We start from the raw sequence: 144,179 nt of genomic DNA on the forward strand, positions 1-144,179 counted from the left end.
CATATTCTTTTCCTAATCATTATTAACTATATGACCTAGGGTTAATTTCTCGTGCCTTCCCTTTCTTTTCTATAAGAGGATCTACCTCACAGGCTTACAGTGAGAGTTTATGAAATTAAAATTATTACATTTTCAGGACTGTGGCAGTCACACAGTGAGCACCTAACCAGTTTGTATTATTACTGTTACTGATATTGTTATTGTTTAGTCACCTGTACTTTGTAACGTCTCAGACATAGTGCTCAAGAAAAGAGCGTAGAATGTGACCGCTTTGAGCTGAGGTTCTGAATTTTATCTTTTCACTCTCTAGCTCTGGGTCTTTGGGCAAATCATTTCACCTCACTATGTCTTGGTTTTCTCACTTCTAAAATTGGAATAGTAATAGCACACTGTTTATAGGGAAGATATGAAGACTACAAAAGAGGTATTTCATGTGAATCACTTAGTAGAACACCTAATATGCAATACATCATACTCAGTTATTCTTACTATTCTTGCCATTATTAATGGCTTTTTCAAAGTCATATAGGAAATCAGAGGCATAAATGGGGAGTTTGTTCATATCACTACTTGTGATACTTTGTCTTGACTCCAAACCCCACATTGTTGCCATTACACCATATTGTTTCTCTTTCAAGAAGATGAACAGCAGAGCAAAGCCAAAGGCAAGTTTAGATTTATTCTACTGGCATTTCAAACATAGTGCAGGGTGCCATAGCTCTTTGAAATGTATGTATGTTTTAAAAGAAACAAAAAATAGCTATAATAAACACCAACTGCTTACAAAGTAAATTGTGCTAACCCCTCTGCTCCCCATTTGCAAACATATTTGGATTACATCTGGAACAAAATCATTAGTGGCAGGAAGAGAGATGTTCTTCAAAGTTCGGGTGTGCATGTAGACATCAAATATTGATATTGATGTTATTTACTCATTTGATTCTTTACTATTTTCCAAAAAGATGGATTCTGAGCTTTTTCAAGATTCATTTCTTCTTTCTTTGGTTCCCAAGGTGACAAATCAAAGTTTACCCCAGGAACTTGCAAAGTATATCACGGTGGAAGAAATCTGTCAGACGTGGAATAATATTAATAACTAGTATTGTGTAGTTGTCAATCAGCATAGTCTTTTCTCAGAAATAATTTAAGGATCTTCCTCAAACCAAAGCAGTATGTATACAGTGATGGAAGAATAATGCACACTGCTATTAACAGATTGAGGAATATAGTGCATTTTACTCTAGATTTTAATTTTAAATATAATTCATTAAAGTAAAATGAGAATCTCATTGGGTTCATTTTGAAGACATATACTTAAGGGAGAGAATACATGCAATACGATAGTCTATTAAAAAAGCGCATAATGTTCCATGGATGATACAAACAAACAGGACATTTTATGAGGGTGGGAATAGAAGATACGAGGCAATGTCCTTGAGCTATATTTGTTGAAACTGCTGTAAAATCCCATATTTATTTAATGGACTACACAGGAATTTGTTTTACCCAGAGATAGTTAATTACTGAAAGTGAAAAAGGCTTTCTTCTCAGCAGGAACATAATAGTTATATTTCTTGGTAGAGCCCATTCTCAGAATGCAATATAAATTTATCTGTGGACACTAATCAATATGTTCTCCATGTCTTCTCTGCTTTTCTAGAGAAGTGGATTCAAACTCATATAATAAAATGCTTTGAAAGCCAGGGAGGAAAGAATAGGAGTAATGTCCAGTAGAGTAGCTGTTATACACTGAATGTTTACATCACCATAAAATTTATATGTTGAAATCCTAACCTCCAATGTGATAATGATACCGAGCAAGGCCCTGTGGGGATCCTGGGCACAAAAGCCTTTCTGTGTCCCCCATTTCTTGATTACAGGAAATAGGCTTCACTAGGTCACCATGACCTTCCCTGAGTTCCAATGGGCAGATTCAAGCAATTGTTAATTAGGGAAGGGAGGGGATGTGAGGCAAGTCATTTTTAAAATTATGCATTATGTTTTCTTTTGTACATTTACCCGTGCTGTCACTGCATTTGGAGTACATTTTCCACTCCTTTCTTTATGTCTAATGTGTGCCAATCTCAAAGTTCCAGCCTAAACTGCACTCTATTTATAAAGCTTTCTCTAAATTTCCCACTAGAGTTAGAATTTCCTTTATCTTTGCTCTCAAAGCACTTTATCTATTCCTATATTTTTTAAGATTTAGCAAGTTAGATATGAATTTTTTGCTTACATGCTTACTTTCAAATTCATCTTGTGGACTAAGAATGTCACCTGCCATATCAGGAGACAAAGGATGTTGTGGCCATCAAGCTTTCAGCCACTGCAGCCACCCCCACCTGTGTACCCTGAGGGGATTCAGGATGGAGAAAAACATACTGGCCCTAGATAGTTAAGGTGCATATCAAAGGGATGATTTCACTGAGCCCAGACTCTTGTATCTTCTCATACATAGAAAAGCACTAAATTCATTAACTTGAGATGTCTGGTTTTCTTTAATTAACAGTAATCTTTTGATGTTCCGACTACCTGGTCTTTGTTGCAAAAACTCCTATATGTCCTGGCTCCTCCCTTACCTCTTCAAAGCAGTCCCTCAGAGCTGAGAGGCTGTGTCTTCCAGGCTTAAGTTCTCAGTTTGTCCACTGAATAAAGCATAATTCTTAACTTTTAGGTTGTGCAATTTTTTTTCAGTTGACAATCTGTAACTTCCCCCAAGAAGAGAGCCCATGATTTATTCATCTTGCTCAACATGGCACACAAATAGATATTCAACAAAACCTTACTGGGAGAAAGAATACATGTTATTTGTTTCTATATGTTAAGCCTCTTACATCACCTAGCCTAGTGCCTAACATGTAACAGGAGCTAAGCGAATGTTAGGTAAATATTCATATTTGAATGTTGACCAAAAAAAGTCAATTTTATTGTTTCACAAACTTTATGATTAGGGAAAGCCATTTTTTTTTTTTTTTTTTTTTTGCAGTACGCGGGCCTCTCAATGTTGTGGCCTCTCCCGTTGCAGAGCACAGGCTCCAGACACACAGGCTCAGCGGCCATGACTCACGGGCCCAGCCGCTCCGCGGCATGTGGGATCTTCCCAGACCGGGGCCGAACCCGCGTCCCCTGCATCGGCAGGCAGACTCTCAACCACTGCGCCACCAGGGAAGCCCAAGGGAAAGCCATTTTTTGTTTTTCATGATTCAGTTCACAAAACTAGCCCTTTCGGATTTTCTGTCTTTGACCTTCTCATATCTACTTCCAATAGACTTTTTATTCCCCAGAAATATTTGTAACTCAAAGAAAATAATGCCCCAGGGTGACTAATTGTGTATAAATGAGAAGAATCCAATATGGTCTTTCTCACTCCCAATCTAGTGCCAAGTGCTTTCTCCTGTAGCCCATTTTACTCAAAACACAAAATAATTGTATTAACTGGGGGCTTGGGGGAAGGGGTGATTTTTTTAAATTATTTAAAAGAAATGTTAATTTGCTATTAAATCTCTTGTTGAAAGACTAATAGCTTAATGAACACATTAAACATGTGCAAATTAGGTTTTGTTGGAATGCATTACTTAGTTTCAGATTGAGAGGGGTGATGTATCATCGTCATCTCTGCAGAAATTAATGAGGCATTAGGCCATCTCCTGTCATGGAGGCCAGACTTATGAACAATCTGCCTATTTGCACATGTGAACCTTGTCCCGTTCTCTCTCTCCACCCACCGCATACATCTTATCTGGGCCTCCTGCTTCTGCAGCCTGAACTTTGGTACTTGAAATACAAACGTTGGTTCACTATCAGTTCGGAAGTGAAAAGTAGTCTGTTGCCAGTGACAAATGTTGTTTACTGTTACTAGAAAAGAGGGTGGAACAATGAGTGCATATATTAACATCACAGGGGATGGGTTTGGTAGTCATTCAATTGCCGTCTTGCCCTGTGAAGGCACATAACCTCTCTCCATTTCCCTCAATCACCCACGCACTCTCAGACATCTACATTAAAATAAAGAGCCCAAGGCAAGGCAAGCTATCTTAACTATCATAAGTGGCAAGGTGTTCTCAACTCAACAGCTTTTGTCACCAGCTCTCAATCTTTCCTCATCACAAGCACAGCTTTCTCTGCCTGCATCTTTTGATATATTTGCTCTATCCTGCAGTTCCCAAATCAGCAGTTCCAAACCTCCGTGAACGTGCAGCATCTAAAAGCCATCAGTTTAATTCCATGACATAAACTATCTCTTATCTGCATTTATTTTTATAATTAGCAGGTATGACATTTAATTCTGTTTCAAGAATCTTTGATAATTTTTTTTAAAAAAAATAATTTATTTGTTTTTATTTTTGGCTGTGTTGGGTCTTCGCTGCTGCTCACGGGCTTTCTCTAGTTGCATCAAGTGGGGGTTACTCTTCCTTGTGGTGCGCGGGCTTCTCATTGTCATGGCTTCTCTTGTTGCAGAGCATGGGCTCTAGAGTGCAGGCTCAGTAGCTGTGGTGCACAGGCTTAGTTGCTCCGCGCAATGTGGGATCTCCCCGGGCCAGGGATCGAACCCGTGTCCCCTGCATTGGCAGGCGGATTCTTAACCACTGTGCCACCAGGGAAGCCCAAGAATCTCTGGTAAATTTTCAGTGTACTTTGAGATAATTGAAGATGGCATGGCCTAATCGAAAATCAGGGATGGAGAGACTACATACAGACATTAGATTAGGTCTAGAAATAACATGCATGCAGGACATGGAAACATTAGAACAATGTTAAGTAATTTTTTTTACACTTTAAAAAGTGTAACAGAGCGTAACACTCAGCTCAAATACAAAACTTCAGGCCCTAATCTATCTACGTCTCTCACAGCCACCAATTTTCCCCTTTGTCTGCCAAGCCCATTTCAATTCATGATTCCCAATTAATGCATGTTGACTCTTCTTTTTCTACATAACCCCCATTCCAGCAATTCCCTCTCAGGCAACTTTGGGTCATTTAACTACAGATTTAGTATAAGTCCATTCTATGTACTGTTTCCTAAAAGTAGATTCAGGACAAGTGCATTCATATCCATTATCAATGATACAGTTAATATTAAGATGAGGAATCTCACGCTCTTCATCCAAGTGATGGCTTTTTGGGTGGGGTGCAGGGGATAGATACGTACATCATTAGTTAACATTCTTTCGGCTACAGAATAAGCAACAGAAACTGACTCTGCCCAGTTCCTTAGAATAAAAGGGGGGTAATTTATTAGAAGGAAAGTAGGATAGTTCATAAAAGGGAAGACAGAGTTAAACAATCAGGCCTTAGAAGTTAGGAGTCAGGCGACCTCCCAGGAGCCAGCCATGATAGCTCCTGAATCTTAGGACACTGCCAATACTATGACTACATTTCAGAGTTTGCCTAGAACCTGTGTCTTGAGAATTTTACTTGCATATGAGTCATCCCAGGACATATATCTCCATCATGATCCATAAGCTGTGGCCAGGGAAGTAGGATTACTTAGCACAACCTAAGCTTCTGGGGCCTAGTCCCCCTATGCTGAGAAGGATGCCAGAGTAAAGTATGAGTAGGACATTCTATTAAATGCATTCCCATCTGGGAATCATGTAAGGAATGCTTCCTTTCAGTGGCATTCATATAAGGCCCATACTTCAGCTGCCTACTCCCACCCCCAAACACACACACACTTCTTCCCACCATCATGGCCATGTTTTCTTCACTACCACATTTAATGAATAAGAATAGCAGTGCCCAAAGGAAGAAAGTTTCTTTTTCTGTAACTGGGAGGAAAAAAGAGTTGATCTAACTTGAAAAGTCCAGTTTCTTACTGAGTTATTCCCCCTTTCTCCAGTTAATATAAAGAAAAGAGAACTCCCCATTTAATATAAAAAAGAGAAACCCTTAAGTATATCAGATAATTTTCAAGGTGTGGGCTAAGGTCTTACAACTATATGAGACTGAAGATCAACAGAGATTCTTTTAGAGCAGCGGTCCCCAACCTTTTAGGCACCAGGGACTGGTTTCATGGAAGACAATTTTTCCACGGGGGGCGGGGGGGGGGGCGGCGGGGTTGGGGGGATGATTTGGGCAGTAATGCGAGCAATGTGGGGGATGGTTCAGGTGGTAATGCAAGCGATGGGGAGCGGCAGATGAAGCTTCGCTCGCTTGGGCGCCGCTCACCTCCTGCTGCGCGCTCCCGGGGCTTGGGGACCCCTGCTTTCGACTATCCTTTTAGAATATCAGCTCTTCTGGAAGCGATCAGAAAAGTATCTCTGTCTAAACGGTGACTATTGCTGATAGAATGATAAAATGACAATATCTAAATATCAGTCCCCCATATTTCTTTAATGTATCGTAGTGCTTCTCCTTCAATTATAAAAGTATATATACTCGATGCATGGATGTTTAAGAGACCCAAATGCACAAAATATAAAACCATTTACTCATGGCCCTCTCTGTTCACACACTGGCACTGCTACTATGTTCTTCGTACTTTGGGTACCGTTTTGTAATTTTTATTATTATTATCATCATTATTATTACTTAATATGTTGTGGACTCCATACAATGATAATAATATTCTTCTAAGACATTTACTATTATTATTATTGTTAATATTACATAAGTGGTATATATTAATCACAGAGTGATTAGAACATACAAAGAAGTAAAAAGTAAAGTCACCGAGAATCCTACCACCCAGTGACAATTTCTTTAAAAGCAGCGTGGTATCCATTCTTTCAGGTTTATTAGAAAATGACTGTAATTGCAGACCATTCCACTACATGAATGTATTTTAATCTGTTTTTAAAATTCACTCTCATTGAGTATTTAGCTTATTTTTAATTTTCTTATCAGTAACACCACTGCAATTATCTGCTTTATGAATATTCTGTATGTATTCTTTTTCTAAGAATTTCTTCTAGTTAAATGCCTGAAAAATGGAATTGTTTGTTCATGACACATGTATTTTTTAGGCTGCCTCTGGTAGGAGCCCTCATATTTGTTTTCCAAGTTCTTTCAGATTTATTATATCATTTGATTCTCTCAATTGTGCTGTGAGGGCAGCAAGTGAGATATCGTTATCCTCCTTCACAAGTGGGAAGACTGAGATTCAGAGAGCTCTGCTCAGATCGTACTACCCTTCGGTGGCAAAGCCTGGCATCTGTTCTAGGTCCTTTGTCTCCAATTCATATTTAAACACAGACGTGCTGTTGATGGAGTAAGGATACATTTCTAATCCTAAAAGGAAAACATGGCATAATAAGATGGCTGTGTTTATCGTCTACTTATTCTGCACTCTGTTCGATGATTTCAGATGCATGATCTCATATAATCCTCACGGTAAATTTGTACAATTGTTATATTGTCTCCTTCACAGGTTACAGGACAGAGAATAAGTGAGGTTAAGTAACTCCTTCCAAGACACAGAGAGAAGAGTTGGAGGGAGGATTTCGAATCCAATTGTGAAATCCATGCTTTTCCCTATGCCCCATGCTATGGTCCTTAATGGCAAGATTCCAACCAAAATAGATTTCCTTCAGTCAAAGCCAATGTCTGAATGAGCCTTGCTACCACTAAATTTGAGAGGAGAGAGAGAGAGGTGTAAAGAGTCAGGAATACTTTTTTGGGGGGGCGGGGTCAGACACAGAATCAGTCAAGGTTAAAGAGGCAAACTCTAAACACAAGATCCTCCAACTGTTTGCCTCAGAGAGCAAGAGAAAAGGAAAGAGAACTGGGGAGCAAATACCGGAGGCACAGGAAGTGTTGTGCTTGTGCTGTGTTTAGCAGCCAGCTTCCAACAGGGTTGGTGGGGTGCGGGGGTCATTTGCATTGCTTACGCAACTCCCTGGCGTAAATACTCCCACACAAAGGCTGATTTCAATCTACCCACTGATCTTGTAACACCAGGAAGGGTGATTTTGTTAAACTTTCATGATTGAAACTCAACTGGGTCTTAGAGGTACAATTCTAGGAATATGATATTCATTGCAATAAAATTAACAAACAATTCTTGAACCTTTACTTTATATCAGGAGGTGGGCTAAGCATTAGGATTATAAAGTAAAACCAGACAGGGCCCTGACCTAAAAAACCTCTCAGGCTAGTACTGAGAAAGACATGTAAACAAGTTAATGCCAATATATGAGTAATAACAGAAGCATATCCTAGGAACAGTGATGCTATATTAGCATATTAAAGTGATCAGCTCCACTCCAGTAGGCCATCTGATTCTCCTGCACTTTTCATTTATAAATTCTGCCCCTTTTTGACAATCCACAATCCACAGCAATCAAGAAAAATACTGTAAATAATTTTCAGTGAATAAGTGCTCTACACATTCAAAGATGACGTATCTCAAGCGTTAGGTTTTCCTCTGTCTCCCCACGTCTACGGACAAACATGCAACATAATGACATTCTCAGTGGCTCTTCTAACTGCATTAAGTTTGTAGATGAAGATTGGAACTATTTTCAGAAACTTAAAAAAATTACCAAGGGAGGCACTTTCATCATTTACTCATATGCAGGCTCTTTATTTTTTATTTATTAATGAAGTTCAGAAAATGGTTCTTGTAGAGCATCAAATGGCTTTCTTATAAAAATAAAATATGACTAATCCAGGCTCTAATGGTTCTGCCTCAACCTAATGTTCAACTTCGGAATAAACAGTTCTTCTCCTAAGAGTCACAAAATGTAATGACCATTTCTGTGCTTCTGCTACCAATAGACTAAGCAAAGGCAACGACATAAGTTTATAGGACAAAGATAATTAGTCAGAGTCCTAAGTATTTCATTTATTTGAAAAAAAATCACTGGGTATGTTTCTCATTCATTAAGGCTATTCAACAAAGGTAACAATTTCATAGGAATGTTTTAGAAAGACGTCAAGCACTGGGGGTTGAGGGGTTGGGTTGAAATAGGTCATTGTTTCCCAAACTATATTCTGGAAACTGGAAAAAAATTAAGAGCTGAAGCATAGAAAAGTAGAATATTAGTCAAATAAATTTAGGAAACACCATATTCTGTAACTCCCTCTTAGAGATTCACAAAATATTTAAATGTAACAAAGGATCTGAAAAGTTCTACAGTTAAGAAAATAGTTTAACTTTAACTCAGAATTTCCCAAGCGTAGTTTCAGGAACTTTTTAAAAAGAGGGCACTATTAATTTATGATATATCCCTGCATCACACAAAGCACCAAGTTTGGACAACTGTCAGCTAGAATATTAAGGTTTATTCTAACACTAATGCTCTGTCTTTGTCAATTTCGCATCCTAGTAGGACAATGGCTTGACCAAGTTAATTTCACCTATAACCAGAGCTAATTAAAGAGACTGTCCAGCCTTTCTCCTCTTTTTACCTAGTTAGCTCAGCTGTTTAGATTACAATGCAACCATCACTTCTTCAGAGAAACAATTTTTATTGACCCTTTATAAGTTTTTCAGGATAGTTATTAATTTATATTATCTGATTAACGTATTTGTCTCACTTGTATGCTGAAAACATCATGAGGAAATAGTTTATTTTTGCAGAAAGTTGCACTTACCATGGCTACTATGATGCCTGTCACATAGTGGTTGCTTAATAAGTGTCTGTCAAATGTTTAAAGTATAAAGACCCTCCTAGAAGTCTAAAGATCCTTTTCCTAAGAATGTATAAATTCAACCTTGTGCAAAAGATTTTGTTACTGACTTAGATGAAGGCTTTAAAGATGTGTTTATCATTTTAGTAATTGGCACAAAGTTTGGAAAATGGGTATGGAATGATCAATGAGGGAATGAAACGGGTCTCATCAGGCTGAGGCCAATAGGCTGAATCCCTAAATCTGGCCTTTAATAGGGATAAATGGTTGGCATGCAGAAAACTCCCACTGGATAATTACAGTATGGGGAAGACATGGCTTAACAGCATGAGACATTTTCTTATAAATCAAAGCGTTCACACACACACATTTCACTTGCTAGTTCAACAGGCATCACGAGTGAGATGCTGATACTGCTGATGCAAATGTATGTTGCTTTAGATTTATAACATCAAGATTTGGGAATATGGGGTTACAGCATAAGGCTTTGTAGTAAAGGTTCTTGAGGCAGATTTTCAGGCTTTGAATCTTAGTTCTGTTACTCAGCAGCTGCATAACTCTGGGAAAGTGACTCCATCTTTCTGTGCCTTGGTTTTCTCATCTGTAAAATGAGCACTTACTTCAAAGTTGCTGTGAAGAAGGTAAGAGTTAATAGTCAACGTGCTAGATCAGTTAGCTCTCAATAAATGATAGCAATTTTGCAAGCCATAATAGTAAGATTAGTATTATTACTATTACAGTGATTCTGTTTTGAATTTTGCACAAGAAGTTTCAATCATAGGGGGGATGAGAAGGCATTACAATATATTTGCCAGCACTGTGCACTATGGGGTCAAGTAGACATGGATTGGAATTCCATATACTCTTCTACTAGTTGTATGAGCTTACACAGGTTACTTAAACTGCCTCTGCCTTTACTTCCTTATCTACTCTGGGTAACTGAAAGAAGTGAATGAATGGCACCTGAAAATCACTCAGTTTGGTGCCCACAGTAAGTGCCCAAATATACAGTGAGTGAAAATTTTAGAGAAAAACAAGATGGTTGAGTAAGAGAAGCCAAGCAAGAATTCTAAGACAAGACAGACTCAAGACAATGTGCTCAGGGTTTTAAAATATTTGAGGGGCTCAAATTAAAAGAAGGCTAGAAGGTTGAGTTTCACCAAGTAGATATAGGCTACAGGGAGATACAGTTTAAGATGAGTATAAAAATAAAAGAATAGGGCTTCCCTGGTGGCGCAGTGGTTGAGAGTCCGCCTGCCGATGCAGGGGACACGGGTTCGTGCCCCGGTCTGGGAAGATCCCACATGCCGCGGAGCGGCCGGGCCCGTGAGCCATGGCCGCTGAGCCTGCGCGTCCGGAGCCTGTGCTCCGCAACGGGAGAGGCCGCAACAGTGAGAGGCCTGCGTACTGCAAAAAAATAAATAAATAAATAAAATAAAAGAATATATGAGCAGTCATAGCTGTTCAAAAATGGGATGGGAAGCCTAGAAAAGTAGTAAGCTCTTCACTCCAGGGGTCATTTAAGCTTATTCTGCACAACTATGTGTAGGAGTCGAACTAAGTATTTTAAAGCTCCCTCCAACCCTGTGAGTATAGTTTATAACATCCCATTAATAGTCACATGTAAATGTGCCTTTGGGCAGAGATGTGCTGACTTGTCTTAATGTGAGAAGACAGAAGGATGGGAAAGGAAGACCAGGGAAGCTGATTTTGTTGCCTTAAAAACAAGTTTCCACTTCACCATTTGTCACTCTTAAATACCTGTGCAGTAGAATTTCTTTTCATAATTTAAAAAAAAAAATTATTTATTTTATTTTTGGCTGTGTTGGGTCTTCACTGCTGCATGCAGGCTTTCTCTAGTTGTGGCGAGCGGGCGCTACTCTTTGTTCTGGTGCACAGGCTTCTCGCTGCAGTGGCTTCTCTTGTTGCGGAGCACAGGCTCTAGGCACGCGGGCTTCAGTAGTTGTGGCACGCAGGCTCAGTAGTTGTGGCTCGCAGGCTCTAGAGTGCAGGCTCAGTAGTTGTGGTGCATGGGCCTAATTGCTCCGCAGCATGCAGGATCTTCCCGGACCAGGGCTCAAACCCGTGTCCCCTGCATTGGCAGGTGGATTCTTAACCACTGTGCCACCAGGGAAGCCCCAGCAGTAGAATTTCTTAACATCCCCACATATAATGCAGATGTTCTGACTCATTAGTGGGTTGGAATACTGACACTGATTCATTGCCACATGAGCTAATACAATAGAGCATCTTCCAATCTGAAAGCCTGCAAATCGCTTCAAAATGCCACACTCTTAAGGCAAGAGGGGACAGCTATGCTTTAAATCACCTTTTAATTTGTTAGGAAGATTTCCTTGATACTGAGGCAAAGGCAGGGAAAACCAAGGAAACAAAATGCAAATGTCAGACCAGGATTTGCCCTTCACACAGAGTGAAAGACTTAGCCTTCAAAAGAAGACAGAAATCAGTGGGCGGACACTTGTAATGCTCTGCACTGAGTTGGCTGAATCATAATAAGAAGCAAAATATAATAGCAAAATAATAGCAATATTGGTTGTTTTCTTAAGGTGTACCAGGCCCCATGCTAAGCATTTCATCTGCACTTAGTTCATCTGCACCCAGTTCCTTCTCAAATCCTCTTCCTCTCCACCAAAATGCATTCCACCTGACCTATTCTAAATTACTCTCTCCTCTCCAGACCCTCCCAAAGCACTATGTATGTATATATACTGTATGTGTGTGTGTGTATATATACACATATATATATACACACACACACATACAGTATATACACATATATATGTATATATATGCATACATATATGTATATCGATATATATATATATATCGATATACATATATATATATCACTGTTATGGCATTTAGGTTTGCTGTGAGTTAGTTAGTTGGGACCCCAGCTCCTGTAGTACTTTCTGCCACAACCAAATGACAAATGTTTATGTATTCCTCTGTGTAGCTCCTGCAGGCCAAGTATATAGAAATGGTACTAGTGCATAGAAAAGTACATAGAAATACTAGTTACTATTATGTTATATACATAGTAGCTAATATTTATTGAGGGATTAACACGTGTCAGATCCTATTCTAAGCAATTTTCACACACTAATTCATTTAACACTACAAGAAACCAATGCAGTAGGGATAATTATCATTCCCGTTACGTAGAACATTTAAGTACCTTAGATACTTAATTACATAAACATGTCTTTTCTTATTCTTGTGAACTGCTACGATTTTACTCTGTTTGCTCACCTCTTGCCTTCCGCCTCTTCTATACCATTGTTTGCAAGGCTCCTATAATTATAAAAGCTGATGTTACATCAGCCCATTCCCCTGGTGGTCTCATTTCCTGCAGGAAAGAGTCCAGACCCCTTCGTTTATCAATGCAGCTCTTCCTAATTCGGCCTCAGTTTTTCTTGCATCTGTATTTTCCTCTCTCCCTCATTTACTCTATGCCCTAAATCACTTGGAAAGACCACATCTCTGAGTCAGTTCTAATTATGTTCCTCATCCTAAAATGTCCTTTCCTGAGCTTGCCTGCTGAAAAAAAAGTGAATATTCCATTGCAGCCCTGATCACGCCAAAGGAAACTACCATCATCTCCTGCCTGGATTAAAACAGTCTCTTGCCTGATGTTTCTACTTTTCCTCTAGACCCTGCTCTCCCCAAAGGGCTCCCAACACAACCCAAGAGAATTTTTTTTAAAGTCAAATCTTGTCACTGCCCAGCTCAGACTCTATAACTGTCTTTTCATCATACTCAGAATAACATATAAACCCCTCACGTTTCGTCTGAGATCCTACATGTTCTGGGTAATGCCGTCTGTTTGAACTCTTCTTCCACAGCCTCTTTTTGTTCCTTCACTCCAGCCATGCTGGCCTTCTTTCTGTCTTAAGATCATGGGCTCATTCACTGCTCACCCACCATTGCCTTAGTAGACTTGTACTTATTCCCTGTGATATTGCAATTAGTAGTAAGAAATATTGGTCTCTGTCCCCAAAGAAGCTCAGAGCATAGAAGAACAGAGCATAGAGCTCAGAAAACCCTTTGAATTTCCTAAGTGATAAGAGCATTAAAGGTGTTTTTTTGTTAAGTTAATAAGGTAACTTTTAGAAAGCCCATAAGGATGCGGGCTGGTTGCCAGTGGAGCCAACCTGTGATTAGTGTTGGAACTTTCAGTCCCACTCCCCAACTTGCGGGGAGGTTGGAGGGGTTGAAGGTTGAAATAATCTCCAATGGCCAATGAGTTAATCAATCATGCCAAGGTAATGAATCCTCCATAAAAAAACAAAAGCAAACAAACAAAAAAACAAAACCAAAAGAGCTGACTTTGGAGAGCTTCCCGGTGGTTGGTGAACACATGGAAATTTGGGGAGAGTGGTGTGCCTGGCGAGGGCATGGAAGTTTCGATCCCTTTCCCCAGCCCTTGCGCTATGCAACTCATCTATCTGGACATTCCTGAGTTATATTCTTTTATAATAAACTGCTAATCTAGTGAGTAAAGTATTTCTCTGAGTTCTGTGAGCCACTCCAGCAAATTAACCAAACCTGAGAAGGGGGTCGTGGGAAACTCTGATTTATAGCCAGTTGGTCAGAAGTACAGTTAACAACCAGAATTTGCTACTGGAATATGAAATCCAAGCTGGAGGCTGTTGGGACCTCCGATCTATAGCTGGTTGGTTAGTCAAAGCACAAGTGAGAAACGAGGCTTGCTACTGGGGGCTGAAGTGGGGGTGAGGGGGACAGTTTTGTATGACTGAGCCCTTTACCTGTGGGATCTGATGCTATCTTTGGGAAGCATCAGACTTGAGTTGAATTGTAGGACACCCAGCTGGTGTCTGAACATTATATGTAGGGGTAGGGAACCCCTCTCCCATGTTGGAATTGGTACCAGAAAGCCTTTTTTCCCCTACCTGGATTCTCAGATGGGTCTTTCTCAGACTTCATTTACATCTCTGCTCATAATGTCACCTTTACAGACAGACCTTCCTTGGCCTCCTTATTTTGAGTGTGCCTTTTGCTCTTCCATACAATCACTAATTCTTTACCTTATCTTTTTTTCATAGCATTTCTGACCCATGAAATCACAGTGTGTATTAATCTGTGTACTTCTTTATAGACTCCCCACTAAAAAAAAAACTCTATAAAGACTATATAGACTATAAAGACTCTTTATAGTCTCCCCACTAAAAAAAAAAAACAAAAAACTAAGCTCCATCAGGTTCAGGGATGTGGAATATTTTGCAATTTGTTTCTTCTTAGCGAACAGTGCTAGGCACACACACACAAAAATATTTGTTAAAAGAATGAAAGCTGTCTGTGGCATTTTCCCCTTCATCCTAAGAAATATTATGTGTTCTTTATCACTTTTTTCCCCCTCAGTGTATAGGGTTGGCTAACATACTCCTCACTTCAAAACAAATGTTTATGATTTGTCCTTACAAGGACCCACTCTTGTTTTATTTATTTTATTCCCTTGTATCCCCATTTCCTTCTCCATATTATAGGCAATTAGTTTAATGTGTTTAACCTACTACCCTTTTGTTTCTGCAAGTTTTTGTTTATTGTTATTTTGTGGTTAATATATTTTTAATGTATGTAAATGAAAACTTATGTTTCTCCTTCTGGTTCTTCTATATTCCAAACCCACCCATGTTGCTGCTGTACAACTAGGATGCTGTGTCACATGACCTTTTGGTACCCTGAGATGTGCAGCTGCCACATTTTACCTGCCTAGTGCTCCAGAGAGAGGGTCCTACACTCCTTCCACCCAACCCTGCAATGAACACCCTCTTAGTCATCCCTTTATAAACACGAATGAAAATTCCTTTTGAACATATACCCAGAGAAGGCCTGCAGAACAAGACTATCCCCAAACTTAACTGGACTATTAGGTATAACTTGGAATATTCTTGGGCAAGAATGCCTTACCCATTTATTTTACAGCCAACAGTGCATGACTGCATCATATCCTAATAACCCTCTCAACATTGGCCATTATTGAGATTTTCCATTTTTTTTCAATGCACTTTCTGCATTACGGCACATACAGCACACTGTACTTCATGTTATCAAGTCACCATTTCTGTCATTCTTTTTAGCCTGTACTTCCTAAGGATGGAATTACACAATTGTTTTTGTATTCCAGTCTAGTCAAGTGCCTATCACACAATACGAACTTGATAAAAACATGTTGAATAAAAAATAAGCTATGTTCCATCACTTCACTCCAGCTTCATTTAGAATATTCATTAAATTTAAAAATTCTATGTGTCAACTGCTATATTAGGTGATACAGACATATTTGCTCTAGTTCTCTGAAGAAGTATTTTCATTCCAGTTACAAATGAGGAAACTGAGGCTGGGAAAGTTTAAGCAACTTACCTGAGGCTTTTCAAGGGAAGTGTATCAAACACAGGGTCTGCACCTCAGTCTCAGTGACTCCAAAGTCAAAGCCCGCCCTCCCATTTTCTACTTATTCCAGTTGACTCTTGTGGTAATGAGATAAATGAATTAAATGAAACTTGCTTCTATATTGTTATATGATGGTACCCCATCCCTCCCCCACAAGTAACATGATATTGTAACGATGCCATAAACCACAGCTCATTAACTCTATAAGACAATGTGATTCCACATTCAGGACATATTTAAAGTCACTTGCAATGATCTTTGGCATTTGGGAGTATATATATGTATATATATATATTCTTTTTTCTGGAGGGTTCTTTTCTTCGGGGATATCAACTCAACTAGCTATTCATCTAGACACAAAATCCTTGCTTATCTACAAGACATTAGAGGATGTGTGAAATACCCAGTAGAAATGTATTAAATCCACATGTAAGGGTCAATTTCTTGCTTTGTGCTAGACACTGGGCTAAATTCTGACCCACAATGAACAGGCCAAACATAGTCTGTTACTTCGTCACTGGCTGAAGAATATGTGCCTGCAGGAAAGATGGAGACACAGCGAGTAGAGAAGAAGCATCAGGGCAAAATGTGAAAATGTTATAGAGGTGCCTTAAACAGAGCCCTGTGGCAAGGGATAATTTTGGAAGGAAATGATTGAGTTAAATAGGACCTAGGCAAGGGTGGAGGGAGATGGAGGGGTGTGTTCCACGAGGAGGGAACAGGAGGTAAAAGACTAGAGGGGAAACGACACCTTGCATATTCAAGGAAACGAGAGAAGTTGAACATGGCTAGGGTATTGATTGCAAGGGGGAGGGTAAGCTATTGGAGTTAAAAGCTATTGGAGTTAAAAAAAAAATCAATTAGCCAGTTGGCCAGGGGGGCCAGTTTATGTAGGTCCACTATAAGGTGCCTGGAGTTTGTACATGAGGGCAATGGAGAGCCACTGGATGGTTAGCAAAGCAGAGGGAGGACCTGATCAGATTTGTATTTTGGAAGATTCTCCAGGCTGCAGAAAGATCAGATTATAGAGATGAGATTAAGGATGGGAGTTGACAGTAAAGATAAAAAGACCACTTGGGAGGTATCTGCAGTGATCAGGTGAGTAATAATGACAGTGTAACAAAAACATAGATACTAAAGGTGGAGATAACTGTACAAGTTCAAATATTTTGAAAGTAGGATAAGCCTAGGGACTGACTGAATGTGGGAGCAGGGAATCAAGGATGACACCTAGGTCTCAATGTCAATCCCCTGATAAACCCGTCTCAGTGACCAGCATACTGCAGCAAGCACTTCATCTGACTAATTTCTAGAAGAACAAAGAAGAACATGGACTGGAAAGGTGACAGCATTAAATTTTCTTGTATCCCAGCTTTTATTTTAACTTCTTATTGCACTCGAGTCCATAATACCTGAATTTCTTAGTGTTTGTTCCTGGTTCCCATTCCCTTCCACCTCAAACCAACAGAGCAAATGGTGAGTGACTGTGATCAGCCCACAGTGAGAATGCCTTAGCAAGACAGAGTCATGAGCAAGAGTCTCCGCGTTCTTGGTCTTGGATCTCTCCATGGGGGGGCTTCCACTAGTACCGCCTTCTGATCTCTCTCTCAGCCCATCTCACTCTCCTGACAGAAGGAGGAATGGATAATCTCAATAGTGAATCTGAAAGGAGAAACAGCATGTATGGCTGGGACACGCTCTCCATTTCATAGCTTCTGTGCTACTTTCCAACATCTCCAAAATGCCACATGTGGCTTCTCTAGACCAGATAGCTCAGATCAGCTCACAACTTCTTGAAACGAGGGCCTTTTTCAAAGCTTATTTCTAAATATTTATTTATTTATTTATTTGGCTGCACCGGGTCTTAGTTGCGGCACACAGGAACTTTAGTTGCGGCATGTAGAGTCTTAGTTGGGGCACACGTGCGGGGAATCTAGTTCCCCAACCAGGGATCTAATCCAGGCCCCTGGTATTGGGAGCGTGGAGTCTTACCCACTGGACCACGAGGAAAAGTCCCCAAAGCTTATTTCTAAACATGTCATTACCCCTGTACCATTTTACCCTTTTCTGTGTTTTCCGTCTTTCCACTTATACCATCTTTCAAACTTCTCCTTTCTTTCTCCCTTTTCCATTTGTCTCCCTCACCACTGTCTCACTTGTTTCTCCTTTATCTTGGAGGTCTAATTCTTCTTTCAAAAGACATCAATTTTTTGTGATTAGTTAACAAAACTGTCTTGTTCTTCAACTCTCTCTCTCCTCTGTTCTCAGAAGAGATCAGAACAATTTCATATCTATTAATTAAACATGTCTCACTCTGTCATTCTAAATTACTTTGGCACCAGTGTTAATTTCTGAATAACTATTTAGTTTTGTAAATATGCTTAACAAATATCATCCAAACATTTAATGCCTTCCTTCATCTGCCAATTACACATCTTTTGTAGGTAATTGTTATTGCCTCCATATTTAAATCTTCTAACCCTGCCCTGTAGCCAAATCAGCCTGTAGGGAATCCAAGATTTTCTGGAATGTTTCCTGGAATGTTCTCCCATCTTTGGGTTATTGTACACCTTCACTACTTACACAAAGGAACTCAAAACACACTTTTTCCAAGAAACTGCCCTTGATCAACACTGCCCTAATCATTTTTATCCTGCATTGCTCCATACATACACATTCTACACAAACATTTCACTAAACATCTCAGACTTTTACTAAAAATTCCCTTAATCCTGAAATCATAAAATTGTGGATTTTCCTCCTAGAAGACTTGCATCAGGAGTCTTTAAACTTAAAATCTGAGCCACAGGTGATGCAGGAATGATTATCTCTCTCCACAGTTCAGAGAAGTAAACGTGTTTGCTTTGATCAAGCCTACATTTGTTTTACTTCATATTATGCTCTTTGCTTTAGTGGGTCTGTGTTGAGTGTTTACTATCCCAAGAGCAGCATTTAGGAGCCATTAGTTATCACAATTCCCTTTGGTCCCATCATAAGTAATGGTGCAGAATAGTAATGAAATATAAGAAGCCATTTTGCATTTGTATCTTGTTAAATTATAACCATTTTACTTTTCTTCCAGGAATGATTTCTGTTCCCATTAGTATCTATTCTTCCACAGGTACCATGTTTGTTTTTTATTTTGCGCCTTCTGATACAACTTATTTGGCATTCTGTACTCAGTAAGTGATCAATAAGTGCTTGTTAACTAAATTGGCAGGAAATTGAGTCTTTGGCATCTGCCCTTGCAAAGGAGAAACATTCCTAGCCCAGAAAGTGTGAAAATAAGTCCACAGAGAGGGGCTATTTGGAACCTTGACAAGTCACATGTTGACATACTGCCTCAAAGTCCTGGGCCCTGTGCTTAGGGAATAAGAGAGAAGATGATCCAACCTCTGATCAAGGACAAATGGTTGCAGGGAATCCCAGAGCAGCAGGCAGAAGAGAGGTGATGTGAGACAGGAGTTTGATCTCCCAGGAAATATTAGACATTGGAAGGTACCTTCACTGTCTGGGCACATTAACTCTGTCCAGAGCCACCACCCTGCGGAATTCAAATGTGAGAAGATAAAAACATCAGAGCAACAGCTACCATAGATGACTATTTCTATCGTGAGTCGCTAGGGCTCTCAAACTCATCATTTGTAATTAAAGTAAGAACTGATGGAAGCTTTCATCGTTAGAATTTCTACTACCCTATGATATAATCCGTTAAGCCTTAGATGACAGGATATGAAAAAAAATCCTGAGTTTTCAGACCACTTGTCCTGCATAGCCTACAAATAGCCACTTAGCATTACCTTCCACCACTCTATTATATGTGCCAAACACTCTGCTCACGGCTTTTCTTCTGCTAGATGAGCCCCTCACCACTCCATTTCTCATTTTTTAAGATCTACCTTAAAACAAAACAAACAAAAACAAACAGAATAACTCTCTTCTTTGAGGCCAGGCAGCAGAATATAAAGATTTCAAGTGTAAACCTAAGAGACAGACTTTTGGGATTCATAGCCCAGCTGCCTGACTCACTAACAGTATAACTTCAGGCAAGTTACTTAGCCTCTCTTGGCCTCAGTTTTCCAGAGTCAGGATATCATGTGGATACTAATTTATCCACCTCAGGATGTTGTGAGAAATAAATGATTATGTATGTATGTCTATATGCGTATATATGTTTGCTTATGTACATACAATAAGTATAATAATATATATTTACAATGTTATAATTGTATATTATATATATATTAATAACTATATATATATATACATGACAGTGCCTGACAATAAATGCAATGCTATTGTCATGGCCCTTTAATTTCTTATTCCTTTGAATTTTTATTTTAAGATTTTTTTGATGTGGATCATTTTTTAAAGTCTTTATCGCATTCGTTACAATATTGCTTCTGTTATACGTTTTGATTTTTTGGCTGCGAGGCACGTGGGATCTTAGCTCCCCTACCAGGGATCAAATCTCTTTTTTTTTTTTATTTTGGCTGCATTGGGTCTTCGTTGCTGCGCACGGGCTTTCTCTAGTTGCAGCGAGCAGGGGCTACTCTTTGTTGCTGTGTGCGGGCTTCTCATTGCAGTGGCTTCTCTTGTTGTGGAGCACGGGCTCTAGGCGCACAGGCTTCAGTAGTTGTGGCTTCCGGGCTCTTGAGCGCAGGCTCAGTAGTTGTGGCTCACGGGCTTAGTTGCTCCGTAGTACGTGGGTTCTTCCCGGACCAGGGATCAAACTCGTGTCCCCTGCATTAGCAGGCAGATTCTTAACCACTGTGCCACCAGAGAAGTCCCTCCTTTGAATTTCCATAGTTTCTTCTCTTTCTCTTTCTCTCTTCTCCTCCCCCCTCTATCTCTTTCTCTCTCTCATGTTCATCTCTTCTCACATGCATTATACTGAAGTGTAGCCCGGAATTCTGTGGAACTAATAAGTATCACCCAAGTAGCATTAGTATTAAAACCTCACTCTCAAAATGGGTCCTCAAAGCGGTGCCTCACATGTGCACACAGAGAAGTGCAGGAGATGCACTCACCCCCGTGTGTTACCTTCCATGGTTTTTCTTTCCTGCTCAGACTCTCAAGTTGCCTCTACCTTTACCTGCACTAGAAGAAGCCCTCCTTTCTGCTGCTATTTTCCACCAATGGAGTGCAGATGTTCTTGCCAAGGGTAGTGTCTCCACGTGCTCCCAAACCTACCAATCCTTGTGCTGCTGAGAGAAGGTTGGTTCTATATGACAATGACTGGAGAACGGATACTGAAAGACAGGGATGGGAGGAGAGAGCCTTTCTTCTCAAGTTCTGCAACAAATTTTGGCTTCTTTTGCTGTCTTAGTCTGTTCAGGCAGTTATAATAAAATACCACAGACCGGGTGGCTTATAAATAACAGATTTTTTTTTGTAGATCTGGAGGCTGGAAGTTCAACTTGAGGGTGCCCTCTTTAGGGTCACAGAATTCTCGCTGTATCCTCACACAGCGGAAGGGGCTAGAGAGCTCCGTGGAGTCTCTTTTATAAGAGCACTAATTTCATTCGCAAGGGCTCCGCTTTCATGACTTAAACACTTCCCAAAAGCCCCATCTCCTAATACCATCTCACTGGACATTAGGATTTCAACAAATGCATTTGGGGGTGGGGCACAAATATTTCTAGCACCTGGTATCCAAAACATTAATGCTTTGTGATCAGGGTAGCAAAAATTCTGGGGGACACCCATATTTCCATCAAGTTCCAAGTTTTTAATTTTTTTTCCATGGATCTCATCAGCTCCTTTTCACTTGAATTTTTCTTTCTCCCCTCCTAACTACAAAATAAGAGATCTCAGACGTGTAGCTAGAGACATGTGTGGTGTGTGTTTATATAAATGCTGACCATTTATTATCAACATCATATATAGTTTTGAATATAGAATATAAGGAAATAAAAATAGCACTGAAAAATGCAAAACATCATTTAACTCTAAGGAACGTGTCAAGAGTAATAATATTTCAAGGGTTTTATGTATGCATCTATACATAAAGTTCACATCAGCACAATGAGTTATAGTTTCAAAGCAACACATATTAAGTTATGATCTCCATCACAAACTTGGGAAATAAGCTATTTTTATATTATTTGCTCTTTTGTGAGAAAACTGGTGATTACAATTCCTCATGGAAACCCCTCATAGTGGCCAAGTCTCCAAAACTATTAAGTAGAAGGACTAGGAGTTGAACTTGTTATTTGATCTGAAGTCTAAAATTTACTATCAAACATACTAGCTCCCAAGATAGCAATGGCTCTCATTCTTGTAACACTCAAATAATTTCCCATCTGTTTTATAATTTTATTTGTAACTCATAAAACTTGAATTTACATGATACGATCTTGACATAGAACTACATTCAAAGAAATATATATAGTGCAGCAATAATAGATAATTATACAATTTAAAAGATTTACTGGAGGACCTCAAAGAAGATCAAAGAATGTTCTTTCTTCCAGGATGTATAGGTCTTATCTTTCTTACCCCGTTTTCTTCCATTATTTTACCCCTATCTTGTGTAAATTTTAGCTCACTCCTACCCAAATTCGTCATAATACCAGGAAATAATACCAGGAGTAATACAAGGATTAATATCATAAAGTGGGCTGATGAAGACAAAATTCACCTTAGGGGTTGAAATATGTTAAGTAAAATGAATAGAGAAAGATATTTTTCTTTTGGAGTTAGGGAAAAGAAAATGATAAGCATTTGCAATTTAATCTCTTATTTAGGCTCCATCAGATGCCCCAACAACTTTGTTATGAGACAAGTGTGTCTGGCATTATTACTGCTTTGTTTTACAGAAGAGGAAACCAAGTCTTGAATATAATAAGTGGAGGATGTCCTCCTACTGCAAAAATATAAAGACATGAGTATATGCAAATATAGATTTGCAGACACACACCCCATTACACTTCATTTCCCTGCCTGATCCTTCAGCATTTGCCTTTGATGCTCAATCAGTTAAAGTCTAGAACACGGAGAGGAGGAAGCAGATCCTCTGCTTATTTGTCTACCTTGTGATGTACATGGAGTCAGTCCTGAAATTACAGCTTCATCTTATGACTGTGCCAGGCCCCAATCTCTGGTATTAATCAAAGGCTGATTAAATGAGACTGCGGTAGATGGAGAGGGACAACTACGCTCAGGTCATAGCCCCAGAACTGCAAACCCAGAGGTGGGACTCTGCTCTACAATTTATGTACAGAGAGATGAGGATAATCAGAGGAGAAACAATAAATGCAAAATACCCTAGGACTCCCTCCAGCTGCCATCAGGAGCGCCAAGAGGTTGCTTTCAGATAGCAGAAGATGCTGCAACCTTCTGCTCATATATACTTCCTAGAACTACTTTGAGCTGGTAACACCTTCCCCAACTCCCACTATGCTACAGTCACACTGGCCTCCTTTCTGTAACTTGAGTATGTTTTCTCAAGGCATTTGCACTAACTCTCCCCTCTGCTTGGAATCTTTTCCTCCTAGAACTTTATACAACATCCTTATCATCATTTAGGTTTTTTTCTTTTTAATACTAATTCCTCTTAGAGATCTTGCTCTGCACTTTAACTAAAGGACTGTTAGACTGAGCCCTCGAATAAGCAGATGCCAAGACAGAATTAAACATGCAAGAAAGTTATCAAGGGATATGCTTGTGAGAAAAAATGGGGAAGCACCCTCCCAGGAAAAGCTGGAAGAGCTATCACAGGAACGCAGTTCTGACTCTGAATGAAGGAGAGAGGGAAGGAAAGAAGGTTGGGTAAAAGCCTCTTAAGGTGCTGAATCCCAAAGGAAGTTTGGAATGGCCATAGGGGAGTCCTTGGGCCAAAGTTGTGTGTTAGAGGATTCAAACATCTCCCAATTCTTAGCATCCTTGCCAAGTTCAGTCAGTGACTGGGAGTAGGCTCAGGGAAGCATGGCCTCAGTGCAAATGCAGTGATGGATGTTAGAGGTAGCAATGACACACATCTGGAGATATGAGTGGTGCTTTCTCATGGATGCCATATATCTCTTCCTTGCATTTTCCATCTTCATCCTATTCTCCTATTTTAATTTCTTCCTTGCACTGCATGTAATTTTATTTTTATTATTATTTTTTAACATCTTTTTTGGAGTATAATTGCTTTACAATGGTGTGTTAGTTTCTGCTTTATAACAAAGAGAATTAGCTATACATATACATATATCCCCATATCTCCTCCCTCTTGCGTTTCTCTCCCACCCTCCCTAACCCACCCCTCTAGGTGGTCACAAAGCACCCAGCTGATCTCCCTGTGAATTTTTATTATTTTTAAAATAATTTTTATGGTAGTATGGCTGACTTACAATGTTGTGTTACTTTCTGGTGTATAGCAAAGTGAATCAGTTATACATATACATATGTCCACTCTTTTTTTAGATTCTTTTCCCATATAGGTCATTACAGAGTATTGAGTAGAGTTTCCTGTGCTATACCGTAGGTCCTTATTAGTTATCTATTTTATACACAGTAGTATGTATATGTCAATCCCAGTCTCCCAATTTATCCCCCCCATTCTCTCCTGGTAACCATAAGTTTGTTTTCTGCATCTGTGTGTAATTTTATTATTTATTCTTTTATCATTTGTCTCCCTCAATAGGCTGAAAATTCCATGAAAGCAGGAACACTGTTTATCTTCATGCCCAAAATTATGTATCCGGTACATAGTAGGCAGTCAGTAAATTTAATTGACTTTTAATGGCTGAGTTGATAATTGATAAATAGATCAGTGAACCCATAACCATAAAATATGCTTCTAACTGACTTTCTATGAGTTCTGTCTAGAAATCCTCTCTCACCTATTATGACATTGCAGTCTCATCCCTTAACAGCTACATTTGTGCCTTTTTACCCACCTCTGATCCAATGCAAATTCTACAACTCTTTAATTAGCCTTGTTCATATGTTATAGCTAAGCTCAAACCTGAACTGATACCATCCAATGAAGCTAGCCAGCCTAGTGATAAACTTTGGAAGAATTGTAACATTTATAAAATGCTTACTTCTAAATGAATTGCATCATAGATCACTCCTTCTTGGTACTTAAGTGTGTAGTGGATACTTTCTAGCTCAGTTAATGATCCAATTCTTTCATTTTGTCCTGAGATTTCACATCCATCCAAACCTTTCTGGCTATTTAAAAGATTGACATTACTCACAATTTAGATATTAACGGGGTACTCTTTGTCTCTGTAGATTTCTAAGCCATTTTGGCTGTGCAGAAATTCTATATCACTTATACTTCTTTTTCTCCAGTTGCTACTAATGATTTCTTTCCTACAGGATAAAAGCTTTATGAAGTAAGAGATTGGGGCTACCTCTAAGTTCTACACTTACAGGATGCTGAGTTGGTGTAAAGTGAATATTAATAATCCCAAATATACACTGTGCAACTACTACTTGCAAAGCTTTGAATTTCCATCGAAATCTATCTTCTTCTGTTACACTAGACGTCGGCAACTCTCCTTATGTTGTCACTGAGATGATTCATTTTGGGTTTTGAGACTTACTCTTAAAAAGTATACTTGAAGCAATTTCATTTCCCACTGTTTGACTTATTTATAGACATTTATTTATTTATTTTAAAAACATAATGAGATCAATAAAATAGTGATTATCAGTGGCCCTTGTATTTGCTGCAGCCATATAATTTCTTCCCCAAAGACAAAATCAGCCATGTCACTCCCTTCAATGACTTTCAATTGCCTTTGCCCTTAGAATAAATTTCGAACCCATTATATGGTTTCATCTTATAGCTCCCTTCTACCCTCTGAGCTGGTTTATCTTAATTTATTTCACAGCACACAACTGATGTACCCCACACTGAATTTCTATTTCATCTCTAGCCCTTCCTTCTTGGAATTTCCCCCAGCGCCACTCTCACCTCCAGTCTGGTTTGCTCTTGTCAATGCTTCCAGTTTCAGCTTAGAAGTCACCCCCTCAGGAACTCTCTCTGATCTCCCCTCCACCTGGCTATGCTATGTGCCTTTCTGCTGGGCTCCCATAACAAACTTTACTTTTCCATCACTGGATATGACACACTGAGTTACAATTAATTGAGTGTATTGCACAAAAGGTTAGGAATCACATCTGCTTTGTTACGCTCTTGAGTGCCTGATGCTAAGCAAAAGTTGATGAAGAAAGGAGAGGGGGAAGGAAGCAAGAAGGAAGGGTTAAAATCAAGACAACAGGCCCCAAATGGAGTCGTTTATGCCAGGCCGCACGTCACCAAACCGAGACTTAATTTAGTTACAGCTTCAGCTGCCCCAGAAGCGGAATCTTAAACCAGTCAGGAATCACCTTATCAGCACCAGTGAGGTCATCTCCCTGAGAGACCCCTGCCATCCACCAAAGGAAACTAACTTTGCAACGACCAACCCGCTTTTTTGCCTAGTATAACTTCATCCCCCCTCATTTCTGTCTATAAAATACTTTCGTTCTGTACAGCTCCTAGGAGCTCCTTTCCATCTGTTAGATTGGACGCTGCCTGATTCGAATTGATTTTTGAGCAAATAAACTCTTAAGAATTTAAATACGCGTTAGTTTTCCTTTAAACACTTCTGGTGACAGAAGAGGGAACCAAAGGAGGTTCCAACAGCTCCCGGAAGCAACAAGCAACAAAGCACAGATACCTCTGGGCTCCTGGAACTCCCGGCTTCCCGGCTGCTTCCCCGCTGCCTCTGGACGTCGTGGGTTAGCTCCTCTCGGGTCCGGACCCCAGGGCCACAGCTTTTCCCTCACGAGCCTTCCGCCTTTCTTGGAGTGTTGCGTTTCCGGGACTGAGGCCGGAAACCAGCCAGACTGGGTCCGACCTAAAAAACGGACCGGGTGCGAAGTTGGAGTGGTTCCGACTTAAAAACTGGACCGTGTTTGGGGTGGGACTGGGTCAGGGGTCGGATCTGGGACTGAAAACTGCACTGGGTCTGGGTTCAGATGGAGTCTGATTTAAGCTGGATGGGTCCAGTGTGAGGTCTTGGTGATTAAAATTTTGTTTTAAGGCTGAACAAGTAGGTTAACTTTACCAAAGATAATCTTGAATTTCAGTGACCACAGTGAAAAAAGTTTTAAGCATCCTAGACAAGCTTATCCGCTTACAAGGTGCCCTAGAGGAAAAGGGGTCTCAGCCAGGCACTCCCCATAGAGGGTAGAAGAAAAAATATGTTACCTCCTCTACGGTTTCTGGTGACCAGGATGAGACCCACTGGGACACCCCACTCACTCCAGAGCCTGCAGACGACATCCTGGGAAAACTGGCAGAAGCCGGCAAAGGGTGAGAATTCCTACCTGTCAGCTCTCCCAGATCTCTATCTGTGGTGCCTGGTTGAGAGAAGAAGTAGTTTCATGCTGTCCCTTCCTTTCCAAATTTAAAATGGCAGGGGAAATATGGTAGGAATTAGATCTCTGAATTGTGACTTGTGAACCTGCTTTCACGCACCCACTGGCTGTCTCTCCTTTCTCTCCCAATGATGGCTATTGCCTCCTTATTTGTCTCGTTTTGTGTCCTGAGAACTTGACTTGGCAATTGTCAGATTGGAGGGGACCCTAAAATTTGGCCGGACAGAAATGTGGGTTGCTCTCCATTAGTGGCTAGGGTCCTACCAACTACTGCCACCTCTCAGGGAATTATCTATGCCTGTTTTTCTTTTGGTTATCTTTCAGAGCAGCTCTGGATCTTGGGAGGGTGGTATCTTTTGTATACCATCTCTGTGGATGCCTTTTGTGTCCATGGGGTTGTTGCATCCTGCCAGGAATATTTACTGTTTGTCCCAGCTGAAACGTGACAAGATATTTAAAAGGATTTTTCTTCTTTTTTTAAAAGTAGCTCTAGGGTCATAAGTTGGACAAATTGAAAGCTGATACTCAGAGCCTAATAGTAATTTTTTTTGCAGGCCTTCTCTCCTAAGCCAGAATGAAACTCTGTACCCAGAGGGAAAGAACATTCTGAAGCCTTTGTGAAAGGATTTACTAAATCATTCCAAAGGTGCATAGCTCTAAATCTAGAACATAAGGATCTTTTGATTTCCATCTTAGTTGAAGATCTCCTTCCTGATAAAAGAAGCAAATTGGAGATAATATAGTTGGTCGGATGTGTCAGCATGCTGATATTCTGGTTGCAAACCCAATTCCTTGTGGAATTGAAAACAACTGTCTTTGTCTTGAAAATCAAGTTTTTACAAGAACAGAGATGTGGCTCTGGAAACAATTCAAAGTCCACCTATCCTTTCTACCAATCCCCAAACCTCCCCTATTCATCTCAAAAGTCTTGCAGATATTGTGAAAGATCTGGACTTAGGGAACAAAAGTCCTTCTTGTTAACACTTGCATTCTTTCTAGGTGCCGTTAAAGGTGTAAGTATCCTACCTGGTCTTCTCCAGGAACCAACGTAATTCTTATCAGTAACAGCAAAAATAAAAATGAAAAGGAAAGGCTATTTTGAAAACTAGGCCTGTGAAAGATCTTAAAAGTTTCCAGCTAAGCTTATATTCCACCTGCCAGAAACACAATTTGGATCCAACTGTTCTTTTATAAACTACTGAGTTTTGCTTTATTGTACCTGTCTCGTGGCTAAAATTTTATAACAAAAGTTATAGGATCTCTGTCGACATCTGTTTGTATGTTAATATATATCTATGTATGTACATTATAAATGTGATTTTTTTCTACCTCTACATGGTATTGCCAAAATTAATTTGTAAAGAGCTCTATTTAATTGGCTTAAAGACAAACAAGCATTATATAAATCAAGTATAGTGCCGGAAATATAAAAACTAACCCAAATGTTTTTCAAGTTCACATGATCTAGGACAATCTTTGGTAAACAAAAGCTAGTTTAAGTTTGTTGGTTTAATTAAAACGGGTATGTCTCTAGAGTTATCAGCATCAAATATACTACTTTTATTTTACCTAGGTTTACTAAAAGTCAAATAAGCTCATGTTATCTCTGTTACAGAATTTGTAACTTAAGATGATGGTTAGTTGTTTAATGTCTTGTAAAATGTTCATGACTAATTGAAACATAATTGTTAAGAACAAGTGAATTAAATAGATGTAAGATAAAAGTTTATAAATAAACTTTTCAGCAATAATTATGCTATATGTTATGTCTACTTAAAAATAGATTACAGGGCTTCGCTGGTGGCACAGTGGTTGGGAATCCACCTGCCAGTGCAGGGGACACGGGTTTGAGCTCTTGTCCAGGAAGATCCCACATGCCGCGGAACAAGTAAGCCCATGCGTCACCACTACTGACCCTGCGCTCTAGAGCCCGCGAGCCACAACTACTGAAGCCCGCGCACCTAGAGCCCGTGCTCCACAGCAAGAGAAGCCACTGCAATAAGAAGCCCGCGCACTTCAACAAAGAGTAGTCCCTGCTCGCCGCAACTAGAGAAAGCCCACACGCAGCAGCGAAGACCCAATGCAGCCAAAAATAAATAAATAAAATAAATAAATTTTTTTAAAAAAATAGATTACAGAATGTTTTTGGTAACCTGAAACCTTAAAATTATACTGAAATAAGTGACCAGTGGGTCAGAAGCACACATAACAACCTGGATTTGCAATTGACATATGATATGCAGGGCAGTCTTGCGGAGCTTAGCCCTTACTCTATGGAATCTGATGCTATCTCCAAGTAGATAGTGTCAGAATAGAATTAAATTGTAGGACACCCAGCTGGTGTTGGAGAATTGCTTGGTGACATAGAGGGAAAAATCCACACTTTGGAATTGGAGTCAGAATATTACGAGTTATTAGAAATTAATGACAGGGAAACTATAGGGAAACTATACTTGCCCTTATGGGGTTGCAGTAGAGAAAAACTACCTCATACTCACCTAAATCACCCCTTATTGTCCCTTAATGCACCCAAAAGAAAGGTCAAGCACTGCAGAGTAAGAGAAAGCCAAGTCAAGCAGTGTGTCTAACTCCTGATGAGTGCAGGGATGCAGGGCCAACTAAAGTCACAGGGACATTTCTTACATTCTTTCCATCCAACCACTCTTTTTTTTTTTTTTTTTTTTTAGTATGCGGGCCTCTCACTGCTGTGGCCTCTCCCGTTGCGGAGCACAGGCTCCGGACGCGCAGGCTCAGCGGCCATGGCTCACGGGCCCAGCCGCTCCGCGGCATGTGGGATCTTCCCGGACCGGGGCACGAACCCGTGTCCCCTGCATCGGCAGGCGGACTCTCAACCACTGCGCCACCAGGGAAGCCCTAACCACTCTTTTAAGACAGCTTCAGGTACCAATCAAATCCACCAACCACAAGAGCACTGGACTGTGATTCAGGAATCTCATACTAGCTGTGCATCTTTGGGCTTCTCTTTGCATCACATCTTTGGGTCTTGATTTTAATCAAAATCAGATGACGAGGGCCTCCCTGGTGGTGCAGTGGTTGAGAGTCCGCCTGCCGATGCAGGGGACGCGGGTTTGTGCCCCGGTCCGGGAGGATCCCACATGCCGCGGAGGGGCTGGGCCCGTGAGCCATGGCCGCTGAGCCTATGCATCCGGAGCCTGTGCTCCGCAACGGGAGAGGCCACAGCAGTGAGAGGCCCGCGTACCGCAAAAAAAAAAAAAAAAATCAGATGATGAGTTTAACGAGACACTGTCTATAGTCTTTTCTGTCTCTGACATGCTGTTGCCTTAGGTTTCCAATGGCCCATCTACCCTGGGTAAGGGCATCTGTGTCCCTCTATAGCTGACTGCCCCCTCCTCCTCTGCCGACATCCCCCAGGACAGTACATCATCTTGTACCCCCAAAGTGGTATCAGGCAGCCAGCCAATCTCATTTACCCACAACTATTTCCGTCATCAGGACCCAGTATATGCAATGGCAATTTACCACACGTCGTTAATATGTTTGTTATATTTTGTTGATGGAACATGAAAGTTCATCAGCAAGCCCGCACACAGGGAAAGCATATTGAAATGAGCATTATGGATCTGTCAGGCTGGAGTTTAAGGCCTTTTCTCAGTACTACAGCGTAAGTAAAACAAGCCCTGATTGAGTCAGCAGCCTCCTGGGTACTCATTTGCCAAAGTGTGGGGATTTTAATGCTAAGTTTATCTGCTTGCATTAGGCAGGTGGGGGGAGGGTAAGGCTGCTGGGCATATTGTTTTGGCTTAGGGGTATTGTAGACCAGCCTGCGAGTTCCACAGACACCAGGAGGGAAACTTTCAGTGGGTTTGGCCTCTTACCTTCCTACGGTCTAATAGATTTTGGAGATGTAGTGCCCTGGAGTTTTAAAACTTAGTTTGTAAACCCTCCTTTTAAAACCAATGCATTGAAATGCAATGGAAAAGAAAGAGGAAAAAAGAAATATTCACTGAGCAATGGCACTGAAAAAAGCAATAAAGAAAAAAGGGAGAGAGTGATTCATCAAAATCCCAGATACTGAGCATCATGGATGCAAATATCCTTATAACTTTTCTCCTTTGCAGGCGACTTCCAGGAAGGGTTCAGGCTACCTCACCAGGGAATTGCATTCTCCGAATAGAACTTTGTAGACGCCGATGCTGTCTAAAGGGATTTCAAAAGATTTCTAAGTCCAAATTAATGCACTGGGAAATGAATTTTGGAAACAAGATTTCCATTTCTTCTCTTCGGCAAAGCATAGGAGGCATGAGATGAGGGGAGCACATTTCGAGCTATGGGAAGAGATCTGCTTCTCTGACTTGTGGAGGGTCAGAAATTTTCCAGCAGGCAGTTCAAAGAGGTTGCCCCGACTCAGGCTCAGGTGTTTTTAGTATTAACAGATAGTTATCTCCTGGCAGCAAAGTCAATAACTACCTTTTTTTCTTCCTCAGCAGGAAGGCTCAGCCATTGCTTTCTCCTTGAGCAGGTACTTGGTATTCTAGGAGTCACAATCTATTTCTCATTCCAGCAGCCTGCAGCTGTGGATCACCTGACTAATGCTGGGGCCATTCCACATTCCAGAGGCGTGCAGCTCTTGTTATTTGGCATTCCAGAGGCATTCCGAAGCTGCAGGTCATTCATTATGCCAAGGTTAGTGCGTTGGCCTGCAGAGCCAACAGCCTTATTCTGTTCTGGTTGGGACTGGAAACTGTAAGGAAGTTGTAACTCCTCTGGTGTCAGAAGGATGGAGATGGAGGGAAAGAGAGAGGAAATAAAAGCTGCAAAGAATTCTCAAGTAGTTCTTAGATAGTATGACGGGAACAATATGTTGTACACGTAAGGTCAAAGATGGGAATGTTTTGAGACGAGAAGGAAAATACAAATCAGATAATAAACATGTTGCTCTGACTTTCTTAATTAGATGAGAAGCAAGAAATAACATAGCTATAAGGCATACCAGCTCTAGAGTCAGTCAAAATTGGGTTCAAATACTGGCTCTGCTCCTTATTGCTTGTATGATTTTGAGTGATTTACTTACCCTCTTTAAATATCAGTTCATCAACTGTAAAATGGGGACAATAAGATAACCTACCATTTTAAGATTAGATAACACCCTTAATATTGTTCAGCACAGTCCATGCCTCAAAAAAATATAGATTTATTATTGTGATGATGATGTTGGTGATGATGATGCTAATACTGACTGGGAGATTCTTGAATGGCAAAGATGAAGATAATGATGACTTTTCTTAATATATTATTGATACCCATTCCCTCTTTTCCCGTATCTTCTACTGTATGCCAGGCACTGTATTAGGTACAAAAATTTTTTGGCTAAGTCTGGACAGATTAAGATTGGACTGTACCTATGTGAACACAGATTCAATTTAATAGGCTCTCAGTGAATAGCCACTGTGTATAGTGCCCTTTCCTAATCCCTGCAGTTAACACAAAGGTCAAGGCGACTTTGTTTTTGCCACTAAGGAAATTATGACACATATTTAGATAACCATGGATGCTGAGGAAAGGAAAGAAATACATATAAATCTCCATTCCATGGAACTTAGAGAATGATCAGACAAGACTGTTGTTCTTAACATGAATGTAGACTGGACATTTCTTGGGCCCAGCAGTCCCTGACATGATGATAATGCTGGCAAGACATTGGCAAGATATCTGTACCATCCTCAGCATTACATCTTCCTAAAATCCAGCAGGACAGGTAGTTGAAGCCTGATAAGGAAGAACACTAATTTTTATGCTAGGTGTATGAACTTTATTCTGCAAGCAAGGAATGAAGAGAAAAAGAAAATAAAAGATTTTGGTTTGCTTTACTTTTTGTTATTTTTGTTCCTACAGAGGGATGCCATAATATGCCCTTATGGATCTCCCCAATGAACTGACAAATATTGGAGCAGAATATACAGTATAGCATATCAAGAGCATCAACCCAGGACAAGAAGTTTGTGATTTATGTTTTATGGGGCAAAGGAGGCAAGCCAGACTCAGGGCAGGGTGTAGTGTTAGGAGACAGTGGCATGATGACAGGGAATCTGCATGTAACCTGCTTTTCTGTTGAGAGCCAAGACCTTTGGGACATGCTACCCACAGGGAAGCCCTAAATATGCCTCAGCCAGGAAGCTCAAACAGGCGGGAGAAGCATGCATGACGTGGCTGTGGAGTCTGCAGAGCCTACTTCAGAGGATCAGAGAGCAGGGCCTATGAATGCACTGGGGTGCTTGTTTAAAGTGTTCCATAATCCTCACCAGGAGCAGATCTTCCTGGAGCAATTCTCAGTGGCCTCTAAGAAATAAAGGTCAGAGTTTCTATCATATGGTTCTCAAGAGAAACAGCAAGTCAAGTTGAAAAGGGATTCTTAGAGAACATCTTGTGATTCTTCTAAACATTTGTTGACGCTCTCCTGATTTTAAAAGCTGGGAACAGAGGCTTTAGGGAAAAACACAAGTTTCCAGCCAGGGCATACCCATGCTTGGTGGGTCTGTAGCTTATAAAATTTGGAGACCCTTCTTAGGAAAAGAATACAGAAATAACTAGTAAAAACTTAGACACAAAAGTAAATCTTTGGTTAAAATTAGAAAAGAAGTCATAACAAATTACAATGCTCATCTGCTGACAATGCTGTTGCTACCATATACTTCACAAAAGCCAGAAAAACAACATGATTTTTTGTTAACCTGCATACCAGATCTCTATAATATTGTCTACATTTTATCTGTATACTTTTGATATTTTCGTATGATGTTGTTTTTATATTATTTTCTATAAAGAGATTAGAAAGTTAATTCAGTTTTCTTTTTCTCCAGTGCTATTTTTTTCTTTTTTTTTTTTTTTCTTTTTGCGGTACGCGGGCCTCTCACTGCTGTGGCCTCTCCCCCTGCGGAACACAGGATCCGGACGCGCAGGCTCAGCAGCCATGGCTCACGGGCCCAGCCACTCCGCGGCATGTGGGATCTTCCCGGACCGGGGCACGAACCCGCGTCCCCTGCATCGGCAGGCAGACTCTCAACCACTGCGCCACCAGGGAAGCCCTATTTTTTTCTTAATTGGCACTTTGAAAAAGTCCATTCATTTTCACAACTCATTACTGGAAATTTGTATGTTAATATTTAGCACTGATGTCATTTTGGGAAAACTAGTATCACATTTCTTTAACATATGAGCACTATAATTTCAGAGAATTTCAAGTTTTCTTGCGCAGTGATGTATCTTAAATACTGTTTGCATTGATAATACTCATTAACCAGTTTATGAGCGAGGTCCATATTGGATTGGTATATTACGACTTTTACGCTAACTTTGTTGATGACTGTAGTTCATGTCAAATCAGCGAGAACTGAGTGAGAACACACAATAATTTGATTGGGCCACAGGCAATTCTAACCCATGAAAGAAATGGATGAAGGCACGGTCCAACAGAATTAAGAAGTTAATTCCGACAGAGTGCAGTAAGCAAGCTGGACAGCAATGGGTAATGAGACTAGAAACATATCTTGCAGCCAGGAAGGTAGGTGTGGAAAAAGTATTAAGTATTGGCAAGCGGCTGGAGACATATCATCATACTTCTAAAGTTTGGAAACAGGCACCTGTTGATTTACTACTAAACTTACAAAAAAACAATGAAGTGCCACACAAGACCACCAATACTAGAAGCAGACAAATGACCATTTGAATCTTAGCTCCGCCCCTTACTAATCTGTGAAATCCTGCTAACAGTAACTCAAGTAGCCACAGAAGAGATGACAAACTACACAAAAACATACCCCACTGAACTTCACACATTATACACCCAAATAAAATTCCCTTCATGTGGGTGCCAGAAGGCCCACACCGCTGGACACAAAGTTATGTTTAATGAGGGGAGAGTCAAAGTAAAAAGAGATGGTGGTCTTGACCAGTTATATAATGGAATGTTTTCCTTTTGAAAAATCTGAAGAAAAAAAACCCAAACACATGATCACCTTGCTAAGGCAACTCCCGGGGGGCCTGAAACTTAAACTTCATTTGTTTCCTAGTATATCTGCCTCTGCTCCCTGCTGTTTCCAAGGAGCTCACATTCTAGTTAGAGAAGACAGACAATAAGCTCATGCACAAAATAATAGACTATTTTAGACAGTCATTGTTCAATGAGGAAAGTAAAATAATACATACAAGTAAGAGTTACTGTAGGCAGGGGAAGAAGCCTCCATTAGAGGGAGAGGAAAGAGAAGATCTAGCTGAGGAAGCCAGCTTCGAGCTGAGATCTACATCGGGAGAAGTCCAAACTTCAGTCCGCAGATTGGAGCATGAGGAACAGGATGGGGGAGTGACTAGTCCAAGCTCCCGCAGCAAATAACTGGCAGAGCTAGGACTATAGCTGAGACAAACAGCCACAACTCAGGGAATTTATGTAAGGTTTCACTTTAAATATTCTTGACATGTGGAAACTAAGATAGCCCTTATGCTTCCAGCCTTCACTAAATTCCAGATAAAAGGAGTTGATTTTTTTTTAATCTCCAGAAAATCCAAAAGCTGAGCAGTCAATTTAATAGGCAAATAGCCATTTCACTACTTTAAGATAATCACAATGATTAGAAAAACTCGTTACAGGACCATAAAATCATTAAAAATATACAGCTATAAAAGCTCTGAAAGATCAGTCAGGCAAGTATTCTCTAGATTATTTTGATTACATGTCTCTATCAGAATATACAAATCAATCAATTAGCCAATCAACTAATAAAAAGACATATGTAGAGAGGGAGGATACACATAGGATAGACTTATGTATGTATTTACTTGCTATTTATATTATGTGCATTCCAAAAAGATACACAAAGCATACAAGTTTTAAAAGATGCACTGGAAATAAATGAAAGTAGAAGTTCCAGAATTTTCTTTCCTCACCCCAGTGGATCAGTGTGCATACACTTTGAGGAAGCTTTGTCTCTCTTTGACGACAACTGATCTAGTCTATTGCTTTCAGCTTAAGTCCACAGAAACTGAGGCCAGAGATGAGAAATCAGAAAGCACTACTCATGACCCAATATAATAAGAGAGCCAAAGTGCCTTAAAATAAACTCAGTTTCACGTATATATGCAGAGTATTATAAACTACCCCACTTGTTAAAATTATAATTTTTTGTATGCTTTCACTTAGTCTTTGCAAGCCCTTTTCTTATTTACTAGAGATTGATGCTTTGCTTCTGATCTCCTCTCAACAGTGAGCAATCCAGGATTATCAAACCTCTGTCACCAGACCCCAGCAAAGAGTAAACTCCCTAAAGTCCAGAGGCTCAACCTGAATGCAATCCGTTTCCCTCAAGGATTCCCAGCACAGACACGGGCTCCCAGCCTGCTTAGGAATGCGGCACTGCACTTCTCAATAGCATTTTATGACACATTTCTCAAATCAAATTTAAAAGCATAACTGAGTGGAATTAAATTAATGCCGTCTGGTAATGTCAGCAGCACCAGAGCTGCAACAGGCTGGCTTAACTTTTAAACCTTCTGGAGCTTCATGATACGTATTCAGTCTGAATCTGTGTACACTGTGTGTGTGTGTGTGTGTGTGTGTGTGTGTGTGTGTGTGTGTGTGTGTGTGTGTGTGGTTTAGTGGTCTTTGAGAACATAAAAGTACATAGTTACATATACTTAATGAAAACACATGCCCCATGACCTTGATGTTTTTGAATTGACATTGGTATTTCCCTTCATGTTCTACAGAGTACGTTTAGCTTCATTGTATCATTCGATCGTCATAATCACCCTATGAGGAAAGCATTCATGTTTTTGTCTCTTTCCTTTATTATTATTCTTTTTTACTTGAAACTAAGTGCCATGTATCCAAATTCAGCATTCTTTCCACTTGCTAAGTTTAATAACAATGAAAACACCACCAGTCTTTTCAAGATTCCCTTAACCTCTGTTGCTAACTCTAATATTCCATTTGTAATTTTCATCTTAATTGACTCAATAGCAACATTTTTCTCAGTTATCACATCCTCATTGTTGAAGCATGTTTTCTTCACTTAATTTTAAGATGCATACCCTTTATTTTTGTTCCTACGTCACTTAACACTTAATTTTTTCCCTGGGATCTTTTTATTTCTCTTTTCTAAACGTTAGATGTCCCAGGGCTCCTTTTTTTCCTCTGTTTAAACTCACCCTTTTTGTGATCTTATCCAGTCCATGGCTTTAAATGCCGTTTTACGATAATGACTTCTAAATATACATCTTCAGCCGAGATGTCTCTCCTAGCTGCAAATCGCTATACTTAATACAAGTTATCTCGACTTGGATATGTAACGGATGTTGATGCAAATAATCAATAAACAATCTATAAAGGGAATAGAAAAGAGTTTTATCTGAGCCAGACTGAGGACTATATCCCAGGAGACACAGATTCAAGAAGCACTTGAATTGTGTTTTTCCAGACTACAAAATGCGAGAGGTTTATAAAGGCAAAAACTGAAAAATTCCATAAATTATTTATTAAGAATTATAATTTGAGCTGGCAAGAAGTAAGGGTACTTGTTAAGCAAGGACTGGCTGGAAACAGAAATGGTTGCATAGTTACAAGGGGAGACCTTGATACCGTAAGGTTGCAGCTGGCAGCTGCTAGCAAAAATACCATTTTGAGAATGGTTGGTGGTGTCCTTGAGTTTGATATAGTTCAGGAAATTCAAATTCTCAGTGATGCAGGAAATTGTCTGAAACCATATCCAGAAGGGCCACTGGGCTCCATTTTGGATGCCTGAACCACAGTTACTCCATTTTGATTTTTAAATGCATTCTTTTCTTTAATGGTTAAATAGGATGTGCAATGCATGTTTGATAGACCACAAAACAAGCTGTCCTATTTGTCATAAAATTCAAGCCAAATCAAGTATAATCCAGGATGACTTCCCCATACCTTAGATTGTGAAAATTTCTTCCATCACAGGCATAGCAAATAAACCAATATCCCAATCTTAACTCCACCAGACCTGTTCCCCAAAATCTTACTCATATTTGAGTAGTACAGACTCCATCCTGTTAGCTGCTCAGTCCCAGTGACATGACAATATGGAGGACAGCTTAGCATACAAACTGTGCTACCCTTGAGCCCTCTCTTGTGTACTCCACACCTCATTTGTCAGCAAATCCTGGTCACTCTACCTTCAAAGTATGCCGAGAACCTGACCACTCCTCACCTATGCACTGCTCCCACCCTACCTCAAGATACCATCATCTTTTGACACAGAATCCAGAAAATTCCTTCCAAAAGGTGAGTCAGACCATATCACTTCAATGGATGCCCATGAAGCAAAGTCCTTACAGTGACTTACAGGGTCTTATTCCATCTTTTCTTTGAACTCTAGTATTACTTCCAATAACTCAGCCACATTGTTATTGTTAGTGTTATTCTAGAAACACACTAACACATTCTCACCTCAGGACATTTGAATGTGTTGCCTTATTTTTTTTTAACCTAGAAAATGAATCCCCATAAATCTTTTGTTGTCATTGATATTGATACATCACTGTTGATATAGTACAAACAACTTTCGAACACCATGACATCTATTTTTTATTCATGTATTCATATCTACCCGCTCCCTACCAGATGATAAGCTCCATTAGGGCAGGTAATTTCTAAGCCTTGTGTCCCCAGTTCTTGCAACAGTGTCTAGCATGTAGAAAGACTTATCCTTGATTTTGATGGTGTGAATGAAGAGTTCACTCTCATGTCATGAATTGTAGTTTCCAAAGTCTTTTCACATGCACTATCCTGTGTTGATTCTCAAAGCAATCCCAGGAAATACACAAGGTTAGACATTTTCCTATTTAAAAAATGAGGTAACTGAGACTCAGTCAATTAAGTGATTGGCCAAACTCACTCAAGTACTAGAGGAAGAAGCCAGAATTAAACTTCCAATTTCCACGTTCCTAGGCTGCTCCTCTTTCACTGTCTAATGATCTCTGTCACAGGGAGTGTGAGGGCACGTGACAATATGGAGGAAAGGTTGGCATACAAACTGCTATCTGACTATTTGGGTTCAGTTTCTGGTTCTACCTATTCCTTCACTGGTTATTTAAGTTTCTGTTTTGCCTTCTTTCCAAGGGTTATAATCATACGATCTTCCACAGTGGGTCATAATGTGTTAAATGAGTTAACACAGGTGAGACTGTAAGTACAAAGTAAACATTGAAAAACATGTAATTACTGGTATATGAAATTGTTGCAAGAGAAATATGAGTTAGGAGATAGCCACACAGAGTCATGTGGAGATACAACCCACGTGAATTTGGAAACTCCACACTATTTGAAGGAATACATGGATATTAGAAGCTTGGACTTCTATTCCTGATTGTTGAAACAGCATGCGATAAGAAAAACTTTAAACTTAATGCCGAGCTGCAGAATTCATACTGGGAGTGCCGAGGGAATCCAAGAGTCCAGTGCACCTCACAAAAGTCCAGAGAAGCATCCTGAACCATGTGGTGTTTGACATGACTTAAATCTTACGTATCCTGACAGTTCTGCCAATATCTAACACCATGCCTGCATGTAGCTGGCATGTATAAATGTTTGTTGAATGAAAATAAAAATTTGGGTAAAGGAAAACTAAGGATGATGAGAGAGAGCACAGTGCATAGAGAAAAGGTGGGAAAGTAGGGGGTACAGAAAGTATATTAGTTACCTAGTTCTACATAACTAATTGCCCCTAAACTTAGCAGCTTAAAACAACTAACATTTATTATCTCTGGAGGATAGCTGAGGTGACAGATGACTTTCAATAAATATTTATTTCAGAACTAGTTACAGATATCATGCCAATACTTAAGAGAAGTGGTTGTCTTTATTCATTAGAATAATAATATGCCAGGCAGTTTAGAAATATTTATGTATGTTATCTAAATTTATCATCACAACAATTCTATGACATAACTGTCACTCGTCTTATTAATTCATGCATTAATTAGTTTATTTATTAAGGAAACTATTTATTAATCCTCTACAACATGCCAGACTCTGTGAATTCAGAAGCAAACAAATAGATAAAAATCCCTGCCTTCGGGCTTCCCTGGTGGCGCAGTGGTTGAGAGTCCGCTTGCCGATGCAGGGGACACAGGTTCGTGCCCCGGTCCGGGAAGATCCCACATGCCGCGGAGTGGCTGGGCCCGTGAGCCATGGCCGCTGAGCCTGCGCGTCCAGAGCCTGTGCTCCGTAACGGGAGAGGCCACAACAGTGAGAGGCCTGTGTACCGCAAAAAAAAAAAAAAAAAAAAAAAAAAAAAATCCCTGCCTTCATGGAGCTTATATCAAAGAAGGGAAAGACAGACAATAAATATAGATGAATATACAGTAAAATGCATAGTATGTCGGAGGGTGATGTGTGCTGTCAGGAAAACAAAGCAGGGAAGGAGAAAGGAGACACCCCAAACACAGAGAAATTAAGTAATTGCCCAGCATTGCACAGCCAGCAAGGGGGCGGAAACAATGTACCATTTTGAGTTTGAACCCACAGGGTGTGCTAGTAACCACAGACTATACCACGATAACAAGAACTTCAGAGATTCCTTAGGGCACTTTTTCATGTAAGATCCCTCATGCAAGTAGTTAGAGAAAATCCTAACTCAAATGGGAAATTGTTTTACATAGCAGGAAGCCTGGAGTTTCCAGCCCTGGAATGCCAGACACTATCTTCTCTCTGGGAAAAAGGCAGCTGCAATTTTAGCTTCCCATCCAGATACTCCAACACCCAATAGAAGAAACTGAACTTCTTCTTGGCCAAGAAACCTTTCTCAGAAAGCTTGAGAAGACATCCCCTTATTATCCAAAGGAGGATCACATGATCCCCACCAAGCACATTCCTGACAAGGCAATGAGTGCTCTCGGTATTCTGGATTTATCCCTGGAGTCAGACAGAGTTATCCTCCCCTGTGTTAATGCAAGGGAGCAGTGGTGATTTGAAGAAAATCCGTCAACAGGAAATGTAGGGAGTAGGAAATTGCCAGCATTTGCCATTGATATGGTCCAAGCCTTATTCATGGTCCACTGATCAAGAGTGGACACACACAAGAAATTTTAGAAGTAGTTATTGATTTGAATTCGAGTGAGAAATAGAAAAAAAAAAAAAATAAGGAAAAGAGAAGGGGGGGGGAAAGGAGGTGGGAGAAGTAGAAGACTTCTGGTCCTAATATAAAGGAGAGATAATGCACAACACTGAACTGAGAATGAAAAGACTCCATTCCCCATCATTGCCCGGCCATTCAATAGCTGTTCGACTTGGGCTAATCACTTAACCGCTCTGGGACTCAGTTTCATGAACAGCAACTCTAGTCTAATAATGCTCGTTAGTCACATTTCGTGATCAGCAGAAGATTTAATAAGATGTCTGTGTTCACTGAGAAGAAAGCGATACGTGACATTCCAGTTCAAAGTGGGTTTGGTCTTCATTTACAGATATAGAGTGAATTGGAGTGTGTCTACAAGACAAAGATAATTGAGTTAGTCAAGCAGATGATTCAAAGAGGGCAACGCACATACACAGACACGTGCATTGGTGCATGCATGCACTCACAGTCACACACACACCCCTATAATCCTTTCTCACTAAAAAAATATTGTTGTTTATTGTTCTTTGAGCAGTTGTTGTTTGCTAGGCACTAGCTAAATAATGTATGAGCATTGTCTCATTTAATTTCCCAACAACTCATGAGTTAGATGCTACTGTATAATAGTTTTCTGTTTGAATTATATGGAATAGATTTTTCAGATTTCCACCTCATTTTGCATATATGCACTTTCTCTTCGCCGTGAAACAGATCTCATTTCAATGAATGACTATGGTCTTCAGGTTGTTTCTCCTAAATTTAAGCACAGTCCTGCAGTCATTTTCCTTGCACCAATGAACCATTCCGTGGTGCTTTGAGCTGATCAGATCAAAACTGTTCAGGAAAATTTAGCGCCAGCTGGTTCCTAAATGCTGAGTTGGCTCTGGTTCTTTCTTGACCATCCTACTTTTGCTCATCCAGTCTCAACACTGAATTCGGTGCCCATCCATCATTTGTAACATGTCCCTCTCAGCAATTCCTCAACAGAAACCTTGACTGAGAAGTATCATTGACAATAGCAAACTAGCATTACATGTTGGATTCCTCTTCAATACACTTACTCAGATGATATGAATATCTGACACGAGACAGGAAAACAAGGTCAGAAAGAGATTCAGAGAGAATGAGTGATTTGGCAGGTTTCCTGTGAGAACTCCAGGGGAAGGACCAGGGCTAGGCCAAGGGCACTGGGTACAGAGTCAGGAGAGGTGAAAACTACTGTGGCTCTGCCAGTACCATGCTGCGTGACTCTGGGCAATTATTTTTAAATCTCCCAGCATCAATTTTCCCATCTGTAAAAATGGAGGGAGAGAACTAAGCTGAGATTGGAAAGCACCTGGCCTGCGGGCCTCTAGTAGACATCGAGAATCAATCATGGTACTTTTCCCACTGAGCCTATGATGGGTTCCCGTGTTCTTCTCAGCACACACTCCACGTACACTAAAGCAACTAGAGCTTGCATATCATTTAGAATATATCTGTCATTCCTGGTTGAAATAATCTCTAACATCCATTTTGGATCTCATATTTTAGGAATATATTGCTGCTGTGGAAAGAATCATGAACTTGGGATCAGATAACCAGGTTTAAATCCTGGTTCTGACATTTATTACTTCTGTGACCTTAAGCAAATCAATTCATATCTTTGATCTGTGTTTTTTTTTTTTTTAATCTGCAAAATGGGAATAAAATATCAACATCCTATTGTTGAAGTGAAGATCAAATAAGATATATGAGAAGGCACCCAAAGCATATAGCATATCCTAGGATATTGTAGACATCCAATCAGCCATTAAAATTAATATTTTAAAGGTGGCATCTGGTGAGGCAAATGCATATGTGATGATATTGCTAAGAATGCTGGAAGCCAAGAGGAAAGTGAAGGAGGAAAAGAGGGTCATTCCTCCTTGGATATTACAGCTGTTCCCTTTTTCTACCACTGCTGCTGATGGATCCTACAGTCCTGACCTAATTATCAGCAGCCTACCGTATTGCATGTCCTTGACTCCATCAAGAGGCTAGGTCTTCCTCTTTGGCCCTGATATCGGGCTCACAAATCAATTTCTCAATGACACGTCTAGAAACCGCCAGTATCTGTCTGATCCCTTTCTGCTTTGTTCCCACCCCCCATACACCCCCTCCCCACACTCAAAGGGATGGTATCTCCTCAGTATCTTAATGCAGTCCTTGGGCTTGGCTCATCTATGTTCAGTCTTAATTGTGTGTGTTGGAGGGAAGGGTAGTTTGAGGTCAGAGGATGGTGCTAGGAGCTTCTTTCCTTCCACATCACCAGTACAACCCTAGGTGTTCAGCGTCTCGGTCTCTGTTTCCAAAGTTTGTAAGTATCCTGCTGTTGGAAGACAGTTGTCCATGCAGGATAATTATGCTGGGGGTGTTAAAATATCAGGGCATAAGCTGCAGTCCACTGGTCATTTGACAATGATGCCAGATTTATCGAAGGCAATTACAGGTCCTCCTGTAGAGCTCCTCACTGCAGGGGAAGTGTAGGCTCACTACTAGAACACAGCTGGGACGGTCTTTAGCCTGCCCACCTCCCTGCCCTGGTGGCAGGAGCTCTGTGCTCAGGCAAAACAGGGAACTCTTTTTTTAGATGACATTACCTGAGTGTTCCTCATCTCTCCTCTTGCCCCTAAGAGTCTATAGAATCTTATCTAGTCTTGGGTGATTGTGTATGTGTGTGGGAGGACCCATTATGCATGCATGTATCTTATTTTTAGGTCTGAATCAGTTTATGCCTTTGTATTCTATAACTGTAGTGTCACCCAAAGCATGAGTGGGGGGCTTCCCTGGTGGCGCAGTGGTTGAGAGTCCGCCTGCTGATGCAGGGGACGCGGGTTCGTGCCCCGGTCCAGGAGGATCCCACATGCCGCAGAGCGGCTGGGCCCGTGAGCCATGGCCGCTGAGCCTGCGCGTCCGGAGCCCGTGCTCCGCAGCGGGAGGGGCCACAGCGGTGAGAGGCCCGCGCACCCCCCCCCCAAAAAAAAGCATGAGTGGGATTATGTCGAGGAGTGTATGCTGGGTAAAAGACTGGTTCAAGGTCCAAGGGAAGAAATTTGATAAGTTCCTGGGTAGGTAAAAAGCATATTAATTAATGCTTTAAAATATTTTCCAGTCATCATTTTACCTAGAACAGGTTTTACTCTAGGATAATCAATGACATAGTAATTACTCTATAAATCATAAACGTATTCCAAGCAGGACAGATATTGTTTAATGAACTTGGGCAGCCAAAGGTGGGCATGGAGATAAGTCTAGGAGTAGGGGGCTAAGAAGAGCTAAGTTACCTTGCAAAATAGAATAAATGTGATTTGGAGGTTCCTGAAGGCATCTGGGAGGAATGGAGTCTGGAGAAGATGTGGATGAGGGAAGAAGTGACATGGGAAGAAGTGGTGAGAGGCTTGCACACATTGTCGGATGAAGCAGCCACGAAAAATCCCCAGTTGAGCAGCAAAGAGGCTTTGACAACCAAGAGCATCGAATACTCATCTTGTTATTATTGGTTTGCATTATTGTGACACAAAACTCCCTTTAGGGCCCAAAGTTTTCAATAAATATTCTGTACTTAAAAGTGGATATATGTGAATGGTGTGGGGTGTGTGTGTGTGTGTGTGTGTGTGTGTGTATGTGTGTAAATGAAAGAAGGCTAAAGATGAATGTCCACACAGCTCCAAGCAGTCTCCAGGTATGGAGCACCATGCATGTGATGCTGAGATGACTCATAAAGGGGGAAGTCATGAGTTCAAACTATAAATGAAGTCCTGCTCAGAAACCTGCAAAAATGCCATGAGAGATTCTGACTTCCAAAAGGCACAAAATTTGGGACCCAAACCAGTCTTACATATATCTCAAGGATCAGGAAGGCTCAGTGAATATTTGGGTTTGACACTTCGCAGATCAAATGCCTTCTTCCCTATGGACCCTTCTTCCAATACCATCCAAGAAAAATTAACTACTTCTTGAGGCTCTTACATAACTTTGCCTCTACAGAACCTGTGATTACGGATTTTGCTGTTTGTCCCTGTCTCTCACATTAATCTGTTCCTCAATGCTATTCCTATTTGTTAATATTTCTTTAGAACTTTATTATTCCTATGTTCCGTGCAATGAGTTAAAACTGCTTAAAATGCTTTTCTTTTACTTCCTAATAAAAGGTTACATACCTCTGCATTGGTTCAGGACTGGGAAAATAAGTCAATCTAACCGGAATGATAGGGACTTCCCTGGTGGTCCAGTGGTAAAGAATCCGCCTTCCAATGCAGGGGACACGGGTTAGATCCCTGGTCAGGGAACTAAGATCCCACATGTCACGGGGCAACTAAGCCTGTGTGCCACAGCTAGAGAGAGAAAACCTGCACACCACAACTACAGAGAAGCCCGAGCACTGCAACAAAAGATCCCGCATGCCTCAACTAAGACCCGACACAGCCAGAAAAAGAAATAATGATAATAATAACCAGAATGATAGAAACTGTGACAGTGTGTGAAGAAATCTCCAAAGTCTGGAGAAAAAAGTGAAAGACTAACGAAAAAGAGGGAAGCCTCAAAGAGGAACTTGGCGATTTTACTAGCAGGAAGCCAGGCTCTTCATAACAGCTCTTTGCACCCAAATGGTAGCATCTTCCCTTCCCTCTTTTCTACCTCTTTCTTCCTCCTATCCCATCTTATTGGAACTTGGACAAAAGCTAAAGACTCCATCCCCAGCAGCTTGGTGTTAGGTGAGACCCACTTTTATGATGATGTAGTCAGGGTGGGGTCCAGTGTGGCAGAGACAACGCTTAAGTGAAAGCATCTCTCCTCAATGACTTTGTCTAATAAACTATGGTCAAGGTCAAGTACACTTCAGGCCATTTATAGGCTCAATAGTTCCATGTTGAAAATAACTGCTAAGATTTAAATAACCAACTTTCAAACTTTTGGAATAAACTCTATTGATACTTAGGCTGCAGCTTTTCAGAAATACAGCTGGACTTGTTAAATTGCCCCTCACTCCTGTTACCAAACCCTAGGGAGTTTCCACACCACCATCAGTATTCATTGGACGTAATTTTACCATCTTCATTCTCAGGAATGTTTATGGAACACTCTGTGGCCTGCCCTATTCTAATTTGGCCACAGGAAGATGTTCAAATTGATTGTTCAAAATCAATTTAAGGGACCACTAGTCATCCAGAGGCTAATTGTTGTTATTATCTTATTATGCATCATAATCCCAATAACATAAGAATAATGCAAAATTGAAAAGGTAAATCCAATTTGCTATGCAGTCATCAGAAAAGATTGTAGCGATTTCTAAACACAGCCCTTGGGAAGCAGTTTCCGTGCTCTTTGCTCCACTCAGGTTGGCAAATGTCTACTAGGCTCTTCCTGTGTATAAGGCCCTAAATTTGCTACTGAGATGGGGACCTTGTGGCAGGGGTGGGGATGGGGATGGTGGGTTGTGGGAGGATACAGCAGGAAAAAGCATATGGTCCCCGATTTAACGGAGCTCTCTGTCCAAAAAGGTAATGTGCTTATTCACTGTTATGTAAAAGAAATGGATACGTACAAACAACTCACTAATCATTATGGTGCACAGTGTAGGGAATAATTACTGTAGTTTCCTTTTTCAGAGATCTAGGACTTCACATAAGAGGTGATTTTAAAGCAAGGTCTTGAATGATACCTTGTATTTATTGTTCCAATAAAGAAAAGAGAAAGAACTCTTGGCCAAGGAAATTGTATGAGGAAAGGCACAGAAAAACACAGGTGATTTTGGGGAGTGGTGGTTCTCCTGTTTGGTCTAGCAAAGAAAGAGTAGACCAGAAGGAGATGGGATGGGGAGAATTTACAGTTGGAAATGAGACTAAAAGGGAGGGAGTATTGCTGTGGGGCTGGATGGGCCAGGATGGCAGGATCAGCAACTTGGGTTTTATCTTCAGAACAGAAAGGAAAACGTGGAGCCATTAAATCAGGGGAAGTATTAATTAAAGTAGGGGTCTCAGATCTGAATTCAGGCTGAGAACTCACATGCCAATTACAAGAGCTGGTTTAGAGGTGGAGGAGCCTGAAAGCAAAAAAAGTGACTAGATTTGAGTCATTGCAAAAATGTGGATGATTTGATGGAATTGAATCTGTGCTGTTATCCATGTTGCCATGAATATTCTTTTACATGGTTCCACACAGTGGAATATCATATAGTAGCAAAAAATGAATGAATTATAGGTATACTCAGTGATTTAGGTGAATTTTAAACATAACGTATTGAACCAAAATAAAAGCAAGTTTCAGAAGACAACCTATAATACAATACCATTTATTGAAAGCTCAAAAATAAGCTAAATAATAAGTTTAGTGTATGTACACATATAGTTAATCTGTATTTTAAAAATAAAAGAAAATCGGGCTTCCCTGGTGGCACAGTGGTTGAGAGTCCGCCTGCCGATGCAGGGGACACGGGTTCGTGCCCCGGTCCGGGAAGATCCCACATGCCGCGGAGTGGCTGGGCCCGTGAGCCATGGCCGCTAAGCCTGCGTGTCCAGAGCCTGTGCTCCGCAACGGGAGAGGCCACAGTGGTGAGAGGCCCGCGTACCGCAAAAAAAAAAAAAAAAAAGAGCAAACACAGAAGTCACTGATTCAGCCAAGCCAGCTGGAGTTCACGCATAAGGTCCAATCCTGGTGCCCAAGAGCATGGACTCCAGCCAGACAGCCTAGTTCACAGGTGGGACTCACAATTTCCTGCTCAATCTCTACCTAACTGGCACAGGTGTTAAATGAAATAATGTAAATCCAAGTCCCACAGTGTCATTGGCACACGGTAAGTGTTTACTATATTATAGGTAACAGAGAGAAACTATGGATGTTTGGACTCACAGAAGATCCCAGACTTTGGAAAATATCATTATTTTTAAGCCCACTTGCTTGGGGGAAAACGGGGGAGGGCTTGAAGCCCAAACTGTAGATTTGCTTGTTTAGGACTTATCCTGCCCTTCCTGGCTCCTATGTGGTAAAACCACTGGTTGAACGCTCATCAAATCCTTACTCCTGGGTGAAGCTGTTGAAGGCAGGGGCAAATAGAGGCCAGAATTGAAAGGTTTCACCAAGGAGAACACAGTTAGAGCTGGAATAACCAACTGGAAAGGCTTCTCTCAATCCTGAAGTATGACTGCTGCTTTTTGTTGTTGCAGTTGTTTAGTTAATCTTTTCCAGTTGAAATACCTCCTAGGGCTTGGTGGATGAACACTTCAAAGTGTCTGAGGGGAGATTATGTTTCCACTTAACTCTACTGATTAGCTTTGATTCCACGTTAAGCGAGTTAGGGTAAATTATTGCTAGTGGGAATCTTATTACCTGGGTTCATATTCAGTGTATCCTGAAAGGATCAGGAAACTTGGAGAATCTGGGTAATAGAAATAATACCGGTCAGAGAGGGAAAGTCTTAGATTCTGGTCCCTCCTGTTGAATGCTCTTGTCATGTAGCCTTGACTCCTTCTACAAGGAGTCAGGAAGTCAGAGAAGCATTGTCATAAATACAATCCTCTAGACTGTGATAATTACTGCAATGAGTTATTGCAGTGCAGTAAGATCTAATAAAAGGGAGGAATTAACTAAGATTGGAGAGAGTGAAAGATTTCATGGACAAAGTGGCTTCTAAGCTGGGATGCAGAGGAAGGATGGCTCTGAAGATGTTCAGACCATTGACAGCCTTGGGAATGAAGCCAACAATTTTGAATTCTATCCTCCAAGGCAGGGAGGCAACATACTGCCTGGGAAAGAACAACTGAGCACGTCAGGAAACCTAGAATCTTGATTATCTCTGTGCCCTTGGGTAAGCCATTTATATTCTCTGATTTGTGTAGGAAGAATGAGAAAGTCTAAGGCAACTCTGGTTGACTCCAAGTCTTTTGAAAGGTTATGTTTTATATGTACAAATGTGTTTGTGCTCTTGGGATAGGTAGCTAGTCTTTCCTTCAAGCCATAAATCATCCCTTTAATTGTCAATCAGCTGTCCATCAAGGCCAGAAGGATGCTCTTGCCTGTCAGATCTCTATTTCATCCCTGGGTAATTGGCTCCTAAGTGTTCTGATATATTGGTGGCTATGAGCCTGCTAGTAACTTCCAGGAAGGGAAGAGGTGTGCAAGTCAAGCAAAGCAGCACGTTCAGAAAATAAAAGGAGGAACAAAAATATTTCTCCTTCCCTAGCTCTGTGGTGCCATCAAACGTGACGCGTCTTGGGAGGCAGCGCTGGGTGAGGGCACGCGCATTTTAAGGTGTCACAACCGGGCAGTACGCACATAAGCGAGTATCTGATTGCGCTTCGAAAGCAGAAAGGCACCTACAAAACCCTGAAAAGACAGTGTGGTGTAGGAAAAATAAATGGTCTTGGGGTCAGAAGATCTGCATTTGAGGCCCAGGTCTGCTCCAACACCATGTGTGACTCTGATAAATGACTTGTCTTCATGGAAATTCTGCTACTTATAAAATGGTCATAATCATGTTTATGAGGCAGAATTTCTAGGAAGAGTCAATGAGGTAATATACGTGAAGATGCTAGATAAGCAACTGGCATATAGAAAGGAATCAGTAGAGTTGAAAAACAGTAGTTGGTTTGAGTTTTGTGAATATAAGGAACAAAGACTGAATTTAAGGCACGCTGCTGAGGTAAATGATAGATTTCAAGAGTAACCGTAAGTGAGCTGAAGTCTTAATGTTGTACCACAATAGGAGACTCTCATGGAAATTTGAGTATAAGGTGGTTCTTTGGATTTTAGAGCAAGAATCTGTGGTCCCTCCCTCCAAAACACATGATTGCTGCAGGTTTTTCACCTACTTCCTTATTCTCTTCTTCAGACTTCTCTGCACCCATAGCTTCTACCTGCTAGATTCTATTTACTGAACTCTATGCCTCGATAATGGCTGGTCTCTTTGCTTCCAACTGTACCTTCGATTCATGTATTCATTCACTTACTCAACCAATATTCAACACATATTTATCATGTCACAGTGTCTGCCACACTGGTGATACAGTGTTGTCATAGGCAGACAATAATCCCATCCCATGGAGACTCTGCACTCTAGTTAGGAGAGGCAGAGAGTAAAAACCCTATTAGAACAGAAGATGATCCAAACGATGGAGAAAAATCAAGCAGGAATGGGGGATGAAAAGTTACCTGGGTGGTAGTGGGTCCTTGACATTTTTAACAGTGTTCAGAGCAAGTCTCACGGAGAAGATGACATGTGATCAAAGACCTTTAGGAGGCAAGGTAATGAGTGAATCATGCAGACACCTGCAAGAACATTATAAAGAAAAGGGTGAGCGTAGAGACTGTTACATGGGAGTAGGTATTGGGCATATCAAGGAAAAAAGGAGGCTGAGTGATTGGCACGAGATGAACAGGGAAGGCAGTGGTAGAAGGGAATAAAGTTAAAAAGGTAAGGCAGAGACCCTAGCCGTATAGGGCTGTGCAGACTAAAAAAAGTTGGTTTACTTTGAGTGGGATGGAAAGCTATTGAACAGAGAAGTGATGTTCTGGCTGCTACGCTGCAAACAGATCTATATGAGACAAGGGCAAAAGACCGTGGAATAATTCCAATGAGAGAAGTTGATGGCTACAATGAAGGTAGTAGCAGAAAAGGAGATAAGTGGGTGATTTGGAGTCTGTTTTGAAGTAAGAACTGCCAGCTTTTGGTGATGAATTGGCTGTGGGATGATAGAGGGAGAAAAATCAAGGTTTCAACTGCCTAGTTTAATCTGAATTCCCAGTACACATTTCCAAGAGTGGGGGTTAGATTCCCTGAGTAGAGCTTTTCCTACCACGTTCTCTCACACGCCACTGGCTAGTATATGAATTGGCCACTCCATCCAGAGCCACAGTAGCAGCCGAGCATGGGGGTGGGCTGTGTGAGCCGCTTCCATGCTGGAAGTCAAGGGGATGCCCTTTCAGCAGGCGGTGTGGACAGAGATAGATTTCCATAGAAAGATCAGGAAGCACGCCTTTAGAATGGAATGAACTGTCATCATTATTGGTATGCCTCGTTACTAACTTATACCTTCTTATCTGCCTTATTTTGCAGATTGGGGTATGATAATTACAGAGGTTATATAATGAACTCAAGTTTAAGTAGCTATGTCAAGATTTAAATAAGACTGGAGCCCAAGCCCTCGGCCTCTTTATGCTTTCTTTCTTCACTACACTCCAATATTCATTCTTAATGGATTTTTTCCCTGTTATGTTTACTACTCAAATCACAAAATCGTCAAGTGAGAGCTTCTGTTCTTGACACTGTCACAGGGCAAATGCATGGTACAGTGTAGTAGTTTTGAGTGTGGCTCTCGTGCCACCCTGCTAGGGCTCAGACCAAAGATCTTATTAATTATGTGTTCTTGGGCAAGTTGCTTCATTGCTCTGAGCTCTTAGTTTGGGATTAATATCTGTACACATTTCACAGGGCTGTTGTTTAAAATAAACAAGATAATGCATGTGAAATGCTCAACACAGTATCCATGCACGTATTAAGTTCTAAAACTTTATTGGTACTATTTAGAAACAGCAGTAGTAGTCGTATCCATATCTTGGATGGGTGGATGAATAGACATGCAAATGTATGTGGGAATATCCTATGATATCTTTTTATAAAAAGCTACTTCCTTTGATGAGGATTTCTTGTTCTTTTATTTGCTTTGGCAGCTTGGTTAAAAGGGTGGGGATTCCAGTTTTAAACTATATCCCCCTGAGTTATCTGAACAGAACGGTTGAAGCGGAGAAAATGGCTAATAATGTTAAGAACAGCGTCCATCTACAGAAATGACTCCAGCTGCAAGATCATCCGCCTCGTAAATTATTTACGCTATTGTTGATCTACAATCCACCGCTACAATTTCAAACTTAATTTACTCTAATTACCCCCACTTAATAAGATAACTTGTCAGTTATCACCACTCTCATAATCTCCCACATTTCCAACTCTTTTTAGCCTAAATTATACTCTTCTAAGCTTGTTTTTAATGTACTGCAAAAAAAAAAAAAATCCTTGGAAGTATAATTAACTTTTTCATTCAAAATCCTAATTTCCTCTCCAGCTCTGTTGCTGCAGTATTTAAACTATTTATTATGCAGACTTGCAGAACTTAAACTATGAATTACGTACAAATCTCTGGATGCAAGCTCTGTCCTAATCATGGCATCTCAGTGCCTTTCTAGTTCAAGGTAAGCAGAATGTGGGCAAAATGGATGTTGAACATTACAAATGGGCTTATATTTGAGACTAGGCTTTTTAAGCGTGATGTCAGTTATTATTTTTTAACTCATCTTTAAATCTATAAATTCTTTTTTAAAATTAATTAATTTATTTTATTTATTTTTGGCCACGTTGGGTCTTCGTTGCTGTGTGCAGGCTTTCTCTAGTTGTGGTGAGCGGGGGCTACTCTTCATTGCAGTGCACGGGCTTTTCATTGCGGTGGCTTCTCTTGCTGCAGAGCATGGGCTCTAGGCACGCAGGCTTCAGTAATTGTGGCACACGGGCTTAGTTTCTCCGCTGCATGTGGGATCTTCCCGGACCAGGGATCGAACCCGTGTCCCCTGCATTGGCAGGCGGATTCTTAACTACTGTGCCACCAGGGAGGTCCCCAAATCTATAAATTCTTAACTCTTTTAAAATCTGTTTTACTTGTTTCAAATAATGGGGATTTTGATGTAGCTGTTTTTATGTAAGTGTAATAAGTATCAATAGTTTTTCATTCATTCATTCATTTACCCACTCATTCATTTCTTCATTCATCAAATATTCACTGAGGAACAACTTAGTGTCAATGGGACTAGACATAAAATTGGAAAAGTGAATGCAATGTGCTCAGTCTTACCTCTCAAGGAGCTTATACTTCAGGATAAGATACAGATATTTAGACAACTACAATACACCTTGATAAATGCTATGCTGAAGGGAAACAAAGAAATGCGGGAAGAAAAAGGAAGGGCATTTAAATAGACTGAGGATGATGGGGACAGGGAAAGTGTCCTAGAGAATTTGATGTTAAAATTAAGAATGAGCTGTAGGGGGCTTCTCTGGTCGTGCAGTGGTTGAGAGTCTGCCTGCCGATGCAGGGGATGCGGGTTCGTGCCCCGGTCCGGGAAGATCCCACATACCGCGGAGCGGCTGGGCCCGTGAGCCATGGCCACTGAGCCTGCGCGTCCGGAGCCTGTGCTCCGCAACGGGAGAGGCCACAACAGTGAGAGGCCCGTGTACCGCAAAAAAAAAAAAAAAAAAAAAAAAAAATGAGCTATAGGAACCAGTTGGGCAAATGAGGGGGAAAACCATTTATTTCTGTGTATGTGGAAGAGTGGGCAGGACTGAAGAGGGCAGAAGGTAAGGATGTGTACAGCTAGAAGGTCAGATAGATCATGGCATATTCAAGGTTTGGAATAAAGAAAGTATGGCTAAAATGTAGAGACTGAGGAGAGGCAAGAAATGGGGCCATGAAGAAAGCAACTGATAGCCATATGTTTATATCTCTTACATACTAAAATATTCACTTAATCCAACCCATCTTTCTAGAGGCAATATGGTAAAAGATCACTAGATTGAATGCTAGAATCTGGAATTAGAAATTTCTCAATTATACGTGACACACATATAATCAAGAAGACATATGTGTGTATATCCAGCAGCAGAAAGCTTGAAAAAAAATACCACTGAGTTGTCAGTGTATCTTACACAAGTTAAGTAATGTCTCTGAGTTTCAGTTTCCTCATCTGTTTAAAAGTGAAGGTGGGACTTCCCTGGCAGTCCAGTGGTGAAGACTCTGCTTTCACTGCAGGGGGCACAGTTTCCATCCCTGGTCCGGGAACTAAAATCCCGCAGATCCCGCATGCCGTGCGGCCAAAAAAAAAAGAAAAAACAAGGGAAGGTAATGGCACTAATGGTAGAAGATAACAATGAACAAAGCTATTAACTTTTGGTCTTAAAGTTCAAATGAGACGTCCAACTCCCCCAAATGCATATTCATTGTCATCTTGTACCATCTTCTACCAATTTGCCTCTGAAGTGGAGGAAGGCAAAGCATAGAATGAATAATAGATTATCCTTACTATGTTTAAACATGCTCAAAGCACTGTTCTGAAAGGTTTACATCTATCAGATCACTTAAACTTTAAACAAACTATGAGGCAGGCACTATTATTCTCAGCATTTTACAGAGAAGTGGACACATGGAGAGTTTTAGGTCATTTGCCTAAAATTAGAGGTGTGTAATTTGAACCCAGTCTGTCTGGGACTGCAGTACCCCTATGTAACCACCACAGAATACAGCTCATGGAGCAGAAATAAATATACAAAAGACAGGACCTCATGGTCTATAATGAACGGACAGTAATTGCATTTTTTTCCAGCTCTACTGAGACATAGTTGGCACATACAATTGTGTAAGTTTAAGGTGTACAGTGTGATGACTTGATACATTAACATATTGCAAAATGATTACCACAATAGAATTAGTTAACATCTCCATCACCTCACAGAATCACTATTTTTTAATGGTAAGGACATTAAAGATCTACCCTCTTAGCAACTTCCAAGTATATAATAGAGTATTATTAATCCTAATCACCATGCTATACTTTAGATTCCCCAGAACTTACTCACCTTATAACCGGACCATTGTATAACTTTGACCAACATCTCCCCATTTCCCCCACCTCCCCGCCCCTGACAGCCACTATTCTACTCTGTTTCTATGAGCTTGGCTTATTTTTTAGATTTCACATATAAGTGAGAACATATAGTATTTGTCTTTCTTTGTGTGACTTATTTCTCTTAGCATAATGCCCTCAAGGTCCATCCATATTGTCACAAATGGCAGAATTTCCCGATTTGCCACTGGGAATCACATACAGAGAGCCAGCTACAAGGGGTGGGGGAGTGTGGGTGAGGTGTGCAGAGAGCTGAGGGTGACCTTGGACCATTAGGGGGGAATTCCACGAGTGAGGTATCCCCAGTGGCCTGTGGACAGTCTTGAGGAGTCCACAGAATGCAATTGGTAGGATCCATGTCCCGGAGTCTTATTTTCCACTCTCCCAGCCTCTTCCTGCCTCACGCTCATGCAGTTCACAACTCAGTGCAGGCATCCCCTACTTTTCTAAAGTTTGCTTACACCACCTTACTTTAGTGGCCACCTACATTAGTACCTGTGTTTGCTAACTGAAAGAAATCGTCAAAGAATTTTCACCTTTACAAAAAAAAAAGTTGAACAACGTGGAGGTTAGGGACACCGACCCCCTGAACAGCTGAAAATCTGCATATAACATATAGTCAGCCCTAGAAACGCAGTTTGTCGTATCTGAGGATACAACCAATGGTAGTATTTACTGATAAAAAACATTTACCTATAAGTGGTCCTATGCAGTTCAAACCCATATTGTTCAAGGGTCCACTGTATTTACAACGTAGTTGATGAGTATAGGGCAGGATGTATGCAGGCTATATGCAAATATTACCCTGTATATGAGGGACTTGGGCATCTGTGGATTTGGGTATCCATCCGAGGGAGTCCTAGAATCAATCCCTGTGAGGATACCGAGGGCCCACTGTAATTGATTTTTAATTTTACACCATTTTGGCTTACAAAGATTTCCATAGGAACACTCTCCTTTCACACAGCAGGGCAATCCTGTACTCTGGCTGGATTGAGGGGGAAAAATGGGCCTTTTTGGCAATGTTCCACCACAGCTGGGGAAGCCCCTGTTCACTCACACACTCCCACTTTCCCCTGTGGGAGAAATCACAGGCCAAAATGGTCTTCCCTGACACTGAGCTGTGTGCCTTGGGGAAAGGGGGAAGTGAATAAAGCCAAATTGTTTCTCTTACCTTCTCCAATGCATCCCAAATCAGGTTTTTGGCTTCAGTGGTGTGTTGGAACTTCTCCGCTGGAAAACTGGATTCCATAAAGGCTCTCTCATTTGTGGGTGATTATCTAAGTCAGTGACCTCCAGGGGCTCCAGGACTACAGTCGAGAGGGACTGGAGCCTGTCCGTGGGCCATTGCAGGATCCATAGTCTGGCCTCGGTCTGTATGTCTGGTCACCTGACTCACAGGTGGGCCAGAGTTTTTCCGGGTTCCTTGGCGTGTGGTGCTGGATCCCACAGCTCCCACAAAGGCACTTTTGTCTGGGATGGATGCCAAACTGTTGTTGTTGAGGGGTGGCCAGGGCTAGAACATCTTATTCAGCCATGGTGCTGACATCACTCCCAGTGATTGCATTTTCACGTGGTTCTTCATGATCTCAGAAAATAGAGCCCCACTTGATCTTAACGGTGCAGGAACCTACTGTATGACACAGAGAAAAGGTTTATGAATATTTTTTGAAAGGAAGGATACACGAAGATACAAAAGCTAGGAGTACCACAGTGAAGTAGGAAACCAGCTCGACTGGAAGTCCTGTGATTTGTGCCCCGATTTAAACTACTTAGTGATTTATCCTATGGGGCCTTTGGAAAGTTACTTCCTTTGTCTAGAAACTTAGTTTGCATCCCTGAAAAACAAACAGGTTCTTGGAACTAACCACTCAGGCACTTTTCAGGGTGGGTATTTTACTCTCAAATCTTAGAATGACTAGTTTAACTGTGCAGGTATGTTCTTTCCTTTTAAAAGTGATAATCTTGAGATATAACTTGATATTGAAGAAAGCATTTCTTGGCAACTTGCCTAATAACATTGACGGCAATTAAAACAAAAGTATTTTTTTTCTTGAAATCACATTTAATTGCACCAGCTGTGGAGTTTATTTGTTTACTCAAGTTCGCCCAGTTGGAGTTAGTATCTCTTTCCTTTATACTCCTATTGCACTTTCTCAGTCCCTTTGTTATAACATTTATAACATTCTGGCTAATATTAAGACTGTTTGTGTACATGCCCGTCTCTCCCATTGAATTAGAGCCTCCTAAAGGCAGGGACTGCTTTTATCATCTCTCTCTCCCACTGTGCCTAGCTTCATGCCCAGCACGTCATAAGGGACTCAGTGAATATTTATTGACTCAAATGAACTTACATTTCTGAAACGACTCAATTTAAATAACTGTCTTTCTGTTAACATATTCTTTACAATAGCAGAAATCAGCTTGCATTTTATAAAAGCTTTGTCACTGAATTTACTTTTATTAGTTGTTAAAATTTTTATTAAAAATTAGAACAAAATTTCAAAATGAAGTTAAAAGGCAATGGCCATAATTAGATTAATCTACAGCAGCAGTGGTAACAATAAAAATGGTTATACAGTAAAATGCATAAGAAACATGTATATGAATCTCTTAGGTTTACTCATGGCTAAAAGTAAATGGTATTATAGTATCTTCACATGGGTCCACATGATTGCAAACTGATCAGTTTCTACAATGGGACAGGTTATATTAGTTACATGTCATATTCTGGAAAGAAACACATATGTAAAATGAGAAGACATGATTTCTGGTCTCTGTTTCACCTTTTACTTGCTGAGTGATTATGAGCAAGCAAGTCAACCTATTCAACCAGCTTCTTGACCAGTAAATATTAATCGTAACATCTATCCTGTATGATTACATGGTAGTTAAGAGTACACAATTTAAAATTTGATTCTAAGGGTGCAAATTCCTAGTTCCACCACTAATCAGACATGCCTTTGTAATTAGACTATTCATTTTGAGACTTCAGAGTAAAATATAATCCTATATAAAATGTCAATAATAATAGTGCCTTTCCAAAGAGTTAGTGTAAAGTCTAAACATGATAATTTTTATATAATGTCTACCAAGTAATAAGCATTCCACAAATGTTAATTATTAAAAAAAATGTATGCCTTTATATTACTGGATCATGATGGAGATCAAATAAGATAATTGACATCATGAATCTTAAAAGTTATAAACATTTTAAAGAATGTAAAGAAAAGAGATGATTGTTAATGACATATATACATGCAGTAAGTAATTCATCACTTTTTTTTTCCTCTTAAAAGATGGGTCTCTTTCTCTTTCAAGAATGGGTTGGAAATGTTCATAATGATATACATAACTTTGGGAAAGAGAAAGATACTTCAAGATTTAAATAACAATATAATGATGATACAAATATGAATATTTAACAGTAATAAATTTGATCAATGTCTCATGAGTAGGCAAAGATGAGATCACAGGTACTCTGTTTCCAGAAATGGTCTAGTTTCTATCATGCCTCACTGATGTCAAACTAAGCCTTGAGAGGATTCTCAAAAATGGTTTCTTGAACATGCTACTGTGCTGAGCAGAGCTGGGACAAGCAGATACGCAGGATCTAAAGAGTTTTGTCAAACCTCGGCTTCTGTTGAAATCCTAATGAAACGGAATATGAAGAACAGCTTTTGCCTTCAATCAAAAGAAAGCCTAGAGATTAGTGGGGAATCCTGGTAAACGGTTGACCTGTCAAAACCTGGGACCCTTCAGAGAAGAAGGTTCACATGGCTTACAGTAGGTATGTCATATCTCCTGACATTCATGGGCAGGAGGAGTTGAAGTGGAAAGACAGGAGACCACGGAGTAGAGGGGCTGTACCCTACTGCCTCATTAGGGCATGGACTACCAGCTGCACCTCCCATCTCTCATGAGACTTATGTACTCAAGGTTTTTCTGGAAGCTTGACTGAAAAGTTTTGACTTTGCCCCAGGTAGCAGTCAAAGGACCATAACAAGACACCCAATGGGGCTTGCAGATAGATAGAGAGGAATAACAGAGAACAAAATAGAGAGTTGAAGGAGAAAGAGATCACTCTAAACAACCAAAACATCACTAAAGTGTATATATATTCTTTTAAGATTGTAATCGACAATCTTTTAAGATTGTAAACCATTTACAATCTTATTGAAATATATAAAATAAAACCTGCCAGATTTTATTGGATGGGACAATTTAATACTATAAAGGGTCACTTTTCCAGTAATCAATAAAAAAAAAAGAGGAGAGGAAGAGATATGAGAGAGGGAGGAAGGCAGGGAAGGAGAGAGAGAGAAAGAGAGAGAGAAAGAGATCATGTAGAAAATAAATATCTCAAAGCACAAAGATAATATATGAGGTAATGAAGATAAAGGATGCAGTTATAAGTGACAAATAAAAAAAATACAGGAGTACACAAATAATAGAAGTCTCAAAAGGACAAAAACAAATGGTTAGAGTAGGAAACAACTTAAAAATAATAGAAAAAAGTTGGAAAGCCATTACCACGTAGGATTTATTCTTTGACTATAAGGTTCATTTGAACATATCAACCTAATTCTCTACATCACCATATTAAGGGGGAAAATTAGTTGACTCTATCAAAAAATTGTAAAAAGGCATTTAATAAATTTAAAGCCAATTCTTAAGAAAATATAGTTAAATAAGAATTGAAGAAACATTTTTAATACAATAAATATCAGGAAACTGGAAGAAATGACTGATGTCTACATTAGTATTCAAAAATGTCTTAGATATTCTAGCAAATGTTTAAAAGCAGGAGGATTAAATAATTTTTGTTAAGTATTTGAAGAGATTTAAAACCATCTTTTTTGAAAATAAGGTTATATATAGAGAGAACCTGGTATCTCTGGTAGAAGACTCAAAAATAATAAAAGAATTTGGTTGGTGGCTGGATATAAAATAAATGTACAAAATAAACACAGTCTCTCTATTCTACCAAAAGATAGTTTAAGAAAAGAAATAGAGAAGTAATCAAAGTAGACACAAAATTTTAAATTTTAAAAATAAATTTAACATTAAAGAACCAGAGTATAATCTTATACAATCCTATACAATATTATTGAAAAATACAAAATAAAACCTGCTGAAGAGATTTAATACCATAAAGAGTCAACTTTCCAGTAATTAATATAAAAATTGCATCAATTCCAATTCGACTAACCACATATAAGTTTAATCTATCTAAATTTATATCTATCCACTCTTTGCTGGGGAAAGAAGATAACTCATTAAAATCATCTTTAAGTTCATATAAAGTCCTAAATAATATCCAAGAAAAAGTGTTAAAAGTAGGACAGTGAAGATTGACTTGCCTTACTGATATTTGAATATGCTATAACAGCCCTGTATTCAACTCAGTAGTATTGGAATAAGAATATAAAATATATCAGTATATGAGGAGGCTCATACTAGCTTAACTATTCTAGCACGTTATCCAGCCACATTAGTTTTGCTATTTTTCAGACAGAACATGCCAAGTGCACTGCTATTTAAGGGTCTTTACATTTGCTGTTTCCTCTGCTTCAAATGCTCTGTTATTAGATATACACATAATTGCTCTGTAGCATCATTCAGGTTTCTGTTCAAGTGTCATTTTATAAAGAAAGAAATCTTTGGGCCTTCTATCAAAAAGAGCACCATTGTTCACTATCTTCTGCCTTGCCTTATTACCTTCAAACATTGATTGGTTGATTGCCTGGTTGATTGATTGATTGATTGATTTAGTTAGTTAGTTAGTTAGTTTCTATTCTCCTCTGCTAGAATATAAACTGCAGGAAAATGAGGACTTTGTTTTGTTCCATGCTATAACTCCAGTACTTGGAAAATTGCATGGCAGAAAGTATACATTCAGAATCCAGAAAGAGGTCACAATATTTACATGAGAATTTAAAATGTAATAAAAGCAGCATTTCAATGTGGGGGAAAGGATGATTAAACTAAATAGAGCTGGCACAACTGGCTACCCATCTGGAAGAAAATTATGTTGGAGCTTGTCTCACATTCTAGTAAAAATAAATTCCAGATGGTTTAGAAGCTTAAATACAAAAATAAAAGATTAAATAAACATAACAAAAGTATCACAAAACATTCTAAGCATATGAGTAACTTTCAAAACCAAAAAGGAAAGAGATGAGATTAAAAGAAAAATTTATCTGTTTAAAAATTGGACTATACATATTCTAAATATATATAATTATATATATAATAAGTAAATTATATATAAAGTATATATATATGAAGTAGCCAATGAACTAGGAAAATATAAAATATTTACCAACCTAATGACAGAAAAAAAAGTTTGACATAATTTAACTATTGCAAATTTAAAGAAAAAACCTAAAAAAAATGTAAACACTCATAAGTACTAAATCTAGATAGCTAATGAAAATATAAAAAGATATTCATATTTCCTGTGGTCAAGAAAATAAAATTTCCACATATAATGAGTACACCTTTATATCTATATTGGCAAAACTTAATGAGTGATAATATCTTTTTCTAGTAGAGATGCAGGATAAAAATGCTTTTATTTGTTGTTTATATAAATTTGCATTGCTACAGGACTATGGTAGAGCAATTTAACAATATCTATTATAGTTTAATATATTCATACTCTATGTATTAGTCAGCTTTTTTTGCAGTAACAAAGAACTCTTAACTCACAGTTACTTAGACAACAAACACATATTTGCTAGGTCTATGGATCACCTGTAGCTCTGCTGGATTTGGTTGGAGTTTTCTCTTTTGCGGAACCAGGCTCAAGAAGCAACTGCGATTGAGGGTCTGTTCTCATAATATAGAGAAAAACTCAAGAAAGTATCCAGAATTTACCCCTTAAATTCACATCATTGCAAGTCCAAAGTTGGTGAGGTGGAAAAGTGCACTTAAACCTAAGGTGCGGTAAGGAAGAGAGTGAATATTTGCTGAGCAATGAGAAAATCTACCACACTGTTCAACTCAGCATTTTGACTCCAGTGAATCTGTCCTTTGAAAATTAAATATGGACATCCTTCTATGTGAAAGGCAGAATAACTCCCCTGCCCCAAGATGTCCACATCCTAATGCCTGGAACCTGTGACTATGTTACCTAACACGGTATAAGGAACTTTGCAGATGTGCTTAAATTGAGGTTTTTGAGATGGGGAGATTATCCTGGATTATCTGTGTGGGCCCAGTGAACCCACAAGTGTCCTTATAGAAGGCAGGCAGGAGGATCAGAATTAGTAACAGGAGATGTGATGGTGGAAGCAAGAGGCTGGAGTGATGTGAGGAAGGGCTATGAACCAAGGAATGGATACAGATTTTAACAAATGAAAAAGACAAGGGAATGGTTTCTCTCCTACAGCCCCAGCAGAAACTGTCATTCCATTTAGGGCCTCTAATCTGTCGAATCATAAGAGAAAAAAAAACAAATTTAAGCCTCTAAGTTTTTGGTAAATTGTTACTTGCAATAGGAAACCAATTTTTTCTCTCTCTGTCTCTGTCTCTGTCTCTCTCTCTCTATATATATATATACACAGACACACACACACACACACACACATATACACATAATACACACATATATGTATATAGCACACACACTGTGCTTATTTCAACATTGTTGATAATGTTAAAAATAGAAACAAACAAATTTCATTCATTATTGGAGAGGGTGAATATCACCCCACACTATAGAATATGCCCAAATCTTAGAATATTATCTAGCAATTTAAGTATAAATTATAACATTTGACTTGGAAAATATTCTGAGTGGTATTGTTGAAAAGAACCAGGATGTTAAAAACGTATATATTATGATTCTATTTTATAATCAATGAGTGGTAGTTTTTTTTTAACAATTATAATTATTTACATTACTTTGTATTTCTGCATTTTTTTCTTTTGGTCTGCATGTGTGTGTAAGCATGCATATTTTTTCTGACATATATGTGTATATATATATTTATATGATGAATATAACAAATAATACATAATAATACACATCAAATTGTTGCCATGGTTATGTAGTTGAGGGGTACACTGATGAAGAGTTGATTTGTGGGAAAAGAAGAGAGGAGGAGTACATAGAAAACTATACTTTAAAAACACTATATGAGCTGGACCTTCAAGATGGTTGAGGAGTAAGACGTAGAGATCACCTTCCCCCCCACAAATATATCAAAAATATATCTACATGTGGAATAACTCCCACAGAACACCTACTGAATGCTGGCAGAAGACCTCAGACTTCCCAAAAGGCAAGAAACTCCCCACGTACCTGGGTAGGGAAAAAGGAAGAAGGAAAAACAGAGACAAAGAATAGGGACGGGACCTGCACCTCTGGGAGGGAGCTGTGAAGGAGGAAAGGTTTCCACACATTACAAAGCCCCTTCACTGGTGGAGATGGGGGTGGTAGGTGGGGGGAATGCTTCGGAGGCACGGAGGAAAGCGCAGCAACATGGGTGCAGAGGGCAAAGCGGAGAGATTCCCGCACAGAGGATAGGTGCCCACCAGCACTCACCAGCCTGAGAGGCTTCTCTGCTCACCCACCAGGATGGGTGGGGGCTGGGAGCTGAGGCTCTGGCTTCAGAAGTCAGACCTCAGGGAGAGGAAGGGGGCTAGTGCACCACAGCTAGCTGGGAGGGAGTCCGGGAAAAAATCTGGAACTGCCTAAGAGGCAAGAGACCATTATTTGGGGGTGTGCGAGGAGAGGGGATTCAGAACACCGCCTAACTGAGCTCCAGAGACGGGCGTGAGCCATGGCTATCAGCATGGACCCCAGAGGCGGGCATGAAATGCTAAGGCTGCTGCTGCAGCCACCAAGAAGCCTGTGTACAACCACAGGTCACTATCCACACCTCCTCTCCAGGGAGGCTGTGCAGCCCGCAACTGCCAGGGTCCCGTGATCCAGGGACAACTTCCCCGGGAGAACATAAGGCACACATAAGGCTGTTGCAACGTCATGCAGGCCTCTGTCACCACAGGTTTTCCCCACATTCTATACCCCTCCCTCCCGCCGGCCTGAGTGAGCCAGAGCCCCCTAATCAGCCATTCCTTTAACACTCTCATGTCTGGGTGGGGAACAGACGCCCTCAGGTGACCTACACACAGAGGTGGGGCTAAATCCAAAGCTGAACCCCAGGAGCTGTGCAAACAAAGAAGAGAAAGGGAAATCTCTCCCAGCAGCCTCAGGAGCAGCAGATTAAATCTCCACAATCAATTTGATGTACCCTGCATCTGTGGAATACCTGAATAGACAATGAATCATCCCAAAACTTAGGCAGTGGTCTTTGGCAGCAACTGTAGACTTGGGGGTTGCTTTCTGCGTCTAATTTGCTTCTAGTTTATGTTCATCATAGTTTAGTATTCAGAGCTTATTATCATTGGTAGATTTGTTTATTGATTTGGTTGCTCCCTTCCTTTTTAAATATATATATATATATATATATATTATATTTTAAAAAAGAGAAAAAGATATATATATATATATATATATATATATATATATATATATCTTTTTCTCTTTTTGTGGGTGTGTATGTGTATGCCTCTTTGTGTGATTCTGTCTGTATAGCTTTGCTTTTATCATTTGTCCTAGGGTTCTCTCTGTCCATTTCCTGTTTTTGTTTCTTCTTTTTTTTAGTATAGTTTTTAGCACTTGTTATGATTGGTGGATTTGTTCTTTGGTTTGGTTGTTCTCTTCTTTCTTTCCTTTTTTAAAAATTACTTTAAAATATTTTTCATTTTTAATAATATTTTTTAATTTTCATTTTAATAACTTTTAAATTTTATTTTATTTTTCTTTCTTTCTTTTTTTTCTCCCTTTCTCCTGAGCCGTGTGGCTGACAGGTTTTGGTGCTCTGGGCAGGTGTCAGGCCTGAGCCTCAGAGGTGGGAGAGCTGAGTGAAGGACATTGGTGCACCAGAGACCTACCGGCCGCACATAATATCAAACAGCGAAAGGTCTCCCAGAGATCTCCATCTCAACGCTAAGACCCAGCTCTACTCAACGACCAGCAAGCTACAGTGCTGGACACGCTATGCCAAACAACTAGCAAGACAGGAACACAACCCAACCATTAGCAGAGAGGTGGCCTAAAATCATAATAAGGTCACAGACACCCCAAAACACACCACCAGATGCAGTCATGCCCACCAGAGAGACAAGATCCAGCTTCATCATCAGAAAACAGACACCAGTCCCCTCCACCAGGAAGCCTACACAACCCACTGAACCAACCTTACCCACTGGGGGCAGACGCCAAAAACAACAGGAACTATGAACCTGCAGCCTGCGAAAAGGAGACCCCAAACACAGTAAGTTAAGCAAAATGAGAAGACGGAGAAATATGCAACAAATGAAGGAGCAAAGTAAAAACCCACCAGACCAAACAAATGAAGAGGAAATAGGCAGTCTACCTGAAAAAGAATTCAGAGGAATGATAGTAAAGATGATCCAAAATCTTGGAAATAGAATGGAGAAAATACAAGAAACGTTTAACAAGGAACTAGAAGAACTAAAGAGCAAACAAACAATGATGAACAACAAAATGAATGAAATTAAAAGTTCTCTAGAAGGGATCAATAGCAGAATAACTGAGAGAATGGGAAAGTGACCTGTAAGATAAAATAGTGGAAATAACTACCGCAGAGCAGAATAAAGAAAAAATAATGAAAAGACTTGAGGACAGTCTCAGAGACCTCTGGGACAACATTAAATGTACCAACTTTCAAATTATAGGGGTCTCAGAAGAAGAAGGAAAAAAAAGGGACTGAAGAAATATTTGAAGAGATTATAGTTGAAAACTTCCCTAATATGGGAAAGGAAATAGTCAATAAATCCAGGAAGCGCAGAGAGTCCCATACACAATAAATCCAAGGAGAAACATGACAGGACACATATTAATCAAACTATCAAAACTTAAATACAAAGAAAAAATATTGAAAGCAGCAAGGGAAAAGCAACAAATAACATACAAGGCAATCCCCATAAGGTTAATAGCTAATCTTTAGGAGAAACTCTGCAAGCCAGAAGGGAGTGGCAGGATGTATTTAAAGTGATGAAAGGGAAAAACCTACAACCAAGATTATTCTACCCAGCAAGGATCTCATTCAGATTTGAAGGAGAAATTAAAACCTTTACAGACAAGCAAAAGCTAAGAGAATTCAGTACCACCAAACCAGCTTTACAAAAAATGCTAAAGGAACTTCCGGAGGCAGGAAACACAAGAGAAGGAAAAGACTTACAATAACAAACCCAAAACAATTAAGAAAATGGTAATAGGAACATACATAGCAATAATTACCTTAAATGTAAATGGATTAAATGCTCCAACCAAAAGACACAGACTGGCTGAATGGATACAAAAAAAGACCCATATATATGCTGTCTACAAGAGACCCACTTCAGACCAGGGATACATACAGACTGAAAGTGAGGGGATGGAAAAAGATATTCCATGCAAATGGAAATCAAAAGACAGCTGGAGTAGCAATTCTCATATAAGACAAAATAGACTTTAAAATAAAGACTACTAAAAGGGAAAAAGAAGGATACTACCTAATGATCAAGGGATCAATCCAAGAAGAAGATATAACAATTGTAAATATTTATACACCCAACAGAGGAGCAACTCAATACATAAGGCAAATGCTAACAGCCATAAAAGGGGAAATCGAGGGTAACACAATCATAGTAGGGGACTTTGATACCCCACTTTCACCAATGGACAATATAAGTAGGGAAACACAAGCTTTAAATGACACATTAAACAAGTTGGACTTAATTGATATTTATAGGACATTCCATCCAAAACCAACAGAATACACTTTCTTCTCAAGTGCTCATGGAACATCCTCCAGGATAGATCATATCTTGGGTCACAAATCAAAACTTGGTAAATTTAAGAAAATTGAAATTTTATCAAGTGTCTTTTCTGACCACAATGCTATGAGTCTAGATATCAATTACAGGAAAAAATCTGTAAAAACTACAAAAACATGGAGGCTAAACAATACACTACTAAATAACTGAGAGATCACTGAAGAAATCAAAGAGGAAATCAAAAAATACCTAGAAACAAATGACAATGAAAACACCATGACCCAAATCCTATGGGATGCAGCAAAAGCAGTTTTAAGAGGGAAGTTTATAGCAATACAATCCTACCTCAAGAAACAAGGAACATTTCAAATAAACAACCTAACCTTACACCAAAAGCAATTAGAGAAAGAAGAAGAACAACAAAAAATCCAAAGTTAGCAGAAGGAGAGAAATCATAAAGATCAGGTCAGAAATAAATGAAAAAGAAATGAAGGAAACGATAGCAAAGATCAATAAAACTAAAAGCTGGTTCTTTGAGCAGATAACAAAATTGATAAACCATTAGCCAGACTCATCAAGAAAAAAAGGGAGAAGACTCAAATCAATAGAATTAGAAATGAAAAAGAAGTAACAAATGACACTGCAGAAATACAAAGGATCATGAGAGATTACTACAAGCAACTCTATGCCAATAAAATGGACAACCTGGAAGAAATGGACAAAGTCTTAGAAAAGCACAACCTTCCAAGACTGAATCAGGAAGAAATAGAAAATATAAATAGACCAATCACAAGCACTGAAATTGAGACTGTGATTAAATATCTTCCAGCAAACCAAAGCCCAGGACCAGATGGCTTCACAGACCAATTCTATCAATCATTTAGAGAAGAGCTAACACCTAGCCTCTGAAACTCTTCCAAATATATAGCAGAGGGAGGAACACTCCCAAACTAATTCTATGAGGCCACCATCACCTGGATACCAAAACCAGACAAAGATGTCACAAAAAAAGAAACTACAGGCCAATATCACTGATCAACATAGATGCAAAAATCCTCAACATAACACTAGCAAACAGAATCCAACAGCACATTAAAAGGATCATACACGATGATCAAGTGGGGTTTATCCCTGAAATGCAAGGATTCTTCAATATATGCAAATAAATCAATGTGATAAACCATACTAACAAACTGAAGCAGAAAAACCATGTGATCATCTCAACAGATGCAGAACAAGGTTCAGCAAAAGTCAACACCCATTTATGATAAAAACCCTCCAGAAAGTAGGCATAGAGGGAACTTTCCTCAACATAATAAAGGCCATATATGACAAACCCACAGCCAACATCGTTCTCAAGGTGTAAAACTGAAACCATTTCCACCAAGATCAGGAACAAGACAAAGTTGCCCACTCTCACCAGTATTATTCAACATAGTTTTGGAAGTTTTAGCCACAGCAATCAGAGAATAAAAAGAAATAAAAGGGATACAAATCGGAAAAGAAGTAAAATTGTCACTGTTTGCAGATGACATGATAGTATACATAGAGAATCCTAAAGTTGCCTCCAGAAAACTTCTAGAGCTAATAAATGAATTTGGTAATGTAGCAGGATACAAAATGAATGCACAGCCATCTCCTGCTTTCCTATACACTAATGATGAAAAATCTGAAAGAGAAATTAAGGAAACACTCTCACTTACCTTTGAAACATAAAGAATAAAATACCTAGGAATAAACCTACCTTAGGAGACAAAAGACCTGTATGGAGGAAACTATAAGACACTGATGAAAGAAATTAAAGATGATACAAACAGATGGAGAAATATACCATGTTCTTGGATTGGAAGAATCAACATTGTGAAAATGACTATAGTACCCAAAGCAATCTATAGATTCAATGCAATCCCTGTCAAACTACCACTGGCATTTTTCACCAAACTAGAACAAAAAATTTCACAATATGTATGAAAACAGAAAAGACCTTGAATAGAAAAGCAATCTTGAGAAAGAAAAATGGAGCTGGAGTAATCAGTCTCCCTGACTTCAGACTATACTACAAAGCTACATTAATCAAGACAGTATTGTAGTGGCACAAAAACAGAAATATTGATCAATGGAACAGGATAGAAAGCCCAGAGAAAAACCCACGCACATATGGTCACCTTATCTTTGATAAAGGAGGCAAGAATATACAATGGAGAAAAGACAGCCTCTTCAGTAAGTGGTGCTCGGAAAACTAGACAGATACATGTAAAAGAATGAAATAAGAAGAGTCCCTAACACTGTTCACAAAAATAAACTCAAAATGGATTAAAGACCTAAATGTAAGGTGAGACACTATAAAATTCTTAGAGGAAAACATAGGCAGAACACTCTATGACATAAATCACAGCAAGATCCTTTTTGGCCCACCTCTTAGAGACATGGAAATAAAAACAAAAATAAACAAATGGGACCTAATGAAACTTAAACAGTTTTGCACAGCAAAGGAAACCATAAACAAGACAAAAAGACAACCCACAGAATGGGAGAAAATATTTGCCAATGAAGTAACTGACAAAGGATTAATCTCCAAACTATACAAGCAGTTCATGCAGCTCAATATAAAAAAAAACAAACAACCCAATCCAAAAATGGGCAGAAGACCTAAATAGAAATTTCTCCAAAGAATATATACAGATTGCCAACAAACACATGAAAGGATGCTCAACATCACTAATCTTTAGAGAAATGTAAATCAAAACTACAATGAGGTATCACCTCATACCGGTCAGAATGGCCATGATTAATGGCCATTAAATGCTGGAGAGGGTGTGGAGAAAAAGGAACCCTCTTGCACTGTTGGTGGGAATGTAAATTGATACAGCCACTATAGAGAACAGTATGGAGGTTCCTTAAAAAACTAAAAATAGAACTACCGTATGACCCAGCAATCCAACTACTGGGCATACACCCTGAGAAAACCATAATTCAGAAAGAGTCATATACCTCAATGTTCACTGCAGCTCTATTTACAATAGCCAGGACATGGAAACAATCTAGGTGTCCATTGACACATGAATGGATAAAGATGTGGCACATATATACAATGCAATGATACTCAGCCATAAAACAAAAAACAAAATTGAATTATCTGTAGTGAGGTGGATGGACCTAGAGACTGTCATACAGAGTGAAGTAAGTCAGAAAGAGAAAAACAAATACCGTATGCTAACACATATATACGGAATCTAAAAAAAAAAAAGGTTCTAAAGAACCGAGAGGACAGAAATAAAGACACAGATGTAGAGAATGGACTTGAAGACAGAGGGAGGGGGAAGGGTAAGTTGGGACGAAGTGAGAGAGTGGCATGGACATATACATACTACCAAACGTAAAATAGATAGCTAGTGGGAAGCAGCCGCATAGCACAGGGATATCAGCTCAGTGCTTTGTGACCATCTAGAGGGGTGGGATAGGGAGGGTGGGAGGGCAACGCAAGAGGGAGGAGATATGGGGATATATGTATATGAATAGCTGATTCACTTTGTTATACAGCAGAAACTAACACACCATTGTAAAACACTTATAGTTCAATAAAGATGTTAAAAAAACTATATGATATTCTGATAATGTTAAATTTATATGTTGTATTTACTTATAATTCTATATGTATTAAAAATTAGAGGGCAAAGAATTATAAACATGTGTGATGCCCTGTAGGACTGCCTAGAATTTATTTTTAAGTTGTGAAATAAAATAGAGATACAGGTTGATGTAAATAATATGAGTTTACTTGTTAGAAATTAACAAACATATATGTTATATTATTCCATTTATATAACATTCTCAAAATGACAAAATTTTAAAGATAGGTAACAGATTTGTGGTTGGCAGGCATTAGAGACAGGGATAGGGAAGGAAAAGAGGGTGGGTGTAAGTATAGAAGGGTAGTTGAGGGAACTTTGTAGTGATGTAACAGTCTGTGTCTTGATAATGGTGGTGATTACATGAATCTATGCATGTGGTAAAACTGCATAGAACTGTACACACATGCACACAAATATACACAAACACACACACACACACACACACACACGAGTGTATGTAAAGGTGGTAAAAACTGCATCAAGTCAGTGGACTATACCACTCTAAGTTTCCTGGTTTTGATATTGTACTATAGTTATGTAACGTCATTATATTGAGAAACCAGATGAAGGGTACACTGCACCACTCTGTACTATTGTTGTGACATCTGTGAATCTATAATTATTTCACAATAATACATTTTTTTTTTTTTTTTTTTTTTTTTTTTTTTTGCTGTACACGGGCCTCTCACTATTGTAGCCTCCCCCGTTGCGGAGCACAGGCTCCGGACGCGCAGGCAAAGCGGCCATGGCTCACGGGCCCAGCCGCTCCGCGGCATGTGGGATCTTTCCGGACCGGGGCACGAACCCGTGTCCCCTGCATCGGCAGGCGGACTCTCAACCACTGCGCCACCAGGGAAGCCCAATAATACATTTTTTAAAAGTAGCGAACGAAACTCTTAAATGTGTGCAAATTCTTGCACAGATCACTGTGAGCCAAGAGAAATACGATATATAGCACATGGTTACCTCTGGTTACCTCAGTAAGGTAGAATTCGAAGGAGAAATGTTAGTTAACTGGTTATACATGTTTACACTTGTAACAATGACACATTACTTTTTTAATATGAAAGAGAGTGAATAAAGACATTTTGAATACAAAATTAAACTTTTGATTAAAAATTTGAAATAATCAAGTGAGCACAAATTTTTCTTATGTTGTTTCTTTTTGTGTGTTTTATTGCTTTGTTTGTTTAACTAAAATGTAGTTGACTTACAATATATTTGTTTCAGGTGTACAACATAGTGATTTGATATTTTTACAGATTATACTTCGTTTAAATTATTAAAAATATTTGCTATATTTTCTATGCTGTATATTACATCGTTGTATCTTATTTATTTTATAACTAGCAGTTTGTACTTCTTAATCCCCTTACCCTATCTTGCTCCTCTTCCCACCCTTCTCCCCTCTGGTAACCACTAATTTTTTCTCTGTGTCTGTGAGTCTCTTTCTGTTTTGTTATATTAATTAATTTGTTTTACTTTTTAGATTCTACATATAAGTGCAAACATATGGTATTTGTCTTTCTCTGTCTGATTTATTTCACTAAGCATAATAGTACCCTCCAAGCCCACTTATGTGGTTGCAAAGGAAATTAGGTTCATATCTTGGCTATTGTAAATAATGCTGCTATAAACATTGGGGTACATATATCTTTCTGAACTAGTGTTTCCGTTTTCTTCCAGTATATACCCAGAAGGGGAATTGCTGGATTGAATGGTAGTTCTCTTTTTAGTTTTTGAGGAACCTCCATGCTGTGTTTCTGTATTGGCTGCACCAATTTACAATTCCACCAACAGTATACTGCGGCTCCCTTTTTTCCACATACTTGTCAGCGTTTGTTATTTGTAGACACTTTGATGATAGCCATTTTGACAGGTGTGAAGTGATATCTCATTTCGGTTTTAATGTGCATTTCTCTGGTGATTAACAACGTTCAGCATTTTTTAATGTACCTGTTGGCTAGCTGTATACTTCATTTGAAAAAATGTCTGTTCAGGTCTTCTGCCCATTTTTTAAATTGGGTTCTCTGTGTGTTTATTTTTTTATTGGGTGTTATGAGCTGTTTATATATTCTGGATATTAACCCTTTATTGGTCTTATCACTTGTAAATGTTTTCTCCCATTCAGTAGGTTGCCTTTTTGTTTTGTCAATGGTTTTCTTTGCCGTGCAAAAGTTTTCAAGTTTAATTAGGTCCCATTTGTTTACTTTTGCTTTAATTTCTTTTGCCTTAGAAGATAGATCCAAAAAAAAAATATTGGTACAATTTATGTAAAAGAGTATTCTGCCTATGATCTCTTCTAGGAGTTTTATGGTTTCAGGTCTTATATTTAGGGCCTTAATCCATTTTGAGTTTACTTTTATATATTGTGAGGCTATGTTCTAATCTAATTGTTTTACAGGTAGGTGTCCAGTTTTCCTAGCACCACTTATTGAAAAGACTGTCTTTTCTTCATTGTCTCTTCTTTTTGCCTCCTTTGTCTTAGATTAATTGAATATATGTGTATGGATTTACTTCTGGGCTCTCTATTCTGTTTCATTGATCTATGTGTCTGTGTTTGTGCAAGTATCATGCTATTTTGATCACTATAGTCTGAAGTCAAGTAGCATGATACCTCCAGCTTTGTTCTTTTTCCTCAAGATTGCTTTGGCAGTTCAGGATCTTTTGTGGTTACATATAAATTTTAGGATTATTTGTTCTAGTTCAATAAAAGATGCCAGTAGGGATTGCACAGGTCTTGACCTGATCACTTCTCTTCCCTTCCTACCTGATTCCAAGTGGATCTTTCTTACAGCTTTGTTTGTACAGGAGTCTTTCTGCAAGTCTCCAGTTAGTTTTTAGCAATTGTTCCACACATGTATTTTTGGTATGTTTGTGTGTGGGGGGGTGAGTTCTGTGTCCTCATACTTCGCCATCTTGGTTCCTCTCAGAAACTTCTTTACTTTTGTTTTTTAAATAGCTCTATTGAGGTATAATTGACATGCAAAAACTGCATAAATTTAATGTATACAATTTGACGGGTTTGAACATATGAATACATCCATGAAACCATCACCATGATGGAGATAATCAAGATATCCATTACTTCCAAAGCTTCCAACTGCCCCCCTTTTTTTATTGTAAGAATACCTAACTTGACATCTACCCTTTTAACAAAATTTTAAGTGCACAACACAGTACTGTTAATTATAGGCTAGGCAAACTGGACAGTTACATGTAAAACAATTAGATTAGAACATTGCCTCATGCTTTATAAAAATAAACTCACAATGGATTACAGGCCTAAATGTAAAACCTGAAACCATAAAACTCCTAGAAGAGATCATAGGCAGAATACTCTTTTATATAGGTTGTGGCAGTAGTTTTTGTTAATTATGCTGTAGAGCAGATCTCTGGAACTTACTCACCTTGCATGACTGAAAGTTTATACCCATTGGACAACATCTCCCGCTCCTTTCTCCCCCCAGCCTCTGGAAACCACCATTCTACTCTATACTTTTATGAGTCTGACTATTTTAAATACTTCACATAAGTGGAGTCATGCAGTATTTGTCCTTCTGTGACTGGCTTATTTCACTCAGCATAATTTCACAACTGAATACATTGTAAAATTATTTAATTTCACAAGTATGTTTTGGATGTGCACTAGCATCGTGGCAAGGGGTGGTGACGCATGGGGTGCATGAGTCAGCAGTCACGTCTGTTCTGCTCCTTGAGTTAATCATTCCTCTATTGTTATGTATGAAATTTGTTCATGAGTTTTCTTTGTGAATAAGGTTGCGGTAAGCATCTTAGTACAAAAAAAAATTTCTCTAAATTTAAGATTATCTCAGGATATAGTCCCAGAAGTAAAATGATTGGGTCAAAGGGAAAATAAGAATTTTTAAGACCTTCGATGCTTATTGCCAAACAAAATGAGATGAACAAGTTTACAAGTCCATTCTGAAAGGCTGCCAAACTTCCAGGACACAATCAATCATTGTGACCTTGGTGCAAAATATATTCAATAAAAAAGGCTGGCAACAACAAACAGACATTTTTTTCCCCTCTAATATAAGCTTGCCCTATAGATGAGACCCAAGCAAAGCTATCTTGTCAACAAAAGGGGAGGAAATTTAATATTTATTTACTTGGGGTTTACTGTGTGTCAAATACTACTTTACATTTGCCTTTTCATTTATCACACATATGAGCCTCAACAAATCAATACTTGACTGATAAACTTTTGCATAAATAAAAGGCTCTAGTTTATATAGTGCTTTCATTTGCATGATTTCATTTATGACTAACAAATCTTGTCAATCTAAGAGTGTGTTTTCATTTGTCCGTTTTTCCCTCGAGTTGTCGTTGAATAAACTTGTGAATGCTTTTTCAGAATAATATTTAAAAAAACTTTAAAATGTGATTTATATTTTAAAAAGGAGAGAAGTAAAGAAAGTCAGTGAACATGTTTTAAGGGAACTTTATGAAAGCATTTGAAGCTTTTGAAAGGCAATTTCCCCTCCTCCTCAACAATTTCCAACAAAAGCGCAATGTACTTCTCCTTCATGTTTGTGTCCCTTTAATTTTATGGGACCTTAGCTTGCCTTCTTTTCTGATACACCAATGAAAGGGAAATACAGACAATAGAACTGTACTGATCTGAAATGTTCCCAGCTCTTCCTCTTTTCCCACCTCCTCCTCACAAGTAGATATCCATCCCAGAAATACCATTCTTTCTGACGATAGAATTCCATTATTGCAGTTAATACTGGCAGCTATTCTATACGGACAAATGTGTAAAATAAAACAATTCTTTGATTTAAAAGATCCATTCAAAGAACACAGATTTAAAAGAAGAAGAAGAAAGAAACAAAACTGCATCTTAAGGATAAATAGCAGTCAACTTCTGTCCAGGGCAGTAGCAGTCAAATGTAAATGAAGATCATTCAATTAAATCATTGAAATGCTTCACTAGGAGGTACAAATCATGTCAGTGGGTTGCTCAGGCTGTGAGGTTGTTGAACACAAGAGAATGAAAATCTGGTTAGTAGCCAGGTAAATGGTGCTATGGAGATAGAAGGTATATAATGATAACAGCAATAATTACACCTCCCTACTTTGTATAAAATACACCACTTTGCTGGCTTTAAAGTGCATCGACAAACACAATCTCATTTCAGGCTCACAAAAACCCTCTGTGGTAGGCAAGTCAATTATTACCAAGCCATCTCCCAGATGACCAAACTCTGAGAGGAGTTTGCTTTCAAAAAATGACCCAGTTAATTAGTATTGGATCAGAATTTGGTCTAGATTTTGCCAATACAAACTCACATTTTTTATCTTTCCCACAGCACCACTTAAAAAAAATTATTTTTTGAAGGAGGATACTATTTATGTAGATCTCCATTATCCAGGAACTATTCACCATGATCTTTGCTGAATCAGGGAAAATGCAACCGAAGATACAGAGAAGAGATGGAGGATTAGAGATGAACATATGTCCTTCTTATTTTCAAAACATGGAAATAAAATGCGTTTGACAAAATATAGACTGCTTGTTTGGACACCCATCCAAAGCACAATTCTAGAGTAAGCAGTTAATGGAAAGGTTGAGAGGTTCCTGAGAGACCTGGAATGCCTTGTCCATTTTGCTATCTTTAGTTATCTGGGGCTGGGCTTGGTGATGTTTAAAGGAAAGCAGAGTCTTCATTAATGTCCTCTAGTAATTATTTCCATGAAGAAATAAAATACACTTGCTCTGTAAACAGCTTTAGAAGAAGTCTCTAGCACACAGACCCTCCAAATTAATTGCCACCTTCCATATAGAAATTTTGGAGCTGCCACTGTGCTAAACAAACCTGCTTTTCTCCTGTATTAAGTTTACTAGGCCAGAGAAAGTCAGTAGATAAGATGTGTGTGGACTTGAGCAAGACATTTGTCAAATGTCTCTCCCTACATCCATGTGGAAAAGGCTAGTATAATTAGAGGAACTAGTGACCGGCTGAATGATTTTACCCAAATGAATTCATATGACTCGAGTGAAATTTCTAGTTGTGTGCCTTAGCAGGGAAGAGGGAGTGAATTCATTTCTCTCTTTTCAATCTCAACCTCAAAATGGTGATAATGATTTTAATAGATCATTTTTGGGTTTTGTTTATTTGTTTGTTTTAGTCTGACACCGAAAGACCTAGTTTTTTTGGTAGGCATATCATCTAGGCTGGCCAATTAAAAGAACTTGGACTCTCAGGATGCTGGAATTAGTGAGAACCTAGACCATGTACTAAAGTCTGCTCTATATTACTGGCTAGCCCCTTGATCCAGCCAAGTCAGGAATTATTCTCTAGTTTACAGAAAGAAACTGGGGGACAGAGTTCTTTACACTGATTCAAGGTCAAATATTTAAAGTTCCTGATAATGGATTCATATCCCTTGACATTTTGTTTTCCAAGCTCTTCCTTCATGGTCAAGTTTCTATAGGCACAGTAGGTGCAGTGTCTAAGGCCTATGATACTTTCAGGGGATTGTAAAAAAGTTTTGATTTTGGTTTATTTTAAAATCAGAAGAAAAAATAAATATAAGAATAATAATGAATGTGTAATAATGAATTCAGCCCAGATTTCGTCCACCTTTATACCAATGTAGTCATAAAACACATTTAAAAATATTTTTTAATGGAGCATTTTTTCCCATAATGGCAAGAGTGCCTAGACTCCACACAAGGCATGACACAGCCCTATCTCCCTGGCAGTTCTGTTTCACCTGCTTCCCCTACACCGTGCAAGGTAGAAGAGGAAGCAGATATCTGATGGGTGAGGGTGAGACTGGAGCAGTGAGGGTGCCGCAGTGGCTAACTCACGCTGTGTGTTTAGTTTGCTAAAACTTCTGTTGTCTCCGTGTCCTGATGAATGCAATGGAGGAATTTCTATTCCCTGATTTCCGCATAGGCACACGTGGGGCTTTCATGAATTTACTGTGAAAAGGATCAGTAACGTCTCATTTCTGTTGAGGCTTCCGCAGCCACAGTAAATGAACTTTTCTCTTTTCAATACCCAGGAGGTCTAAATGTATCACCAACAGCAATGGCAACTGACATTTTGTAATACCTTGTAATTGAAAATTACAGGCTTTCGATTCCAATAAACATTTGTTCAAACCCTAGTCCCACCCTCTTCCAGCTGATTCACAGACTAGATTATCTCTCTCTTTATGTCAGTGAACTTAAAATCTACCAAATTTCTTTTTTTCTAATATGGAAGGAAAGGCCCCAAAAGACAAAAGAAGTTACTTAAGCTCCCTGGGCTTTGGTGTCCTCAGCTATGAATGAGACCCAGAATAACCAACCACCTCAGAGTAAGGACACATGAACAGTTACTCTGGTGTTTACTGTCTTTATTTGTACCCCCATATTACAGATGAGGAAACAGGTCCACACAGCAGAAATAAATTAATCAAGGTTATATTCAAAGAGAAGCAGGGTTTAAATTTCATTGCAGAACCAATTCTCTGGCTTTTCTTTGTGACCAAAGCCAAGTTCTCAGAGTAGGATTCAAAGTCACTGAAATGACAAAGGCTTCTTTGAAGACAGGACCACGAGCAGGGACATCAAAAGATTTCAAGTTGCTGTGAGGAGGTAAGGATTAATAGCAGCTTAAGAGAAATGTTCTGCTACTTCCAGTACCATTCTTATCTCTGCCATTACTCCTCAGCAGCCAACAGTCACCTGAAATTTGCAGTGCACGTTGTTTCTGTCTCTGGTAACATCCTAGGGATTTCAGACTTGAGATTTAGTTCCACTGGGACTTTCCAGGGAGACCAGGAGACCATGATCATTTCTTTTTTGTTTGTTTCTCTCTCCTTTTTTTCTTTGTTAGTTGAAGTATAGTTGATGTACAATACAATATAAATTACAGGTATAAAATATAGTGATTCACAATTTTTAAAGGTTATACTCCATTTATAGTTATTATGAAATATTGGCTATATTCCCTGTGTTGTACAATATATCCTTGTAGCTTATTTTATGCATAGTAGTTTATACCTGTTAATTCCCTACCCCTGTATTGCCCCTCACCCCTTCTCTCCTCACTGATAAGCACTAGTCTGTTCTCTACATCTGTGAGTCTGTTTCTTCTTTGTTATATTTGCTAGTTTGTTGTATTTTTTAGATTCCACATATAAGTGATAATGATCATTTTCTTTTAATGCAAGTATCTCTCATTTACCATTGTTACTAAAAAATCCATGGTGTTCAGAATTATAGTTTTTTAGAGCACAGGAGAATTTAGATAGTTTTGATGTACTACTAATAATTATAATATTAATAAAAATAATACTCAACCTTGACCTGTCTATAGTACTATACTGTTCATAAAATGCTTTTATTTTTTATTTATTTTCAAAAATTAATTAATTTTTTGGCTGCATTGGGTCTTCATTGCGGTGCACGGACTTCTCATTGCAGTGGCTTCCCTTGTTGCGGAGCACAGGCTCTAGGCACGTGGGCTTCAATAGTTGTGACACGCGGGCTCAGTAGTTGTGGCGCACGGGCTTAGTTGCTTCACGGCATGTGGGATCTTCCCGGACCAGGGCTTGAACTCGTGTCCCCTGCATTGGCAGATGGATTCTTAACCACTGTGCCACTAGGAAAGTCCCTATAAAATGCTTTTAAATGAATTCTCATTCAGTCTTCACAGTAATGTTATAAAATAGGCGGGAGAGGTATTATGATCCCCAGTTTACAGATGAGAAAGTTGAGGCTCAGAAAAGTGAATTGATTGCCTAATGTCATATATCCCTATGCTGAGTCTTATATCGAGGACTTCTGGTTCCATGTCCTTTGTAATAGTATGGTACATTTCCAAACAATTCTCCAGCCATTTCCCCAAATAATTCACAAACAGATGCCCACATTTTTCAGACTTGACATCTGGGAGAACACAGGTGGACCATGATCTCCACGTCTACACTCACAATTAACTTATCCAATGTTGAATAGTAACTTTCTCTACGTAGAATGAATTATGAGATTCTGCTGGAAAAAAAAAAAAAAAAAAAAGGGATGGTCAAAACCTCGATATTGCCCCAGAGGACTTGACAATCTAGTGGAGGAGGTAGATGTACTGCCAGCTAATCACAAGTAAAGAGATACTCAAATAAGAGCGATAGCAAATGCATATAGAAAGCACTGCAATGAAGAGAGGAAGAAAAATGACCTCCTCTTGGGAGACCGGTGAAAGATTTATAAAGGAACAACACTTTCTGGTTCAAGGATAAGAAAAATGTTGGTGGTGAAAGAAAGAAGAAAGAGAACAGACTGAAAGAACTGCAATTCAGCAAATGTATGCAAGTAGCTAATATGTTTGCAGATTAGCAAATATAGCTCCCATTTCATACGTGGGACAACATAGGCACAGAAGGGTTTGATCAGCTTCCTAAAGGTGTTGCCCCTGGAAACACGAGAAGTAATTCGATTTTCAATCTAACGTTCTTCCCGCAACTGTGCTTAGGTCCTCAAAAGCCTGACCTGTCCTCATTCAGGGCTCACCTACTGAATTTCCAGATGTCTCCTCAACTCTTTCTCCAAGGATATTGTCTTCCCTCAGCAGGGAGACAGCAGCTCACATTTCTTTGCAGCCAGTATCCACTTCCCATTTTAAAGCATCTGTTCACATTAGGGAGGGAAAGGAATCTGTACCTACCTCTGTTTGCTCCTACTTTCCCCTATTACCAAGATCCCACAGAGCAAATGGCCTTGTTATGTGGTAGCAATAGGCAATACAAGTACCTTGTGTGTGGCACTTAGAGTAGTTACAACTAAAAAACTTCAAGTAGTTGTTAAAATATTCATCAAGCTTAACAATGCCTCCTTTCATCACTGGGTCTGCCTGTGGGTAAGAACACCAGACTGGAGGTAAGGAGACTTGGGTTCTGGCCACAACTGTGCAATGTCACCTTCGCCAAACACTTCTCTACTGATCGCTGGTGCCCCTCTTTTAAAAAAGAAAAAAAAATGATGGACCGAAGTCCCTGGGCTTTTACATTTGGGTTAATTTTCTAGAGAAAGGGATTATAAAGGGCATCAGTATAAAACTTTGGTTATACTTCAGATATCCTTGGTAGGCTCAGAATAAATGATCATTCTCCTCAAAAGAAAAGTCATTTTACGTTTTTGTCCCAATGCCCTTTGAGGAAAAACGCCAGGGTTTGGGGAACAGAGACAAAGAAAGCTGTGTTTGAGGTATTTTGTCCTCATCAAAGTTAAGTCCAAAAATTCATTCATGTATCTTCTCTCTCTCTCTCTTTCTCTCTCCCCTCCTCCCTCTCTTCCTTCCTCATTGATTATGAGGCTATTGTAACATAGTGAACAATAATTTTGGGTGCTGAAGACACAGGATTTCACCCAGCACTTGCCGTACTTCCATAAGGCTTTGCTTGAACTGCACCTCTTTCTGAGACTTGATTTTCTTATCAATAAAATGGGATTAATAATACTTACTTATAGAATTGTTGGGTAGGTTAAATAGGATGAAGTATTTAAAGAACTAACATAGTGCCTGGCAAAAAAGAGTCCAATAAAATCTACCATGAGAAAATCTGGTTAAACGGCTTCCCATTTCTAATTTTGGAAGCAATCAGGAGAGTAACTAAAAGTGCAGCCAGGCAGACCAGGCTTCACATCCTGGCTGTGGCATCTACTTAACAGCTCTACACCTGAATGCCCTCATCTGTAAAATGTAGATCACTCTTGCCAGTGGGGCAGTTGTGAGCGTAAAATGACGTAATACCCATATAAACACTTTGTATACAGCCATATTCACGGTAAATTCTTGATCAATGTTAGACATTATCTTTATCATTGATTATTCATTCATGAGCTTATTTACACTCTCCATCATCAATAATTCTGTCCTACAAATACCTCCTGAACACCCACGAGGTGATAGGCTCTGTGCTGTGTGCTGGACACACAACGATAAACATGTTTCATTTGCTTCCCCAGATAAGCTGATAGATTAGAGACAAACAAACAACCAGACCAAAAACCATATAGATCTTTCCAATGCAGTATACTATAGTATGCACAAGATGCTATGGAATCTCAGACGAAAATCTCGAATTTGGGTGGGGAGTATGTTCAGAGATGATTTCATCATGGGGATGATGAATAGTTTGAGTCAAGAAGGATTAACAGCTATGAGGAGGTCAAAGGAGGCTAAGAAAAGGTGTGTGTTCTAGGAAGGTGAATATCACGAAACAGTGATTCTCAAATTTTGTGTCCCTTTAGGATCACCTGGGGAGCTTTGAAAGCCACCAGTGCCTGGGCTCCTTCCCACACCTATTAAAATAAAATTCCTGGGGGTAGGATGTGGGCATCAGTTTTTCTAAACTCCCCAGGTGATTTCATTGTGCAGCCAGGTAGGGAACCATTGGCATAAAGTATGGCAGCCTTATTAGTGTGTGGATGGAAAATGTACTGATCTGGAAAAAGCAGGGGCCAGTGAGGATGGACCTAAATAACAGGACAATGAGACCTGACTTATACATGGTGACTGGACACTGGGGAGCTTAAGAGGGGAGAGCAGAATGAACAGGGTCTCTTCAAACACAGCTCAGAATTTCATTCCAGGAGAAGCAAAAATTTTAGAAAAAAGTGATGCAAATCTTAAGAATGTGTATAATGTATAGATTAGTCCTAGAAGAGTGTTTTCTGGATATGCTTTAATAACGTGTAGAAATTATTAATATACTGATGCCTAGGGCTGTCCTCAGACATCCAGAAAGAATTTTGGGGATATGGGACTTTGGCATTTGCACTTTTATTAAGTTCTCCTAAAAGACTGAGGACACCTGCCAAAGGACTTGAGTAACTATCTTACTAAGGATATTCAGTCATTGAGGCAACAACAATTCATGACCTGTGTGTGGATCAGGCCAGGGCAGTAACAGGGTCAGTTCTTGGACAGAAGGCTACTTGGTCTCCCAGCCTCCTCATTTAGGGCATTTCTCTCTTTTGGTCAGTTTCTCTCCTCAACCTTCAACCTACAGTGCCTACAACTCCACCCGTCTTAATTTCTATTAGAATCAGCATCCCCATAAAAAACTGTAATGTGCCACTGACTCTTTACTGAGATGGAAATCACTGTCTCTGAATCTGGAACAAACTCTAACTGTGGAATGGAAGGGTTTGTCTGCTGTGAAAAGAGATGTAAGACTCTGCAAGTTCTGAATGTGAGGGGGAGACCTCCGCTGGCTGCCGGTGAGGGTGATCACGGGCTGCACTGATGCATAAAAGCAGACCCCTATCATAGCACCACCAGGCAGATCAAGGACAGAGCAGCTCATTAAGCAGTAGCTGAGGCAGCTAAGGCCCATGGTGACATGGGCACATCTGACCTGATACTTCTTAGGGGGAAGCAGGGAGAGAGATGATCTATCTTGACCCTAATGAAGACATGCCGACAAGAAGGGGACAGGCAGCTACCCCAAACCTCCAGCTCCCAGCATCTTTGAGGAATCAGACTTCTATATGCAGGCAGATAGCTGCATTCATATGACTCAACAGTGACACCCAGTGACTCTCTCTGTCAATCCCAGGCGCCTGTTCCCAGAGGATCTTGGAGGGAATTCATTTCAGCCTCCATTACCTAACACTGCAACACCAGCAGCAATCACATCAAATTCAGTCCCCGAATAAGACAAACATAATAATAAATCCCAGTTTGCATTAACATAATCATCTAACTGTTGAAGCATATTTCTCTCCCCTGTTGGGCCATGTCTGATGTCAAACATAATAGCACCATGCAGTATTGTACTTGTTTGACTTTGGAATCACATGGAAGTGATTCTCTCATTTACATCCTCTGTCCAAATTTCAAGGGCCCTTATTTTCTGTCATTTTGAAGCACACACATCTACACACACACAATTATGTGCACACACACACACACGCATTTGGGTTCATGGAAACTTTAATAAAGGAAATAAGACCCTAGGAGATAACATATCCACATCATTGTATATTGAGCCACATGAATCTGGAGATGAGAGATGAACAATTTGTGGTGTAATCAGCAGGAAGTGACCAGCACAGCGCTGGGATTCCAAACTATGGCATACGAATAGTAAGTGGAACTGGGGACATTTAGCTTAGGAAACAAAACTGCATGGAGTAGAGAGAAGAGTAGGGATGATGTCCTTCCCTACTGAATGAAAAGCATTTTAAAAAAGATATTATACTGGTTTCATTTGGTCCCAAAGGATAAAAATAGAACTAATGAGTGGAAGTTTTGGGGAAACTGCTTTCAGTTCAACATAAGGAAACACTTTATAACATTTGGATCCACAGGGAAATGAAAGAATTTCAGGAGGCAGAGAATTTCACGTCATCAAAAACATAGCTCAGATATATCTGTTAGGATAAGTCCAGTTGAAAAAACACAATCAAGAGGGGAATGGATACAGAAAATGACTGGAGCAACTTTAATAAGTAACAGGACAGAGATATAGGCAGTCAAGAGTGCAGGGATATAATTGGGAATAGGATATGGGGGCTGATTGAACTCTTTTCTCCAACTATCACTATTTTTTCTAATTCAAGTGTTTCCTTCTTCACTCTCATCAGATCAGCATTTTTTGTTTCTCATGCTACAAAGTGAGTAGAAGATGCTTGCTCCTTCTACCTATGTTCTTATATCTGCTACATGCAAAAAGGTATTTCACCACCCCGACCTTATTTCCCTTTCCCTCCATTGTTTCTTTCTCAAGGAAGGCCCAGCTAGGATCAGGCTTGGACTCTTGGTGCAGGGAGGAGAGAATTGCATTGTACAAGTTACCCTCTCAGGTGGTGACTGGGGCAGGTAAATTATAATTTTCCAGGGCACTGAAAGATCCGTTGTCAAGAGGATTAGAAGGGACAGACAATCTGAGAGAGGGAACGGATATAGAGAAAGGCCATGAGACTTCTATTTTCCCTCCAAATATTAGATCTGCTGATTTTCTGATTAATTCTAAATCATGTTGACGATACCGCTCAGTTTAACGATTCTCGTTATTCTCTGGGGTGCCTTATCTTATTCTGCCAAATAATTATAGATGATGGAAAGAGAAAGTGTAAAGAGGAAAATGAAATGACAGGAAAAAAAAATGGCAACAGAAAGACCAGGGAATATGGAAGGGTTAGTCTGGGGTTCTGATTCCATTGTTGGCTACCATCCAATGAACCAAAGTAAAAATCAAAAATTGGGAGGCTTCAGGTACTGAGCCAAGCCGGTAGAGCCATCAAATCTATCTTAACTAGTGGATGAGGTCAAGCAGCTGGATTCTCTAGTAAGTAACTAAGCAGGGTGCCAGGGCTCAACGAATCCATGGAGGAAGGGCTCGCCATACCTGGGTGGAGAACTGGATCTGTGTGGCAGGCAAACTGAAATTCAAGACAAAGCAGTGATGTAAACCTAAAACTGAGACATACAGCCAATCCTAAATCTGAGTGACCACAGAGATAGTTCCAACTCCTGGGGGCAGCCCAGTAGTTTTAGAAATACAGAGATATGGAGATGTGCTTCAGAGGTATATCTGAAATAAAATCCCAGTTTAATCCCTTATCACAGGGGTCCCCAACCCCCAGGCTGCGGACCGCTACCGGTCCATGGCCTGTTAGGAACTGGGCCGCACAGCAGGAGGTGAGTGGTGGGCGAGCGAGCGATGCTTCATCTGCCGCTGCCCGTCGCTCCCCATCGCTCCCATTACCACCTGAAGCATCTCACCCATCGCTTGCATTACCGCCTGACCCACCCCTCCCACTCCCCTGGTCCCTGGAAAAACTGTTTTCTATGAAACGGGTCCCTGGTACTAAAAAGGTTGAGGACCACTGCCTTATCAGTTCTACGAATTGAGGCAAGTTATTTACCCTTCCTGAGCTTCCGTTTTCTTATTTGTAAAAGGGGGATATCTGTTTTAACCTGACAGGACCAGATTGATCTGAGGATTAGAAGAGATATTAAATGTAAAGCACGTAACACCCTGCCCGGCACATTGTAGATGTTCTTTGATCTTTGATAATAACCATCAATTTAAGTGAGAATTGGGGAGGGAATGGTCAATGGAACCCTCTTCAATAATATGCCTGTGCATTTGTGAAAACGGTGGATATCCAAATTTTGTGACTTAGTTGGTAAAGCTGGCTTGACAAATTAAAATGTCTTGATATTGATACTTCGACAATATTAAGGAACACAGTGGCTTGTGTATCAGACATATATGCATTTCTCCTTCTCATATGCTCTTACTCCATCATTTTTCTCTAGTCTTTGCTATAGCAACCAGCTGTACTCAAGCGTAGGCTAACAGTACTTGATCTCAGCTGTACTGTGTAGCTCTTATTTTTTCTCCCAAGGCTTTTCTGCCTCAGTTACATGAATCCCATGGAGAAGCCTGATCAGCCATTCTGACGCCTGCACAAAGCGGCAGGGTTAACACTTCCTGCGGTAACACTGGACCAACGGGGCAGGAGCTCGTGGGTACATAGTCCCCCTTTCAAGTCTCAGATATTTCAGAGGCACATTCCATACAGTTCCTCAGAACATTACCAGCAGGTTTGAGCTCCAGTTTCCCCTAATAGTAACCAGCTCAATAAAAATCAATCCAAGCCAGCTTTGTATTGGCTATTTTCCCTCCTTCTCTGTTTCTCAGTTCCCTAACTCTCCAGTCCTATTGTCCCCCCACCTCGACTTTCCCCTGTTTAATTTTTCTAGACCCTGCACTCATATACCATAGTATCAAATAATCCAAAGTAAACTACCTCCACAAAAGCCCTTTGTCTCAGGCTCTGCTTTTTGGGGGGAATGCAAGTTACATCAGACCAAGGGCAGTAGCAAGAATTTCACAATTTTAGCACAAAAGAGTTGGGTAAGACTTCAGGGATAATCTAGTCGATTCTGACGTTTTATGGATGGGTGTGCAGAAAACTGAGTCAGTAACTTCTTCAAAGTCACACATCTAGGCAGCTGAGTGCAAATGAGAAGTCAAAATGTGAAAGGAGAACCTCGGGGGATGGGAGACAAAGTCGCCTGGGTGAGAGAGAAGAAAGAGCAAGCCATTAAAACATCTTAGCACAGTGGGAATGACATGTATTGAATCTACCCTGTTAGCAGAGCAAGCGCAGTACCCACCCTGGTGAATGCCAGGCTCCCTTGCTGATGCTTGATGAAGGTTCCGTCCAGCAGCAGAGCAGCAGAGGCAAGGATGGGGTGATGGTGCCGCTTGCTACTTTCCCCCCACTGCTCTCCAGTGTGTGACACAGAGTTGGTGCTAAATGAATGTTTGTGGAATAATTAGCAAATTAGTGAGGTCAGACCTCTTAAGGGTTCCCATCATGAATGTACACACACCTAGCATTGCTGTGTGCATTGGATATCTAGCTAAATATGAGTGTACATCTTTGTTTCCCTTCTTTCTAAATTATTTTGTGTCTGTACTACATTAAAAAATAGTTTTAGGTGTGTATGTCATACTGTGTGTAGCCATCCTTGTGTTCCTGTATATACCTCCATTTCTGGTTACTCAAATCTTTGACAATCTGGTTACTCAAAATCACGGTCTCCACACATTACTAACTCCTTACCTTTCTTATACAGAGGATTTGGAGCTCTTTTCATGCTCATTTGTGTAAACATGCTTATCTTTTTCTAGTCTCACATATTTTTGATTGTATCAGTGCTGCTTTTCACAAGTTGCAAATTCTGAAAATAACTTCTTTTATTCATTCAGAGAAAAACAAAAATAGAAACAAACAAACAGAAGCAACCTACTAAGTACCATGTACCAGGCCTGGTGCTGTTTATTATAGCTAAACCGGTGAAGACAGGGCTGCTCGGGTTTGGAGAGATCAAAGACTATTGTGGCAGCCATTTGTCTTCATACTTGTCCACTGTCTCTGGGGAGCGAACACCTAGACTTATGAGGGCAGGCATTACCCTGGATTGATGTTCATCCTGAGTACTTCCAGGAATAGTGCTGGTCAAGTGTTTCTTAGTGACAAAGTGCTATGCTTTATCTCATTGAGAAAAAGTCTAGCATTGAATTTAAAATTCTTCTGGTTAAAAGTACACATAACTTCCTTCTTTGGTAGCCTTTATTCGCTATAGTATGGGACCTGGCACACAACATCCATGATCTTTTCTTATAGCTCTTACCACCTTTTAAATTACCTGGCCAATGTTTTATCTTTACTGTGAGCTACAGGAACATGGGGAACATGTCTGTTTCTTTCAGGACTATCCCCTTACCACTTGGCAGGAGACCTAAGATGTTTGTTTTGGGCTCTATGAGTCTGTTCTATTGAGTTCCTGATCAAATGAATGAACATATTACCTATAGTGAGTCTACTTCTCAATGGTAGACTCACTATAGGTAATGTAAATATATATTGCTTATCACAAACAGTGAAAGAATGATTTATGGTACTGACCAACGCTTTTCTAACTGAGGGGCTCTGAATATGACTTTGAGGTTACCACCATTTGCAAAAAAGAGATAAGAACCTTATGTCCTCTTCAAACTGTCAGCTTCATTTTTATCTACAGAGAAACTGGGGTCTTGGTAATACGTTGTTGAAGAAATAAAAGTAATAGGTTATAAAGAAAATCTTGAAAAAAGGCTAGCTCCAGCAGCCTCATCCCATATGGAAAACCAAGCCTGGGGGGCACACAGTAACTTGCCCAAGAACTCACTGCTCACCAGTGGAAAGCTAGGTCTCAAACCAAGATCCTCTGATTTCTGGGGTTCTTTGGATAATAGCTTGCTATTCTTTCTAGCCAATTTCTAGTTTCCTTGGTCACTTAATATTCAATGCAAAAAGCCTATTATATTAATTATATTAGTCTAGGACTCTTGGTATAGTTATGTACTCATTTATTTTTCACTCACTTTTTCCTGTTTCTATTTTAACAATTTCATTCCAGACGAACCTTTTATTGTAAGCAACATTAAATCCTTACTGGATGCAGCCTGAGACACAGATAATAACTCAGATATAAATGTATTCTACTCACTTAACTGTTCTGTACACAAAGGTTCCTGATTTTCCTTCATTTATATACTTTTAATTGTTCTCTCTCCTTTTTTTCCAATCTCTCAATCTTTACCTGTTGACAGCCATGAGGCATCTCAAAGTTGCTCTTGCCAAGTGCCATTCTAAGGACTAACAGAAGTATTCCCACAAAACAGAATCAAACTGAGCAGAAACTAGTGACAAGACCACATTGTTTCCTAAGTTAATAGGGAAATTGAAGAACAAAGTCACTGGGAGGATTGCCCATGCTGAAGGTCTGTGGAACAGTTGTGCACCCAAAGAGGTAAATGACACAAAACAGCAAGTATTTCTTGAGTGTACAATGTACTAAGCATTAAGAGGAACACTATATATGGCATCTCATTGGATCTTCACATGAGGTAGGTAATATGACTCTTGTTTTACAGGTGAGGAAAACGAGGTTCAAAAAGTCACAAGGCGGGTCTTCCCTGGTGGTGCAGTGGTTGAGAGTTCGCCTACTGATGCAGGGGACACGGGTTCGTGCCCCGGTCCGGGAAGATCCCACATGCCGTGGAGCGGCTGGGCCCGTGAGCCATGGCCGCTGAGCCTGCACGTCCGGAGCCTGTGCTCCGCAACGGGAGAGGCCACAACAGTGAGAGGCCCGAGTACCGCAAAAAAAAAAAAAAAAAAAAAAAAAAAAGTCACAAGGCTAATAAGGGGCAGGACTACAATTGGAATCCAAGATTTTCTGATTCCAAAACCCATGCTCAGAAGAGGCTGATTCTGAGGACGCTCGTTCATTAGCAGCACAGAATCCAAAATGTGGCTAAAGCTTTGGTTAAAACTCTTAAACGAGAGAAAAAAGGAGGGAAGCTTGGATGAAGCTGCTGTGCACACTCCCAGCAGCCTTGTACTAAAATCTTCACAGCCCACCTGTGAAGAGAAGACTATGCTTCTTGTGGGGCAGATAAGGAAGCTTTGGCTTTGGATCTGCCCACAGTCACCTGGCTAGGAGGTGTTATGGTCAGGACCGGAAGCAAGATTGGAGTTCAGCTCCACCACCATAGCTTTTTGTGCTCAACTGTATTTGACACACTTGTCAATTACAGCATTAATTATCATTGTCCTAGAAACTGGTTGCCCTTGCCTCCTTCCATCTCCTTCAAGACACTCCTTCAAATGATGCTTACTAAGCAGTTGCTCTGTACCAAAAACTGGGCTGAGCATTTTCATGGACACTGAGAAGAAGCAAATGTGATTTCTCTTCTAGAGCCTGTGTAGCCTAAGTAAAGGAGATACAGTATAAAAATATAGATAATAGGGCTTCCCTGGTGGCGCAGTGGTTGAGAGTCCACCTGCCGATGCAGGGGACACGGGTTCGTGCCCCGGTCTGGGAAGATCTCACATGCCGCGGAGCGGCTGGGCCCGTGAGCCATGGCCGCTGAGCCTGCGCGTCTGGAGCCTGTGCTCCGCAATGGGAGAGGCCACAACAGCAAGAGGCCCGCGTACCGCAAAAAAAAAAAAAAAAAGTAATAAAATATACATATATATTTATATATTTATATATATAGATAATAGTAAAACTCATGTTGACGATGGTGATAATACTGTTTATTATGTGTCAGACACTCTTATGAGATTTAACATGCATTATCTCATTTAATCTTTACTGCAGACAGTTGTTGATGTCCACCTGATATTTCTTTGCCCCATCTAAGTTCATCTGCAATTGACGTGGATAATTTTGATGATGCTTAGAGCATCCTCCCTCAAGTGCCTGCATCTCTCTGCTTTTCGCCTGCCTTTATCTAAAGGCAGGACTTTTCACAGGCAGCAGCTAGAGCATCCAGGAAACCAGGGGAGTTAATGCACCCAGGGGCAACCCTTAAGCAGTGAGTGTTGAGGGTGAGTAGCTGAATAGCCCAGCTTCTCCACCCCCTCATAGGACAACTCAGGCACATTCTACAAAGTTACTCAAGAGGTTCCAGTAGTCCACATGGTAACTTAATCATTTATGAAAACCTTGTTTCTCTCCTCCCTATCTCACTTCCCCAATCCTCCTGCCAGTTCTTCCAGTATTGCTTCCCAAATGAATGATCTTCTCCCAAGCCACTCTTTCAGTATCTGTGTTGAGGGACAGAAGTGGTTCTAGAAAATACCCCTCAGGATGGTATTTTGGAATTGGAACCATCACTGGTCAGATAAAAACAAGGGGCTGATTGCTGCTTTATAGGGTAGTGAAAACCGATGCCCTGGTGTAGCATCACAATTACAAGACTCGCCTGTGGTGAACTGAAATGAGATACAGATAGAAGACTGGTATGCAAGTTCTAACACTTAAAAGATATGAGCACAATGGTAATTATAGGGATGACGGAACTGGATATATTTTGGTAAATGACCTAGAGGTCTTGAGGAATAAAAAAAATGTAGGTTTAGTTTAATCAGCTCAGGGTCTCCTGTGGAAGCCAGAAAATCACCATGGCAGTATTTCTAATCTAGAAGAGGCTGATTCATTATCAACACAGAACTTGGGCTGGTGATTTTCTCAAAAATCAAAACTCTCTTTAAAAAAAAGAGTAATAAGGAAGGAAGCTAATGTGACTTGCGCATCTCCAGCAGCCAGAGGGCAGAGGCCATCATGAAAATCAGGCACAATATTACATATATAGCTACTCTAAGGAACTACAAAGGAGACAGAATATTTAGTCCCATTAGGTCTTGTATATTAATTAAATGCTTTGATAAAGAGAGGAATTCAAAGACTCGGAAATGGGATATCTGGGCAAATGCTCCTGAGTAAGCGAAGTCTCTAGATTACCATGCACTCTCCAGATTGGAAATAATAGCTTTATTGTCCTTGCAAAAGAAAAGTAGACTCTCACTGCCTAGAGATCATTCAAAGATATCACCTAAAATAATTACCTCTAAGAATAATGATCTTCCTCAAAATTTTTTGTCCTGTGTCCTCTCATTGTCTCTTCAAGAGTGGCTGGAGTCATATTTAGCATAGCCTACGTGGCATATGGGAGTAGATAGCCTTTTAAAGACCCAAAAGAATAGTAGAACCTGGCTGATGCGTACTCAGAGAATGTAGAGGGAAAACATGGGCGTGAATCTTGAACGTGGTATATAAGCCTGGGTCAGGGAACGTTGGTGTTTGCTGTTATGGGCACTTTCCCAGGACTTGGGATTTAACATCATAGAAAAGACACTTAGAGCCAGTCTTATCACACTATAAGGATGGATCATTGAAGCTTAGATACAATCATAGGTTATGGTAAATAAGGTGGATATGCCAGAGCTGCCTTAGCAAAATACTGAGAAAAAAGTTAGAAAGTCCATGTAAGTGAACATATTAGCAAGGATATAGTAAGGTGAGAACAGAAAACCTGCCAAATAAACTACCAAATGTTACCAAGGAGAGCCCAGGGAATACTCCCTGTAAGAAAAAAATGAGAAATGTGCTAAGGGGAATGGTGTGTTAGCATCATTGATGTGCTCTATTTACTTACTTATTAATTTATTTATGGTTGGCTGTACTCTGCTGGTCAGTGTTGACTGGGATACTATCATGGAACTAGGATCCATGGTCTCAGTAATTGACAGAAGTTTAATACAGAAGACACGAACTTTCAGCACCACCAGGCACAAAGCAGTCTTACCATAATTAGAAGGGAGGCCAAATTGACATTCAGAGGATTTTAACCACCTTGGATTTGTGGAAATGGCTAGTAAATCATGATGTCTCTAGGACTGATATAAATGGAAAACTCACAAACATATTTCTTGATTATATAACCAAAACCTTTTAAGTCATCGGAAAGCTCCATCAGGTGCTGCAATGGGAAGTCATGATCACTTACTCAGTTTCTGGTCTAAGGCTAAAAAGAGAAGAGAAGATAGAATCATCTTGATAAGGAAACCTGTAACACTCTGCAAATAGATGCAATAAACAGTTCCCCATTTTTCCATCAAAGGAACTTATAACCAGCACTGTGCTGGAGCTGGCTTGCACTAACCGTCAAGAGCAAATTATTCATATCTCCTCCTAATTCTGCATTCAGTGACATGATGATGATTACTTTGATTAGCCACGAGTGGGCTTTTACACCATGGAAATTGGCAAATGCTCTAATCAAGGTTTTATTTTTTTAATTTTTGTTTTTTCCCTTAAAAATCAGAATATTAAACATTTAACAGGCTACCACTGCCTATGACAATATACTAGAGTAACTGTACTATTTGGGGATAGTCTTTGGGAATAAAGACTATCCAGATTTTTCTAGAGATGTTGGTTACAGGTTATGAGTTGACATTGATACCAAGGGATCTAAGATGCCCACTTTTAAAATCAGGGCATATGACGGACAGGTAATAAATAGAATCCTGGCTCAAGTCTACCTCATAATCGCTCCATTTGGTACGCAGACCCACCCTGCAGTAATGAAATAAAAACACATATCTGTAAAGTCTTGTACTATATCTAAAAAGCTTTTGCACAGTGAAGGAAAGCACCAGCAAAACAAACAAACAAAAAACAAAAAAACAGTCTACTGAATGGGAAAAGATACTTGCAAATGATATATCTGATAAGGTGTCGATATTCAAAATATATAAAGAATTCATACAACTGAATTAAAAAAAAAACACCAAACAACCTAATTAGAAAACGGGAAGAGGATCTGAATCGACATTTTTCCAAGGAAGACAAATAGATGGCCAACAGGCACATGAAGAGGTGCTCAACACCACTAATCATCAGAGAAATGCAAATCAAAACCACAATGAGATACCACTTCACACCTGTCAGAATGGCTATTATCAAAAAGATAAGAAACAACAAGTATTGCTGAGGATGTAGAGAAAAGGGAACACTTATGCACTGTTGGTGAGAATGTAAACTGGTGCAGGTATTGTGGATAACAGTATAGAGGTTCCTCAAAATACTAAAAATAGAACTACTGTATGATCCAGCAATCCCATTTCTGGGTCTTTACCCAAAGAAAACAAACATACTGATTTGAACAGACATATGTATCCCTATGTTCACTGCAGCACTGTTTATAATAGCCAAGATATGGAAGCAACCTAAGTAGCCATTAATAGATGAATGGAGAAAGAAGATATCTCACACACACACATGCACACACACACACACCCCCCACACACTGGAATATTACTCAGCCATAAAAAGGAATGGAATCTTACTACGTGTGGCAACACGGATGGACTTGGAGGGTATTATCCTAAGTGAAATAAGTCAGAGAAAAACAAGTACCATATGATTTTACTTAAATGTGGAATCTAAAAAATAAAACAAACAAACAAAACAAAATAGAAACAGACTCACAGATACAGAGAACATACTGGTGATTGCCAGAGGGGAGGGAAAGTGGGGGGACAGACGAAATAGGTGAAGGGGATTAAGAAGTACAAACTTCCAGCTATAAAATAAATGTCATGGGGATGCAATGGGGATGTAAATGGATGTAAGACATCCATTGTGATGGATGCTATCTGGTCTTAATGCAGTGATCATTTCATAATGTCTAAAAATATCAAATCATTATGTTGTGCACTTGCAACTAATATAATATATATTAATTATAATTCAGTAAAATTGTTTTCAAATGTCCATGTAGCATTGCTTATAATAGCGGAAAACTGAAACGTATAAATTTTTCAATGGGTGATTGGATAAAGCAATTTTGTACTATTCATGCAATGGGATATCATTCAAAAATAAACTTTTGATGCAGGCAAAGATATGGATGAATCTCAAAAACATTATGTTGAGTAAAAGAAGACAGATTCACAAAAATGCATAGCTTATGATTCCATTCAAATGAATTTGTAGAACTGGCGAAACTAAGCTATGGTAAAGGAAGTCAAATAAGCGGTTCTCTGGGGAGAGGGGTAGATCTACTAAAAAGGAGCATGAGATAACTTTCTGAGGATATGAAAATATCTTGATTTGAGTACTGGGGTTACACAGGAGTATACATTTCCAAAAACTCATCAAATTGTATACTCAAAATATGTGCATTCTATCTAAATTTACCTCAGTTAACTTTTGTTTATTGAGTGCTTCCAATGTGTCTTTCATTATTCTAAGCACTTATATAAATCATGCCGCTTGTCTCTCAGAGGAATCTTAAAGGTATTCTTTGTCATTTTACAGAAGAAGCTGAAGCACTAGAAAATTAGTCAAGGTCAGACAGCAAAGACATGGTACAGCTGAGAGTCAGTTCCAGGCAGTCTGAAACCGGAGCAAAGACTCTTAATGTCTATGTTGTAATCAAGCTCTCCCCGAAGTCTACAGCCTTAAATATTGACACTCACGGTCATTACCTGTCATTTCTGAAAAGTTGCCATCATATAATGTTTTCTTGGAATGGTAACAAACATTAAAAGATGTCTGAAATGAATGGTGGGGAAAGATATTGCAAGTTTAAATGGTGACAGGAGGCTCCAAATAGCATCCTTGAACTGCAGGCTGGGAGGCTGGCTGTCAAGAACCATCAAGGGGAGAAAGCTGCTCTGTGTGAGGCTGATCAGACAGCACCTAGAATACAGTAAACAGTTCTGGGCATCTCAACACGAGAGAGCTGTCAAGAAATTGGAAGAGATTCAAAGAGCATCAGGGAGCATGATTAAAGGACGGGAGGGATTGATTTATGAGAAAAGATTAAAAGAACTAAATACTGCCTGCATAGATGGAGCATAACTAAGGAGGGACATACTAGCAACATAAATATTTGAAGGGCATACACACAGAAGGAGAAAGATTGTTAATGTTGCCCCATGGAGGTATAAATAGAAATTAGAGGATGGAACACAGAAATGAAAATGTTGCCCAAATATTAGGAAACATGTGCTGAAAATGAGGTCAATTAGACTTTGAAGGAGCTTCCCAGAAGACAAGCAGAAATCCAGTTGCCCAAGCCATTGACAATCAGTTCTGACACAGAATAACAACATCCTAATACTTTTGGGTCTAGAAGCAGAAAAATGTGATTTTATGGAGGAATTCCTCCCCATCAGGGATGCTCAGTTTCAGAGAAGGTTTACAGATCTTGCAGGTGTTAAGGTAAAAAGCCAGGAGTCATTCCAGTTTTTAAAACTTCAAATCATATATCATCTTCATGAATGGATAGATATGAACAAGTCTTGCATTGGGCAATTTGAACATAGTGTCACTACATTTTTTGTCAGAGAAGAGCTGGGGTGGATCAGGGTATGACTTGCCCAAGAGAATACACACCTGACCCAAGACAATAACTACTGTGAGGAATGTGTGTTGGCTCATACACTCTTGGATTGTGAAATTGCAAGCTCTCATATAATTTTACATCTACTTTGATTTACCGTTTATTCATAATTCACTTGTTTATTAAATATAAATACATATATATATTTGCATTAGACATTGCACTGAGAATACAGCAGCTGTGGACAAATCAAAGTCCCTCAGAGAGCTTATACTTTAGTTTGGGGAAAAAGATAATGGAGAAACTTAAGGAAATGACCAGTAGCAATAGGTGCAATTAAGAAAGAGAAAACAGATTGAGGAGATTGAGATGATAAGCTGCAGACTGGGAGAAAATATTTGCAAAAGATGCATCTGATAAAGAGCTATTACCCAAAAAACAAAAAGAAGTCTTAAAACTCAACAAGAAAACAATCTGATTAACAAAGGAGCCACAGACCTTAACAGACACCTCACCAAAGAAGATATACAGATGGCAAATAAGCATATGGATAGATGTTCCACATCACATATCATCAAGGAAATGATAGTGAGATACCATTACACACATATCAGAATGGCCAAAATCTGGAACACTGACAACACCAAATGCTGGCAAGGACGTGGAGCAATGGGAACTCTCATTCATGGCTGGTGGGGATGCAAAGTGGGACAATTGCTTTTCGAGACAGTTTGGCAATTTCTTACAAAACTAAACATACACTTAGCGTACAATATAGCAATCATGCTCCTTGGAATTTACTCAAAGGAGTTGAAAATTTATGTTCATATAAACAGTTGCACATAGGTGTTTACAGCAGCTTTTTTCATAATTGCCCAAAATTGGAAGCAACCAAGAAACCCCTCAGTAGGTGAATGGATAAATAAACTGTGGCACATCCAATGAAATGTTACTAGGTGCTAAAAAGCAATGAGTTATCAAGCCATGAAAAGACATGGTGGAAACTTAAATGAGTATTACTAAGTGAAAGAAGCCAATCTGAAATGGCTTCATGGTGTATAACTTCAATTATAAAACATTCTAGAGGGCTTCCCTGGTGGCGCAGTGGTTGAGAGTCCGCCTGCCGATGCAGGGGACACAGGTTCGTGCCCCGGTCCGGGAAGATCCCACATGCCGCGGAGCGGCTGGGCCCGTGAGCCATGGCTGCTGAGCCTGCGTGTCCGGAGCCTGTGCTTCGCAACGGGAGAGGCCACAACAGTGAGAGGCCCGCGTACAGCAAAAACAAACAAACAAACAAACAAAAAAAAAGACATTCTAGAAATGGCAAAATTATGGAGGCAGCAAAAAGATCAGTGGTTGCCAGGGGCTGGGTGGGTGCAGAGAAGGAGGAATGAATAGGCAAAGCACAGATTTGTAGGGAAGTGTGATACGATAATGATGGATACATGTTATACATTTGTATAAACCCAGAGAAACTACAACACTGAGAATCGACTGTAATGTCAACTATGGACTTTGGGTAATTATGACATGTCAATGTAGGTTCATCAGTTGTAACAAATGTACCACTCTGGTGGGGGATGTTAATAATGGCTGAGGCTATGCCTGTATGGGGGCAGGGAGTCATGTGGAAAATCTGTACCTTCCTCTTAATTTTGCTGAGAACCTAAAACTGCTCTAAAAAATATTCTTACACACACACACACACACACACACACACACACACACACACACACAGAATGAGGATGGGGATTGTGATTGGAAAGTTTACATCTGGAGGTCTGCGAAGGCCATATTAGGAAAGGAATATCTGAGCAGAGACATGATTGAAGCAAGGGAGTGAGCTCCATAAAGATCTGGGAAAGTACATATCAGGCAGAGGACAGAGCAAGGACAATTTCCAGGGATGGGATGTATTGGTCTGTCTATCTGAGCGACCAGAGTCAAGAGTTCACTGTAGCTGGGTTGGAATGAGGGAGTATAAGTGTTGAAATAGGGGATATAGTCAGGGGACAGATTCTAAAAGGTATTATTGTGATTGTGAGCTCTTTTTACTCTGACTGAAGTCAGAAGGTATTATAAGATTTTGAGCAGAGAAGGAACATGATCTCTCTTACATTTTAAAAGAATTCTTCTGAGTATGGTGTATAATACAGTCTGTAGGTAAGGATGAAAGCAAAAAGAGCAGTTAATGGGCTACTGCTATTATCCAGGTGAGTGGTAATGATAACTTGCACCAGGGTGGCAGCAGTGGAGGTAGGGAGAAATTATCAGATTTTGAGGGTATAACCAACAGGATCAGCCAATGAGTAGGGATGTGAGATAAAGAGATGCATCATTTTATAACGTATCATGATCCATTGCAACAATTTTCCTTGTTTTCTTTTCTAGATCACAAATCCCTTAAAAAAATATTAATCACTATATTTATAGCACTTAGAAATGCCTGGAATAAGAATCACCATTTGGGATTAAGGCTGCCTCAAACAGAATCTCAGCTCTGCAATTTATTTGCTGTCTGACCTTAAATAGTAGTATACTAGTGCCTCTACTTTTTTCATCTGTAAAATGAAGAATTCCCTGAACACAGGGTTTACAAGTCTGGGGCAAGTGGACATGAACAAGAGTCTGGGCTTTGTGCCACTCTGATTTCATCCAGAACAGTTCTACTTTTATCAGTCTATATATTTATTATCTATGTAAGGTTTCATCAGGAAAAAAGGGGTTTTATGGGTAAAATATGAATGAGAAAGTGCTGGATTAAGTAACACCTACAGTCTCTTCTAATGTAATGACCATTGCGTCACTTAATAAAAGCTTATGGAACCCCTGATGAGCCAGGCACAATTTTGGGTGCTTCAAACACAATATTGAATCCAACAGGCAGAGTCTCTGCCCTAACAGGGCCCACAGGCTAGGACGTGTTCTTACTTAGGAGGGCCATGGAACCCTAGAGAGTTACATATTTTTTCAGAGAGCCACTGGACACTTTGATATTATATATAATATTTTGTAAAACTGTATGTATGTTGGATTTTCTTAGAGAGAGCATGTGCTGTTTTCATTAGTATATTTTTTGTAAAAAAACTAAAGCAAAAAACAAAAACACTTTTTATTGAAATATAATGAATCCAATTCTTAAAACAGGCTTTGATCTCCACAATTAAGAATCACTACACATAATGATTAAAATCTCTCCCAGTTTACTTATTCTGTGTTTCTATTGTTTCCTCTGCAATTTTGCTAAGACAGAGAATCTACTTGTAAATAGAAATATGTACTGCTATTTCCTTTATGTTTATAAACATGAATTGCCACAAAAATATTTTTTAAAGTGCAGGCAAACTACACTACAGATTAGTCCGAATACAAGAAAGCACCCTACACTTCTGCCATCTACACAGGCAAACTGATAAAAAAAATAAAGTAGGATGTGACATATATCAGGAAAATGTTCATTCAATTTTGTGTTTTTTCCCTAATATTGATTTCCTTTTAACAAATATGTTTGTTTAAAAATCATCTACTAGGGAGAGGAATCTGGCTGGGAGGAGGGTGTGTTTAAGAACAAGCAACATTTAAAAGTGTTCAGGGCCACTGCCCATTGGAAATCAATCAGAAGTGAAATATAAAGCATTTGTACCATTATAATGGAAGTTGGTGGGAAACAGGATTCCATTTATGCAATTCTGATTTATAGGCAACTTTTTAATTTTCTTTTTTATTATACAAAGGCCTGAGGTCTAGTCCCAGAACTACCACAAATTAGCTTTGTGAAAGAAAACAACTCAGTTATTCTAAGCATTAGTTTCCCTCATCTGTAGAACCAGACTTGAAGCTCCAATATCATCAGAAGTATATCTACATTTTTTGAAACCACACTTCTAATACCTAGCACATAATAGAAACACTATAACTCTTAAAGGAATGGATGAAAAAACAAATGAATGAATGAGGAGTCTAGAAGTCATGTGGTAGGGTGGAAAGAGCTCAATAATTAAAGAAATTAAAATACATGAATTGCTCACCCTACTTTACAAAATTATCATATGCATAACCTTGGTGAAGATATTTATAATTTCAGACCTCATTTTCCTCATATATAAAATTTGCATCACCGAGATATGTGAAAAGCATTTTACCAACAAGAAAATAATGGAGGCCGTGCTACCCATTTAATTGTGATCTCTGGAGTAGCTCTTGAGCTTTTACTGTTCTCCGACTGTACCCCTCACCAATCTGCAGACTTCAAGGACAAGCCTACTAGTTTCCTGCACTCCTGGTTAGCTACCTGCTATGGAGTGATGCTCAGATAATAAAATTCAGAACAAACACCTGAAAAATATGGATACTGCTGAAGCCCAAGTTCTCTTCTCCAACCCCTCCCCCTTTGTTCATTCTACTGGCAGATCATATTAAAATAATCCTAAGGGAAAAAAAATCAACACAAACAAAAAAGCCATCTGAGCAAGCAGTAAATGTACGCAGATTATGTTAAAATATATTAAATGTGTATTGCCTTTTTCATGAATGTTGCCAGAGCTATTTTGGGGCTTGATTCAAATCCAACCTCTGAGACGTTAAGGTTTTTAAAATGCAGTTTACAAGAGAAGAGAACTTGATTTTGTATAGTATACTTCATCCTTTGGGTTTCTAAACATTTATTTAGTTATTTATTTTTATTTCTTTTGGTTGTGTCAGGTCTTAGTTGCAGGCACATGGGATCTTCGTTGAGGCATGCAGGAGCTTTTCCTTGTGGCATGCAGGCTCTTCGTTTTGCCACTCGGGGTACTCTCTAGTTGTGGCGTGTGGGTTTTCTCTCTCTAGTTGTGGTGTGTGGGCTCCAGAGCTCGTGGGCTCTGTAGTTTGCAGCACGTGGGCTCTCTAGTTGAGTCCTGTGAGCTCAGTAGTTGTGGCGCAGGGGCTTAGTTGCCCTGTGGCCTGTGGGATCTTAGATCCCTGACTAGGGATTGAACCTGCGTCCCCTGCATTGGAAGGGGAATTCTTTACCCCTGGACCACCAGGTAAGTCCCTATCCTCTGGGTTTCTAAAAGAGCATCACAAAGCAACATGTTAGATCCTTGCCTTGTGGGAAGTGCAGTCAGAGCCAAGAGGCTTTGTGACTCCATTGGTGGGTCATGTTGAGCTCTGATCAGCTGACTATCTTACAAGGTGGCAATGGCATGTCTTGCTAGGGTTCAGACTACAGAGAGGACCCAAAAGTGGGAAGTCCATTCACAGCAGTGGTGCAAAGTGGAGTTTTGAGATGAAATCAGACAAAGACAAGAGGAAAAAGCTGTGGAGATGAGAAATGACAAATATCCTAAGAGTAACACAGTGAACTGACCCATCTCTGCTGAGGGTTCTGCTGTTGTTCTACATGGATAGGCCAGAATCCATCAGCTCTTCAGATCTAGCTGTGACCTAAACAATGCAATTAACTCATCATAAACACTTGCCCAGCTCTTCGCCTGGTCCCAAACATTTAGCCAGGACATTTCTCACATAGATTTGACATTATGTCCCCCTCTTTGGTAACCCCCCACTGATCCTACAGTTAATTCCTTTTTTCATACCTTCGGTGCTTCTCTCCTGAAATATTTCACTGGTTCTTTTAATGGTCTTCTTGCCCCCAAATCTACAAAACTCAAGTCATTTAATTATGTGACTCATGCCACTTTCCAGTACCCATAGTTGACTGTATGTTCCAACAATCCTTTGGAGTAGGTATTATCATTCCCATTTTATGCTTGAGGGACTCACTCATGAATTTTTGAATGAAAGGGGAAAATTTATTCTCCCTGTGTGTGCTTCCACTGTATTTTTCCCATATTATTGTTACTACATTGTTTTATGTTCTATCCATCCAAATGTCCATCTTCTTTTTTTTTAAAACAAAGTTTGCAAGCAAGTTTAGTGTTATTTATTTATTTATTGGCCATGCCACGTGGCTTGAGGGATCTCAGTTCCTTGACCAGGGATTGAACCTGGGCCATGGCACTGAAAGCCCAGAATGCTACCCACCAGACCACCAGCGAACTCCCAAAACGTCCATCTTCTAAATAAGAACATAAACTCCTTAGGGACTGGGTCTTATTCATCTTTATATCTCTGGTGCCTAGAACACAGTGAATGCTATTTAAAATTTTGAATGACTATGTAAAAACATGCATGGATGAATGAATTAAAATCAATAGTGTTGGTGGTTCTATAGTCCTTTAAAGGGCAGGAGAGTGGATGTGCATTATTTCCTGTAGTATGTTTTATAAAATTCTAGTTTAATGAGATAATCTATGGCAAACTAAAAGCTCTTGAGTCCAACAAGATTGTAAAATTTGAAGAATCTCCTCCAGAATATTCTCCAATCGAATCCAAGAAGTCACAAAGCAGAGACATTAAAAACATTTTTTTGTTGGGACTTCCCTGCTGGCCCAGTGGTTAAGACTTCATGCTTCCAATGCAGGGGCACGGGTTTGATCCCTGATTCCGCATGCTGCATGGCCAAAAAAAATTTTTTTTGTTGAATGAAAGGTTTTCCAAGTTCACTGGACTACAGATACCTCCTTCTCTTCTTCCTCCTCTTTCTTTTCTCCCTCCTGCCTTCGCCTTCTCCTTCTTCTCCTTTCCTTTTTACATAAGAGGAATTAACATCCCTCCAAAATAATCACTACACAAATATAAACTAAGAATCATAGGCCCAAAATGATACCTCTTCTGAGTACTTTAGATACTGTCTGTAGGCAGAGACCTCTCCAGGAGGTATCTTCAAACTGAGATTCCATATGTCTAGAGAGAAGACACCTCAGTGGTTCAGAGGTTTGGTCTTGTGACAGCCCTACTCTGAATCATTTGTCATGTTCTTGAGAGTCTAATATAAGCTTTGATAGCGTACCTTTTTCCAGTGGTTGGAAGATTCCAGAGAATGTTAAAAACAACAGAGCTGAAGGATTAGGTATGCAGGTGAGGCACAGTCTTGGTAGCTGCATCAAACACTAGGAATGTTTTATTGGAGAAGCGAGGCATGCACAAAGCTCTGTGCATTTTCTAGTCTGAACAAAACTGAAGAAATCACAAGTCAGTTCTCAGCACTGACTCACAGTCCCTAAAATGGTGAGGATGGAAAATCACTGCTCTGAGTAGAAACAAAATGAAATATTTCTGAACACCTTTCCCTGACAGGTTTAAAAAAGCAAAGGAAGCAAAGGAAGGGGGTTGCTGGCTGTGAAAAGTCTTGGATGAATGTATTGAGAGCAGTTATTTTAGTGGTGCTGGTGATAAAAATTAAATGGGGACCTTATGGGAGATGTACGTTTCATAGGAATGTGTTGGGACAAATGCAGGTTTTTAGAGGCACTCTCAGAAGCTGGGCAAAGGTGGCAAAAAATACAAAGTCAGAAGAGGGACAGGGTGAGAGGAGGAGGGAGACCAGAAAAGACACACTTTGCAAAAGCAGAGGAGATCACATTTAAGGATATCTGGGACAGACAGCCTGTAAAATACTCAATTCTAGCAAAACAAGGGGGCAGGAGTTAGATAAGAAGGAGGAATCAAGGGAAGGAGAAAGAAGGAAGAAAGACAAAAGGAGGAAGAGGGATAGAGAGGAGAGAATTCAGAAAGAACATAAGGTAGAGAGGAGAGAGAGGAAGGCATGAGTGTGTATCACTGCAAATTAATAAGACACTGCTTAATAAAACTGCAGAGACCCTGGGGGGTCACACGAACCTGGGTTAGGAATCAACCTCTGCTATTTAGTAATTGTAGACCTTAAACAAATACATAAATTCTCTGAATATTTGTTTCTCTTTTTTTTGAAATGGGGATAGGAATATCTATCTCACTGAGTCATTTTATTATTTAAATTAAATAATGTTCATGAACGGTCTAGTACCAAGCCTACTGTATTGTTAGCATTCACGCATAGTTACTTTAAAAAAATTAGTAACATAAGTATCTAGGCAAAAAGTGGAGAAGGTCCATTTCCTTACCATAATGAGTTCTAGGCATATATGTTAGCTTATATTATGATTATTTTTAGTAAAATAATGTCATCATTAATTATTTCAGACAAAGATAATCTTTTGCCTTGTGCCTGTGTATATGATATTCTGTAGAACCTTAATCCTGTTGGTAGTTCATGAAGAGGCTCATTGATTATATCATCTTTAACTAAATCTGAGTAATGGTTTCAAGAAACAGAAAAACATTCTGACTAGCCTTGGCCAAGGGGATTGTAAGTATGATAGAGGGTTGGGCAGGGAACTGAAGGGCTGCTAGGTCTCTCAATGGTCCAGAACGAGACACTAAGAGGACCTCCAGACAGAGCAGGTTTTACTCTGAGTGGGTACAGTTTCTCACTGTGTCTGCTTTTCTTTAAACACACCAACCCTCTCTACCTCCAGATGCAAGTGGACTGAACTCTACTGCTCTGTCTTGGAGATGGCCATAGTTCCCTAATGTTTATAAGCACCTTTCACAAAAGAGTCCCAGTTTGATGGTGTCCCAATTTCCTACCTTCAGGACAGAGAATATGATCTTCCCAGCAAGAAGAAGGAAACTTGCATCATTTAAAAAACTTGCATCATTTAAAAAACTCCATTAAAAAGTGGAGGGCGTAGGGAAAAGTTCTTGGGAATGAGTCAGATCTCTGAAAAAAACCTGTTTGCTCTGAGTTTTTGGTGCGTCATTATACCTATTTGTGTATTAAAGACATCCAAACATCTACACAGAAATCTGTTCAGCATTGTTTAACTCAGCCTTTATAAAACTTCTTTTACCCACAGCCCTTTATTAACATGAGAACAAATGATGGAGCTGTACGGGATTTCACAGGACATGTGGGATTTTAGAGCCAAGCGGTAGGAGGCATAGAAACCTTAAACATAGATGGGCCATAATGATCAGTGGTTCTACGTGGTCCCATTTCACAAGTGAGGAGAACTGAGACTCAGAGAATGAAAATATCGTAGGTCGCATAGCTAGGGTGTGGCAAACTGGTACCCAATTCTCTGAATCCCCAGTTTAGTACTGTTCTTTCACAGCCTGCTGATCCCCAAGGGCTGCTATTGTTGACGTATTATCAGTTAATCTTTGAAGCTGGCTGCCACCTGAACCCCTAACCCATTAAGCCCTCAGGATTGGCATGTTGAGATTGGATTTTTAAAAAGGAGCCAATGGAAAAAAATCACATTTAATTCACTTGGCTGGGGCACAGCTATTCTATGAAGTGAAGGATGCCTGGAGAATGAACCCAGTATGATGCTCTTCCAGACTACAATGTCTTCAGCTACTCTATTCATTAAAACATTTTTAATTTCTCTGAGACAAGTTGGTAGCAATTATCAATCACCAGTGACGTTTTATTGGATGGATTCAGAGATGAGCAAGTGAAAAGTACTCGAATGTGGCTGAACTCACTACCCAGACCACCCTCTTCTCCCAATCAGCCCACCCCTATATATAAACATTTCAATATCCTGGCTTCTTAATTTTGTTGTGAGTTTTGATCATAAATCTTTAAATAAATACGCTTCAAGATAAGCCAGTAAAAGGCAATTAGATGTTTCATTTGCAGCCAAAGTATAGTTATTTTGCAGAATTTGGCTGTTTAGCAGAAGACGTTTTGAGATATAAGATTAAGATAACAAAGAAATTAGTCTGTACATGCTCAATTACTTCACGTGATGCTTTGCCTGGATCCTGCTACCTTCAACTTTTCTTTACTCTGTTGCATGATTTGGCTCTCAAAAATACACGCTTGACCACATAAAAAGTATTGGGACCATCTAGCCTCACTGTAGAAGGGCTCATGAATGTTATTTCAGTCATTTGTAAGACTAAACAGAAAGTTGGTTTTACTGGGATCTAGCTCTGATATGTCTTGCTTTTAGTAATTGGGCTTCTGCTTTATTTTTCTGATTGGATGTCCATCTTATATTTAAATTTGAATAATTCAATTACATTTTTGCTCTTATGTGCCTGAGTCCCAGCTTGTATAACATGCCAGATAGTGGTGTGGTTCTGCCATTGGAATTAGACACTTGGATTTGAATCTTAAACTAATATTTGCTAGCTTTGTGACCTTGGGCAAGTTACATAACCTAACCTAGACTCAAGTTTTCTTTTTTGAACAACGGGGCTGATTATTTCTACCTTAGAGAAGTTAAAGATAGATGTTTCATATAAAGCACTGTTGTTCTCTCTATATATTTAAAGATGCTAATTACTCATTTCTGTACTATTTTAGGTCTTTGAAATTGGATATTTGTTTATCTTTTTCCCTCTTTTTCCTCATCATCATACTCCACCTATTCTTTGGTACACCTGTCTACCACCTCCACCTAGACCTCCTGTACCGCAGGGCCACAGATCCTCTGGAAATGGGTTATTTATTCTCCATACTCACTGATATTTGCCTTCCACTTCCTTTCAGTGGAATGAGTCTTTGTCTGCTGACTCCACTGATGATGTCTAAATTTCCAACCTTAAAACCTTCCAATCTGATGGTACCACACAAACCATATGCCATTGTCTGAGAATATAGAAACTGGTTGTCTCATAAAACATATACCAAGATTTTAAGAAAACAGAATCGATAAATATAATGTTTATATTATCTGTGATCCATTTTCAAAATACAGTTACGTATTCAAATCAGGCAATTTATACCTTCTATTCAAGTTTTTCAGCAATTAAATTATTTGAAAAATTCTCCCATGATAAGATCAGGGAGCAGATGCAGGTGCTATACAAGTCACTTCAACAAGTCTTTGAAATAAACAATAAACAGGCAAAATATACGTGGTTGAGAAGTCCAAGATGAAGGTGCTGGCAGATGTGGTGTTTTGTGAGGACCAGCTTCCTGGTTCGCAGATGACTGTCTTTTCCCTGTAACCTTACATGGCACATGGGAGAAAGGATCCCCTTGGAGTCTTTTTTATAAGGGTACTAAGCTCTTTCATAAAGGCTCTGCCCTTATGACCTAAATCACTTCCCAAAGGCCTTACCTTCAAAATACCATCACATTGGGGATTTAGTTTCAACATAAGAATTTTGGGGGGACACAAACAATTGTTCTACAGCATTGTGGAAGTAGTTAACCTCAGGATTGCAAATTAAAGCATTCCCGTTTTGATGAAAACAGGTTACTTTCAAATGCAATCTGAATGGTGTGGTCAACGAAAAATAAAAAAGAAATAGTATAAGACTTTTCAATTTCATACCTATGGGATGGTAGAGGAATGATGCTGGAGGAATGGTAGAATATAAAATAATAATTATTAATTAATGACAGGATACAAGAAAGGAGAATGGCTAAAGATTTTGACCCAGAAGCCTATGATGAGGAGATGAATTTTGTATATGTGATTGAGGACACTATCATACCATGAAGGCATCAATCTCCAAAATAAAACCAATACACAACTGGTATGGTATTGAGTGCTAGAAATATGAAAAGGAGTCAGTATTTGCCTTCATTTTCATAAAGCCTACAGTCTAATGAAGAAGACAAAAATTCAGTTGAAGTAGGAGTGAAGGCAGAGGGATCACAGAGGTCAGAGAAACATGCACTGATAGTAAAGAGGAGGAATCATATCTGGCACACACGATAAGATATGGGAGAGGGTAAATGTCACTGAAGAAAAACAATAAAGGATCAATAGTCATCTTCATAAGATGGCAAGAGGATACTCCAAGAACAGGGGACAATTTTAAGGATAAAGGAAACTTCGGTAAAGATGATAAAACCGAACAAACAAAAAGTTCAATTTTCACTAATTTACAAAAGGCTCTATTGTTCCCAGAGCTTTATTCAACCTATTTGAAACTAACTTCTAGATCAATGCTATGGTAGCAATCCAAGACATGGTGTGGGTTGAAAATATAAATTGCCTCAATAAATGCTGGGGTGGGAGGGGTGAAAACATAGGTTATTAAGGGAAACCATGTCTCTGGAACATAATAGGCAAGGTATTCATGGAGTCAGCTGAGGTCATGGGTACTTTACCCAAATGATCTCACTTAATCCTCACAACAGCCCCATGGCAGATGTGGAAGCTGAACTAAGAAACAAAATAATTCACTCAGAGTTAAGAAATTAATACTAATCAATGGTGAGAGCCAGTCCAGGTCTGCTGGACTCCAAGGTATTTTTCCTGTACAATGATATACCCATGATGTCCCCTAAAATAACTGGAAATATTTAATGAGGGAGAGAGAGCGGGTGGAGAAAGACATAGAGATGAGAGGGAAAGAGAAAACAAGTGATCTTTATTATGGTGTTTATCCTGTAGTTAATTTTTGTAATATTCCTTTTTAGTGTCAGTCCCTCACATCCAGTTGAGCCTCCCAAAGGGAAATGCAACTCATGTTTTTGTTGAGCCTCATGAGGCCTGGCATGTGGTAATATTCAATATATTGATAAAATAAGTAATTAATAAAATAAGTGTAAAGATGTGTATAAATGTGTTATCAGAATTTCTACATATTTTTGACTTGGAATTAAAAATTGTGTCCCTAAAAAAACAAAGAGAGAGAAATCATGTCTATTTTGGAGAATGACCTTTTGAAATATACATCAATAAAGATAGACATGTCATTTTACAAACTATCTCTCAATGTGCCTTGTGGATAATGCCTGGGACATTATAGAAAGATTGGATGTCGTCATAATACGGAGGTTTGTCTCTCACTCCTGGAAGAACCAGTCAGTTATGGTTCCTAATGTGAATTTTTCATCACTGAGCTGAGACTATAATCTTTGATCCACTGAATATTATTCATTAACATACTTCAAGTATTTGATCAACATTGAACAATGCCTGAATGCAAGTCTGAAGTCTTTGAGAATCCATTCTCAGGACACAAGTCCTTCAAGAATAATAGAGCTTTCATCCATACCACTCCTCTTATATTGGTCCTTCAGTGTCACCACGACCTCCACTTTGGTAAATCTAATGAATGAGACTGGAGCAAAACTGTTTGATCTATCAGCATAATTTGACACAGGGGATCGCTCCTCCCTTTTTGATACATGCTCTTCACTTCTCTTCCCGAACATCATACTCTTCTGGTTTCTTCCATGCTCACGGACTCCTTAGTCCTTCTTAGTCTCCTTGGCTAGCTCCGCTTCATCGCACTGACTACTTACGTTCAGTGTATTTCCAGGCTTAGTATTAAACATCTTCTTTGTATCTATTCACTTCCACATGACTTTGAATACCATGTATACTTCATAACTCTCAAAGTCATCCATTTAATTCTGAAAATTAGATTTATGTCTAATAATGTCTACTGAACGTTTCCTTAACTTGATAACAGTCATCACAAACATGAAAATCCAAAACTGAACTCTTGATCTACTGCTTTTCTACCTCCAAAACTATTCCACTTAGAGGCTTTCTTGTCTCAGTTAATGGTAACTCTATCCCTACCCTCTCAGACCAGAAATCCTGGAGTCATTTTGAGTCTTCTCTTCCTTTCAAACCTCATTTCCAATTTGGTAGCTAATTCTGTTGCTCTTACATTTGAGGTAATATCCAGAATTTAATCACTCCTCACTACCTCCACTGCTACTCTTATGATTCAAGCCACTCTTATCTCTCACCTGGACTATTACAATAGCCTCGTAACTACTTTTTCTCTTTCTACCCTTACCACCCTTCTCCCCTCAATGCTAAACACGGAATCCAGATTAGTTTTATTCAAATGCAATTCAGATAATGTCACCCCTTTGCTCAAATCCTTCCAACAATTAAGTCTTCATGTCATTAAGAGTGTAATGGCCTACAAGACTCCAGGTGACCTAAGATTCAAACCTCTCTGATCTCAACTCATTTTCCTTACCAGCCACAATGAGCTCCTTGATGTTCATTAAACATCAAGAAACATGTATATCCTGATACACTGAACTTGTTCCCTTTGCCTGGAATATTCTTCTGGATATGTCACACATACTACCTTGATATATTTGCTTAAATCTCACCTCCTCTTTGGTGCCTACCTTGGCCACCATATTTTAAGTTGTATTCATTACTCCCTGAACTCTCCATTCTTATTCCCTACTTTATTTTTTTCTATGGTATTTTTTACCTTCTAATACATTATATACTCTAGTCTATTCTTTTTATTATGGGCCTCCCAATAAAATGCAAATTCTATGAGGACAAAGACTTTGCTTTTTGTACTGTTTTATACCCTGTGCTTAAAACTGTTATTGTAACATCCATAGTGGGAGCTCAATAAATGTTTGTTGAATGAATGAATGAATAATAAATCCTAAAGTTACAGAGTGTGCTAGAGGCAGAAGTAATCTTAGGAATTATCTAAGATAATTTACTTACATTTTTTTACAGATGAAGAATCTGAATCTTTGAGAAATAAACCGACTCATCTGAAATAGGAAATAGTTCTCCTAGTATATAGTTCAGATTATCATTTTTCTTGCCGTGACTACAGAGTCAGGTACACTGCTTGGCTTGAAGCAAGTGCTCAGTGAGTCTCTTTTGAATGAATGCGTCCAGGGTTCTTTCACTACACCATACTAACAGCCTTAACTTGTAATTAGGTGGATCTATGGGAAGTAGTTGGGTGCAATAGATTACTTCCAAAGTTTATTTCAACTATAAATTTCTATTGGATGGGCATTCTAAATAACTTGATAGTTATTATATAATCATACTTTCTTCTCTCCCCCATACTTCTCCTTACTCCCTTTCTAATAGTTGTGCACAACTTCCACCTCCTCTCCTGAAAAGGAATATAAAAATATCTCTCTTTGGACCGTAGAATAAATACCTTCTAAATAAAGTACGAAAATTATGCATTCCTAGGTACCTGGACCAGATTATTGGCCATGGGTGGCATGATTTGGGAGAATTTGAGGTGATTTTAGTTAGCTCATATTTATATACTATTTTAATTCCTAAAATCCCATCTTTAACAAATTATCACATTCTCTTCTTCTTAAGCTTCTCTTTTTAATGCAAAGAAAAAGAAGTTCATTCACTCTTTCATTCAACACATTTTAAAATATCTAATAGTCTTTATGTGATAACATTGACCATAACAGACACAGCATTGTCTTCATGAAGTTTACAGCCCAGAGAAAGGCAGATATTAATAAAATAATTACACAAAACATTACTAATTTAAACTGTGGTAAGTGACTTAGTGAAAATTACAGGTTGCCATGAGAATATAGAACTACTCTAGGAGTGAAATGGGTCATGAAAAAGCCACAATGAAGCTAAGACATGAAAGATAAAGAACATTAACTAGGAAGGTTTTTTTCTTAACATCTTTATTGGACTATAGTTGCTTTGCAATGGTGTGCTAAGTTTCTGCTTTATAACAAAGTGAATCAGTTATACATATACATATATCCCCATATCACCTCCCTCTTGCATCTCCCTCCCACCCTCCCTATCCCACCCCTCTAGATGGTCACAAAGCACCGAGCTGACCTCCCTGTGCTATGCAGCTGCTTCCCACTAGCTACCTATTTTACATTTGGTAGTGTATATATGTCCATGCCACTCTCTCACTTCGTCCCAGCTTACCATTCCCCTCCCTGTGTCCTCAAGTCCATTCTCTATGTATGCGTCTTTATTCCTGTCCTGCCCCTTGGTTCTTCAGAACCTTTTTCTTATTTTTGTTAGATTCCATATATATGTGTTAGCATACAGTATTCATTTTTCTCATTCTGACTTATTTCACTCTGTATGACAGACTCTAGGTCCATCCACCTCACTACAATAACTCAATTTCATTTCTTTTTATGGCTGAGTAATTTTCCATTGTATATATGTGCCATGTCCTCTTTATCCATTCGTTGATGGACACTTAGGTTGCTTCCATGCCCTGGCTACTGTAAATACTGCTGCAATGAACACTGTGGTACAAGATTCTTTTTGAATTATGGATTTCTAAGGGTATATGCCCAGTAGTGGGATTGCTGGGTCGTATGGTAGTTCTATTTTTACTTTTTCAAGAAACCTCCATACTGTTCCCTGTGGTGGCTGTATCAATTTACATTGCCATCAACAGTGCAAGAGGGTTCCTTTTTATCTACACCCTCTCCAGCATTTACTATTTGTAGACTTTTTGATGATGGCCATTCTGATTAGTGTGAGGTGATACCTCACTGTAGTTTTCATTTGCATTTCTCTAATGATTAGTGATGCTGAGCATCCTTTCATGTGTTTGTTGGCAATCTGTATACCTTCTATGGAGAAATGTCTGTTTAGGACTTCTGCCCATTTTTGGATTGGGTTGTTTGTTTTTCTGATATTGAGCTGAATGAGCTGCTTCTACATTTCGGAGATTGATCATTGTCAGTTGCTTTGTTTGCAAATATTTTCTCCCTTTCAGAGGGTCGTCTTTTCATCTTGTTTATGGTTTCATTTGCTGTGTAAAAGCTTTTAAGTTTCATTAGGTCCCATTTGTTTATTTTTGTTTTTATTTCCATTTCTCTAGGAGGTGGGTCAAAAAGGATCTTGCTGTGATTTATGTCATAGAGTGTTCTGCCTATGTTTTCCTCTAAGAGTATTATAGTGTCTGGCGTTATATTTAGGTCTTTATTCCATTTTGAGTTTATTTTTGTGTATGGTTTTCAGGAGTGTTCTAATTTCATACTTTTACTTGTATCTGTCCAATTTTCCCAGCACCACTTACTGAAGAGGCTGTCTTTTCTCCATTGTATATTCTTGCCTCATTTATCAAAGATAACGTGACCATACGTGCGTGTTTTTTTCTCTGGGCTTTCTATCCTGTTCCATTGATCTATATATCGCTTATGCACCAGTACCATACTGTCTTGATTACTGTAGCTTTGTAGTACAATCTGAAGTCACGGAGCCTGATTCCTCCAGCTCTGTTTTTCTTTCTCAAGATTGCTTTGGCTATTTGGAGTCTTTTGTGTTTCCATACAAATTGTGAAATTTTTTGTTCTAGTTCTGTGAAAAATGCCATTGATAGTTTGATAGGGATGGCATTGAATGTGTAGATTGCTTTGGGTAATATAGTCATTTTCACAATGTTGATGCTTCTAATCCAAGAACATGGTAATCTCTCCATCTGTTTGTATCATCTTTAATTTCTTTCATCAGTGTCCTATAGTTCTCTGCATACAGTTCTATGGTCTCTTTAGGTAGGTTTATTCCTGGGTATTTTATTCTTTTTGTTGCAATGGTAAATGGGAGTGTTTCCTTAATTTCTCTTTCAGATTTTTCATCATTCATGTATAGGAATGCAAGAGATTTCTGTGCATTAATTTTGTATCCTGCTACTTTACCAAATTCATTGATTAGCTCTAGTAGTTTTCTGGTAGAATCTTTAGGATTCTCTATGTATAGTATCAGTCATCTGCAAACAGTGACGGTTTTACTTCTTTTCTGATTTGAATTCCTTTCATTTCTTTTTCTTCTCTGATTGCTGTGACTAAAACTTCCAAAACTATGTTGAATAATAGCGGTGAGAGTGGGTAAGCTAGTCTTGTTCCTGATCTTAGTGGAAATGGTTTCAGTTTTTCACCATTGACAACGATGTTGGCTGTGGGTTTGTCATATGGCCTTTATTATGTTGAGGTAAGTTCTCTCTACACCTATTTTCTGGAGGGTTTTTATCATAAATGGGTGTTGAATTTTGTCAAAAGCTTTTTCTGCATCTATTGATATGATCATATGGTTTCTCTCCTTCAATTTGTTAATATGGTTTAACACATTGATTGATTTGCGTGTATTGAAGAATCCTTACATTTCAGGGATAAACCCCCACTTGATCATGGTGCATGATCCTTTTAATGTGCTGTTGGATTCTGTTTGCTACTATTTTGTTGAAGATTTTTGCATCTATGTTCATCAGTGATATTGGCCTGTAGCTCTTTTTTGTGACATCTTTGTCTGGTTTTGGTATCAGGGTGATGGTGGCCCTGTAGAATGAGTTTGGGAGTGTTCCTCCCTCTGCTATATTTTGCACGAGTTTGAAAAGGATAGGTGCTAGTTCTTCTTGAAATGTTTCTTAGAATTTGCCTGTGAAGCCATCTGGTCCAGGGCTTTTGTTTGTTTCAAAATTTTTATCAGGTTCAATTTCAGTGCTTGTGATTGGTCTATTTATATTTTCTATTGCTTCCTGGTTCAGTCTCGGAAGGTTGTGCTTTTCTAAGGTTCGTCTGTTTCTTCCAAGATGTCCATTTTATTGGTTTATAGTTGCTTGTAGTAATCTCTCATGATCCTTTGTATTTCTGCAGTGTCAGTTGTTATTTCTACTTTTTCATTTCTAATTCTGTTGATTTGAGTCTTCTCCCTTTTTTTCTTGATGAGTCTGGCTAATGGTTTATCAATTTTGTTTATCTTCTCAAAGAACCAGCTTTTAGTTTTATTGATCTTTGCTATTGTTTCTTTCATTTCTTATTCATTTATTTGTGATCTGATCTTTATGATTTCTCTCCTTCTGCTAACTTTGGGGTTTTTCTGTTCTTCTTTCTCTAATTGCTTTAGGTGTAAGATTAGGTTGTTTATTTGAGATGTTTCTTGTTTCTTGAAGTAGGATTGTATTGCTATAAACTTCCCTCTAAGAACTGCTTTTGCTGCATCCCATAGATTTTGGGTTGTCGTGTTTTCATTGTTATTTGTTTCTAGGTATTTTTTGATTTCTTATTTGATTTCTTCAGTGATCTCTTGGTTTTTAAGTAGTGTATTGTGTAGCCTCCATGTGTTTGTATTTTTTTACAGATTTTTTCCTGTAATTGATTTGTAGTCTCATAGCGTTGTGGTCAGAAAAGATACTTGATATGATTTCAATTTTCTTAAATTTACCAAGGCTAGATTTGTGACCCAAGATATGATCTATCCTGGAGCAAGTTCCATGAGCACTTGAGAAGAAAGTGTATTCTGTTGTTTTTGGATGGAATGTCCTATAAATATCAATTAAGTCCATCTTGTTTAATGTGTCATTTAAAGCTTGTTTTTCCTTATTTATGTTCATTTTGGATGATCTGTTGATTGGTCAAAGTGGGGTGTTAAAGTCTCCTAGTATGATTGTGTTACTGTCAATTTCCCCTTCTATGGCTGTTATCACTGGCCTTATGTATTGAGGTGCTCCTATGTTGTAAATATTTACAATTATTATATGTTCTTCTTGGCTTGATCCCTTGATCATTATATAGTGTCCTTCTTTGTCCCTTGTAATATTTTTTATTTTAAAGTCTATTTCGTCTGATATGAGAATTGTTACTCCAGCTTTCTTTTGATTTCCTTTTGCATGGAGTATCTTTTTCGATCCCCTAACTTTCAGTGTGTATGTGTCCCTAGGTCTGAAGTGCATCTGTTGTAGACAGCATATATACAGCTCTTGTTTTTGTATCCATTTAGCCAGTCTATGTCTTTTGGTTTGAGCATTTTATCCATTTTCATTTAATGTAATTATTGATATGTATGTTCCTATTACCATTTTCCTAATTGTTTTGGGTTTGTTATTGTAGGTCTTTTCCTTCTCTTGTGTTTCCTTCCTAGAGAAGTTCCTTTAGCATTTGTTGTAAAGCTGGTTTGGTGGTACTGTATTCTCTTAGCTTTTGCTTGTTGTAAAGGTTTTAATTTCTCTGTTGAATCTGAATGAGATCCTTGCTGGGTAGAGTAATACTGGTTGTAAGTTTTTCTCTTTCATCACTTTAAATATGTCCTGCCACTCCCTTCTGGCTTGCAGACTTTCTGCTGAAAGATCACCTGTTAACCTCATGAGGATTCCCTTGTGTGTTATTTGTTGTTTAGGAATCCGCTCTTCTCGTGCACCCAGAAACAATGGTCTCTTGACTGTTAGGCAGTTCCAGATTTTTTCCTGGACTCCCTCCCGGCTAGCTGTGGCGCACTAGCCCCCTTCATGCTGTGTTCACGCAGCCAACCCCCATCCTCTCCCTGGGGTCTGACGTCCAAAGCCCGAGCCTCAGCTCCCAGTCCCCGCCCATCCCGGCGGGTGAGCAGACAAGCCTCTCGGGCTGGTGAGTGCTGGTCGGCACCAATCCTCTGTGCGAGAATCTCTCCGCTTTGCCCTCTGCACTCCTGTTGCTGTGCTCTCCTCCGTGGCTCTGAAGCTTCCCCCCCGCCCATCCCCCATCTCCTCCCGCGAAGGGGCTTCCTAGTGTGTGGAAACTTTTCCTCCTTCACAGCTCCCTCCCACTGGTGCAGGTCCTGTCTCTATCCTTTTGTCTCCAGTTTTCCTTTTTTCTTTTGCCCTACACAGTTACGTGAGTAGTTTCTTGCCTTTTGGGATGTCTGAGGTGCTCTGCCAGTGTTCAGTAGGTGTTCTGTAGGAGTTGTTCCACATGTAGATGTACTTTTGATGCATTTGTGGGGAGGATGGTGATCTCCACGTCTTACTCCTCAGCCATCTTGAAAGTCCTCCCAACTAGGAAGTTTTTAGGAGTGGGAAATTCTTCCAGGTGGAGGTGGACACCTATGCAAATATTCTGAGGGTAAGTGATGGGGAGGTGACAGCTTGGCTCAAATGAAAACCAATTACCAATTTTTTGGAAAAGAACAGAACAGATTGAAGACAAGGTTGCAGATGTAACACGGTCTAGATTTTCAGTCTGTAAGAGTAATGGGGAGGTTTTGAGATGGGAAAGAGTTGGTCTTCCAAATTAAATTATGTACATGAATATTTAAGTGATTTAGGTTTTCAGATAGAAAGACTTGTAAACAAGATGAGTTGTTAGTGGCTAAAATGAGAAACTGTTTTTGAACATTGATTTTATCTGCTTCAAAATTTCCCCAGATACCATTCCAAGTCTGTGTATACACTGGTATTTTTTAGCATTGCCACAACATATGCACTCATCTTATGACTTTTTTTCCCTCCTTTTATAGAATCTCAGTTTAAACAGATTTCCCTGTCATTGTTTTCCAGAAAGGCCTCCTAGTGTTTGAGCTTAAAAAAATGAGTTCAATCTTAGTTCAGCTTGAGGTTTCTGCACTAGTTCAAGTCAGGTCTTGATTTGCCTGAACCAGTTTCTTTTCCTTGGGCAATATTAGTCTTGCCTCGATCTGTTCTTTAGATGAAATAGAGTTGATAGTTTCAATTTCACAAGAACTCATATTAGAAGCTATTTCTCTTTTAAATAATAACAGAATTCCAGGCAAAGATGGTCAGGTGGCAAAGTTTCATACAGCTGTGAATGACAGGCTAGTACTGGAATTGATTCAAATGTTTAATTATTCGTTGGGAGAAGGTTGTCTGGAGGCTTCACACAAGAAGAGACTTTATTGATTTTTATTATTCAGGGAAGGTAATAATTTTGATATATAAAAAACAAGCTCCAATTCCTCTGTTAAGCAATAATGACAAAATGTTTGTCCAAATAATGCTAGCAACTGAGAAATCGAAGGGTCCAAAGAGACCCTCTTCTTTATTTCATGTCATCAATCTTGTGGTCTCCAAACCTGCAGGGAGTGTCCCAGTAACACAGGTTGCACTGAAGTTGTTTTTTTTTTTGCTGTACGCAGGCCTCTCACTGTTGTGGCCTCTCCCGTTGCGGAGCACAGGCTCCAGACGCGCAGGCTCAGTGGCCATGGCTCACGGGCCTAGCCATTCCGCGGCATGTGGGATCTTCCCAGACCGGGGCACGAACCCGTGTCCCCTGCATTGGCAGGCAGACTCTCAACCACTGCGCCATCAGGGAAGCCCTGAAGTTATTTTTGAAGTTGAGAAAAGATACACCAATTTCTTTTTTTTTTTGTATTTATGTCAGTATCAGACTAATATCTTTGACAGAGTACACTGTAATAACAAGCCCAGTAACTTCAGACATCAGTCTATATTTTTAAGGACTCTTGTGGTCCTATAGCAAAGGTAGGTCATAACCATATGAGGTCCAAGGTACGAAAAGATTAATATATATTATATATTGCGAGTGAACAAAAGCAAACGGAATTTACAGAGGGATTAAGAATAGATAAAAGATGAAACAATAATGTAACGAATAATCCAAAGTACTCAGAGGCAGCCTCATGTAAAGAAAAGAACATTTGCTGAGTGAATTGAGGACACCTAAGTTTTAGGTCTACTCCTGCTTCTAAATAGCAACGTATTTTTGGGAAAACTACTTTGTCTTTTCAGCTTTCAGTTTCGGCAACTGTAAAATGGAGTCAATAAAAAAAAAAATGTCTGAAGCCCTGTCCCAGATCTATGATTTTACAAAGATCATTGAGAAAATGATGGGAGGGTTTGGGAGCTATGACTGTAATTGGCTAGAGGGAAATTGGAAGAAGTAATGAAGAAGGAAACATCAGTATATTTCCCAGTAATAAGAGGAGAAGGAAGTGAAATGAGGGAATCAGAAGGCTAACTAGGAGGATGGATGGAGTTTGCAGTTATACAAGAATTAAGGTTGATTTACACATTTACACATTGATGCAGTATGGCTAGAAGTCTAAAGAAAAGGCATCAGCAGAATAGGTGTCTTTCTGCTTTCCTCTCATGAGTTTTCAATCAGATTTGTACACCATATATTCTTCCCCCCACTCCATATTTATGGAACATTCAATACAGGACAATGTGCCAAGTCCTTATCCCATGTAATCTTGAAACATAAGCATTAATATCCTCACTTTATACATGGATATGTGAAATGCTAAGGAATTAAACTTGTGATAGAGCTGAAATGTCAATGCATATGCCATGAACAAATCCATAACTCTTTCCAGAACCAGGCAAGGACTACTTTATCCCCCCTTGCTGGTCTGTACCCAGGGGAAAGGCTATGGACCATCTAGATCACTGGCTACTTTAGGCATGCAATCAGGAGGTCTTCAGTGAAAGATATATAAATCTGCATCGGATAATAGCTGAGATCATAAGAAACATTTAAGCAACTTTATCTTATACTGTACCCATTGATTTCTTAAATAAATTTTACTATGCTAATTTTCCTGTGAAGGTTATAGGAAACTGATAGTGGAAAACCCCCAAAGGAGACTTTCTTAATAATAAAGGGGGGGCATGAGTTAATGATCTTCATTGCAGATATGGTAGTGGGACTGGAAGAGAGGTGAGATATAGGGCATACAGGTTGAAGATGATTGAACGGAATTTAGTGGTTGATTGGATAAGAACAAATGAGGGAGAGGGAAAGTCAACAGGATTTTTTTGACTTGGAAAGTGGGAAAGATAGTACTTATAAACAGGAGGAATTCAGTGGTGTAGGGAGAGATCCTTTCCTTTACTACCCATTCTGCCTTATAAGCTGTTCATGCTTACGTGCTAGTTTCAGCTCGTGATGATACATATGTCACCACTTTTCACTTTTCTGAATAAATCGAGTCCAGCCCTGCTCCAGACCACATTCCCGGCTTGGCCTGATTCACAAGCTCATTGAACCCAGAGAGTTACCCTAAAGCCTCACTTTCCTTTACTTGTTTAAAAATGCAAGCAAAGGAGGTTATCCACTGACAATTGAGTTGGGTCTGTACCTGTCAGAGTGAAATAGAGGTTGGCAATTATCCCAGAAATGTCTTTGTAGACCATCAGCCTAAAAAAAGTAGACCCTTAAATTTTACTTAAGTAATTTGAGTAAAATAAGATTTTTACTCACATGATTTAAGCCTTTGCAGCACACTTAAGAATGCATTTCCCCCTGTTCTTTAGTTTTCTGTATATTATATGAGATCATCTCTTCTGTGAGGGCTTTCATAGACTACTTCCTGAGACTATCAGTCTTTAATCACTTGAGACTAGGCAAGTGTGAACAAGTTTAGTCATTTCTCCAAGGTTTCAGAGGATGTTCCCAGACTCCAAGTATTAGAATACGACCTTGCCTCCCAAGAAAGTGACTAGAATTCCCTGTAGTTAATATTGATACATTACATAAGAAAAGCACCTGGCTCTGTTCATTCCTTATTATTCTGAAGAGTGACAATGCCCAAGGATTGAAAAAAAGACTCCCATTATCATTGGACATTGACATGACGTCAAGGACTTATAGTAGGTAACAGTTTAAAGGAAGAGGAAAGGGAATAAGGAAAATCATAATAATATGGGTTCATGTGATTTGGGAGAATGAAAACAGTTTAAATTATTAAACTGTCAAGTTGTCAGGATAGAAACAAACTCAAGTCTGGAGCTGAATCCCTTTGTGGCCCTTGCCCAGAGAGTGGAGAGCACAGAAGGAAGGGGGGAAAGAGGTGGTTTTAAAATTCAAATGCTTCCTGTCCTGAGTGTGCCTTTCTATCATAATTCCCCAAAAGTCTGATAGCTAGTCTGTCTCTTTGAATTATAGATGTATTTACTTGTTCTGAGAGCAGTCCTCAGGGAGAAGAACTATACAAGATTGGAAGCATGTTCTGGAAGAGAAGAGGAAAGGAAGACATCATGGCAGTGAAGAACGTTAGGAAAAAAAAAAAAAAAGGTTGTTTTTTAGGTTGGCTTCTTCTCCAGAATAAGGAAACAAGTATTCCTTTAAATGTCATGGGTTCATGACATACAGCCCCAAAGTTATACTCCCATACCAGTACATGTTATAAGATGCATTTTGAAAACCTTGGAAACTAAAACCTAGCCACAGCAGGAGGCTTATTTAAGACCACAAAGCAGTCTATACAATAGGAAATATAGATGTATATACACTAATTCATATATATATATATACACATATATATATATACACACACATATATATATACATATAATATGTGTAGATAGATGGATACCTAGATATCTTTTTACTGATATATTGTATAATAGCACTTTCAGGGAACAGGACAGAGCTCTAACCACCAAACTGCTACCATGACAGCCTCCCCTACCACAAAGTATTTGTGATTCTGAAGACTTTTTCTGTGTGTCGGGAGTTGGAATACATGTATATCTGGAGAATCATCTTGAGAATTTGTGAAAAACTTTCTCCCTTCCAATCAAATAAGAGAAAAAGAGAGGATGGGGAGAAAAAGTAATTTGATTTTTAGAGTGACACCAAGATCATGGCAATGTGGTCTTTGGACCTTGTTTAAAACTTACTGTGAATGATCCTTTCTCTAAACCTTGTCATGTTTTTCCTCTTGGAATGATCTCTCCTCTCTTATTTGCCTGACTAATTGCTCCACCTAAAATGAATGAATGAATGAGTAAAGCAGTTAATGTTGTGAAATTATTTGCCATATTTGAGTATCATGTCTTAAGTGACTAAGAAACACAACATATAACCTAAATATCAGGCATTATAGAATTTTTTTTTTTTACCTTGACAAAGCTGTTTCAAAAAGGAAGGCACATCTCTTGTGTGTGTGTGTGTGCATGTGTGTGTTTCCTGGAACATTTCCCCACGTTAACACAGCAAACATATGGGTACATCTCATTGTATATGAACACCCATTCAACACACGAATGTTAAGTCTTGAAACTGACATAAGTGTTAGTGAGTTTATGTCTATGGGTCTGAGTTTCTATATTTCTCTTCACAGTTTTCATAGCAATAGATTTGCACCAGGATAATCAGATCATCTCCCTTTTTATTCTTTGATTGTTTGCTGTATGCTGCTTTTCATCCTTGTGTTATCTCTTGATGGTGGAAATGTAATTACCTGTCTTGTATTATTGTCAAATTGTAGTCACAAAAGTTTTATCAAACTGCAGCCTCAACCACTGAAGTTTTAACATGAGAATAATTTTTTTTCAACTAGAGGTGGGGCTCTCTTTTTGATTAATTTATATAATATTTTCTAGCTTTATTGAGATATAACTGACCTCTAACGTACAGGTTTAATTAAGGTGTACAGCCTGATGAGCTGATATATTGGGAAATGATGACCACAATAAGGTTGGTTAACATATCCATCACCTCAAAGAGTTACAGTTTTTGATTTGTGCGTGGTGAGAACTTTCAACATCTAGTCTCTTAGTAACTTTCAAATATACAATATAGTATTGTTACTATGGTTACTAGATTGTATATAACATCCCCAGAACGTATTCATCTTATACCTGCAAGTTTATACCCTTGGACCTTGGACATCTTTCACCCATTTACCACCTCCCCCTTACACACATGCACTGGGAAACCACCAACCTGATCCCTACTTTTGTGAGTTTGGTTTTTTTAGATTCCACAATTAAGTGAGATCAGACAGTATTTGTCTTTCTCTGTCTGACTTATTTCACTTGGCATAATGACCTCAAGATGCACTCATGTTGTTATACAGGGAAGGATCCCCTTCTTTTTAGGGCTGAATAATAACCCATTGTATGTATCTTATATACATACAATGGATATAGATAGATATATGTTGTTTTCCCAATTTTATTTAGTTGACTGTGTGTTCTTGTAGTTCACTGAACTCCTTTAATAGAATTATTCTGAATTCTTTGTCAGACAGTTCATAGATCTCCATTTCTTTAGCGTCACTGGTGTCATCTTTGCCTGATTCTTCATGATCTTTGATTCCTTGCATTGGTAATCTGTACATTTGAGTAAGCAGTCACTTCTTCAAGATTATACAGGTTTGCTTCAGCAGGGAAAGACCTCCAAAAGTCAGCTCAACTTGAGGTACTGCACAGGTCAGCTGTTGGCCTCCATGGGCAGGCAGTATCCCTATTTGGTCAAGGCCACTGCTCAGGCTCTGAGGTCAGGGGTAGGCTGGACTCCGCAGCTAGGCTGGTTTCTGAGGCTGCCCAGGGTCACTGTTCAGGCTCCCTGTTTGTGCAGGGCCAGTGGCTGCACTTAACACTTGGGCAGGGCTGTTGACTGCTGTGGGATAGGCTCCATGGGTGTCCACGTTCTCTGGCCAGGCTTCCTGGTCAGGCAGGACTGAATGCTGTACTAAGCAATCGGACAGGGCTGTGAATTAGCTTCTTTGCCCAGGCAGGGCCATAGAACAGGCGCCATGGCTTGTATATCTTGTTGGCTAAGGACCCAAGATGGCAAAGCTGCCAACTGAGCTCCCTGGTTAGACAGAACTTCCAGGTCAGCCCTGCAGGTGGGCAGAGCTGCTGACAAGGATCTCTGCTTGGTTGCTGCTATAAGCAGGAATGCCGTCTGCCAAGATCTGAGCACTGGTTGCTGTAAGACCTGGCCCTCTGCTCTGCCTCTATCTGATCCCCAGTGGTCATGTCCTACAGATTCCCCTAGTGATCCCTGTGAGGTGAGACGGTGGGTCTCCTGAGAAGTGTCCCACAGTGCTGGGGGAGCTGGATGTCCACCTTAGTCTTTTTTCCCACTGGAGAAACCATAAGCCCAGAGGGGCCCTCTCAATGTGGTGCTCTTCCAGCTGGGGAAGGGACAATGCTGTCAGTGTAGCTGTTCCTCCTACCCTTCTAATGTGGTCCTTCTAAGTCTCTGTGGTCCAGGAGGTGCTCCAGATTTACCCCCCAATTCTGAGATTTTCACAGTGGTGTCTTGTCTATGGATAATTGCTAGTTGCCCTTCTTGTGAAGGGGATCAAAGTCAGGAAAAACCTATGTTGCCATCTTGATGACATCACTCCAGATCTCTTTTTAAAAATAATATTCTCTCTCCCTCCTTTCCTTCCTTTCCTTGTCTCTATCACTTTGATTCATTTTTTCTGTTTTTTACTCTATCTCTTATTCCTTCTGTGACCTTTTCTGTTTCTCCTCATCTATTCTCAATACATTTTTCTTTTATTGTCTTTTGTATAAGACGTAAGAATTATAGCTAGTTTTTTTTCACTTGTTTGTCTCTTTCTAATACATACAGACACTTTGAAAGACAATATTTTGTATCTGAAAACCAAGCCCAACACCTTCCAATGATTAGTTTCCAATAAGTGTTGATTAAATGGCATTCCTGAGGTCAGAAGATCAAATTAGGCAACGAGTTCTGATAGTGTGTGAAATTTTTGAGCTGTGGTCCAGCTCATATTACTCTGAGCTGGTCATGCAAAATTATCTTCAATCCATTTGAAACATAATTTTTTAAGTTTTGGCATTTGCACATGGTTTTCCCTGTCTCTGGAATACCCCACTTTCAGTTTTCACCGCACCTCCAGCTTTGCCTATCTAATTCCCATCCTTTCCTAAGGTTTCAAAATAGATGTTATCTTTTCCAGACAGTCTTCTCCACTTTGTCTAAATCCTCATTACAGTAAAAAAAAAAAAACAAAAAACAAAAACCTGCTTGGTGCTCATATAATATTCTGAACCTTTATCATCACAGTCTGTGAACAAAACACTGTGCTATTATGTTCTTTTCACTTGTCCTTATTTCCTATAAGGGAGTAAACTTCCTGTAAATGTGGGTGTCAAAGAGGTGGTGGTGATTGTATTTGTTTGCTCACAAAATAAGTCAAAAATGTATCACACATTTGGCCTATAGAGAGCTTAACTATATCTGCAAGACACATGAATAATTGTTAAATTACCAATGGTTGTGAATAGGCTGCTTACCTCTCTATCTGAAAATATACATTAGACCAGATGCAAAATGATCTCTCTGATTGTTCTACTCTCATTCATCTGCCTTCAGATGAGATTTCTTGTATTAATAAAGTATTATTTAGTTAGTCCATAGAGATTATACATAAGCCTGGATATACTTATGGAAGTGAGTCCTGCATGCGAGTATCATCTGTCAGGTACATATTTTTGAAAAAGAATTAAGAACTGTTAGATTACACAATGTGGTGGAAGTGTTTGATAGACATTGAAATCTCTATACATGGACAGGAATGTGGTTAGTGCTATATGTTGTGAGGCCAAGTGACTAAGATTTTCTAAAATGTGGCTGGGAAGCACAGATTTTCTAAAATGTGGCTGAGGTTTTAGGGCTGATAAACAGAATATTCCTAAATAAAGGCTTCATACAATTTATAAAACTGCCTATTATTACTGAAATTTTAATGCTTACCCTACAGAGGACTGCCAACCATATATATATATACACATATATATATGTATATATATATACACACACACACATATATAATATATGGGAACTGACACTTATAAGCATACAGGTATTATTTTTTGATATTTTAGATAAAGATTGACCACATCATTTTTGCTATTCAATCTCACTTAATTCAGAGGCTATGACTGATTTAATTAAAATCACCCAAGACATTTTTTAAAAAAGCACTACTGATAAGAAAAGCTTAATTCAGGTAATAATGTGGCCTCCAAATGCAGAGAAATAGAAAAAGGATGAGAGAGAGAGAATAATTCATTAACATATGAATGGATAAAATAATCCATCCACATTTGTATGTCCAGTGGAATGAGGAAAGGGATGGATATTGGTGAAGAAATGAACTGTGAGGTAAATTCCGATGTTCGTTTATCCTTTGCCTTGATGCTAATGATCGGTTCTATGTCAGAATCCGCCTTACATTACATAATTAGTGAGTCAAGGTATGGGTATTCTTTACCTCCCAGGACTGCCTTTCAAATCTACAACTTTTAAATCCTTGTTGCTTCTTTATTAGTTTAAATACTACTTCTACTGTTGAATATTTTCCTTATTCTGCAAAAGAAAAAAATAGTTGTTCTCTTCTCTGTGGTTCCATAGTACTTTCCACTATTACTGTAGCATTTTCATGTTTCATTCTTTTCTAAAAAATTATTCAATCTATCCTGCTGGACTCTGAAGGTAAGGTTTAAATGCACAATTGAAAAAGGATGAGCAATTTATATTCTAAATCTGTTTATTGATAATTGAATGATTCAACTTTGTTCTACCCCTATCAGATTCTTGATAGATTAAGGTCCTGGGCAGATAATGTTCATTTGGAATGGGAGAGAGAAAAGAAAAATGATGGAGGTAAAAGAGAAAGAACTTAATACTTACTGAGATAATAATATAAACCATCACACTCTGGGGGTGTCTTGTATATCTCTTCTGTTTATATTTTCTGACAGCCTTATAAAATTATTTTATTATTCTTGTTTTACAGACAAGAAGAACAAATAAAGGCAAGTTTCAGGGGCTTGGGGGATGTGATAAGGATAAGCTGATGGAGAATGGGAAAGTGAGAAATAACATGAGAGGGAGTGAGGGGAAAATAAAAAAGGAGGATATTGAAAACAAAATTTTCATGCAAATAGGCACCAGCACATGTATTGCTGCAAAATAAAATATAGATAGCTATAGGAGAGGATTCCAATGATTAAGGTATCTGAAGCATATTTCAAAAGCTCCATTCCTTGACTACATGGATAACATGGCAGGCAAAAATCAATTTTGTATAAGCTAGAGCATGGATTGCAAATTGGCTGTCCACTAGTTGAATCCAGACCACTGTGGCCTACATCTTGCTCTAAAAGTTTAGATGTTTCAAATAAAACTTCAGTTGTTGGGTTTTCTTGAAGATGTAGCAATACCAGCCCACATTTCCATATGGTAACAATCACCTCGATAAGAGTATATTTGCCCCTTTAGATAAGGCATGAACTCTTCTGTTTGTCAATATCTTTACTAAACTTGAATAATTATTTATGTTGATTGTGTGACTCCTAGGAGATTCTGAGTTTCCATTGGCTTCAAAATATACCTTTCAGGAATTAGGAGGATATTTGAATGCCTGTAAGAGATATTGAGTGGGGGAGGTAAAGATAATTAAAATGTATGGTTCTCTCACGGAATCAGAGTCCAGCAGGCTAGATTGAATAATTTTTTAAAAAACAATGACATATGAAAATACTACAGTGAGTTAGTAGGAAGTGCTATGGAACCACAGATGAGAGAAATTGATTTTCCTTTTGCAGAAGAAGGAAAATATTCAACAGTAGAAACAGCATTTGGATTAGTAAAGAAGGAACAGGGATTTTAAAGTTGTAGAAAGACATTCTAGGGAGGAAATAGCAAACACAAGGCATATATGCAAATATATGGCACATATAAGAAAATATATAGCATAGGTAGCATGTACAGGCATGAAAAAATACACTATGTTGAGGGGGAAAATTGTAATAGAATGTGGCTATAGTATTAAGTTAAAATTGAGGGGAAGAAGTAATGATAAATAAGTCAATAAATGGAGATGAAACAAAGACTTCAAAGGTCCTTAAAGGTCATACTAACTCATTTAGACATTATTCTCTAAGCGGTAGTAGCCAATGGAAGGATTTGGGGGGATTGTATTGATTTAAAAACTGTATTGGAAGGATTTGATTTTTGGAAGTGAGACATGAGTGAGATAAGAGGCAATCATAATTTCTACCAAGGTTGGCAATGATTAAAACAGAGAATACAGATTTAACAGTCATTTCTCAATTAATCTAACACAAATTAATTCAATGTACTATTAATCAACCCAATATAACATATATCAATCATACCGTATGTGTCAGAAATCATGGTGGATACTGGTATTAGAATTCTGAATAAGCCCCATGCCACATCCATCACCATGTTGCTGAGACTCTAGTACAAAACCCAACAGAAGCAATGGGAACAGTTGAGACTGAGAAATGAGGAAGGTAAACAAACAAGCTTTCTTTAAAATTTAAATACTATTGAGGTCCGTTTAAGCACTCTAAAATCATACCTCTCTAACTCCATTGTTCTCCCAATTGAGGCCTAAGAAAATTAATGAAATATTGCATGTTTGGTTTAATAGTCTCAAGACTTGATGGGAAATACAATCTCAGATGTGGCCTGTGATTAGTCCGAGAACTTCTGTTCAATTCAATTTTTCTGCTACAATTTTTCTTGCTTCCAATTTTTACCTCCAAATAGAATAGAAAGCCATGTGAATATACATGTATATATGATCTTATGTATGATTTTCATGGCAATTTTGCCTTTATGTTGTATTTTGTTATCTAGTCTTATAATAATGTAATGGTTTTCCAAAACTGATGCCTTAGCTTGGAGAGCAGTGCTTTGCTGTGTTTTTAGAACTTTTTTTTTTTTTTTTTTTTTGCTCTTTATAGGCAAGAAATGTATAGGGGGATAAAGAAAGAAAAGAAAATAGAGTTTTAGCTTTTCATCAGTGATTACTCTTTGACCATATTTTCTTGGTAACTAGACATATGTCTCAAATCCCTGCCTTTGCAGTGTCTTCCTTACTACTTCTTTTTTCTTGGAAGAAAAGCTTTAAGGAAATGAAGACTGGATATGTTGGATGAAAGTTTCTGCTCTTTCAGCAAATTCTAGTGCTATTTTGCTCCGAGCTTTGTGGATGGAAAATAACAGAAATAGTAGTGACTCATTATCACCTGGGTGTCAGGTAGGACTGGGTTTCAGGAGCCTATATACTTTCAGCTACATGATCCTAGCAAGCCACTTCTCATCTGTAGAGGGCAGTTGCCTCAGATGAGTCGAAGGAGGAGGTTGGATGATCTGTAAGGCAGCTCTGGGTTCATGTATAAGAATAATTTGAGAATTATATGGCATGTGGTTACACTTCTTTGCCAAAAAGGATCAAAAATCCCCAAGCCATTGTGTAAACAGGAAGATCCTCCTCTCCAAAAGACCCTGTTAAGAAATCATTAGCTGGTTATCTAGGTTAAAATGATTACTTATCCCTAGTTTATATTAATAAATTCTTCTTTTAAAGTGTACATATCTTGGGACTTCCCTGGTGGTCCAATGGGTAAGACTCCGTGCTCCCAATGTAGGGGCCCAGTGTTCCCTGGCCGGGGAACTAGATCCCACAAGCATGCCTCAACTGAGTCCGCGTGCTGCAACTAAGAAGTACGTGTGTGGCAACGCAGATCCCGCATGACGCAACTAAGACCCAGTGCAGCCAAAATAAATAATAAATAAATAAATTAATTAATTAATTTAAAAGAAAGAATTGACTGAAATCCCAATTTTTCTTAAAAAAATGTACATATCTCGGGAATAACTGTCAGGGAGCTTTTAGTAATTCTCTCTTTAATTACATTTTCTTCTGATTACTGCTATAAAGCATAAGGATCCCTGGCTCCATAACTCTCTATGCCTCAGTTTTCTAGTTTGTAATAGTATTCGTTGTGAAGACTGAATGGGTTAATTTATGAAAAACGTCCAGACCAGTGCCTGGCACATGTAACTGTTTGCTAGTAGAGTTATCATCCCAAAGCATAAAATGCCAACAGAAAGTGCCAATGCCATATGATCAGTTTGAGGTGCACAGTGGAGAGTGGTGGTCAGTAATGGGTTGTAGGCTGGGAGATAAATTCACTGATGGTCAAACTAGGATTTTGAAAGGTGATTCTTAGGGAGGGTAGAGATTGGATAAAGTAAGTAAAAGGAATTCAAATGATGCTGAATGAAATTAGCAACAGCCAGTCTTCCATTGTCTTCCATCAGTCCAGATAGCCACTACCAGGGAGCACGGCCAGAACCTAAAGATCAACAACAGCTGGCTGAGCTAAGAGTCCCTCAAAGTTTAGCTTGAGGAATGTCTTTCTGCTCTAACTTAAAATGTTTTGCCTACTCAGAGTCTATGTCTCCTCCTAGATCATTTTTTCAATTACTCTTTTCTGTCATGTAAACTCCTGACTACTTCAGAAAACGTGAATCTTTTCTTCTTTTTAAAATTTCAAGGCGTACCCAGTAGAATAAAATTCAGTAAAAAGTTATCAGCTATGGCCATTGTCTTTTGTGCAAACGTCTCCTGCAATGAAGAATAAATATAACCTGAGAATTGGATTTGGGTAAAGTTACATATTTATCAATATGATACATAAACCTTAAGGAATTGGCCCATGTCCTCTAACTGGTAAATTCCAGAGCTTGGGTTTAAATATAGATATCTGGCACAAAAATCCATCCTGCCTCTTAAAATATGTAGGTACTGTTTGTAAAAAAGTTGCCTGAAGATTAGAATAAACCTGGGTGTTGTTAGTTAGAAACATAAATTCTTGACTTGGACCTGGTGAGTCGGAATTTTTGTAGAGACACCTGGTTACCTACTTAGTGAACAGGCATTTCCATGTGGTTCTTATTATCAAAGAGGTTTGGAAATAGTGGGTGAAGTGGTGGGGAAGGAAAGGATGAACATTGCCATTCATTGAAAGGGACCTCGACGTGCCAGATATATCTGCTTCCGTGTCCAAATAAGCACATTGTGAAAAAATATATGTTTAAGTAATGATAAAAAGTATAATAAACCACTCCTGGGAGGGCAAAACACAAAGTGAGTCATAGAAATGACAGAGCCCATATATATATAAGACAGTCTTGGGAGGCTAAAGTCTCAGCAGACACTGGGGGTTTCCTGGATCTCTGTGAGGTGGTCAACCAGTTCCAGGAGACATAGCTCCTCTCTAGGGAGATACAAGGCTTTGAACATCAGGGGTACAACTGCAATAATGCTTCCAAAGAGTGTATACAAATGTATCCCAAGATAGTTTTCCAAGCTGATGATGGGGGTTGAAGGGAAGAGAGAAAGTCATTTTCAGGCCAATAATCACCATTGCACAGCCGCTGTGAGCTCTGTGAATCACTGAGCACATATCAAGGAATAGCTGTCATGTGTCACTAACTGATTCTCACTGCGGATGGACTCCAGGGTACTCAGGATCTATTTTGGGGAGGCCACAAGCAGCAAAAGCCTGCTGGTGCCACTGTAAGGATATCTCAGCCACTCTTGAAAATACAGGAAAATAAAACCTTAAGTCCCAGCACATTTTCCCCTGCTTATGATTCACATTGCCTGTATTTCTTCTCCTCCATTCCCCATTCCCACTCTCTCCTCTCTCTGCTCTCTTCTTAGGCAACACCATTATTTTTCCTCTCACCTAAGTCTCTGGGCAATGCATGCAACTTGGAGTGTTCCATATACCCAGAAAGAAAAGAATAAAACAAGAGTTAGTACACATATTGTATGTTTTTTTTGTCAGTCCAGTGGCATAAAATCCTCCCAGATGCAATCATTTCCCATTTTTTCCCATTTCCCAGCTGGATGTTGATATCCAGGGCTACCTTGGAAAACTTCTACTGAAGTTGGAAAATCCTCCCATAGCTATAGTTCTAGCGGTAGGCAGAATAATAGCACTTCTTTCCTTTCCCTTCAAAGACTTCATGTCCTAATCCCTGGAGTCTGTGAATATATTAACTTCCATGGCATATGGACTTCACAGACGTGATTATATTAAGGATTTTGGGATTGAGAGATGTTCCTGGATCATCTGAGTGAGCTCAGTGTAATTATAAGCATCCTTATAGGAGGGAGGAGAGTCAGAGTATAAGAAGGAGATATGACAACAGAAACAGAGGTTAGAGTGAGAGTGGACTCACTCATACAGGTCCATGAGCCAAGGAATGTGGACAGCCTCTAGAAACTAGTAAAGGCAAGGGAATAGACTATTCTCCAGTGCCCTCAAAAATAATGCAGTCCTGTGGACTTATTTTAGACTTTCAGCCTCCAGAAGATTTGTAAGAGAACACACGTATGTTGCTTTAAGACACTAAATTTTGGTAATTTATTAGAGAGAGCAGCAACAGAAAACCAATACAGCCCCAATGACAAAGAATACTCATATTGGATCAACGTAAGTAAGAAATAAACTTGTATTGTTTATTTATTCACTGGAATGTTGGTGTATGCTTTTAAGAGTGGGTCATGTCATTGTAAATATTGTAAACTGTAGACATTACACTTCATGATATCCTGAGAAGTTAAGTGTTCACCAAATTGGATATTACTCAGTCTGGCTCCATTCTTATCTTCCCTGATCCTCCATTTTCTTCCCACTTTCTCAGAGTTTCAAGTTCAACTAATTCTTATGTCCTCTTCCAATGCCTTTTACGACTATGTCAAGTTAGAATAAATTTTGCTAAAGTATTTAAAACAGGCATGCACTTTCTTCTATGCAAAATAAATAAAGTGGATAAATATGGTAAAACAAATGGAGCATCTCAACACGGAATTACCAAAGAGACAATTTTAAAATGCAATTATCTGTGGTGCATCTGTACAAACACCCTCATTACCATTTTTCCAAGTTTCAACTTTTCCTTCTGGTGGACCACTTTTTCTTTTTTAACATCTTTATTGGAGTATAATTGCTTTACAAAGGTGTGTTAGTTTCTGCTTTATAACAAAGTGAATCAGCTATACATATACATATATCCCCATATCTCCTCCCTCTTGTGTCTCCCTCCCACCCTCCCTATCCCACCCCTCTAGGTGATCACAAAGCACTGAGCTGATCTCCCTGTGCTATGTCACTGCTTCCCACTAGCTATCTATTTTACATTTGGTAGTGTATATATGTCTATGCCACTCTCACTTCATCCCAGCTTACCCTTCCCCCTCCCTGTGTCCTCAAGTCCATTCTCTACATCTGCATCTTTATTCCTGTCCTGCCCCTAGGTTCTTCAGAACCATTTCTTTTTTTTTTTTAGATTCCATATATATGTGTTAGCATACGGTATTTGTTTTTCTCTTTCTGACTTACTTCACTCTGTATGACAGACTCTAGGTCCATCCACCTCACTACAAATAACTCAATTTCCTTTCCTTTTATGGCTGAGTAATATTCCATTGTATATATGTGCCACATCTTCTTTATCCATTCATCCGATGATGGACACTTAGGTTGCTTCCATGTCCTGGCTATTGTAAATAGTGCTGCAATGAACATTGTGGTACATGACTGTTTTTGAATTATAGTTTTCTCAGGGTATATGCCCAGTAATGGGACTGCTGGGTCGTATGGTCGTTCTATTTTTAGTTTTTTAAGGAACCTCCATACTGTTCTCCATAGCGTCTGCATCAATTTACATTCCCACCAACAGTGCAAGAGGGTTCCCTTTTCTCCACAGGCTCTCCAGCATTTACTGTTTGTAGATTTTTTGATGATGTGGTGGCCCACGTTATCAGGCTTTTGAATAGGTTTTGCTGGAGGCTGGGGTGGAGTTTAGGCAAGGCAATTGAAATTCTTTATATGCCAATATCATCTCTCTAAGCTGTTTGGTTCTGTATGAATATGGAGATAGAGGGGTTCATTGCAGAAGCCAGAATGCATTTTCAAAGAGTTTTACAATTGTTCCTATCTACCTCTTCACATTCTATTTTTATCTTACCTTCTGTATCTGTGCCAGTCAACGTAGGTTGGAAGCAATATACACCAAGGCTCTACGTAACAGCAGAGTTGCATGATATGAAAAGCCAAGGTGCCTGAGTCCCCAAGGAACTGCTTAAAGATGAGGCAGAACCCACATTTGAATATTTGTTAGAGTGAGAACTAAGCTTTCATTGTGTCAAGTCACCAAGTTTTGGAGTTGTATATTTTAGTAGTTGTCCTGCTCTTCCCCACACAGGTGGGGAAAAACTGTATAGAGAACTGTTTGTATGGTCTAACTTTGTCATTGTAATATACAGGATGATCAAAGTGAAGTGACTTTCCCAAGGTCACATATATGACACTTGCTAAGCCAAGAATTTCCAAGTCTCTTGACTTCGTTCAGATGCTTCACCCACATACCCAATATTTGATTCCCTCATATAACAATTTTCCATCATTCCCAGCCCTGAAGCAGCCAGAGAAATGTCTTCAAGCCTAGCTCACACAGCAATCTCTGTTGCATTGATTTTCTAGGAGATTTATGGCACTGACCTGATCTCAATGAAGAAACTAAATCCAATTCACTAAGGAATTACAAGCCTGTCTGATCAATAATCTATTTATCTCCTTCACTTTGCCATCTTTAGACATGCCAAACTTGTCATAGGAAATTGAAGGCATTTAAAAAATATAATTATGCAGCCTCAGGAAAGGTCTCCAACATCTCTGAAGATTTTCAATTGCCTTTGAGGAAATACTACCCTAGTTTGGGTAATAAAGATCACATTCTGGTCACCATCCAAGTATCTAGCCTGGGCTTATTAATAGAAATATAGTGTCAGGATAATAGGGTACATATAATTGCAGCCTTTTCCACACTGGTGCTATTGTATTTGGGATATTGGGTTCAGTTCTGGGAGCCTGGTTTTAGAATCACCTGACTGAACTGATGCATATCCAAAGGAAAGCAACCCAAGTGATAACGGGAGTAAACTATTTTGAAATATGAGGAATATTTGAAGATGTTGGATATTCTGTTGATGTAGAAACAAACTGAGGAAACTTGAAAGACAACCTTAAACAATCAAAGGCTGGTACATAAGAAAAGGAGCTTATTCCATATATACACAGATAGCAGACATAGAACATACTCAGACAATTTAGCTAGGATATTTTTGTTTGGTATAAGAACAACCTTTCTTATAATTGTAATTCTCATAAAATAAAATTCCCTTTCATGGTAGTAGCCATCTGTATGCCATAGGAGAAATGTAAACCAAATAATCATCTCTCTGGAGTGGACTATGGATTTAAAATGGGAAGCAGTAGGATTAGGGCGAGCACACCAGATGCTGCTCCCCTCTAGCACATTGATGCAGCATCTAATCCTGCCGGTTGCTACATCCTCATTTACATTAGCCCACTTATCCTTGCTCTTTTCTTCCTGATTCTTGGATTTCTGGCTACATACTATTGCTGTGAGATGGACTTCTGATCTCTTAAGAGCAGTGATGCTTGAGATCCCTCTCTTGGGCTCTTTGGTCTATGATAGCTGGATCTGTTTTTTCCCATAGTTGTAAGCATGGGTCTACATGACATGTGTGTCCTGAATTCTTGAGTAAAAATGTATATGTCCTCCCTCCAAATTATGTAAACTTAGTGTAGTGGTTGATACAAAAATATGAAAATAAACATGAGGTATTATATTTATTCTACAAAGGTTTTACCTTCATACTTAGTTCCTTCTTATTGCACACCATTTCTGTTGTCTGTCGTTGTCACTTTCTTGACTAATAAGAGTATCATCTTGGGCCTCCCTGGTGGCGCAGTGGTTAAGAATCTGCCCGCCAATGCAGGGGACATGGGTTCAATCCCTGGTCCGGGAAGATCCCACATGCCATGGAGTAACTAAGCCCGTGCGCCACAACTACTGAGCCTGTGCTCTAGAGCCCGCGAGCCACAACTACTGAGCCCACGTGCTGCAACTACTGGCCTAGAGCCAGTGTTCCACAACAAGAGAAGCTACCGCAATGAGAAGCCCTTGCACCACAATGAAGAGTAGCCCCAGCTCACTGCAACTAGAGAAAGCCCACATGCAGCAGTGAAGACCCAACAGAGCCAAAAAAAAAAAAAAAGTATCACCTTTACTGCTAGATTAGCCATCCTAAAAACTAACTTGGATCAGTTAAGTCAGCTACTCAAAACTATTTAAATCCATATCCTATCTGATCCCAGTTTTTCCTACCACTCCTCCTCTTGATATACCCATTTCTTGTACTTATCATTCTGTACTTACCAGGTCCTAAAGCAGTGGTTTTCATATTTGATGAAACATTAGAAGCACACGGAGAGCTTATAAACCACAGATTTCTGGGGCACATCCTAGAATTTCTGATTCAGCAGGTCTGGGGTAGGGACCAAGAATTTGCACTTCTAATGACTTTCCTGTGGATGCCAAGGTTACTGTTTTAGAGAGGATCAACTGGTCTAGACTGTAAATGTCTGGTATATAGGGCCTATGATATCTATTAATAAGATTTCAATGTTAGTTCATAGCACCATTGGCATTTTGAGCTATGTAATTCTCCATCTGGAGGGGGGATTGTCTTATGTATTATAGACAGTTTAACAAGATCCCTAGTCTTTGCCTACTAGATTCCAGGAGCACCTCTCTCCAACTGTGATAACCAAAATATCATCATACATTGGCAGATGCCACCCTTCCCCCAGTTGAGGACCACTGGATTAGAGGATACAGAAATACGTGATTCTTTTTGTTGTCAGTTTTCACCCTAAGAAAGTTATACTCACAAAGATAACATCAAGTAAGAATAATATTTTGTTAAAGCAAGTGTTTATGCCATATTCATTCCAACATGGGGCTCCTGCAGATCCAGTTGAAGCCCACAGGGTTCCACCTCACTGCTAGTCTATTACTAGACCTTGAAACTTTACCATGATATGACTAGCTTCATGGTACAGGAATCTAAGATGGCCAGTCCACTTATGTGGTGTTGCTATAACTGGGCACAACCTGCTTGCCTGGGCCCCCAGACGGAATTCTCTGTCCTTTTAAATAACACCAATTGCACAAATTTGGGAGGGCAGTAGAAGACACGAGCATAAAAAGCAGCATAACAGTTTAATACACAGCAATTCTGTCTAGCTGTAAACACGGTCCTATGTGTTTCTTGCGATCTGACAGATTTCTACTTCCTCTCCTTGGAAAAGAATGAAAAACAGGTAGACAAAGAGATGGTGAATGCTTCCTTCTCTGATTTCCCCTTCCCCAATGTTTTATACGAACAGATGTTCTGTGTTTGCTGAATAAACAACTGAATGAACAAACACAAATAAATGAACGCTACGGAGGAAGCCTGTATAACGTTATCTTGAGAGTGACGGTCAAATTGAAAATCCTGTTTTTCTATGAACATACTGTCTGACTTCTCAGAAATGTGTCACAATTTGCTTAAATACAAATAAAAGATTGAAAACTGACTTCCTATAAGTACTTAAATTATGAATGTGTGCCAGGCTCTGCGTTAACTATCTTCTCATTTAGCTTTACAAAAGCCCTATGAAATTAGTATTAATGCCTGTGTTTCACTATAAGAACAAAGCTCAAAGAGGTGGAGACTTGCCTAAGGCTGAGCAACTGGCTAACAGCAGGAACAAAATCTGGGCCAACATTTTCTGGTTCCAGTTGATTGTTTCACCCACCATAAAGTCCTCTGCGGTCAACACCACTGAGCAATACACACTTTCCCACATGGCTGGGCTTCCTCCACTCTGACAATACTTTACTGAGTTAGCTCCAGCTCTGATGATGACAGCATTTGTGCTTCTTGATTCAGGCCTAGATTGACAGTCCTCCTTTTCCCAATGAAATCTCTAGAAAACACAAGTACTGCCAGTGCCTTGAAACACATCAAAAGACGTGAAACCCCAAATTCTACAGGTCTGGAAAGTTCAAAGTGTGATTCACAATCACTAATAACAATAGCTGGGACTTACTTATTGAGCACTCCCCACCCTCCAGGCACACCCCCAAGACTTTTATGTCAATAATTCCTTGTGATCCTGGGGACAAGTCTGTAAGGCAGGCACTGTCACACACCCTATTTCAAATGAGGATACCAAAGTTCTGTGTGGTGATACTATCTTCATTTTACAAAGGCTCAGGGTAGGTGAGTCACTTATTCAAGGTCAGAGACAGAACTCAAACCCAAGTCTTCTGATCCCTATTCTTACAACTATTTCTACCACAGCACAGTAAAAAAGAGTAGAATCAGGCTACTTGTTGACTTCTGTTTCCACCACCTCTCTTCATAGGGTGACACAATCTAGGGTATACAGATGAGGCACACTGTGAGCCCTCAGGGGTTAACGATAGTGAATATAGACCTAAAAAGTGCAGGCTTTTAAGTCAGTTCTGTGGGCTCAAATCCCAGCTCCAATTTATTACCTATAAAACCTTCAGAAAGCTGCTTTCTGTCTTTAAGCTTCAGTTTCCTCATTTGAAATGTAAGAAAAATGTGACCTCCTTCATCAGGTCACTGTAAGAATTAAATCAGGGCTTCCCTGGTAGTGCAGTGGTTGAGAGTCCGCCTGCCGATGCAGGGGATACGAGTTCGTGCCCCGGTCTGGGAAGATCCCATATGCTGCGGAGCGGCTGGGTCCATGAGCCATGGCCGCTGAGCCTGTGCGTCCGGAGCCTGTGCTCCGCAAGGGAGAGGTCACAACAGTGAGAGGCCCGCGTACCGTAAAAGAAAAAAAAAGAATTAAATCATTTGCCCAGCTGAACACACAGTAAGTGTTCAAAGTTGAATTGATCACTACTCTAGTACCCACATCTCTGCAAAGAGAACTGAAAATATTCAAAAAGTTGATATGAACTAACATACTTTTAATTCTAAGAGCTACCAGGAGGGATGTCTCATGATGAGCTTATATGATTAAAACATTTTAGCCCTAAAGTATTCTCTTTCCCCTCTTTAGATAAGAAAACCACGGCTCAGATACAGAAAATGACTTGCTTAATCTTTTATTGCAAACTAGTAACATTAGGGATTTCAGTTCTGTCCTTCTGCTTGCTTCCCGTTTGGTATAAGTATGATCAGTGAAGACTTTGTGGATCTTAAAAAGATGTAGAAACCCCTGAGTACAAAGATATGTGACTCTATATAAAGAACGGCCAAACATGTAAAGACCTACAGTTAAGGTGTCCTTTCTAATTTTTTTTCCTACCTCCAATCCTCTACATAGATGAAATCTATGCCAAGAGAATATGTATTATATCATTTAATTCTCAATGCACCCCTGTGAGGAGGGTATTACCTCTATTTTAAAGATTGAAAAAGTGAGTCCCAGGTATATTAAAGCACTTGGCCAAGATTTTGCAGTGAATAACTTTCAGAGCCTGGATTCTGTCTCTCTAAAATTCATGCCTTTTCTGTGTTAGGATTTCTTTCACACTACAGAGTCTGCTCAAATTTTCTGTTGTACCTGCTTTCCTAGGCCAACTATACCATCTCTTTTTTCTCCCTCTCTCTACAGGGGTCCTTAGCTATGTCATATTTTAATCTTGTAAAGAAACCCTGGAGAATGGACAACTAGCCAGAGAGAGAGATACTGGACCCTTTCTTCCAACAACTTTATTTTTTTTTCTTTAACTTCTAATAATGTTTACCACAGAGGCCTGTTCATTAGGTTGCTGTTATAGGCAGTGGCACATATGGGAGAGACTAACTTTGCTCTGGAAGAAACAATTGGAAAATATATAACAGCATATTTGGAGCTGCACAGAAAGACTGCAATTCACAATGTCCCATATGTTCTCAAGTATGTTCCCATGGACATCTTTGATGTTGGAATGCTAATGCAATATATGTCCCAGCTTAGATCAAATTGTTCATGCATTACAACTGTGTTGTGAAAAATAATATATCATGTTCATGAAAATTAATATATCCTGTTCCTAAAATGTAATTGCTATTGTTCATTCAGATACATGCTAGGTACTTATTGTGGTTCCTTTAGATACAAGTTTTGATGGGTCCCTAGTAACTAGAAGACAAAGTGGGTATAGAGGGAACATACCTCAACATAATAAAGGCCATATGAGGCAAGCCCACAGCTAACATCATACTCAGTAATGAAAAGATGAAAACTTTTCCTCTGAGAACAAGACAAGGATGCTCACTATCTCCACTTTTATTCAACATGATATTGGAAATCCTAGCCACAGCAATCAGGCAAGAAAAAGGAATAAAAGGCATCCAAATTGGAAAGGAAGAAGCAAAACTGTCATTATTTGCAGATGACATGATACTATATATAGAAAATCCTGGAGACTCCAAGAAAAAACTCTTAGAACTAATCAATTAATTCATCAAAGTCACAGGATACAAAATCTATATACAGAAATCTGTGGTGTGTCTATGCACTAAACAGACTATCAGAAATAGAAACTAATTTCATTTAAAATTGTATCAAAAAGAATAAAATAACTAGGAATAAATTTAACCAAGGAGGTGAAAGACCTGTACACTGAAAACTATAAGATACTGATGAAAGAAACTGAAGAAGACACAAATGAATGAAAAGGTATTCTGTGTTCAGGGATTGGAAGAATTAATATTGTTAAAATGTCCATACTACCCAAAGCAATCTACAAATTCAATGCAATCCCTATCAAAATTCCAATGGTATATTTCACAGAACTAGAAAAAAATAATTCTAAAATTTGTATGAAACCACAAAAAATCCCAAATACCCAAAATAATCTTAAGAAAGAATAAAACTAGAGGTATCATGTGCCCTGATTTCAAACTATACTATAAAACTATAATAATCAAAACAGTATGGTACTGGCACAAAAACATACACACAGATCAACTGAACAGAATTGAGAGCCCAGAAATAAATCCACACATATGTGGACAATTAATCTATGACAAAGAAGCAAAGAATATACAATCGAGAAAAAAATAGTCTCTTATATAAACAGTGTTGGGAAAACTGGACAGTCATTTGCAAAAGAATGAAACTAGACCACTATCTTATACCATACACAAATATTAACTCAAAATTGATTAAAGACTTGAATACAAGACCTGAAGCAATATTATTCCTAGAAGAAAACTTAGGTGGTAAACTCACTGACATCTGTCTTATGAATATTGTTTTGGAACTGACTCCAATGGCAAGGGAAACAAAGGCAAAAATAAACAAATGGGACTACATCAAAATAAGAAGTTTCTGCTCTGCACAGTGAAGAAAACCATCATCAAAACTAAAAGACAATGTACTGAAATGGAGAAAATATTTGGAAATCATATATCCAATAAGGAGTTAATATCCAAGATGTATAAAGAACTCATACAACTCAACCACAACAGTTGTTAAAAATGGGCAGAGGATCTGAGTAGGCATTTTTCCAAAGAAGACATGCAGCTAGCAAATAGGCATATGAAAAGATGTTCAATGTCTCTAATTATCAAGGAAAGGCAAATAAAACTACAATGAGATATCCCTCACACCTATTAGAATAACTATTACCCAAAAGACAAGAAACAACGAATGTTGGAGAGGATGTAGAGTACAGGGAACACTCATACACTGTTGATAGGACTGTAAATTGGTATAGCCTCTATGGAAAACAGTACGGAGATTCCTCAAAAAATTAAGAATAGAACTACCATATGACCCAGCTATTCCACTTCTGGATATTTATTTGAAGAACACAAAAACACTAATTTGAAAAGATATATGCACCCCTATGTTTATTTCAGAATTATTTACAATAGCCAAGATATGGAAACAACCTAAGTGTCCATCAATGGATGAATGGATAAAGAAATTGATATAATTTCCTAAGGCTGCCATAACAAATTACCAAAAATTTGGTGGTTTGAAATGACAAGAATTAATTTTTTCATAGTTTTGGAGGCCAGAAGTCTGAAATCAAGGGGTCAGCAGGGTTGGTTTCTTTGGAAGCTCTGAGGAAGAATCCATTCCATGCCTCTTTCCTAGCTTTGGGTGGCTACTAGTAAGCCTTGGCATTCCTTGGCTTATAGATCCATCACTGTAATCTCTACCTCCATTCTCACATGGCCTTCTCCCCTGCCTGTGTCCTCAGGTCTTAAATCACCCTCTGTTTTTCTTTTATAAGGACACTTGTCATTGGATTTCAGACAAGCATAATCTCATTCCAAGATCCTTAAATTAATTATATCTTCAAAGACCCTTTTCCAAATAAGGACACATTCACTGGTTTGGGGTGTATATATCTTCTATTGGAGGGAGGGCTACAATTCAGCTATATCATTTATCAGGAAATGGACGAGAAGCTAAAATTCTAGTGGGTACAACTTTGGAAAAATTATAGTGGATGTTCATCAAGTAACGATTTATTGGTTAAATTCTCTTTTAATGGCTTGGAACCAAATTCTTCCATTCTTTTTGGCCCAAGTTTTATAATGCTATGAAATTATAACTATGCTTTCCTCTTAAAATTAAATTTTTTCTTTTATTTTCTTGATATTTATTTATTTTATTATTTATTTCTACACAGACTTTTGTAAGGTTCTGCAAAATTACAATTTTAGTGGAAGAAATTATGTCTGTTTTTAAAGTGCTTGTGAACTGAGGAATCAGACTTGTAACATGTACAATACTTATAACTGGAAATTGGACACCTATTTTCCAAAGTTTTCTCATTCATCCAAAACAACTGCTTGGCATCAAAGACACTGTAAGCATGCACCAAATGATATTACCAGTCTTCTGCTTCAGTCTTCCCTATCACAACCTATAATCCAGTTGAATGGGGTGACTTGAAATACAGTTGACCCTTGAACAACAGGGGGTTATGGGCACTGACCGCCACACCGTCAAAAATCCACATATAATTTTCCAGTCAGCCCTCTGTTTTCATGCTTCCACTTCCGCAGATTTAACCAACTGTTGATTGTGTAGTATTGTAGCATGTATTTATTGAGAAAAATATGCATGGACCCACACAGTTCAAACCTGTGTTATTCAAGGGTTAACTGTATTCTAATTAAGTCTAACAGCTTCCAACACCTGTTCCTTTTTACAAACTGTTCCTTTTGGGTACCATTACCCTCACCAAGTTCTATTCCCTGGGTAAATCTTTTTCTATTGCAGAGATATTATTGGCTTCCTATTCAAAGTCATCCCCTTACTTCCTAAAATAACCCCAGTTTGTGGTTCAGTAAATACCATATTCAACATCACCATGGAGATTGAATCATGATGGGTTTAAGCTAATACAGCTGTCCCATCACCCTTAATAGTTATTAGTTTAAATATGGCCTTATGCTTGGTTCTGGCCAAGAAGACCATAGAAGAGGTCTGTTGGAGAAGCTTCTGGGAAAAAAAGTTTCATTGCTCTTAAAAAGAAATGCATGAAGGGACTTCCCTTGTGGCACAGTGGTTAAGAATCTGCCTGCCAATGCAGGGGACATGGGTTCGATCCCTGGTCTGGGAAGATTCCACATGCGCCCATGTGCTGCAACTACTGAGCCTGCACTCTAGAGCCCGCAAGCTGCAACTACTGAGCCCATGTGCTGCAACTACTGAAGCCTGTGTGCCTAGAGCCTGGGCTCCACAACAAGAGAAGCCACCGCAATGAGAAGCCCGTGCACCGCAACAAAGAGTGGCCCCCGCTTGCCACAACTAGAGAAAGCCCACGTGCTGTAACAAAGACCTGACGCAGCCAAGAAAAAAAGAAACACATGAAAAGGACAATCCCTTTTCTGTCTTAGGGAGTGGTGAATCAATATGACCACTGGAACAACTGCAAACAACTTGCATCCATGAGGGAAATTTTATAAGGGGACAAGTTTACATGTTGTATGTGGTCAAGGAGAAAGATGTTAAAAAAACATGAGTCTTTGATAATTTGTTGAGCCACTGAATTTAATAACCAAGCCCTATCTTAAACACGTTGTAAGTGGGAAAAAAGTCCCAGTCACTTTGAATTAGGTCTTTAGTTACTTAAAATCTATAACATATCCTTCTGTATATGATATTATTATCATATGTATTCATCTTATATATTGATAAAATTATCAAAGTCTAGTTCTAATTCTACTTCTCCTTTAAAGAGTTCTCTGCCCCTCCAAATTTAGAAATTAAAATCTATAGTCCTATATTGAATTTTTACCCAGATATTCCTGTACCCAGGTCTGGGTTCTTAAGCACTAAGTATTACATTTATCATTACTTCCTTTCAGCTCCAAATACAGCTTTCTTCACTTGGCTTTGTGGTGTTGGAGCTGGTCTCTGTAAACATTCTTCTTTCTGCAGAGTTCTATATTCTTCAGAGATCTCTTTACCCCTCTTAGCAGTTAATCCCTATTTACTTGTTAATAAATATTTATATTGAAAGCTTCCCATTCAACTTACAGATGTATTTTGTCTCTTGACTGGACCCCTGATCAATACACGATGTCTGAAGTGATAGTGATGAGTACCTACTTTCTATAATGGGTTGCTCTTTCATTCAACTTAATAGGTAATAGCCTTAGTTATAATATTGGTGATTAGGTGATGAACAAGCAGACCTAGTCCCTGCCCAGTGACTGAACAGTCAAATTATTCTTCCATTTAATCAATAGTTGAGTGCCTGTTGTGTACTAGGCACTGTTCCAGGTGCTGGAGATAGAATGGTGAAAAAGGACGTCAGGTTTACCAATCTAGTGGAATTTACAATAAATAGACAACTAAATATATGCCCTAAAATAATGAAATTTTTTAAAGTATAAAAAAAGAAAATTATGAAAGAAGAGATCTGGGTACTATAACAGATAATATCATGGGGAGTGTAGATGAGGAAAGGTCTCTGTTATGGATTGAAGTGTGTCCCCCCCAAATTCAGGTATTGAAGCCCTACCCCCAAATGTGACAATATTTGGAGATAGGATCTTTAAAGAGGCAATTAAGTTTAAATGAGATGATAAGAGGGGGGCCCTAATCCAATATAATTGGTTTCTTCATAAGAAGAGGAAGAAATAACAGGGATGCACAAACATAATAAAGGCTCTATGAGGATGCTGAGAGAAGGAGTGAAGCTGGGCTAAGTCTCTCCATCTGCAAGCTAAGGAGATAAATTTCAGGAGAAACCAACCATACCAGCACCTTGATCTTGACCTTCTGTACTCCAAAACTGCAAGAAAATAAATTTCTCTTGTTGAAGGCACCCAGGCTATGGTATTTTGCTATGACAGCCCTAGCTGACTATTACAACCTCTATAAAGATCAGAAAAGACATTTATGAAGAAGAGACATTGAAGCTGAGGTTTGAAGAATGGGTAGAATTTAG

This window comes from Grampus griseus, assembly GCF_964374135.1.
Source record: "Grampus griseus genome assembly, chromosome: 6".
NCBI lineage: Eukaryota > Metazoa > Chordata > Mammalia > Artiodactyla > Delphinidae > Grampus > Grampus griseus.